Source organism: Rissa tridactyla, chromosome 20 (assembly GCF_028500815.1).
Source record: "Rissa tridactyla isolate bRisTri1 chromosome 20, bRisTri1.patW.cur.20221130, whole genome shotgun sequence".
Lineage (NCBI taxonomy): Eukaryota > Metazoa > Chordata > Aves > Charadriiformes > Laridae > Rissa > Rissa tridactyla.
In genome coordinates this window covers 3699271-3821166 of record NC_071485.1, presented here as the reverse complement: position 1 = coordinate 3821166, position 121896 = coordinate 3699271, and the positions used below count along the sequence as shown (strand labels likewise).

Genomic DNA, 121896 nt, shown 5'->3' with positions numbered 1-121896 from the left:
GTACCTCCGAGGTGAACAACGTTTGGCTGCCGGAAAAAAAGATGCAACTGAAATAAATCCTAAAAAAAAGTAATAAAAAAAATCCAACTATATAGCATAGATTTCAAATTATTTATTTTTAACATTCCTTTTGAAGTACACGTCTATGATCGTGCTCACTTTAGAAATGGTACATACACAATTATCCTGTTCTCAGAACAGAAATCGCCGGGTTGGACGTTCTCATGTACAAAACGCACGACGCTGAACGGCAGCAGAGAGGATTGTACAAAACCCCCTAAACACAAACCACAATGTGTGCAATTCGCATCTGTCAAGTGACAGTTCCAATTTTTTGTCCAATGCAAAACCATAAGTTTATTTTAACTGCTGTGAAATTAGGTGATGGATGTAACACTATTTAAAGCTCCCAAATTTGAAACAATACATGATGTTTGTAATACCTAATTTTACAGGTGCTTACTACCTTTTTCCTCCAAACTGTCTAATTTGTTGCCAAAATTACATTAAACTGAAGCTGAAATGTTTTCCAGTCTGCGTCTAGCTTGCAGGTGTTGTTTCTACTTCAGACCCGAAAAAGAATCGGTGTTGCCTAAAGCTTGTCCGTTTTCTAACTCTATTGGATACTCTAATAAAAAAAAGCAGTACATTTCACTATAAGCTTTAGTTAGCCTTTATCCTTAGGTCGGCACTACAGCACAAATACTGAATCACACAGAACCGGTTACGAGGGCGAGAGCCCACAGGACGCCTGACAGACATCACCATGGCTGTGACTGCAGCTGGGGAGAAGCTCTGAGCGGAGCCCGGTGCCCCAGACGCAGCCGCCCCTCCAGCTCTGCTGCGGAGCCATTTGCTCCGCGTCCCTTGCAGGGACATTTCCAGCCGGTTACCAGTGGATCCGGTGCGAGAGCGCTGGACGGAGCCGACGGGCAGCGGGGTCTCTGGAAGCATCCCTGCCACAGAAGCGCACGCAGCCTTTTTAATGAGCAGGAGGAACAAGGCTTTCTGCATAGCATCCTATTCCCAAGCTGAGCGCGGTGCCACAGGCGTGAACAATCACCAGCTGGTGCCTTCCCCGCCACTGGCCGTCACCGTCCCGCCGACCCCGGCGCAGTGTGGGCAGCACTGGCAGCGCCAGGCGGGTGCCGCGCTGCCTGCAGGGACCCAGCGCCGTCCTGCCAAGAACCGGCCCTTGCATGCCACACAGTCCGGGTTCCGAAGGTTTTCCATAGGAGTCCCAGAAAGAAATGCCCAGCATCTGCCGCACTCACCGCATTGCATTGGATTACATCCCTGCCCTTCTCCAAATCGGTACCAAAAACGACTGGGGCAGTTCCCGCAGCCAAAGTCAAGCGTGAATCAACGGAGATCCTGGGGGCAACATCTTTGGATCAAGCAGTATTTTATTAGCGCACGGGCCTCCTAAACAAACCAGAAGAACTCCCCGCAGCGCAGAAGCCGGGAGGGTTCCTCAACCCAGCTCTGCCGGGCCAGGCTGGCTGAGGTTGGAAGGGGCCTCTGGAGTCACCTTGTCCAGCCCCTGCTCAGGCAGGGCCACCTCGAGCCGGCTGCCCAGAGGGCACCTGGGTATCTCCAAGGATGGAGACTCCACCAGCGCCCGGGGCAACCCGTGTTATTGCCGAGTGTGGGTTTTGTGGTGGGAGCGATGGCTGTTCTCCGGGACCAGGCTGGGGCACCCTCATTCACCAGCAACCTTCAAGGGCGAAGTGTTACACAAGGGCAAAACGTCACTGTCCCGCAGGGCGCTGGCAGCGCGTGGGGATGTGCTGGGGACAGGCTCCGGTCCCTGTCCCTGCCCCTGCCCCGGGGACGGCGGTGGCTTTGTGTCGGCTCCGCAGGGACGGGGCAACATCTCTCTGGTGAGCGCGGAGGGATGCAGGGGCTGCCCGGACCGACCCTCCGCAGAGCTCACCCCTGGAAAACATCAGCTACCCGAGAAGTGTTGGGGAAAGGCTGAAGCCAGGGCACTGGGAGAAGGAAATAAACAGGCCCTTGGTCACCAGAGCAGAAAGTCTGTGATTTTGTCTTATTTTCAGTGCTTGTAGGCACTTACTGGTAAGTGGCCACAGGTGTAATGTTCAGGACAACGTTCAAAATAAAGACGAGTTTTACCACAGTGCTGGTTCACGCGGGTAAAGCAGGGCTTGCCTGCTCTTCTCGTGCAAATGATTTAATAGCTTGGCTTAAGGAACTTTCCAGGTCACATCAGCGCATGCTGGGCTGTACCAGAGACTTCACTGATTTATACTGCCCTGCTTATCAACTCTGCTTCACTGCCCACTGAGTAAAATCACTAGAAAAGAGCACGTCATCTCGCCTTTTCGCTCCATTCTGTAAGGTTTTAGCTCAGTGGCGATTTTGGTCTCCTCTACAAGTTGCTTTGCTTTAGCTCTTGCCAGCTGAGAAAGCAAACTCGTCCTCCCTTTGTGCCTGCTCGTTCCTATTTGACTCACGGAGTGACACGCCACGAGTCGTCACCCGACGCCGTCACTGCGCCAGCAGAACACGACGGGCGTTTGGGCGCCTTGTGCTCGTGCTCCAGACGATGGATCCTGAAGTCAGCGGGGCGCCAACACACGTACAGACCTGGGGGCTCGGCACAGGACTGCACCGCGAGCAGCCGCTGCCGGCTCGAGCGATGGCAGCCCGATGCAGCGAACCTCTGCGGGGGGGGTCTCTCCAGGGACCAGCCTGGGGGGAGCCCCTGGGTGCCAAGCTCCAGCCAGGATCTGGTCGGAATTTTGCAGAACATTGGCCCTTCCCTCTGCCCCAGTCAAGGCAAAAAACGAACCTGAGAAATTGGGGTTCGGGAGAAATTGTTTCGTTTGTTTTTTTTTTAAATTATCATTGCCTTTTCACTGAGATTCATTTTAATGCATCACCGCACTAACGAACTAAAAATCCGTGTTAGGAAGTGACTCACATGGGGGGGAAGCAATCGAGACAGAACTCCTGGTGATTTAAAGACGCGTGATCCAAGCTGGACTCAGGCCAGACCTCTCCGAAGGTGCTGCTGAGCCCGGCAGAAGCGGTGGAAGGCAGAGGCTCGAGCAGCCCGTGCCTCGCGCCGCCTTCCAGGGCAGGCTCCAGGAAGAAACCTTGAAGAAACCCACTCGTCCCTGGCACCGCACCGTCATATTCCTGGCACTGGCAAAGTCGCTTTTTCATTATTTAACACCGTGCACCTGCTAGATTCCGCATTCCCTAACAAAGATAATACACTCCTCATTAAGAGAAGCTATTGAATCAATAGCACAGAGCTGTGAGTGAATCAGGGCCAGCTGTCTGCCAAGACCAGCACTAGTCTCATTAAAAAGTATGCGCGAGGGCGACTTTACAGAAGGTGCTATTCTGAACTAGCTTTTCACTTTTTCTTCCTTTCTGGATGGAAAGGCTCGTTCTGATCTATTTCTGAATCCCAGTTATCTCCAGGCCTTTGAAAATCCCCTTCCGACCCCAAGGCGTTCATCCCACCGCACAGAGCAGCGGTTTTCCACCACAGCCCACCCGCGCGGAGCGTGGAGACGGCGGTGGGATGGGCATTCTGCTCCGGCAAAGGGAGCAGCCCGGTGCCAGCAGAACAGAGGGCACGGCCAGGACGCCAGCGCCGCGGCACTGGCATGGGGGGACGCCACTGGCGCGGGGTCCAGTGCCCCGGCTGCGGGGATGCTCCAGCCCCCCAACACACGGGGCGAGGGTCCCCCCTCCAGCGCCCAGGGAGGCGCGGAGCGGGAATCGGGATGGAGAGTGACGTCCCCGTCACGCTCCGACCCAAGGAAAAACCCCACGAGGAACGGTGCCCTGCGGTGCCCTGCGGTGCCGTGCTCCCCAGCGAGGCCAAGAGCTAATTATCTGGGATGCTTCCCGAGCCAGGCAGCGTGGGCGTGGGCCAGGGCTCCGGTGTCTGTCTCCGATGCCACCGAGGGCTGCCTCATCCTATGAAAATAAATTAAGGCTAGCCTGCATATTTGTTGCCTGGGGCTGACAAGGTGCAAAACAGCTTTTTTGTACTTTCACCATAACATGATTGCTATTGTTACCGGCTACAGCGATGCAGCGAGAGGCAAGCCGCCAAACTGCCACATTTTTTGATTCAAGCAATTTCTTAACACATGAACTTGTGGGAGGCTTTATGCTTTGGAGAATATAGCCCTCATTTCCAGGAGTGAGAAAAATCACAAAATATGAGCCGAACTAAATGCCTAAAGGACTGTTTAAAATATTGTTAGATTACCTGATGAAATAAAGGCTTACCACAAGAATTCCGTGCGTACTCACAAAGAGCCAGTGTTGTCAAATACTAAATTTGAACTCATTCAGTTATTTACATTTACTATGATAACAACTATGATTATATAAATGGATTGAAGCTCTGGAGTGAAACATCCATCCCACGCCTTTCCTTGGTCTCATTCCTCCAGCCACCTTCTCTACAGCAAATGCTCACGGGCTTTTTTTCCTACCTCACACGGTTCCTTTTGTCCCGCAGAGCCCGCAGCGGGTGGCTGCAGAAGCTGCAGACTGATGTCAGGTCAGCAGCCGCGCTCCTTTTCTTCCGGAGCCGGTGTGATTGAAAAGCCCTCAATTCCGCACTGCCTCCCTGCTCACGGAGCGCTGGGAGGTCCCTCTCCCAAAACGTTGTCACTCGGTATTTACGCAGCGCTCCTGCGAGCGGTGCCTGTTCGGGGCCCCGGTCACGCGCCCGCTGCTGCCGCGCTGCACGGGGATGCGCCGGGAGCACCGACGGCGGCTCTCCCCATCCCCTGCCCCGCTCTTCCCAAGCGAGCGGAGGCAGGAGCGGGGGACCGTGGTTCCTGCTGCAGGAGCCTGGTGCTCCCCCCGCGCAGGTGGCTCCTCACCAGCATTAGCAAGGGCAGCTTTGCTGGCAGAGGAGAATGGAGAAAAAAACGATGTGTATCTCCCTGTTCTCCCTCCAAACGCCCTTTACTGCCTGTGTCTTTTAGCCCCAGGTTAGGACAGCACACTTAAAATTTAGCAACGGCAAACCTGGACCTGCCGCGGGCAGCGCCGGGGAGCGACGGCTGCGCTGCAGCGGGCGGAGGGAGCCAACCCCGACGGCAGCCGTGAAACGCCGAAACCCAGGGAGCGAGCAGTGCCCGCGCTCACTGCTGGCGTCTGAGTTACTCTGCCGGGGTCAGCTGCCACAGACGGACTCCTGGACTGCGTCAACCTTTTGCCATTTTACATGTCAAAAACGCCCAGCAAAAAACCGTGATATTTAGCCTGGCTTGGAGCTGTCACAACAGGCACAAAATCCTGTTCTAGTCTCCTGTTAAATGATCCTTGTTCTAAGGCGGGGGGGGGGAAGATTAATGAATGCATCCATATGAGGTATTAAGAGAAAAATAACGGCAGAGATAAAGAAAGACAGAGGCAGAGAATGGTAGATCCTAAAACACGTGTTTTCTGCAGTTTCATTTTTTATACAATAGACGCAGTTTCTTTCTCTCCTCAGACTGGTAAGATAGGCTCGACAACCATCTCATCAACAGCAGTGTATAATAACATTTCCTCGCTATTAATATGCAAATTGAAATGCACACACTGATTAAAAACATATTAGACAAAGGCGATTGCCGAAGACCCGCGAGCGCGCTACGCAGCTCGGTGAGCCAGCAGCGGCCGGGGAGGGGACGATGCTGAACCCGCGGCGTCAGGCACAGGCACGGCCGAGCAGCCCGCGCCGAGGAGGCTCCCGAGCCGGTCCCTCACTGCTGCCCAGCCCAAGCAAAGCCACCAGGAAAGTGTCGGCACAGAGTCCCCCTGTCCCGGCTTCCTACAGAGATAAAATTCTCCCAGCTCTGTGTTTAAGCCCCAGCCCCGCTGCAGCCCCCAGCCCTGCTCGGGTACCAGGCTGCTGGTGACAACGCCATCGTCCCCCCGCGCAGCCGCGGACCCGCAGCTCCCATCAGCGGAGCAAGGGCTGGGGGACGGGCGTAAGTGCAGCCCCAGGGCCAGTGGCCGGGGCTGCGGGGGGTCCAGGTGAGGCCGGCTGGGGCGAGTAAGGACCCTGGTGCAGCCGAGGCCCTCACAAGCGTGTTGCGGTGACGGTGCGCGTGCGCCGGTGCACGTTTTCACACAAGGCCAAGACCACCACGGAGAGGTGCCCAGGAGAACGGTTCAGCGTCGGCCGCTCCTGTTCCGCCCCCCGCCTCCGGCAACCCCCAGTCTGCAGCCCCTCTGCTGAAGGACGGGAATTTAGGTCCTGGCAAGAGCACGAGCCAGCTGCGCTCCAAAATGATTTTTACCAGTACTGGCAGGATTATGAGATGCACAAAGGTGCAGGGAAAATGACGATATAATATACAGAAGGAATTTCATAGAGTTTGCTTTAGATCTCCTGTGACTCAGGGTACAAGTAATATGTAAGGAAGCAGAATAAAAATGCAATACGTTGCTCTGGCTGGAAGAGTTCTGCGGCAGCCTCCCAGCCCAGCTCCTTACAGCCAGAAGAACACACGTAGCAAAGACAAACATCACCGGATCAACAGGAACCCGCTCCACCACCCCTATTCTGACACTGGAAATAGAAATTAGGCTAGAAAATTTATCCAAAATCTTGCAATTCAGCTCAGTGCGGTAGTTTAAGCGGGGAACACTGCACTGTCAATGCTATTTGCTTTCTCTCTCTTGAGACCCTGGACGTTCCACCACCAAACCGGGTCCTCCCTATCTCGCAGGTCTGCAGCAGATCCGGAGGTTCCCAATAACCCCTCGCTGGTGGGAGAGGACTCTGCGCTGGCGACACGCTCGAGGAGCTCCCGTGAAGGCAGCCAAGCGCAGAGCGCTGCCAGCGCAGCCCGGAGGAGGAACGCAGACTTCCACATACATCATTTGAAGATTATGGAAGGTGGTTTTAAAGGTCAGGACTTGCTAATTAAGTTGATGCAATAGGAACTTAACAAAGAGAGTACCACTTACGTACTAGGAGCATTCTTCTCCGGTGATTAATTTCTTTGTGTTAAGTAGCGTGTCTCGGGGTAGAGTCACTTCACGCGCTGTTGCCATAGAGCTCCACTGCCTTAGACAAGCAGCCAGTTCAAAACCACGTATTATTGGCGCTGGATTACGTCTGAGCATGAAACACTACGGAAAGTTAGCATCTCGCCTCCGAAACGTAACTAACATACTGCACTGGAGGCTGAAGAACGGTGTTAGCATGTGCTACTAAACGCTAATGAAACGTGTCTCAAAGATTACAGTTTTGGTGTTAATAATCACACTTCCAGCTGTCTCCCAGTGCCAGCCGTATTCCTGTTAGCGCTGCTCCTTAGAAGTGTGTGTGTGGCAAGACACAACCAGGCTGACACTTAATTATTGAGATTTCCTTTCCTTGCAGAAGGTCTTGCACAGAATTTTAAGCTGGGAAAGCGTTTGGCCAGAACAGACAAAATTAGAATTCTGTAACGCGTAGATGTTCTGCATGAACAACGCAGAGTATGTTTCTGGGTTTTTTTTTAAATGAAGAAAATATATGCAAATGTTTTCACCCTTCAATTTAAAGTAACCTTGGGGGACGCAACGGTTACACCGCATCCATTTCGAAAGACCTCTAATGTATCCGCACACAGCGTTTAAGCCCGGGGTGGTGTTCCAGTCTCCACATCAGAGGGGAGCACGCGATCTGGAGGCATTTCTGCAGGGATCGCTGCCTTCCCGCTAGGAGATTTGTCTTTTTATGTCTTGCTTTGAAGGCCTAATGAACTTAGGAAAAGCAAGAGATTAGGCGGATTTAGGGACCAAAGCCTGATTGACTGGACCAGGACAACATTGGCAACAAACGCAAATATTGCGCTGCTCCAGTCACGCCAGTTCGAAACTGGGCAGAGCGGGGGGATGTGACGGGGTGTCTCATTCTCGCCTCACGTGCCTCTTGCTGCCCATGCTGGGGTGGGGCGCGGGGGTCCCGTCCGCGGCGCTGACCCGGCTGCTCTTGCGTACGAACATCTCTGCGCCACCCCTGCGGGGCCACGGGACAAACCGCCTGCCCGAAAGCTGCCAGAGGGGCACGAAGTGTTGGTTTTTCCAAATCAGAGACGGGTCCTCTGTCTGTGGGCCTTCTCTTGGGCCAAGCGAGCCACCAGCTCCAGGGGAGCCAGGGGAGAAGGGCACCCAGCCCCGGGCCAGCCGGGCACCGCGGCGGCGCCCGACCCAGCGCTGTGACACGCCTGCCGAGGGAAAGAAATTGTGTTTGTGCTGTAATTAATTTGCTGCGATTAGCTTGCAGTGATTACTTGAGCACACGAGTTAGAAAATGTTTTTTCCTCTCCTGCCGAAGTCGCCCTGCAGCAGCCGGGGCGCAGCCTGGAGGGACGTCATGGGCTGCAAGAAGGGAATTTTGGGGGAAGGAGGCTCAAAAATGTCCGGCTGCACACGCATGAATGATGTGCCCTATTTCCGTACATCATTCTCTCTGTAAAGAGGCAGTTTAGCTTCAGAAACACTGGCGTCTGATGTTATTACCCAAAACACAATAAACGAAACAGCCCCACAGCTATGAAACCTAAGGAGACGCTTACTCATCCGTGAACAACCCATTCTCCTCCACACACGACAGGCATTGATGCAAGAGCACAAATTAATCATATAGAGCTTCTTCGGTATCTTCTGCTGTCCCCCGAGAGTAAGCAATTAGATCCTGCACTGCCTCTGACCCCTCCTGTGGCGGGACCGAAGGCAGGAGCCACCTGTCACGGCTAAACCAGAGGAGTTCGCCCCCCGCTGCCTGTAACCTCGATCCTCACACGGGGTGATATTTATATTCATCCCACCACGTATGAAGATGACCAACAGGGTTGCTCTGTTCTGTCAACTCAATTAGCCCAGCTATTATACAGATGTAGCGTGTCCCTTTATTAAATGCCAAATGAAGATGAAGTGCTGAAAGTTGCCTACTAAGTATATTTGCCAACAGATTTCATATGTTACGGCAAAAAAATCCCAAACCCAAATCACAGGAGTCTCATTTCTTCTTAGACTAGAAGGGGCCTATTCAGTCTTTGCTGCTGGCAGGCAAAATAACACGGGCTTCCACGGAGCATCCATTATTGATCTTCCTCATTTTGGAGAATTATTTCTCTTCTCTCCTGAAGATTTGGAAAAGAGCCTTTTAAAAATAAATCTGTTCGGTTTGGGCTTTTAACTGCCTTTGCAAGGTAAAAGAATCATTTCAACCAACAAAAATAGGGGGGTTTGTCACTAAAAGGGCGACCCTGGCAGCAAAGTAGTGAGGGATTTCAGAGTCCCGGCTGAGGCCATAATGAAGCGGCCAGTTACACACCACCGTCACCGCGAAGGAACGCCCGAGCAGCTTTCCACGGCAGTGCTCCCTGCGGCACGTGTCCCGGTGCTGCAGCAGAACACCCTGCGGCCCCCGCAGCCCGTGCTCCGCTCCCGCCGGCCGTGGAAGATGAACTCCTTCCCACGGCAGGGAAAGATATGATAAACAGAACCCTGTCAGCAGGAGACTGAGACTATTTTTCTTCCTCTGGCACCACAAGGTCCCCTCCTGGAACAGCCTGCTCCCGCTGCATCCCACGGGCCCATTTCCAAGCAGAATTGCTTGTACCGACAGAGTCCTACGGGTACCGGCACTGGCTTCGGGACAACTACTGCTCAGCATGTGCTGCCTTGTGACTTAGTGACTTTAAATATCACCTTTCCCCAAAGTATGGTCGAGCACAGGCTGACAATGACGCTGCCTTGACCTCACGCGCACGTCTGCCACTCAAGACGGCTCTGCTCTGCAGACCCTCTGGTGCTGCGCCCCTCAGAGACAGGTCGAGGGCGCCGAGCAGCGCCTACGGCATCCCCTGCTACAGGGCTCAGTATCTTATGGGCTACCATATTACAAATATACAAAAATAGTAATAATTCTATGCGCCTATAAAGTGACGTTTGCATCACAACTGCAGTTTTCCAGGCGACGTGGCCAAACATCTCTCATCTGAAACATACAGCGCTACTCGACACCAAAACACAGAGCAATAGGCTTTGCTTCGGTTTATGAAGGTGCAGAACAGCGGATGGAGGGCACGGACTGGTCTCCTGCGTGCCATTCATTCCCTTGGCAGGTCATTCACAAACCTGCAGGCCACGGTGGCGAGCCGCGGGTGAAAGGAGAAGTTTCCGGGGCGCAGAGCCAGCAGCAGCAGGTCACTGCTCTTCCTCGAGATGCTGGAGAAGCGGACGAGCACCTTGCTGGGATTCCTGGTAACTGAACCGATGGATGCGCGCCCATCCTGCTCCCTTCCCGAGACAGAAGAGAGCCTGCAGCCCAGCGCGCACCGACAGATGTCAAAGCCTGTTACTTCAGAGATGCAGAAGCGGGGAAATGGCCACAGTCTCAGAAGAATTGTGCTACTACACATACATAAAACAACCAGACTGCCCTTTAAAGAGGCGGTGCTTCATCTCCAGCAGCATTCCCAAGGCAGGTTCTCTGCGTGCAAACGCACTCACCCAGTTGGGGTGACACAGGGCGCAGCGAGGTTTTGCATTGCTCGTCAGACCTACGTGAAACTGGATGGTGTTTGTCGCGGCTCTTTGCATTGCAGCGGGTTCGGTAAGAAACCTGATCGCTTTGTGCTGACTGCAGCAGGCAAAAACTGAAATCCCTGTGAGTTCCCTCTTTTCAACAGATAGAGTCACTTTTGTTCCCGCACCTTCCCTGTAGACGAGCACCAAACTGCTGCGACTGGGAGCTGCCGGGGCCTGCACAAGCAGCGATCCTCTTGGGCAGTTAAGGCTGGTTTTCGGTCAATTTTTTCTCCCTTCAACTCCTTTGAGTTTTTTCCTTCCTGTGAGCAAGCACCCCCCGAGCTGCCATCCCTGCCCCTGGCTGCGAGGCCATCAGAGGGGGGTCCTGCATGGGCGGTGGGACCCCGGCTGGAGGGGCTGCCGGGGACACGGGCACTGCAGGGTCTGCAGCACGTCCAGCCCCTAACGCTGACCCTGCCCCCCGCTTCCCCTCTCACACTGCAAATACGGCCGCAAAGACAGGGGTTTCTGATGCGGGGAGAGCCTTGGGGTCCAGCCCCTCCGCCCGCACCGCGGGAAACGCCAGGGCTCGGCGGGAGCACAGCTCGGCTCCCACAGCGTCGCACCCTCCGTCCCCAGGCGGTTCCTGCCCTGGTGCCAAACTCACCGCTGGCGAGGGCTCTCCCTGCTGCGGCCGTGGCTCCTGCCCGGCACCCGCTGCTCAGCAAGGGTGGCTCTGGGGACACACGACGGTCGGCCTCGGTGTCCTGAAACCAGCCTCCACTCGCCGCCTCTCCACCGTCCCCACGGCCGGTCCCCGCCGCCTCTCCACCGTCTCCCTGCGGGTGCGCAGGGAATGCACTCGCAGCCGGCGCTACCGGCGCGGGACTCCCTGGCAAGCTCGGCCGCCACTGCCACCGGTGCGGTCCCGCCGTCCGTCCCGCTGTCTCCTGCGGGGCTGCCTCTCCCGGCAGCAGCAGAGAACGTCTGGCTTTAGGTCAGCATCAGCGAAGTCGATAACGCGAACAGCTTCCATCTAGCTGGTAGGAATCCTACCGGCAGGAAAAGGATTTTATGCTTTCATTTTAGTTTCCTTTGCTCAGCGAACGATTTTTTTGCTGAATACAAAGAGGAAAGGAAAAAAATTCATCCGTTATACAATCCCCGTGATTCATTTTTTGCTGCTCTGTGTGTGCCGACACAAACCATGCTGGAGAAGGTGAAGAAAGTATGTTTATTTCTGGTTGAAGACTGATTACATCGCTATCATGGATAATGTAATAGAATAATTTTATACTCTTGGAGGAAATCTAAGAATAAATATGCAAAAGTAAAATATTTTGTTTCCACTGTCTCTGAAGATGAGTGATGATTAAGTGCTGTATTTACAGGATAGTTGTTATACTCTAGACTCTGTGCTGAATAAATATTATCTTGAAAGGGTAAAAAAATCCATTGAAATATTTTAACTCACCACAAAATTAAAAAAAAAAAAAAAAAATCCATGTATTTGTCCAAAGCGAAGGTTAGTTACACGTTAATTATCGAATCCACACAGGATCATTGTCCAGGAAAGCATCCTCTCCTCGCTGACCAGTTCCTCCCGCAGCAGAAGCCTCGGTGGTTCCCCTTGTCTCGGCGGAGGAACTGCTACTGGTTCTTCAGGCTGCAAGAGAGAAAGGAAGCCGCGGTCAGTCTCTGCCCCGACGGTGCCGGAGCGGGGCCAGGTCCTGAGCCCCCCCGGCCGCCCCCGGAGCTTCTCGCTCCCCGTCCCCAGAGAGCGTGCCCAGCTCCCCACACCCCCTGCAGCGCCGAAGCTCCTCTAACAACCTGAAAAAAGCGTACTTCCCTTAGCTCCCCAGTTTAAACTTGCTCAGGAGCCTACCAAACCCTGCAAAACTTTCCTCGCTCCAACGCATTTTTGGCCGATAAGGAATTTCTCATGCAGCGAGTCTTGGCGATCTCAGGTCTACGCTTTGAGATATCAGTCCAATGTTTATGCTTTGCATTAAAATAATTAATCCGTACACCCAGCACCACAAAACAAAGTTGCACGAGCCATTCTGGGGCCTTCAAATTATGATCAAACCAGAAGATATCAGATATCTTTATTTTCACTTACATTAAAAGGAAGGGAGACAATTTAATCCTATAATGAGAGCAAGTATTACACACTCTCTCTTCATAGGCAGTGTAATTATTCAGCTGCTCTCTGGAACTGAAATAATGACAAATTAAAATGGCTTTCAATTCCATCTACCTTTTATAACTATTCATCTTCTGGAGTTATTATCACTCTAAAGGCTTCTTTGTATTTTAGGCATCAGCCACTATATGTTAGAGAAAGCACATGGAGATTGTTACTGCTACCAATAAAAGTTGCAGTCATCAAAGCAAGAACAAAATCATTTGCCTTTGTTGTAAAGTATATGGTACAACTCAAGTATTTGATATAATTTCCTGGAATTTAGTGGAAATTTTATCTCAAAGAGCGCATTCACCCTGGGCGAGGATGCGCAGGAGGGAGCTCAACCCCCCGGCACCGGGGACGGGGCTGGAAAAACCCAGGGAAACAGAAATAACATCTTGCACAAAATCCGACACAAATGCAGTCAGGAACTGCCAAAGGCTTCCTCTAGTCCTGTCTCCGGCTTTTTGGCACGTCATAAACGCCCAAAGCCCCGGAGCCGGGAGAGCCTCAGCCGGTGCCCGGGACCTGCCGGCTCCGCTCCTGCTCCCTGCGCTGCCCACCCCGGGAACTGCGACCGGGAACGCGCTCCAGCCACAGCGGGCTGGAAATGTTTGTTTACACTTTCTTAAATAGATTGGAAAAAATATGGAAATGCAATGACGGCGAAGGGTGACATTTCTCCAGGCACGATATTTACAGTACTTTGATTAGCTCCGATTGCTGAAGAGCCAAGCAGCTTATGTTAATAAATGCCCTGTTCCAATTAGGCATCTGTGTTCTCAATCAGAAACAAAAAAAAACCCAAAAAACCGCCTGTCAGGCACCAAGCCTGCTGTCGTTTGCTCCTCAGCAGGCCGTTAATCATCCGGGCTTTCTCGGGGCGCAGCCCAAGGACCAGGCGAAGGGCTGTGCAGGGAGACCTTCGGGGCACCCTCCAAACCAGAACCGCCCCCGCTCGCCCCCAGGCACCGCTTTGGACTGAACCCTGCGCCCCTTCCCCACGTTTAGGTCCCCACAGAATCCATTCTACCCCAACGACAGCTGCAGGATCGGGTCCCCTCTCTGCAAGAAACCCTAAAATTAATCAGAAAGCCTGAGTTTGAAAGGGAAACCTAGACATGTATTAGCATCTATGAATGTGTGAATGAGCAGTTATAAAACCCCAGAATACATTTGTGAGCTCTAGATGTGGCAGAGAGGTCTGGCTGATCAAAGAGACAAAATAAAGGCGAGAAGATAAAATTCTTCTTTATGGAAGTGGGAATCATCAGCCCCATATAGTCAGACTCTTAATTACTGGGGCTGGATCTCAGCCTCCCATCGCTGACAGCCAGGACGGCGGAGGGTAGCTCACAGCCCTCGCTATCCGCACATTATTACAGCGCTTGATATATTTGCAACCGGCCCAGAGATGGCACTTACATCAAAGGCGGGTCTGGGCTCTGGTTCTCTGCCAGCAGCATCTTTGGTCCTCTCATCCGCCAGCCCCTGAGGAGCTACTTCATCCCTGGAGCCGGGCGCTCCGCAGCGTCTGCCCAAACGCAGCCACCTCCTCCTGGTCACAGCGACCAACGCCGCACCCTGTCCCCAGTCCCGCCACCCGCGCGGGATAACGAAAGGAGGGAAGAGCGTTTTGCAAAGCCCTAAGTTAATATTCCACACGAGCATTTCTTTGACCCCAGAATTTGAATCTCCTCTGGCTTCTTTCACAACTACCCGGGACTTTAAGGCTCTGTCGTTTGTTGCAAATCACTTTCAGCAGTGGTTTTTCATCTTTTCAGTTTGCATACACCAGATAAAAGGGAAGTTTTGTTTCTTGCAGCCTACAGCAAGCAGGAAGGGGCAAAGCTGGCATGGGATTCTCTCCCAATATTTCCGAGATAACGCACCCTCCTTCCAGCAGCTCCCCAGGAGCCGGTGTTTCGGCTGCCACCCGTCCCCATAGAAACGGAGCCGTGGGACCGCGGTCCAGCCGGAGCTCCTCATCCCGCTGCTCCTGGCGGGGAGGAGGAAGGCAGAGGGGGAGATTAAAAAAAACCACCACTTCTATTTCTGGAAAGCAAGTCAAACAATGACTCAATCATCTCTGCACAGTTCATAAATCCCTAACTAAAGGTTTAGCGCTCCTCCCCGCTGCAGATGTTCCAGAGTCCAGCCCCATTTCAGTCCTGCCCCTGCAGCCGAGCACAGCCCGCGCTGCAGCTCCACGGGCCGAGACGCTGCCAGCAGCCCCGGCCGGCAGCTCCGCACGGGGACACGTCCCCGACACGGCTGGGACGAGCACTGCCCAGCCCTGGCACGCGCAGAACAGATGCCAGGTTTGTGATGCCTTGAAAGAGATATTCTGTGTCTGGCTCTAGCCCCTTTATGAGAGGATTAAAAAAGGATGCATTTTGCCTTTATTTTCAAGCATACAGCTTAAAGTACCCGCACTCGGGAGAAAAACTGGGAGCCAGCAGCCATCATCTTGCTTTGCATATTCACTGGCCAGAGGGATAAGGACTTGCTCCACACCAGCTACCTCCTCCTGCATCTTTTATTCAACACCAAAATACTGGCCAGGAATATCAGCTTCCCCTCGCCCCAACCCTCCATTTTCCCCATCTTTTGGTCAATTCAGTGGTCAATCCCAAGTTCAGTGGGAAGCGTTCAGGCGAGCCCCTGAACGTCCTGTAAATAAGCAGCTAAGCTCTCCCCGCCAGCGGAGGGTATCTGCAGGGTTCGCAGCCTTCAGTTGCCGCTGTGCTCGTGGAGCTCCGGCACCGCCGGCGCCGCGCAGAAGCGAAGGGGCGCAAACACCTCGTCCTGCGAAGCAGCACTTCAAGGGCTGCTGCGGGAGGTTATTAAAAGCAACTTCAGCAGCGGCTCGGTCGTGCCTTGCTCTCTGGAGAACTATAATAAATACCCACAACTTGACTCATTCCTCATGAAAGTTCTTCTCTCCTAAAGCCGCTTTCCAGAAGACTCATCTGCCCAGTATTTTTTGGGTGCTACCAGCTTCCAGCCCACAGTCACCTTCCCTGCTGACCTGTCCCGCAGCAAAATCCCTTTTCCTTTGCAACCCTCTCCCGCCTTATTTTTTTTAATTATATGAAGTATGACAGCTACATAAAATGTTTTGTTGCCTTGGCAACTGCAATCCTCTGGCTTCAGCCTGAGTTATAAGGAAGAGGACAGTCTTTGACACTAACCAGCAGTAACGGGAACAGCACAAACCAGTGGGCAAAGCACTCGCCAAGGCAGGCGGAGGCTGCGGGGGGCACGGCATCCTCCCCTGGCCCCCAGCGCATTCTCCTGTGCTTCACCCCACGGTGCTGCCACGGGCCGGCCGTGCCCTGGGACGGAGACGCGGTGGCAACCGGTCAGAACGACCAGCTCTGGACTTCAAAATGGACTTTCTTTGTACAGAAGAGGTAATCGCCCACGGAACGCTGCGCAGGCAGAGACGCAGCCCTGCCCGTGCCTTTGCACTGCACGTGCACCCTCAGTCACTCGTACAACAGTCAAGACGTGACGCAGAGCAACTGTTCACAGTGTATGCACTGACAGCGCTGGAAACGAAGACTTCTTCGTCATAGACAATTTCTGTAGTCAGGAACACGAGCTGTACGAACTGCTTCCCCTCTCTGAATTCTTTTGCTACCTGCTATCGTCCCAGGCGCGGGACTCTGTGCAAACACCGTGTGCAGGGTCCTCTCTGGGTGGGTGTCAAACAGCAGAACGATGGTGATGAGACCCCCCCAACTCCTTCTGGGGCTGCATCGCCGGGTCCAGCCACGTCCCGTGGTGGCGGGGCTGTTACAGACCCCTCGGACTGGGAGGGGATAACTGATTTGGGATAAAACACATGGATAACTCATTCCCTTGGTCCCACATAGAGGGCAACGAAACTGCAAAAATAGCTTTAAACACGGAGAGTAAAATCTGGTTACACACTAATTACAGGGTGGGAAGAGCTTTTGTTGTGCGCAAACCGAAGCTGCCCATCTATTGTCTCCCGCGCACTTTCCTATGGGCGCCGGAGAGATCTGTGCTGTGCTTGGGTACTTAGCTTCAAAGAAATTTGTATAAGAATGAACAATGGATGGAGGAAATAGAATAATCAGAGCAATTTCCCATAGAAATTGGTCAGACGAATGTCTCTAATTGGCATTCCATTATTACATTTGTAGCATACTTTCTTTTGAATCTATTACTTTCTTCCCTCTTGCACTGAATGCCCATGGAAATCTCTTGGGACCAGATTTAAGTCATTATGAACAAATGATAAGAAACTATATTTAGAAAGACTGATAAGAATATTAATTTGCAAAAGAGGAAGGTCCTAAAGAAATAAAGTGGGAGTCCTGCAGGCCTCTGCCGCTCTGGTGTTCCCTGCACAGGCTGGCTCCATCCTCCCCGAGATGAAAGAGAAACGGGCCTTCTATCAATAATTCCTGTGCTCTCCAAGCTCCGGGAAGCTCTGGGAAAGCTTGCGAGTGCCACCGAGCCCCGGCACTAAAATAGAGCAACGTCGTTTGGCTGGCTGGTGTCCCAGCGGGATGGGACGGGACATCGGGAGCCTCCAACCCGCACCACCCCCTCGGGGTCTTCTCCCCGACCGGCTGCAATAAAGGATGTAAATTACTGTCTCAACTCCTGCGGGTTCCTCACCCAGACTTCCCCTTCAGCCCCGAGTTCTGCAGTGGACGCACTCCCTGTCAGGCTCCTGCTCCAGCTACGGGAAGAGATGGAGCAGAGGGATCCTCGGTCTTTGCCATTTTTGCCAGAGTAGGTCAGAAGGAAACATTTGGGAAAGGAACAGATGCAGAAGGAATTATCCTTCTGCAGAACTAAGTGTGGAGATGACGCTCTGCTAATTGCAGGTGATTGGAAAACAAAAGCAGAAGGAGTGGGTATAAAAGGGAGGATGCGAGGCACCCTCCCGGCACCGAGAAGAAGCACCGCATCTCCTCTGCACATCTGTATTTCCGTCCATGAGGCTGCTCTGACTTCAGGTGACCTCCTTTGTCCCTTGCAATAACACCAGCAGCAACAACCGCAGTAACAATCCAAGCTCAGGACTGGCAGGGGAAGGATAAATTACAGCTCTGAGCCGGGGCAGCACATGGCAGCTGCTCTCATCCCAGCTTTCCAAGGGGAAGAGCTCTCCCGCTCCGCTCCCCGGCAGCGGGAGTTCACGGCACCGGGTGCGGACACAGAGCCCGTCCGCACGGTCCCGCAGGGTCCCACTGCTGCCCACCAAACCCAGCACAGCAGGGATGCGCCAGCAGTTCCACGTGCTGGAAGAGAAAGGAGACGGAGGCAGAAAGGACTTACTGAAGGTCCCAGACGGCTCGTGGCACGGCCTCAAACCACGTCTCACCTGCCCGACCCGAAACACCCGGATGGAAGCTGAGCTGGATCCCTCCGGCCACTCCACAACGGCCCGGAGGCAGGGCAGAACATCCCCTCATTAGAAAGTCTGACACCATCAGTTCTTCCTGCTAATTGAGATCCGGAATATGACTACACGCTCCCGTCCAGACAGGGTAGCGATTGGAAGACATTCAAATGCTCCGCGAATAAATAGGATAGAGCTACGGTGAATAATACCAGGAATCTCTGAAGGTCTAACATCAGCTGGGGAAGGTCTGCATTTATCCTTTGGTAGCTTAAGCAAAATTAGACATTAGCACTTACTGCTGGTTCTGCTCATCCTGCCTCATCTTTCAGGCTGCCCGTAAAGCTACCTGAAGTATTTCAGTAACTAACGACACCTTTTATACTCCTCTTCTAATCTGGGCAGTCCCGAGTGCTTCAGCCTGAAACGGCTCCCAAAGCTCACATGTAAGTGTATTAAGAGAGATTAGTTCATTAATCTACTCTCTGGTACCATGTATCTTTATCACTTCGTTTTAATAATTTGTACTAATTGACAGAGCAGACTCCCTCCAAGTCTCAAAGTTGGGTAATATATAATTGCTCTAAATCACAGCACAAACACTTTCACATGAAAACACCTAAACCCATCACGCTCCCAGTGTCTCTGCTGAGGTTTAACACACGGGAGATGCCGCGCACTCTGTGTCATTGAGCACGAGCGCCCGCAGCATCAGGACCAGACAGAGTTAACGTCTTGGGTCGCTCCCGCCCATTTCTTCTCCATCTGTCCCAAACCAGCGGCTCTGCCCGGTTAGAGGAGGGGATGGGCAGGTGTTCGGGTGCCCCAGCACCTTCTGACACATTTCCCTGGGGAAGGCCAGCTGAGGCTGAGGACTCGGGGCAGCGATGCTCAAAGCTATAAGGCTGGCTAGGCTGTAAAGGCACTGCCCAAAATCCGATACGCCATGAAGGACAGGCTGAAGATGAGGGGCGTCCCTGCGGATGTGTGGAACGACGGCCCTGTGGGGGGGGGTCTCCTGAGAAGCAGGGCTAGAGGAGCGGTCTGCAGGAGAGAAGGAAGATGTTCTGGGAAGCAGGACCTGCCCTCAACACACTTCACCTTTCTGGCAGGAGCTCCCGTCCCCTCCGCAGGGTGACAGACCCTGTCCCCATCCCCGTCCCATCCGCAGGGTGACAGCCCTTGTCCCCGTCCCCTCCGCAGGGTGACAGCCCCCGTCCCCATCCCATCCGCAGGGTGACAGCCCTTGTCCCCATCCCCTCCGCAGGGTGACAGCCCTTGTCCCCGTCCCCTCCGCAGGGTGACAGCCCCCGTCCCCGTCCCCTCCGCAGGGTGACAGCCCCCAGCCCCAGCTGCGCCTGCAGGACCATCCCCGAGGCTGCAGCCAGAACCCAGGAAACCAGGGCAAAGCTCCAGCAGTGAAAGGCGTCAGGCTGCCTGGAAAACGGGATGAGCTGCCAGCAGCTTCACCGGGGCACGCTGTGACTGGCAGGAAATTAAGAGCCAAGAGCCCTCTGGGCTCCGGTGGGGCCACGGGCAGCCCACCCGGGCTCAGCCCTGCCCTTCTCCAGCTGGAGCTGCCGCCGATATCTGTGTTTGCAAAACACCCGGAGCTCCTCGGGTGACAGGGCTATCGGCGTGTAAAGCATTATATTATATGTACATTCATCTAGGCAGACACGGGCAGACAGGAGGCCACCGGGAAAAGCAGGGAGATACCCACTTGGTCTGATGTTTGGAGCCCTTCAGGTGCGCGTGGTACTGCTCTATGGAGTTCAGGGTGACGCTGCAGGTGTTGCACGTGTAGCTGCGCTTCAGCCCTGCCGAGAGAAACCCAGAGTGGTTAATTGTGCGCTGCCCTCGGCCCCGGCCGTGCGACTCGCTGAGGGCACGCTCGGGGCTGCGCCGGGAGGAAAAACACCTTCAGGATCGCTATTCTGAACCAAAACGGCAGCTGGAAAGTAAAAATGAGTGAAAATGGCTGAAGAAAGAGGGGGAGGGAAGGGAGAGGGAAAAAAAAAAGCATTAACCCTTGCCCCCAGCAAACTTCTAGTTCATTAGAAAGTACTCAGATCTCAAATTTAATTTCCCAGACACTTCTCTTTACAGTAACCCACCTGTTTACTTTTCCAGGCCAGGATACACAGGCATTAGCGAAGCGTAAAGGACTACTCTTAAAAGGCACAGACCGAGCAGAACCAAGCAGGCTTCAAAGGCAAATCGCCCCTGGGACCGCGGTCCCCGCAGTTCTCCCGCGCGAGCATCCCCCCCGGGTGGCTCATGAGCGCCGCTGCCCTCAGACTAACGAGCACACGAGGCCCCATTTATTCTGCTGGTTTTTGGGTAGCGAGCACAATTCAGGGCAATTCCTCGTTAGCGTACTTAGGAGCCAGGTCACTTAGGAACTCTGTTTTTTTTCTCCAGAGGGATGAGCCCTGGTTTGCCCACCGCAGGGACGGGACGTGTTTGCCGCACGCAGCCGCCTATCTCCTGGAGCCAGCGACGCGGCTGGTGCCAGGTGCCCATCCGAGAGCTGGGAGCCAGCAGCTCACCTGCCCGAGGGATTTACTGGCCGCGATACCTGTCTGCAGCCCCCGACTTCACTAATTTTAGCCCTTCTCAGATACAATAACAAACAACTATTTATAAAGCTGTTGCTCTTGCTGCTGGCCAACCGAGTACCACTGAACTAGACAGAACGTCTCGGCGGGTTCGCAGTACAAACGTTAGGAACTTTTGTTGGGTTTGTTTTGTGTGGGTTTGGGGGGGAAGGGAACTGTTTGGGTTTTTTACCTTCTAACAAATCTCTCTGCTGCCATTGCAACTTTCCGTTTCATTGGCTATTTGATTGCCACAGTTGCAAGTGATTTTCCAAGTAAATATACTGCATTTTATTTTATCACCGTGTAAATCAACCTGGAGAAGAGAAGGCTCCGGGGAGACCTTCCGGCCCCTTCCAGCCCCTAAAGGGGCTCCGGGAAAGCTGGGGAGGGACTCTGGAGCAGGGAGGGGAGCCATGGGACGAGGGGGAAGGGTTTTACACTGACAGAGGGGAGATTGAGATGAGATCTGGGGAAGAAATTGTTTGCTGTGAGGGTGGTGAGCCCCTGGCCCAGGTTGCCCAGAGAAGCTGTGGCTGCCCCATCCCTGGAGGGGTTCAAGGCCAGGTTGGCCGGGGCTTGGAGCAACCTGGGCTGGTGGGAGGTGTCCCTGCCCGGGGCAGGGGGTGGCACTGGATGATCTTCAAGGTTCCTTCTGACCTGAACCATTCTATGATTCTATTCTATGAAATCGCAGAGAAGACGATGCAAGAGCAGTGGCCGAGTTACGGAGGGAGCAGACGGGGCCGGTGGCTGTGCCGGGCTCCGCAGAGGACAAGGTTTATCTCCAGCTCACACGGAGGAGAGAAGCGGTGGCAGCAGCGTGGAACCAAACCACACAAACACCCCCAGAGTGACAGAAAGGGGGTCTCTCTGGCCCATCCCGCACCCTGAGAAGGGGCCGCTGGAGCAGGGACCCCCCCGCCAAGGAGCAGCACCCGTGGGTCCCTGTGTGGGAAAAGCACCCGGTTAAACAGCTCTCCAACCGCACTGCTCTGCCGCTGGGCACAGATCGCAGGGAAGGGAAAAAACCAGGCAATTAAGCAGATTCATGCCCATCTCAAACAGACGCTGCAGAGCCATTTATAAGGGAAGTCACAGAAACAGCCTCTCGGCGCATTCGCTGGAAAACCCCCCAGCCGAAGAACCAAACCCAGCAACATCAGCCTGTGCTTCGCCGATTCAGTGACATCAAACTTCTCGTCTCCGAGACACCCTCCGCAGGCAAGACGTTTATTCACCTGAGTGCTGTGCACGCGCGGAGCAGGAACAGGAGCCCGCGCGACGGTGGCGGCCGGCACTGCCGACACGAGCGTGGCAACAAGAGAAGAGCCGCCTTTCTCTGTGTGCGACGCGGAAATGTCTCCAAACCGTGTTCAACTAATTGTCGTGTAAGGTAAAAAAAGCAAGAGGCAGGAGATGATTTACGGAGATAATAAAAATTGCTCATTTAAAAATTGTAATAGCTTTTACGTTGCTACTAAAGTTCAGTTTTTTTACTGGAGATTGATACTCAGGCTGGGACAGTTACTATGGCTTTTCTTCTGATACCATCCCTTCCACCCCGTGTTATCTCAGACTTTGTAATAAAGCGAATTGTCCTGGCTGGGTCTCAGGGAAGGGGGAAGAAGGTCAGGGGTAGGGAAGAAGTCCGGGGTTACGGATGCAACCTCTGTACAGCACAGCCTGAGGCAAACAGTCACCTGAGCTGCCCAGAGAGACAAAAACCGCTATTCTCAGCACTATTTATTGTGCTAAATAGGAAAATGATTTCTTCCTCATTTAACAGTTTGCATCTCAGAATTACAATTTAGTGACTTAAGGTTGAGAGCATTTTCAGGTCTCAGCAGAACAAGGAAATCAAGACTTTGCCGCCTCTGGAAAGCTGAAAATCTAAAAATAGGAATCCGGCAGGCAGGCAGCAATCAGAGGTGAAGGAGGAAAGGCTGGTTCCCAAGACAGCGTGCTGCCCAGTGCCTGCTGAAAATGGCTGGTTTTATTTTTGATTCGTGTCAGTTTAGATTTCCTGGGAAAACGCGGAGTTTGGCCCGTTCCTGAGGCATTTATTCGTAGCGCCCTGGTGCACTCCTCCCTCCCTCTGGAGAGGCGATTAGCCGGCTCAGCTCTCCAGAGATCACGGAATTACCCATACTGATTGCTGTTCTGCCCTTCTAGACGGGTTTTCACCCAAACGTTCCTCAATGACTTTTGCAATCACAGAAGAACGTGATGCTGCCGACGAAGCCCCTCCACACCTGCAAAAGCTGAAAAAGCAGATTCGATTCTTTTTTTTTTTTTTTTTTTAATTTCTTTCTCCTTCCACAAGGAAGTGACCTGGGCCAAGAGATGGCCACTACCTGGGTTCAAAATCTATTTTTTGTGGGAGAAAATGAGAAGCCTCTTTTAGGAACCACAACAACAACAAAACCAGGTCCTTGCCCTTCTCCGACACCCGACGTCCCCGGTCCCTGTGCTTTGCGAGCACGAAGGGCAGGAAAACAAAACACTTTCTGGTTTCTACAAATGCAGTGAACCTGGTGACAAGACGGGGGGGTACAAACCCGTGGCAGCGTCCCCGGGACAGGACAGGGCTCTTTTCTCTTCTCCTGACAGCGTACCTACAATGTAACTCCATTATTCTTTCACCTCGGGAAAAGAGTACAGCGATTTCAGAGCAGAATTACAGGAACAGTCACTTCTCTGCCTCATCTAACATGTGCTCACCGAAAAGGCAGAGTGCAGCCGGGTGTACATGAAACGCCTGTTTCCCTTCTGGCCATCGCTGGAAGAGGAAGACGGCAATCAGGGCTCTCGCTCCCGGTACGCAGGGCGAAAGCTGACATGAATTAAGCGTATAAACGCAGACCTAAGTGTTCCCGGTCCCCTGGTGCTGTTGTCTCTCTCAGCATGCCGAGTGTCAGAGCGCGATTTCTTCTCTCCTCCTCTCTTTTATATTTTAACATCCTAATAATCCCCTTGGCATCCCAGACTGCATTAGCATCGCTGACACCACGCGTACGTCGGCGTTACAGTAAACCAGTGATGCTCAAGTAATTTCTGTCCTGTCCTCCTAGAAAAAAAGGGAATTGCAAATTTTAGAGTCTCTGCGGTCAGGTTTCTGCTTTGCACTGATTCACCTCCATGAAGATCTGAACAGACCGTTTCAAGCTTAATTGAAAGGCTCTGCTTACAACTGTCGGAGTTCTGGGATTCCTACCACGGGCTGCTGCGCTCTTTAGGAACACTTTTAATGTACCATGCAACAGTCTCTTTTGCCTTTCCACAGTATCATTTCTTCACAGACATTGTTAAAACAATTCAGTTAGAACAAGTAACGTATGGCATTCTCAAATTCTAACAGTTTACGCTTACCATAATTAACTATATACACACTAACCATTCCCCAGCTGTACCTACAGGCTCTCAGAAAGTCACTTTTCCTTTTTTGAACTTCGGACACCAGCTATAGCAACACTCCCACTTTCCTCAAGCACCTCATACACCTCTCACCTAGGAATTTGGCCCCACATAAAGTTAAATATCCCTCTTTAAAAATATTTCAAAAAATATCCAGACAAGCGCTTGAAAACAGCAAGTAAGGGATAACGCAGAAGTATTTAAATAGTCGTCTGTATTTTTATGTGTTGTGATGTGCCACGGAACAAAAATCAAATTGCGAACGCGCTCAAGGCTGCTGTCCTGACTGGGGGCACGCTCGCGGCAGCAGCGGTGGTCCTACAGCCAAACCCTCTCTGCAGCTGGCGGCTCCCGTTCCCCTTATTGAGCCAAGAGGCGGCAGAAACCCCCTCCAGCCCGTGCCACGAGGCCGGGGCAGGACGGAGGAGGCAGCGCCGGCTGACACGGGTGATGCAGAGCGAGCCCCGGGACCACGCCGTGAGGGCCGCACGGCAGAGATCCGCCCAGGGAAGTAAGCCACTGTAATACTTTAAATTAAGGTAATAAGGTTCTAATGCTCAGCAGCTAATTTAACAGCATACATTAACAGCAGCCTTACTGAATCTTAATTGCTTGTGTAGGTGGAAACGCCATCAGCGATTACAGCTCCTAACTGGGATACTGATTTTTTTTTGCCCAGCAGCATGTCAAGGCTGCTCGCGATGATGAAGGAGGGGGAACCCCGTCTCTGCTCCCCGCATCCAGCACAGGGGAACTCTTCCCACCAGCCAGAAAACGTGGCCGCGGAAGGGGTGGGTCTGTGGACTCGCTCGTGGCCAGCAGAATCCCACGGCTGCTGGCCAACGGGCTCCAGACGGACGGAGACGTTGCCAGGGCTGGACCGGCCAGTGCGGAGGCGGCCAGAAGCCACATTGCGGCAGGACAAGGGCTGCAGGACCTCCCAGCCCAAACCCAGCATCCTGAGATGGGCCGTACAGGAAAAGCCTCCAGTGTGACACGAACTCCGCCAAAACGAGAGACAGGGAAAGGAAGGCAGCCGCAGATAAACTGCAGGCTGAAACCGCAGGCAACAGTCACCTCCACAACATCAAAATTAGCAGCGTGTGATCTCGCTGGAGCTTACCAAAGCTGCCAACTTGGCTGAAAGTGTGGTTTCATCAAATACACCCGACGAAAGCGTGCTGAGTCGAGTATGAGCTCAGCAGGGAGTCTGCAACGGGAGGGTGGTCCCAGCCGGAGCAGTCAGCGCTAGGAAACGCGGTGCTCGCTCTGTATTCACATCTGCTTCTGCATCCTCATGACACACCAGCATTCCCTCCCCTGCATCATGACATGCGCTCATGTAAAATGGAATGTGCTCCTATATCCATTAAATAAAATATTAACAAGTAAAGTCATTAATGTCATTCTGCATAAAATGCATTAAAACACATTCCAGGGGAGTACTTGTTAAATCGCTTTTTACTAACCAGAAGTGACAGCACAGAACGAGAAGTATTTATAAGGCATACAAAGAAATTACGAGCTGAGAGGAAAATGAAACTCAGCTCTTTGCCTGATTTTTCAAGATAGCATCTGCAACTATGACAATTTACCTGAAAATACAAAGGCTTCAGGTGACAACATCCCTGTGCAGCTGTCCCCATCCCGCTTTACCGCGGAGGCTGCTGTGTTTTATTTTAGGGATTTGCAGTGAAATCCCATTGAGATGCTCCGCTTTCCGCTCCAGGGCTGGTGCCTGCCTTGTCCACCAGGGACCAAGCGTCCCGGGAAGAAGAGCCATGATCCTGCGGTTTTACAGGATCCCATCGCACAAGGCTGGCCCTGAATCTGTCTCCATCGCTATGTAAAATTCAGGGTTTACTGGCAGGCATCAAAGAGAGCCCAAGCTGCCTTGGCAAGCCGTTTGCTGCCACGCAAGAGGCACCGAGCGCAGGTTACGGATGCTGGCGAGATGAAGAAGGGTCTGTCTGCACGTTAAGGCTGCTGCTCCGTCTGTTCATTCAAAGGTGTAACACAGGAAAGAAAAGGACACGCTGAATCCACTTAATGAAGCCCAGACGTTCAAACGCTGCATCAGCCTTCAAAGAGGGCGTTTTGCTGTGGGGTTTCGGCTCGGCGCCAGCAACAAGCAGAGTCCGTTATTAATTAGATTCCCCGTGGACGAGACCTGCCAGCCTGGGTTGAGGCCCCTGCCCCTGCCGAGCCCACCCGCGCCGGCGGAGCGGGATGGAGCGCGGGATGGATGCTGCCAGACAGCAGGTGACACTGGTGAAAGGCGAGGTGATGGCGCGGAACCGCCGTGGGCAGGCGGGAGCTGCCAGACGGAGCCTCCGGCGGAGCCGCTTCTGCTCCCTGTTGCTGAACGGGCACAAGCCATCGGGCAGAGCCCAGAATCCAGGGTTTGTACCAAACCTGCCAAAGCACGTGGACTGTGGGACCGGGCACCGCACCTACCGCAGCTTTGACTCCATGCAGACTAGAGAAATAGTGCCGTTAGGCTTCTTTTTCCTGGTTTTTTTTTTTTCCTCTGAGAAGAAAATAAGACTTCAAAATTGTAGGATGAGCACTTGGCGAGAGGAATCAATGCTTTTGTTTCCTATAAATATCAGTTGTCCAAAAATATATCTCTATTCTTATTCCTCCAAATACACATTCATATTTATCAATAAATCTTTTATTATAGCCATTATCAAAACATCAAAGGCTGCTGAAGTGTTGTACTTCAACTGACACTGCTCGTTCCAGGCTCACACAATGCATCAAGTGTTCATCTCCCACAGTAGTCAAAATAGAAATAATATTTCAAGTTGTGATGGGAGAAGCCACCGGGGACAGTGTGGAAAGGAAATGAGTTCGCATTCCAGTGAATACCGAGGGAGCAAAACGAGCGCGGGGCAGGGGGAGCACACGGTTTATAATCCCACCATCAACACCGCCGGGCGCCAAACCCGTCCGAAGCGTCGGTCAGACAAGATTTCACTGACAACCTGGGACAGGCCGCCACTGGCGACCTCCAAACTGCCACACTTACCATTTTTCTCGAGTCAGACATGACTTTATCTGCCCAGGTAAGGCTGTTTTCTAGGACACACGGCAGACCTCGTTCCGTGTCGGTTATTGGGCTCACCGAGCCCGGCTGAGCAGCTCCTCGGCGTCAGAGAGTGCTGGGCACCCGTGAACCGCAACCAGGGGACCAAAGGTGGCCCCCCCTGTCCCTGGGGATGCCGACAGCCCAGCTCTGCTGTCCCCCTCTCCCGCGACCCCCAGGCGCTGGCAGCACCGCGCCAGATTCGCCTGCAAGTCCCAGCCACGCACAGAACCACCGTAACGTTAAAAACCAACGCGGGCTGATGAGTGAGTAAAGCCCTCCGATTTCGGCTCTCCTAGGCACAAGCTAAATGAGTAAAACACTTCACAATTGATTTATTTACAGTTAATGACATCCTCAGCCACTCTCGAGCTTGGCACAGTTCAAAGTACTAAGCACTTCCATGTTAGCATCCCAGGTTTTATTTCCCCACACATTTTCAAGCGCGGGCAGTGACTCAGCCACATGAATCATTTATGGCATTGTGAGTCACACTAGGTAGCACACGAAGGATCTGGATAACCATTACAAGGTTTACTTGAGATCAAGAAATGCACAATATACTGCATAGTCATTAGTATTTAAAGGAAAATTATTTCATTTAGCAAGGAAAAAAACCCAACTTATTCTAAAATGTTAATGCAATGTCTTGCTGGGGAACCAGACTTCCTCTCCCACGTGGGTTTGAAAATCAAACCTGCACTTTTTCCTCAGTCTGCTTCAGTCAAACACATTGTGTGCATAGAGGATTATAACCAAGGCCACAGAGAAAACTTCCAACAGGAGGCTCGTACCTCTCCTCCTGTAATTACACCTCTGTATTAAAAACGTGCTTTGTTCAGAGTCCTCAGCCGGTATAAATTAGCAAATCTCCATCAACAGGCCCAGCGTGATGGAGACAGTCCTTCATCAGCGCCAGGCATGACCGTGACAAGGACTGGGGATGCTGGGGGGCTGCGGGAGGGACCAGGAGGGACCAGAGATGCCGGGGGACTGCAGGAGGGACCAGGGATGCTCAGGGGGCTACGGGAGGGACTGGGAGGGACCAGGGATGCCGGGGGGCTACGGGAGGGACTGGGAGGGACCAGGGATGCCGGGGGGCTACGGGAGGGACTGGGAGGGACCAGGGATGCCGGGGGGCTGCGGGAGGGACTGGGAGGGACCAGGGATGCCAGGGGGCTACGGGAGGGACCAGCGATGCTGGGGGGCTGCAGCAGCCGCAGTACTGGCCAGGCTGCAGCTGTGGCTCTGCACGAGGGGGTTTCCCTCCCGGTGGGGTGCAAGGCCCAAATCTGGGTGACCTCGTGGGTGCCAGACCCCTCCTGGCGTGGCCAGGACAGATGGATGGACAGGCGGATGGATGGCTGCTCTCCCTTCAGCGGGAACACAGAAAACTTGTGTTTAACATACCCGTAGCAAATGCTCAGTTCCTCTTTTCTGCTGCTGACCCAGGGCCATTGCAGTGTTTTACAAGCACTAATTAAATCACAGATGACAGCTAATACCCTCTTCTCCACCAGGGAGACGCAGGGAGTGCTCTGCCTCCAGCAACAAACATCCCCGTCCCCACTTCCCCGCAGGCTGAACGCTTTTACGTGTTCTCCCCTCTCAGCTCTCCGGGATGGTCCACATTTGCTGGAGGACAGAAGTGTGCGCTAATGGAGGGGACTATTTTAGGAAGCGGCAAAAGAAATACCTAGGAAACAAGTTCTAAAGGATGCTGCCAGGACTGCGGAGTGTCATCTTAGAGGAGGGGATTTTTTTTTTACAGCGGCAGGAACCTCATACAGCATCAAGAGCACCACGGTGTCCCCTGCAGCACTTGACCAGAGGAACGGTGACCACAGCGGGCACGAGCGGCTCCGCCGTGGCCACTAGACCCCGCGGGGAGCCGGTCCTCGCTCCCCGCGCCCCGGCGCTCTCACCTCGCAGCTCTCCCAGGTCCAGGGTCTTGCCCAGCTGCTCCAGGAGGTCGGCCCTGGCCGCGTTCTTCTTGTGCTTTTTGCCGTCGTAGTGCTGCTGTGCCATCATGGGGTTGTTGAACCAGGCTGCGCAGAGCTGGCAGTATCTGTCCGAGTCTCGCCGCTGGTGCGGTGACGGTACCACCGGGGGACTATCCGCGTGCGGCTGCTTGAGGGAGCTCAGAGTGGTTTCTGTAAGAGGAAACGTTCGGACGTGAGCTCCTCCATGCTGGTGTTGCCGTCTGAGTAACAGCAGTCCCTGAGGCAGGTCCCACGTTAGACGCGGGGAATAATTAGCAGCGGTTACAGGGTCCCACTGGATATTTCGAACGGCACTGCTCGGAAAGCTACCATTTCTCCTACAAAAAAGCAGCATGGAAGGGCAGCCCAGGACTGTTCCTCAACTATCTGCATTGCCCTCGCTGGGGAAGGAGGATGCTCTCATTGCAGATACACGGCTTATCACTGTTGTGACTAAACCTGCTAAACTTATCCTGCTTAAATTGCTACTTCCAAGAAAAACTGCCAGTGCAGAATAAACAAAACATGCAAAGCCATCTACTTCTCAAGATAGAGAGACAGATTTATCATTATCTCAGGATTCTTATTTTTCAATTTATTTGGTCTCGGAAAGAAAACGGAAAGCTGCAGTAGTTGTAAATTGTCACAGATGGAAAAAACCCCAATCAATAGTCAGTCCCCTCATTCAAGTATCTTCACATTGTGAAGTGACAGGTACCAGCTACCCGGGACCCTCATTTAATCCCATTTCCCGTCAGATTCACCAAGAGGCCACCTGGCAACACAAACATCATCCCCAGCTAATTTCAAATAAAAACAGGTGATTAGTCTTTACATACTGGAGCTGCACCTCGTCTGCCCCAGTTTTCCTACTTTATACAATATAAACCACAAAGCCACGGAAAAACAGTTTAAAGTAAAATAAAGTTCAGATAACACTGGGATACCAAAATATACAATGACTAGCACTTAATTATCACACCTCATTCAAAAATTCCCTTTTATGTGGTTTTCCTTTTCTTTTCTTTTCCAGATGAAATGTCTGCTATCTAAATAATTAACAAACCGCTCTCTCTGCGATACAAGAGGCGGCTAATCTTGAGGTGGTGAAGAGGCGCTCGGTCGCTCTCCTTTGATCACGAGCCCCGTGCTGTTCCCGCGGAGCCCCGATGAGAGCACGGGCCGGCAAGCGACGAGCCCACCTCAGAGTCCGACACCGGGAACGGCAGCACGGAGCAAAACAGGGGAATATTTAGATGCATAATTACCGCTGAAGCCCACTGTGATTGACTCCACGGCTCAAGAAAGTTAATAGCGTTATAAATCTGCTGACCTGCTCGGGAAGGGATGTCTATTAACTCTCCTCGAGGAAATTGTATCTTACATATCACGTTACATACAACCTTATCGACTTCCAGGGGTTCATAAGCTTCTATTGTTTTTGATGACACCTGCAAAGGTATCGGAGTTTCATGCCTGGAGGGTTGTTGAGGCACCATCACCCTCCTCCCCTCTGGAAAAACACCTGGAGAAGTTTCCTCGCTTCTGCTGCTGCCACCAGCGCTCGGCACAGCACGAGCACAACGAGCTCTTTCGGGGATTAGTTAATAAAGTGATTACACTATTGAAGATGTTTCTTGTCCTCGTTCTGCTGTCTTGCGAACCGCTCGCTTAGATTCATTCAACCCCTCCAGAGGATTCCCCTGCCGAGCCTCCGCCTGCCCTCCACTCCGCTACCCCAGTCAGCAACCGAGCACGACGCCAGCGAAGAAAAAACGTTGTCCTTTGCCCCAGGCCCGGGGTCACACTCGGACACGTCCCGGCTCTGCCGAAGCAGCTGAGGTCGGCGTCTGCCACGCTGCCTCCGGGAACCTGCTCCCGGCAGGGCTCGGGAAGCACCCGGCTGTATCCTGCTCCTAAAAACATCCTCTTTCCCAACACCCGCGGTTCCAGCAGGAAAAGGCACCCCCAGCCTCTCCGAGGTGTCCGCGCCATGAAGAGCACAAGTGCACCAAAGAGCCAGGGCCCACGCACGGTGATTAAGAAGAAAATTAGGAAAGAACACTATTGCCTGTCCAAAGTAGGATTATGCCGACATTGCACGTGCCTGGCTCATGAAGAGCAAGCGTCGCTCGCCCGTCGCCCACGTGTGTGTGCGAGTTCCCCCCGCACCCCGGCACCCCCCGCACGCCGGGACGGGGCTGAGCTGCTCTGGGCACCGGCGCTGGGCTGCAGGGACCTTTGGGCATCCGGAATATTATAAACAAGCCGTTACTACGGCAGCCCAGGAGCTCTCTGATCTATCTGACTCGCTGCTCTCCAGGCCCCGGGCTATGAAGTTAAATCTATCCGATTTCGGTCAGCTTTCTCCCCGTTTATATGTTACGGCTGCTGCCAGAGGGGAACCAGGGAGGCTGGAGTTCACGGAGCTGGTGGTGGCCGCAGGAGTTGTATCTCCCGCTCGCCGAAGAAACACAACTGAAGCATCCTCTGCTTGCGTTTACAACTACCGCCAGCCCTAAGGAGCGCTGAGCCCAGCCGGGCGATGAACGAAAACTTCCCGCGTCTCCCAAACCCTCCTGAAGAGAAACAGATGAAGGTTCACTTCTCCAGGAACGTGGATTTATCGTTTTGATATGTGCTACATAACTACTACAGAACGGAAAACATCATCATTCTCTGAGCAGCGACACAAAAATTAATAATAAACACTCACAAAACGTCAAATGTTAAAAATGTTTCTCCATCTAAAACACAAACATAAAAGCTGCTAGTTTGACTATTTCAAGTATTTCAAAATGCTAAATAGCTCATGACAGTCTGCCTTACGTTGCCTTTTGCTGTGGGAGGGAAGTGAGAAAGTCTTTACTTTGCTGCAAGAAGCAAAATATAAAGTTAGAAACACTTTAGCACTCTGGCAATGAACTAATCTTTGACTTATTTCTTGCGTGCAAAGCTTTTTATTCATAGCTGTATTTAAATGGCACCCAACTTTTTATCATTGCCACTCTCCAGGAGCCGAGCATGAAAATGAGAAAGTAACCGAGCCATGACAACGGGGCACGGGAGAAATTCAGTTTTCCTTGGAAGACAGCTCCAGGACCAAGGCAGGCTCCAACTGCCGCTGGATCCTCCCACCCAAACCTGAAACCCCTTCAGCACATCCGCAACGCAAACCCCACACCGGGAATTACACAACAAGGAGGTAAAAAAGGCAAGGTAACTTTTCCTGCCGGCAAAATCACCCCCTTACTCCTCACCCCAAAGGCAGAGGACGCCGGAGGGAGCCGGCGCTGCCGGTGCCGAAGGGCCAACGCCTTCCCCAGACGACGCACTTGGATCGATGAAGGCAGCAGCCATTTCCCGTCACAATTCCTTGTTTTATAGCCCGTACTGATGACTGGATGCAAGCTGACAGAAGATGCTGGAGATGACTAGAGAAATCCATCAGCGATAGTGGTGACATAAAGCCTCTGAGGGCTACAACCTTGTACAGCAGGAGCAACAGAAAAGATCACAAATATTTCGCTGTAGCGATGAGACATCGCTTTCCTATTGTGAAAAACCCGACGGTTAAGGCACTTCTCCCTCTCCTGCAAGCCCCAGCAGAGAAATGAGAGATCTGTACTTCATTAAGATGATAAAATTGAAGGGGAAGCTGTAACTCCGCAAGGGGACTGAGAACAGATATAATTTTCCATGGGATTGACGAGACAGAAAACCCAGAATATTGAGCAGGGGCTTGTTCGGAGGCAGAATGCGGCCACCAGCGCATCCCTGGGCATCTGCAAAACAGGTCTGAACCCCCCCGGAGGCAGGTGACGGGTGCTTTAGGTTAAGGTGTTGGAGAGAGCGCTGGATCGTCTGGTAGGAACACGGGGCAGGAGGACCGCAAGGGCACGGCGCGGGATGCACGAGGACGCCTCACACCGCTTCGTGCCCCACACAGGGCACGGGATGCTCGGAGTTCAGGGTTGATGTGAGCTCCGTGGTGAGGCGAGGGAAGTCTGTTCTCTACCGACTCAGCAGAGCTGAGACAAACATTCCACCTTGCAGCATGGAACCCATTGGGAAGCCCCTGGGCCGCTCCCAGGTACCGTATCCAGCAGTGCCCTGGTACGGCACAGCCCACGGGGAGAATGCGCCGCACCCCGCACAGGCGGGTGCCGGCAGCCAGGGAGGCACCTGCAGGAATTTCCATCCGCACACGGACACGGGGCCAGGGCGAAGGCGCGGGGTGATGCGCTCAGGGGACTTCTGGGCCACGGCAGCAGCTCCGGGTCCCACGGCAGCCTTGCTTCAGAGCCGCTGCCTCCAGGATCCACGACCAGGAACAGAATTCCAGTTGCAGACGTTTTTCACCTTCGCTGAGAGTATTACATATTTTTCAATGCTTTTTTTTGTTTAACCAGAAAATGCCGCTCCTCAAGCAGCTCAAGAATTCTTCCTAAATTTCCCCTGCAGTCTCAACTGCATTCATTAGTCTTCATTTCGTCCCCTAAATTCATTTTGTTACTGTGCAATTTAAAGAGATGCTATGCTCCACAGAGGCAACTGTACGTCTGCGTGAAGGAAATCACTCCAGCAAAGACACTTGCCCAAAGAGTTTCACAAATTCTTTCCTCCCTACACTACTACACACAGGCCCACTAATTAAGAAAATGGTCAACACAGAATTTCACAATTAAGGGTAGCAGAATAAATTTTTGTGCAAGTCTTAAAGTCAGACATTGCAATGTGGAGGTTATTACCTATTTTTACTTGCCTATTGCCACTAAAATACCTTTTCAGATTAACTGTATACATTTAATCTAAGCCATAATAACAGCTCTTGGGGAACTTTGAAAACATTTTAAGCTTTTTTTTAATTAAAAGATTTTGAGAGTTCAAATATTTGTATAGAGTCTTTCTCACCTTTTTTGATCACACATGAAAGTTAAAAAATACTTTGCTGTTAAGAGCTTGGGGAAACACCTAATAGAACATTCAACCCCTACAACCACCTGAAGGATTTCCGTGTTACGACCAGAATAGCAGCCTGATCTCTTCTAAAGATGCCGACGAACCGCACTGCGGGCGCCGGCCCCTGCCTCCCGAACGGCCCTGGGGCGTCCGGCACCCTCAGGGCTGTCGCGGTCGGCCCCCAGGACTCGTGAGCACCGGAGCTGCCGAAGCTCTGTCCCAGAGACCAAAAGCTCCCCGGTGCCAGCCGTGAAGGACTGGGAGAAACACCCAGTGGAAAAATGCTGGGTGACTCTGTAGGAAGCCCAGAAAAATGCTGTGTCCAAAGGGCACATTTCTGAGAACTACTGGAGAGCAAGAAGGTGCTTATTAATGAATTCCTGCAGCTCAGCTTCGTCAGATCAAGTGTCTGGAAGAGCTGCTGAGTCCTTGAGTTCCTCTTTCCTGGTGATTACGCCAGCTGAGGGCCCATTACTCTCGGAGCGCGCGGAGCCTGCTCAGAGCCTCCGTGAGGCTGGTCCAGAGGATTGAAAAATTAGACAAAAGCACAATGCAAAGTGGCAGCTCTCGGAGAGCCCTGCCGGGACGGGGCCCTACAGCATCCACGGGCAGGGTGGCAGGGTGGGCGGCGACAGGGTCCAGCACAGAGCCCTCGGCGGCGCCGCAGGGAGGTCTCCAACAAGGGAGAGGGCACAACTGCTCCTCACCCGCTCCTGCCGTCCCCCCGACCTGCCCGAGCAGCACCAGACCCACGGGGTCCTGCCCCGACGACGGCCCTGGGGCGAAAACAGTGACTTTTCCCCCGCTGGAGCGTGAACCCAAATCCTTGACTCCTGCGGGAATGGGTCCATGCGCTATTCCCTGTAATCCAGCACCCCTGCGGCCCTCGGAAACTCACCTGGATTTAACCAGAAACACCAGGGTTTGTGGCAGCTCCGTTGGTGCCGGAGGAGAAAGCGCTGGAGGGCTGCACGGGAGGGATGGGGTTCTGAGCACTAATGCACCGGACAATTAAACACCACAAACGAGCACACTGCTTCTCTCGGTGCCCTTGTCATTATTTGCCAGCTGCAGAGAAGAGCCTGAGGAGCCCTAGAGCGACTCAGCTGCAAATTACCGCGTTCCTTCACATTCACTCGGCCCTGCCGGCTCGCCGCGGGGATGGCCAGCAGCCGCCAGCACCCCCTGCCCCCTGCGGGACGGCAGCCGGTGCCCAGAGCGCGGGGCAGCGTCCGGATGCACCTCGGTGGCTCGTGAGCCCCTGTCAGCTAACGCGAGCCAGCCACCCTCTACAGCCACTCCCCGCGTTCCCCAGGCACAGGCGACACCATTTCCCAAGCCAATCCTGGCAAAGGACAAGCGACACTCTGTGCATCAGCATCCCCGGTCTGTGAAGTTAAAAAAGCGACAAAAGCACACCCAGAGCGCCAACCCCCCCCTCACTAAATCACATCCAGAATTTATGCACATCCCGTGAGGCAGGACGTAAAATACACAGCTAAATTCATATTCTGTTCCGAAGGAAGAGCCCCTCGTAGTAATACCGAAATACCTGCGCCTGCAGCACGCCAGCCCCGTCACCCTGCCTGCTTAGCGTGAGGAACACCTGGAACATCCCCTGGCCCGACAACCACAGAGGAAGTTTTGTTTCACAGGATATCAGCGGTTTGCAGGGACTTTATGGTTAAGCAAATAATAAGATGGTTAAATTATCCGATTCCAACGTTTGACTTTTTAAATGTGAAAGTTAATAGGCTTGCATTATTGGAACCACCGTGGAGGAAAGCATGAATACCCACCTGGGCAAAAATCAAAAGACAATCGATCCGACAGTTTTTAAGGACTAGATTTCCCTCTGAAGCAAAAGCAAACGATACTCTGTTCTGTACAGTGACACGAAAGGTTTATTAAACATATTAGCTGAGCTGTCGAATAACTTCTGATAATTAAAGCGAGGCCTGGCTATCCGTGCCCAGAGGAGACATTGCCTTCCACGAGCAGAAGCGTGGAGCCGGAGACAGGGCTCTCGTACAAAGGCCAGCCCTGGCTGATAACCACCGATGTACGTGAACAAAGCAGACAATTAACGAGCATCAGCAATTTTTAAAGGTTGTTATGACAGCAACACAAATGAACGGCTGCTTCTGCCGACCTTCACCCAGCCATCCACCTTCTGCCTCGGCCGAGCCCGCTCCGCCCCGCGCGGACCCTCCTGCTCCGGCTGCCTCTGGACCTACCTGTGGCCTTTAATGCTGGTTGTTCACCCAGCAACAGTTTTAACCTTTTGGCATGGATTTTCCCTTGGTAATGCGATTCGGCCACCACTGCTGAGGTAAAGGACATGTTACATAGTGTGCAGCATTTGTTCTTATCCACTGAGTCACCATCACTGCCCTGGGTGGAGACAAAAACACAGAAAAAAAAAAAAAAGAGGTGTATAAGCCCACCAAGCACAGTCACGGAGAAAGAAGAGCAAGGAGTCCCGGTTGTTACGCCAAGGCCATGCTTTCCAAGGGTTCCCCCTCCTCGTCTCCCCCAGACTCGCTGCTGCCCGGCTCCAGCCCTGCTCGGCTGGGGGATGCCCCCGAGACCCCCCTCATCCTGCTCCTCCGTGCTCCCCCGGCTCCCCCTCACACCCTCCAGCCTGCCCGCCTTCCATCTTCGTTCCTCTGCCCTGCCGAGGGAGTCCCACACTTCTGGGGCTTTCCCCACCATCAGGCACCGGCGCTTCCTCCCGCCCCATTCCATGGGAGACCCCAAAACAGCAAGGGATGGCATGGGATGGGATGGCATGGGATGGGATGGCATGGCATGGAGGGGTCAGCCCTCTCTGCAGGAGGGAGAAGCAAACGAAGCAGTGGGACTCATGTGGGTCCCCCAAGAAGGAGCACACGCCAGCCCCGGACACCTCCTACCCCTCTGCCCTTGCTCTGCTGGTCCCGAGCCCTCAGAGGAGACCCCCTTATCCCCCCCTCGTGCAGCGACCAAGCAGAGATCGTCCGGAGGGTCGGGGAGCCCCAGCTGCACCCTGGGTGTCTGCTCCACCGGGCACCTGCCCATCTGCCGGCCCCCCCAAGGAACCGGGCACATACCCCCCAGCAGTGACCTTCTGCCAGCTGGTGACAGGAGAGACCTGAAGGCGAGAGCAGCCTCTCGGCACATACCAGAGATGAGAAAAAATACTTGCTGCAGGGTTTGCACAAAAGGAAAAAAAATGAAAAAGAGCAAAACACCTAAAAACCACATTTACGTTCTGCTCCCTTCCTAGAGATGGATTTTGAGCTCTCGAGCACTACCAGATGGAAAAAGGCAATCACAAAAGTCCAGACACTTTGCAGAGAATGGTAAAAAACACATCCCAGAAACCAATGCTGCTGAAAACAGGCTTGGAGCCGTGGCCCGTGACCCTCTTTGAGGATCCGCACAACGGAACACCTTGGTGCAAAGGTGGCAGTCCCTCGCGAGACCCCAGGTGTCAGCGGGCAGGTGACGGGAAGTTTGATGAAGGTCACCATTCAGTACTTCAGCCCCAGCAAGAGGCTCTCACGGCTGCAGTGACACAACTGGGGGCCATTCTTTGCAGCTACTAATCGCTGCATCTTTATTTACAATTAAATCCCAATTTAATGAGAATGTTGTCTCCAACCTTCACTATGGTTATTCTTGTAGGAATAAAAGCCGGGGTGCCCCTGCCCAGCCGCGTAGCTGAGCTTGGACCTTCGACCCTACGCACGCCCCGTGAGGAGGAGTGCTGTGGCTGAAGGCTGCCCATGCCACTGCGGCAGGACTCGCACCGCTGCCCGCGACACCGTACGTCCTGCATCCTGCAGCAGCCCCCGGCACTGCCCCTGTCGCACCCAGGGTCCCTCTACCCCCGGGAGCATCCCAGCATTGCCCCCCGACGCCTCCCAGCACCCAGACTGGAGGCACCGCCACTTCCAGAGCCCCTGCCGGGATTTCTCCATGCTCCCATGGGGGGTTCGGCCCCTGCGCTGGGGGAGGCGGAGGCTCAGCGGAGACACAGAGGCATGGAGGCATGGAGTCACGGAAGCCCCCCTGCCCGGCAGGGATGAGCCGAGCAGCCAGGGAGGGCTGGGGAGAAGAGCTCACAAACAGCCCCCGGGGCCGAACGCCCGTCAGCAAAACGCGACTGCTGCTGCCAGCAAGTGTTTACGAACAAACAGCTTCCGCGGATACAAGGGAAAGCAATGAACAAGCAGGGGGAAAAGCACATTTGCACCATTAGTCACAATTAATTATTCAATCCATTCCATAAAGGAAACGGGAATCACATCTAGAGCCAGATCTGCACGGCCTCGCTCTTCCAAAGACCTCAGAATGTTGTGTTGGGCACTGAGCACAATTTATAAATGATCTATTTGAAAATCCTCCTCTGCACAGAGAAAGACCTTTCCAAAGCTGGGGAATGACCTGCTGCGTGCAGGCAGTTAGCATCCCGGGCCATTCCCTGGACAAGATGGTCAGATCTCACCCCTGTGCCGGGGTAAAACTCCCTCCAGCGACAAGCCATCTGGAGACGGTCGTGCACTTTTCTCTCTCTCTCTCTCTTTTTTTTTTTTTAAAGCAAGTATTCCAACTGCTGGTACACAGTCAAAACAGAAAATAGTCTGCTCCAGAAGCTGCAATCTTTATTTCACAACAACTTCACAGCAAGCTCTAAATGCCTGCTGCAGTTCGTCCCCACGCAAAGATCCAGGCACTGGCGGGGGCACAGGAGCTGGCTGCCCCCCCGGGACCGCGGGCATCGCATGGCTGGAAACAATGACACTGCTGAAGGGACAGCGGAGGCCAAGGGACAGCCCAAAAACCATCTCCCCTTTTGCAAACATCACTCACACACAGAACGAAGGGCCCAGCTCTTCCAACTCCCCCATTAACAGGTGAAACAGCTCCAGCGCCCGCACCCGCCCCCAACGTCCCCCCGCCGCACCACGGTGCCATCGGCCGGCAGCAGCCCCAGAGCACCGGGGGGGGACGGGGGGACGGAGCCCTGGGGGTGCCCCCCAGCTGTGGGGCAGGAGAGGGGCTCCATAACCCTTGGGAGCACCAACCGGCCACGCAGTCAACACCCGACCCACTATTTAAGGTCATTTTCTTCCCCAAAATAAGCACAATTAGGAAAAGGGCCCATTTTCATCACTTCTTTTTGTTGCCGTTAACTATAAATCAACTTAAACCTTAGGGAGAAATCTCAAGAGGTGATAAGTACTGTTCTGAGTGTAATTTGCACTTCTTTTAAATAGGTTTCTCTCAAGATATTTTATGTCTTCAAAGGGAAATCACTTGAAAGTTAAGAGCAGAGTAAAAAATTCCCAGACTCTATTGATCATCAGCAGTGGTAACACATAAAGAGCCTCCAACAGAGCTCCTCTGAAAACCTGATACACTTCGGTGTTTACGCACCAGGGTCTCTTCCTCTGTCTGGCCTGCTCTTCGGTGACATTCCTTCCTTTCCACCCTACTTTCACAGATAGACTGCAGTCAAAAATAAATAATTAAAAACATTTTAAACCCCCTCAAGCACCCCTTAGACACCTCACTTAGACCCCAAGGTCCCATTTGCACCGATCCACAGACCACCACGCAGTTATCCGAGTTCACCGAGTCTCCGGGCGAGCGCCTCGGAGCCTGGATGAGGACCCGGCCACCAGAGCGTCACCCGCCTGCGGGACAGGGGGGTCCCCAGCTTCCCAGTCGGCCTGAGCGTCCCGGCCTCTGCAGGGAACACAACAGACCCCCGCGCTCCGACAGCCAGCCATTGCTCCCACGCTACATGCTGCTCTTTGTCAGCAGGATGCGGGAGATGTTTGGGCTCGAGTGTCATTAATTAGTTCCCCAGGTCTGCAGAATTCGTTAGCAGAATGGCCGCCCTTCCCTCCTCCGCCACCCAGACTCCCGCCCGGGCGCTGGAGGCAGGGTCCAGCCCTGAAGGGTAATTATGCCTTCTCATTTGTCAGCGGCTGTTTTACCGGTAACCTGATGGGCTGGGGGGAACCCGATCCGGGTGTCTTTTGTCACCCGTTGAGTGACACCGCGTTGACAGGATTGTGCAGCCAGTAGTAAAACAACATCTCTTGTCCACCAGGGTGCCCGGGCGAGAGGGGCAGGGGGCTGCTCGGGACAGACCCCGCTCCCCAGGGATGCTCCGCACCCCCCTCCGCCCTCATCCCCCCCTCCCCACCCCGTCCCTTGCTCACGCTCAGCCTAAGCCCGCAGCAGTAAATAGGCACTAGCATCTCCATTTACCTTCCATAAAACCCACACAAGCACCGCTCTAACCCTGTGCTGCATAAAGCCCGACGATGTGCAAGGAATATTTCTACCATTTGTTTTTGCAGTCTCCTCCCGACAATCCCCTCTCCTAACCCTTGCGGAGATGCAGCACCGACAAGGGTGAATGGCCCCACGTCAACTGGAGCCCAACGGAACACACCGCGGGCTCGGGGGTAACTCCTCCGTTTCCCGGTCCTGACACTGCTCGTCCAACCCCATGCCGAAGCCGTGCCGAGCCAGCCTCATTTACAGGGCTGCCGCTTGTAATATCATAAACTTCAAAGCAAGTCTCATACATCCAACAGAATTAACTTCAGTTATTCAGATGCCTGTTAACAAGCTGCTAAAGGCATAATCCTCACACAGGACCAGGCAGCTGCAGTCCTTTGCTGGATGTTCCTTAAGCAATCCTCAGGAAAAGTAAGGATTTTTATTGCAGATACAAATCTGCTGTCTTCATTTCCTAGGTTTTACTAAGAAGAAAAGATTATATAAACCCTTGAAATATCGCAATATAAACCTTACCACTCAAGGCACTGCAAAGTATCTTTTAAATTTGAGTTTATTTTCTGGCGTTGCTGCTGAAGAGAGACTTTCTGTAGCGCTCTGTGCGAAATTTAGACCACTTTCATTTTGGAGCCTGTTTTTCCTGTGGTACAAGCAAAGAGCAAGTACCAGTTTGCGGCTCTCTAGATCCGAAACGCCCGCTGAGTCTCGGAGCATCTCAGGACCTGTATGTTCCCACGGTGGGACACGCAGCAGGGTGCCCCCGGCCGCCCCCTGGCAGAGAGCCCGTCACCGCAGCACAGCCCTCCGCCAGCCCAGCCTTTGTCGGAGGGTGAATTCGGGTCTTCCATCACTAATTCCTTCCATTGAAACCAATACCTCACCGTTCAGCTGAAAACCTCTGATCAGGTACAAAACACACAGTAAAAACACTGGCTCTAAGACCAGACGTTTCATCTCGGTTTCAGTGTAATCACTGAAGATTTAAGTTACAGCACGCAGCACGTTTTGCCCCAGAAGCTATAAAAACCGTGATTTCCATGCTGATGGGGAACCGAAGCCGAGCCTCCCGAGGCAGGCGCCGGCACCATTTGTGCCTCGGAGAGGAACCGCTCTCGGCTCAACCATCTCCAGCCGCCTCCCAGGACACACATTACCCTCAGCAACAAAATCTAATCTCCTGCTGCCCTGCCTCTAACAATTCATCCTTGCTGTTATGGCCCCTCTCCTTTTTAAGGAAGATGATGCTGGTTAAAGCAATTTACTATCTTACAGTAGAAACCGGGCTAGAAGGAATTTGGCAGCTTTTCTCCCATCCCAAAAAACATGTTTCAGAGCACATCAGAAATTTTCATCATGTCTGTCCTGATCATAAATACGGGTCCTATTTTTTCAAAGGCGGCGAGAAAAGGCTGATTAAAACCGATTCACTGATCCTGGGACCTGGGGATACGACTCCTGACTTCCGAGGGGCCCTGGCACAGGCTGCAGCCTTCTCAGATTACTTTCAGCTGAAATGTTAAGCGGAAATTTAAAATGAAAGGTCAACAATCCCTCAGTGCGCCCAAGTCAGGCGGTTTCTCCCCTCCCCCACAAAAAAATTAAAACAATAATGAACAGCCCAACAACCGAGCCGTTACCCAGGGCAAGACTAATTGTAGAAGCCTCTGCTTCTTACTAGGAAAGGATAACGGGTGTTTGGGGAATGCAGAGTATTTTTGTAGCCCTCGAACAACAGCAAATGCTACCCCTCGCCTCCCGCAAAGGTCAGGTAGCAAACGCTGTTTGTACCGCGGCGAGTACCCAGGACTGCAGCGGCTCCTCCTTCCTCCTGCCTTTGGAAGACAGACGAGGTGCTGGGTTTTGGGGTCGAAAGGAGACAAATCAACCAGCATAGAGTCATGTAACAGCGCAGGCTTCGACGAAAAAAAAAAAGGCTAATATTGCCTTTTTCGTGGCAGATGCTTCTAGACAGAAATGTAATCGTTTTTCACCAATTGTTTCTAATATTCGCCGGTGTGCCACGGACGGACTACGGCTGCTGGACGCCCGCATTGGGCAACGCAGCTGCACTCCCGACGTGGCAGCGGTTGTCACGCAGCACGAGAGATGTCCTAAATAGTTCTGTTCTCTTTAATTGCTAAGGCGTGGCTAATTTCCGATCAGCAACAGGCCTACGTTGAGCTGTCAGTGTTGGCAGATTTTCCCTGCCGTATTTTTATAACACACATAATTTTAGAATTTAGGTCTCGCATAGCCTATTGTCCACCTAGTGCGTAAGGATTTGTTAATTCACCCCGCACTAAGGGCTGCCCTTGGCACAATCAAGCACACACAGAATTACATTACTGCTCCCTGTTACCTACCACTAAAGAAATGGGAAGTAGTTCAGCTTTGCCTTGTTTGAGGTCTATTTGGCTCTCTGTCCACCATACCCTCGTGCTAAGGTGTACATGCAGCTATGTGGTGCCTCGTTAGATGCAGTGAAGCTCATTAGAGGACCGTGTTCCCAGCCTATATGTGCACGTCCACTCTACCTTTCACATTCCGCAATTCATAACTCAATAAAAACACCGTGCGATTCTCTTGTTAAGGGATAGATTGCATCTGCAATTACCCTGTGTGCGACATAAAAGTCCCACTAAAATTTTAATCACTGTGTGAAGGCGCTTTCAGATTCCTTTGGCAAAACTTGCATGCTTCTCCCTTTAATTAGAAGATACCTCACTAAATATTGATAGCATTAAGCCACAGTCACGCTCCCGTAGATCTGAAATGGTTTGGATGGTTTCTGCTGGGAACCTCATCAACAGCGCTCACACCGGCCCCAGAACACGGGAACGAGCGGAATGAATAATTCCCTGTCAGTCAGTCCCGTATAAATTTAGTCCCCCTTTATTGCCTGACGAGTGGCTGCGAGCTGGTCCAGCTTCCCCGCGTTTGTGTGTTTATTTGAATGCAATCGAGGAACCCGACTGCAATTTTGTAGACGTGCAGCCTGACCGCGAGCCTTGTGCGGAGCCTTTGGGCTCTCTGAGCCATCGTTTCCATCGGCTCTCAGCAGTAACAGGGCTGAAAGACCCCTCCGGAGGCGAGCTGGCTCCCCCGTCACCTCCCCGGTCACCGGGGGCTCTGGGGGTCTCAGCCACCACGGGGCGATGACACGAAGGTGTCCCCTGGCTCAAGGGGACCCATCCCTCAGGAATGTCCCTCGGGAACGGAGTCACATACTGAAGCTGGGTGTCCAGAAGCGACCCAAGCGCTGCGTCAAGCGGAGCAACCCCAAAGTCCCCGCAGAGCCGCCTTCACTAGTACCCCGACCGCCCCAACTCACCAGCGACTAACCAGCCGCTGCACTTCGACTGAACACATCCTGCATATTTGCATATCCAGCTTCATTTTTTTCCTATGAAATAACATTCGAATAACTAAAAACGCAATTACTGTTGCTGATGCACATAATATTTCTTGTACAGCTTATTGAAAGTTATTTCCAGTTACTTCGCATTTCGGCTAATCTAAATGTTACCTCTGGGTACCTGATCATCTGTGGCTGTAACAGAAAAAATGTTGTAGCACAGAGTCAATGATTCACAACGCAGCTGAGTAAACAGGGACTTGAATTATACCCACGTTTTCTGACCGGAGCTTTTTCGCTGGACAGCCTCCATCTATGGGATGAAGCATATAATAGAGGCGAACTTTGCTGGCATGCTTCCGACTCTGGAAAAAAAAAAAGAAAAGAAAGGAAAATGCAAGAAATGAAGTTACCGTAAGCAAGAAGCTCTATTGCTGTGCACACAACAGCAATCCGCAATAAGATTTCACATCCCCTTGATATATGCATCCGACATGGGAGGAGAAAAGTGGGGAAGACCCAGGTGAGGAACACTGGCGTTTCACAGCGCTCCCACCCAGCCGAAACGAACCGTGGGGCGACTGTGACACCTGCCATTAGCAGGAGAAACGGCCCACCCTCCCCACTCTGTGCCGAGTCCTGCTGCCTGCAGCCCCTTGGAGACACAGCGGGAATAAAGGCGGCGAGGGAAGAGCAGCATTTGTTATCAGACCATTTCCATAGCAGGAGAGGCTGGGAAGACCAGGGTTATTTAGCTTCAGGCAGAGACAGGCTGGCATCGCAAGGGATCAGACGCACACAGGCAAACAGAAATCCACAGTTCCTACACTTACAGGAGAATAAAATATATAAGGGGTATAAAACCTCACTCTCCAGGAAATAAGCCAACTGATACCTGCCAAAGGTTCGAAAGAAATTTCTCCCAAGGGTGAATTATCAGATAATTGTGCATTATGGAATCTAATGCTCTCCTCATACGCAGGCGGTGCTGGCCCTGCAGAGAGGGATAAGGAGCGCGTGATGCCGAGCCTGAGCCCCTTCTCTCTCAAGCATCTCCCCGGGGAGCTGAACGGTCAGACCCTCCAGAGGGGCAGGAAAACGGAGCAGAGCCGGGACCCCCCACACTTCCTGACAAGAAAGGCACCCAGGGCCTTTTTCTTGGGCAATTTTCAAACCTTATTTCTAGCACGGGGAAGTTTTCAGGGCACCTGTATTCTTGCAGAGGGGACAGGGAGAGCTGAGCGATGCCCGGAGGAGGCTCTTCCCGAGAGGGACACGCGAGGGCAGGTCCAACACGGCCCCGGGCACGGCCGGCGCTTACCGGCCAGTGAGGAGACGATGGAGAGATGCCCTGGGCACGCCAGCGCCAACGGACACGGCAATCCTTGTGACTTGCGAAGTGTAAAGGAAGATTTAAAAGCTTCTACAGCAGCAGCACAGACATAAACTCTCAAAACACCGACTGACCACCAGCTCTCGTCCTCCAGCAGATGCAAGAGGGGGAAAAGGCTGCAGCTACCAAATACCTGCATCCAGGGCCCAGACGTGCACGGCAGCTATTATTATGCAAATGCTCTCTCTGAATCTCCATTTCTGATGGCCTCACAGAACAACAGCACCGTAATATTATAATTTCAGATCACAGATTTGCAATTTTAAAATATTAAACTATCATTAGCATGCTCTGGAACATTCTTTTTCCTGTGGTGCGAACTTGGAGCTAAATTTGCAGAGAGCTGTTATTGGTATGCATAAATGTGACTACGCAGTAATATTTTTTTTTAATGGAGCAAATCAGTCAAGATAAATAATGCCAAACATCCTTCCCTAACTTGTCTTCCCACATGCATTTAGAAAATGCGACCTGCTGGAGTCGGAGCTAAGCGCAGGAAACCCCCAAAAGCTTCAGCTATGGGTGATGAGCAGTCCAGGCAGCGACGGCGCAATTAAGAAATGACAAAGTAAATGTTTGAAATGCAGAGGACGGATGTGTGAAGTCAGCCTCAGAGTTTCGCTCCCATTTTTTGCCAGCAGCGATGCTCGGCCGGTTCCGCCTGGAGGAGGTCGGGAGGCCGGGACGATGCCAGGGCTGGTCCCTTCGCGCAGGGCAGGGGAGGGGACGAGCCACCGCGTCCCTTGCAGCGCCGTGGCTGGAGCTTTTCAGCTGAATTCCCGTAGTGAAGACTCACAGCCCAGGCTCTTCCCCCGGCTGAGTTAATCCAGCACAACGCAACCACAGCCTGATGAATTCAGGGGTTAAAAAGCTTGTGGGGTTTTTTGCCGCTTTTTTTGTAAGATGAAAAGGCAAGGTTTTAGCAGTAATCATTTCTGGTGTTCTTTTCCGTGGCACTCGGCTGTGCCATAAATGATGTCCAAACGTCTGCATTAAAAGTCAGTGAAGCTTCAACCTCCTGTAAAACACCTCTCACCTTTATTTATGCATTTGTTTGGATTTATGAAAGCTAAGGTAAAGAAATAACTTATGTTTGGCATAATTTAAAACTACACGGCTCCTTAGGCAGCCTTATTATGCCACGGTTATAAAAGCGGAGCTTAAAATCATCCCTGGCCTTTGCAAGTACGTAGTGAGCATCTCATTCCCTCTCGGGGAGCGGAGGTAGCACAGCCCATTTGTCACCCATTTTATCTCTGGTATTTTCTACATTTACGTGTGTATTTATCATCCTAACACCAAGGCAAGAGCGGAGTGATTATTCTTAGCGTGCTGCTCGCAAACAGCCCCGCGGGTTGTCCTTTCCCCTCCACCAAGCAACGTGAATCTGCAGCTCCGAGGCGCGAGGCGAGGGAGGGGGTGGCACAGCCCCCATGGCCAGCATCACGCTGGAGGGACGCGCCACGCTCCCGAGCTCCAGCCGGGCTCCACCATCCCCGTCAGAGCCCCACGTGTTTGAAGGAGCTCTGGAGGTCACAGCAGCAGGGGGACGCCGAGGAACAGCGAGCACGGCACGAGCATCGCCGCCTCCCACCGGCCACCCAGCCCAGGGGGGGGCAGGTCCCCACGGGGGCTGCCGTGGCCAGCTGGGCATCCGCTGGCAACCGCCACCCAAGGCACCACAGGTGCACCGGGCAACAGGAGGAACCACGCGCAGGAGTCAGGAAACCGGGATAAAGCGGGATCAGGGCACATCCCGCTGCCATTTTGATACGTCTCACCGCACGTAGAAGCCTTAGAAAAGGCAAAACCTTGACACATCTGTAAATCCATGGTCTGGAACAAGAACGCTGCCTGTGGGGACACCTGCCTGCTCGTCAGCAGCCAGCACAGTTTCATCCTGGGGCGCACTGAGGGAGTATTTCTGTGCCTGGGAATATTTCTCTGTAGCTTTACAAAATGCTAGGCCAAAGGCATTTTCACTTAAATTCTCTGTCTCTAGTGTCTGGAAACAACTCCTTTAGAAGGCAAGAAGTCTGGTTTAACAGTATACGCTTTAAAAACAACCCTCTCTATGCAGGGAGTGGGGGGGAAGCTTAGAAAGAGCCTGTTTTCACGTAACAACTGCAGACTTCTGCATTGCAAGCTCACGTGCTATTGTAAGAAGGCTCATCAATAGAAGTAAATAAATGGATCGTTTCTATCTATATCAAATCTGCTTTAACACAGAGGATTGTGGCAGAGGCAGCAGAGTTCTGGCAATTCAGCCCTAAAAGATAAAAAGGGCAAAGCAAAGCTAAACTGTGCTATGAAACGCAATTTGATTTTGCAAAAATCGAGTTTTGCAGCACACTCCCGCCCAGGGCGAGCGGTGGCGCGGGGGGAGACAACGGGGTCTCTGCGGGAGCAGCGGCAGCGGGGGGACCCCGGCAGCCGCCGAGGGCTCTCAGAGGCAGCAGCTCCCATCGCCCCGGCCCGCAGGGGGTTTGCCCGCCCCCGCCATAACCGAACAGCTTCTTCCACCAACAGGGAGGACTGGGACCGTCTCCCCTCGCGAGGCCGGATCCTCGGGGTCTGCGGGGCTGCGCAGGCACGCGCCGGTCCCGGGGGATGCGGGAGCCCCCCCTCCGCAGCAGGCCAGCCGCCCGCAGTGCCCCGGGACCGGCTCCCACTTTGCACCACTGATTTAAGCTGACCTGACAGTCTAAAATATTTCACCATCTTGCGAGGGACTTCTTCCCATACCCCCAACCACCTCGCCAGGTTCAAATCAACCATTTTTGCTGCTTTCCTCACGCTGCGCTTGCATCTGATCTAATTCCCCTATTCCCCATGGCCCCCTTTATCGTCTGCTTGTTCGCTTCTCCGCTGGCAGCGCCGCGTTCTGGGTCCATCTGCCTTCCCCCTCCTGCTCTCCCTCCTCCGTGCCCTGTGCTCCACCACGGACCAGAACCCACCGCACCGGGGGGACGCGGCCGCGCCGAGCACCGGCAGAGACGCGGGCGGGAGATGAAGGAAGGAGCCGTAACGGCAGCCCAAACGGCTTCTCTTAGTTTGTAGTAAATTCTTTTTTCAGAAGCCTGTTGGTGGGGGTTTAATCCTTTTAGTGTGCGCTGTGTTGATTCTTTTGGATGCCGGCAGTTTCTTAATTAAATCGCCATGAAACATGCAGCCATATGATTGCATCAACTTTATTATCTGTATTGGCCCTACTTCTAATCTCATCAAAAGAGACAAAGACACGTTGGCCAGACCCAGTTCGCTCAACCTCATGCAGAACACCAGCTACACTCTCCTGAGGCCACGTACTCGCATCCCGCCCCGGTCCCCAGCTCCACGCGTCTCCCTCCCAGAACCCTCCTCCGCCTTCCACGTCCCAGGAAGGATCAGCGCTGGATGCAGAGCCCTTGCCCAGCTCTTTTCAAGCATTTGCTTGCAAATTACTGGACCCGCTGACTCGAAAAACCAACATTCTACATTTCATAATCGCTGCCTAACAAACTTCCAAATTTCTACTGGAACGGAACCAATTTATTCCTCATACTGTGATATAACAACATCCTCTGCTTTTTTTAAAATAGAGGATAGAAGTATTTTCAGCAAACGCCTTCCCTTTTTTGCCTCTCCCACCCACACGACCAGCACACTCTATTGTCGAGATCCCCGTTGTTCGCCACAGAGACAAACTCCCGTCTGTTATTCCAGACGCCGCTGGGTGCCAATGTCCTTTTTCTTCTTTTGTAATTTTTGCAAAGCCTCATTTATAATTTATGGTCATTTCTATCCACTTCCCCTTTTTGCTCCGTGAGTTAATTTTTTAAAAAGCGTCTACTCATGCTTGTGACTTTGTGGGCACAGAGATATGTGTCCGTAATTCCCAATTGCGCACAGCTGAGTTCTCACCCCCATGAAACCGGCTTCTTCAAAGCAACAGGTAGACAGATTACCGGTTTGGACGCCGACTTCCTTGCACATAAAGGCAAGTACTGACGATCCGTTCAGCCAAGCAATCACTACCTCATTTCATTTCCTCTAAAGCCATGATCATCCCTCCCTGCTCGCCACGCTGACCCGAGCACGGATCCCCTCCCCAGGGACACCGACAGGGACGCTGGATCCCCTCCCCAGGGACACCGACATTTCACAGGCCCCAGCAGCTTCTCCCAGACCTCGATCACTGCAATTTTAAAAATGCAAACCCAAGACTTCGGAAGCTCCAACTAAAACAAACAGCAGCGACTCGCGGGGGCGAGGGGGGCTGCCGTGCCTGCCCATCTGCAATCGCGCGGGGTCAAAGCATCCCAGTCCAAGCCTAACAGCTTTAATTACAACCAACGTTGCTGTTGCTTCGGTCACCTTCATAAGAAAAATCTCACCCAACAGATCCTCCTTTCCAGGCTGGGCTCAGGGCTCCCCTGGCCGCAGGAAAAGCGTTTCCTCCAGGAGAGCTCAGCAACTCCCTTTCCCATCCACCTCCCTCCTGCGGCGCTTGAAATACTGAAGCTGCAAAGAGCCGGAGGGGGCTCACGCCGCAGCCCAAGAGGCCCCTTGAGAAAAGGGTTTCTAAACTGTGCTTGTTTGAGGGAAAAGAAAACACCGCCTTTGGTTTCTTCCCCATTGGCGCAGCTCCATCGCACGGGCAGACCGGCTGGATGACGGGGGGGGTTCCACAGGCACCATCTCCCACGGGTGGATACCACCCGGCACCCAGCCTGCCCGGCCCAGAGGGATCCAGGCTCGGCTCTGCAGCCCCCCGGGTGACGGATACCTGCAGACCTCCAGAACAGCCAGGCATGAACTTTCTGTCTCAGGAATCACCGTTTCAGCTATGCAATCTTTGATTTTACCGCTTCCTATATCAATTTTAACTGTAGTCAAAGCATCTCTTGTCCTACATACTGCTGCGTACCCTGCACAGAGGAAGAGAACTCTCTTTACAGCCCGTGGCCAGAGTCGCGTGGCACAAGCAGGGCTCAGCACCCGCTCGCAGGCTGCGGAGCTGCCTCCCGGCATCGCCCACGGGCTTCTGCTCCTCCCCAAATGCACTGAAAGTCCCTTCTCGCTTCATGTCCTCCCATTTCTTCTGCAGGTAGATGTTACGCCTACACAACTTTGCTTCTCCCTTGGTGTTTAGGGATTTTTTCCAGACAGTGCACCTCCTGGTGAACATGCCAAGGGGAAGGGGACGCAGGGGACGGAGCAAGCAGAGCAGGAGCCTGGGAGACGTGCTCCGCTCAAGCAAGGTGCACTCTCGCTGTTTGCCCGCAGCCAACGGATGCCGAGCAGCGGCAGCTCAGGGGTATTGGCGCAGGCCACGCTGCCGCTGGGCACCAGTGCTCGAGGTGCTGAGGCTGCCACCCCGGCGTCAAGAGGGGAAGAGAAGAGTTAACGCAAACGCAACGTCTCCTCCGCACACGAGTCACCCAGCAGCAGCTCTGCGCCGGCAGCGCTGCCGTTGTTCCCATTCTATCTTTCCGTGTCTGAAACAAATCACTTTCAAAGCGCGTCAGTGCCAGTCACTGAGAGCCCGCTCAGCCCCGGCACAGCGCGTGGGCGGGTTTGTCACAACACACGGCGGTAACTAAAGACTCTGCTTTCAAACACCTGGAACCCAAATCCAAACAGGGGTTGCCAGTTTAAAATATTAAAGAAAAGCGGGAGTGAATACCTGGAACACAGCGGTGCCGTCCTGTGCGTCGGGGTCAGAGAGGGGCTGCCGTGGGGAAGCGGGAGCTGCAGGGACTTCTCCTGGGGACGGTGTGGCCCGGCGTGGGTCCCAGAGCAACGCTTCGTCGCTTTTACTCCACGTAGGCTTCACGTGACATCCCTTGTGCCTCTCCATCACCGCTGACCTCAGGTCTCATCCCTGCTGGATTCTACCACTGCTCCGAAAGTACCTTTGAACTTCAGCTATTCCTAGCCCAAAATGGGACTCTGCCTTGGAAGGGAGCATACGCGAGGGCTTTATCTGCTCTGCTGCTGTTTAGCGATAGATGTTGACACTGGGAGTGCATTAAAAATAATGTTTAGCCATTACTGTTGACAACAGCGTAGTAACAAGGAGCCTTGTAAAGTGCCATTTAATCTCCATCGGTTTCCTGAAGCACGCTGCGACCAGCCGCCGACGCTGCCCTGGTGAGGCGGCACGAGCACCCCACCGCAGAACACCGACCCCCGGCCCGCCCTCATACACGACGTGGGGCCAGGTTTACCTCTACGTATTTTAACTGCTGCTGTGAGCAGTACCTGAGCCGGGCACCAAGGCAATCTGCAGAAGGTCTGTGTGTGCACATACAGCAAAGCACAGCACCTTGCAACCCAAACACAAAAAAAGCTTTCTTTAGCCTCTTTTTTTAATCCCCGAGCCAAAGTCCTCCTCCCAAAGACCAGCACAACCTGCAGACTAACAGTAACGTTTGAGCGGCCACTAAAAACGGTCTAACAGGCGTACACCACGGCAGAGCCGGTTCTCAGCAGTTGTGGGGAAGGACACCGGGCCACAGGTAGGACATCGCCGCCTCCTCCCTCCTCTGCAGCACGTACAGGCCGCTCTCAGCAAAGCGAGCCAAAGCGCGGCAGGGAAGTAGCAGCAATGGCAGAGCGCACGAGAGAGGGCACCGCCAGCAAACGTCAGCATCCCCTTCGACAACACGGCACCGGCAGAGCCCCGGCACAGCCGAGCCCTGCGCAGCCTTCATCTCCAGCTGAAGCGTGTCCTTTCCGCTGCTCCATCCTGGGAACGCCCGCAGCATCTCGCGCGGGGAGCTGGCACCAGACACAGAATATTCCAGCTCCTTGGCTTCTAGTGCAGCATTTATTTTGTTAAATAGAGTATGTGCTCTTCCACTGCATTAATATTTCAGACACAGGATTGCCTTTCTGAGCACACACATCGTGATCCTTAAGGCACTAATGTGCCGATAGTAAACAATGTTTATTATTCCTTCAGACAAGCCATCATTTTATGCAGTTTCCAGAGAAGGACGGCCCAACTGGAAGCAGATTAACCCGAGCACCACTCCAGCCCTGCGCAGACAAGGAGTATTGATGAGGCTGTCGATACCGCTCGCCCGCTCCGCTCCGGAGACAGGGTGAGAAATTCCAAAGAGCGCTCGGCTCCACAGACGAGCCAAAGGGCACGGCCCTTTATTTGTTCTTCCCAGTCTCCTCTCCATTTGAATTTTAATACACTTCGCCTCTGCCCCCCTCCTGCCCCTCCGGCTCCACCGCAAGCGTTGGAGCATCGCTCCTTCATCTCACAAGGGGAGCCAACGTGCGCGTGACACCTTCCCGCACCCCTCTTCCTACAGAACCCGGCACATTTCTTCATTTTAAATGAAAAAGCAAAATACCATCTGAACACCTGAAGCAATAAAGATTACAATGGAGAAAAGTGTTATAGCAGCTTAAGGAGAAAATGTGGTGATGAATATGCAGCTCAGGGTGGAATCTGAGAGCAACTTTGCATATTTGATAATTTTCCTGCAGGATTTTCAAAGAGAAACTTGAAAATAAATGGTAACATCTTCCTAATGGCTGTGAACACTTCTATATAGAGATGAGGACTCGGAGCTAACTAAGAAAGCTTAGCTTTTTAAATTTAGGGATCAGCTCACCAAGGGGATTGATAGAACCTCTCTCTAAGACAGAGCTGGAAGGCAGCGTTAAATTACAGGCGATGCAGAGAGCACCCAGCAGCAAAGAGGCTTTCCGCTCCAGAGGAAGGCGAGATGCAGAAATACAGAAGAGGAAAAGCTTGTCTCTGGGGCACAGACTTTCAATCGCATTGCAGCAAGTACCGTACGTTTTTGGTTTTCTTCTCCTCGTTCAGCAGACACCGGCCACTTCCCAAACCACCGCTGCCCCCGACCCGCTCCGGTCCCTGCCTGAGCGGCCACAGGACGGCCGGAGCTCGGGCAGCAGCACCAGCCGTTCCTCTGCAACCCCTGGGAGGGGTGAACGGCACCTGAGCGGTGATGCTTTGTTGATAAAAGTCACAGGAGCCTGATGCAAGATAGAGCTGCTGCAGCACAAGCGGCGTGCTCTGAATCCCAGCCTCTGACAGGGCTCAGACGCCAGGTAGCGCCTTCTGGTTCTCCCACCCACAGATGTCATTTAAAACCAAACAAAAAAAAATTTAAATCAATCCTTTCGTTTCAAAGTTGTGCTTGAAAGACACGCGCTGTCTGTGCCATCAAAGCGGAGCACAAAGGTCACTGGCCGGGAGATGCTCCCCATCCCTGTGGCCGGCGCAGAAGGTGCCCCGGGGGAAGACACCAGCAGACATGTCCCTCGCCACCCTCCCCGACACCCAGGGCTCCGGAGGAGGTGGCCGAGGAAGGAGCAGCCGCGGCACAGCCCCGGCTCTAGGAATGCCGCAGAAGCCGGCCAATGCCGGCGACAGCTAAAGAGCATCCAGAGGCGGCTCATCGCCACTTGTCCTGTCGGGAAGGGTCCAGCCCCCGACACTGGTGAGCGAGTACGAGAGGAGGCCCGAAATAGCCTCCCCCCACCAGACAGCACTGCGCAGTCGGCCACCACCTGCCTGATGCTGCCGGCAACCGCCTGGAGCGTGCTGCATCCCTCTGCCCTCTCCTGTGATTCCTTACCGAATCCGTCATCCCGCTTCACGTGTGCTCCTCCTGCGGGGCAACGGGAGAGCCAACGCGTGAGGAATGCTTGGCACAGCCAGCCATCACCCAGCGGGATTTTATCAGGCATCCGTAGTCGGAGGCTTTATTCCCGTAGCAGAAATGGGAAGGGAGTTTCCTGACACTTCCAGGGACAATTTAAGATATTAATTTGCCTTAAGAATTAAAATGCTCAAACGCACGATCTTCTGGGCATCGACAACAACCAGCGGGACCTGCCTCATCTCTTTCCTACGCTGCGCAGAAGCGAATCGGTACCTTCGCAGCAGGCTCCTGCGAGGCTCCGCAGCAGGGCGCGCAGAGAGCCTGTCACGGCATTTTCTCATTTGGGCACCTGCAACTTCACTGTGAGCCGATGCCCCAAGGCCGGACACTCGGATCAGCTCTGCCCGAAGGTGAATCCCAGACAGGAGCGCAGAAGCCGGCAGTTTCACAGGGATGGAAAGGAGAGAGCAAAGGCGCACAGACATATCAGACAAAGCCAGGGACAGTGGCACAAAGCACATAAAATAAGGGCAGTATTTTGCTGTGTGTCAAGTTGGAAGCAAAAATATGCTGCAAACACTCTGATTCTTTTGTCATTTTTCCACTACACTTGCCCTTGGAAATAATACCGCTTAATACTGCGCGACTGACATCAAATTATTTTTTATTCCTGGCAAAGCAGTGCAGAAGAAAAGAAGAGTTATTGGATGATGATTTGGAGAAGGAGACGAGACAGCGATTGGAGCTGACTATCCCTGTTTGGCAAGATAAAAACGCCCCCCTTTCATACGCTGCTTCCCTCTATTTTCTTACAGAGAAAGGTCTCATTTTGCATGCACAAAGGAGCCACGATTTCAGTGCCTGGCACAAGGGCTGCGGATCCGACTGGGCTGCGCCAGCGAGGCAGCGGATGAGCTCCCGCTCCTAGGATCGGCCTCCGGAAGGGTAACGGCTGCTGACCAAAACTACCACGTCTCCCGGTTTGAGGGCCAAACCGCGACACCACGCCATGAAGGAAGATGCGTTACCAGCACGGCTGATGCTGCTGGTTTCCAGCCCGGTGTCCCGCAGGCACCTTCGCCAGCTCCGAGCACTGGGCTCGCTCCGCACACCCCTCGGCACGGCTCCTCGGGGCCAGCGGAGCCCCAGGGCACCGAGCCCACCACGCCCACAGGCAGCCAGGCTGGCCCCCACCCCAGGGGCTCCCCGTCGGCCAGTCCCCCCTCCAGAAACCCAAATTAAAATGCTGAGGAGGAGCACGGGGGGGACCAGGCTGCGAGAGGAGTTCCCCCCACAGCTCTCCCGACACCTGCAAAAAAGCTCATTTACACTGCGTTTTTATTTGTGTGCTTTGATATTGGCAGTATTACTTTCTTTTCCAACCAAAAAGCTGAAAGAATGCAACTTTAGAACATTAAATGAAAAATTATATGCAGAAAACTTTGTCTTCTGAAGTTGATATTTTCCCTATGAGAAGAATCAGTTTTAACCATAGAGTGCTTTTGAAAAGACGGGGAGGGGAAGGTGTGAAAATTGTGACCTGCTAATTTTTAATTAGGAAGAAACAGTGAATTTTACATTCCTGCTATTAACTAATTGGCTTGCAGCAAGGGCTGGCGGTCTCGGACAGGATGGAGCTCAGGTACATTCAACACCACAGTTTTGTGCAAGAACAGTCAGGTTGTGAATCCTGATGTTATAAAGTGAATATTCGGAACATGGACTCGATCTGCTCACCTGGCCAGGGAGGAGAAACGCCTTATGAGCAGGCGCCTGGCAGAAAGAACGGCCTTCGCCGCTGGCGGAGATGCTCCGAACGCACTCGTCATGAAACAGCGTCACAGCGAGAATTATTTGCAGAAACTATTCTCCAATAATTTCCCATGATTAACGTCCGCGGGGAAATCGCATGCTGCTCGTCCCATGTCTGACTAGAGAAGGAGGCCAAGCTCTGTGATTCTGCGATTCACCTGGCAAGTGACTCGCTAGAAGCGATTTGCTCGGGTCTCTCCATCCCCGTCCGTCTCGCATCGGGAGCGCTGCAGAGCGGTTCCCGTCCACATCTGCAGTCAAAGCGCGGGGACCTCCCCGCCAGGCTGGACGCCGCACCGAGCCGCCGGCAGCCCCAGGGCTTCGTGCATCAGCCACAGGGAGGAAAACATCCCGGGCACGGCTCTGTGCGCCCAGGAGAGCTCCTTGCCGAGCACGGAGCATCCCTGGCAAGAGGAGGGACTGCCACGGGGACACGGCGAAGCGTGGCACAGCCATGGGGCAGAGGCACCTTCAGCCTCTGGGGCCACCAGAGGAGCCCCCGGCCGGGTCTGGGCCAGTCCCGCGACTCGCCTCGCTCTCTCCATCCCTCTGCTCTGCCCTTCGCCAGCCAGCAGGCACAGTGAGGCAATGGCATTATTGTGCCGAACGTTTCCAGCGTCTGCTGGGATTTCACGGGGGATGACAAATGAGCACAACACCTCGCACTAGAAATACACAACAGAAAACCGTGTTGTTTTCCACATTTCAAAAACATCTGCTATGAATTAATGATTCAGCTCATACCTACAAGTACAGGCGCGGAGGAACAGAGATTGGCTGAGCACCCCATTGCTCAGCAGCCGCTGCTCCTGTTTCTGTGGCAATGCTTCTGCCTCCTGTAGACAAGATTTGGCATCTGCCTCTCCCATTATCAAGATCTGGAAGGCGTCCCTAAAACTGCAGCCTTGGACTTCCCAGCGCTGCCAGGGATCCCTGCTGCACACCGAGGGCAGCCAGAGGAGCCTTTACAGGAGATGCCTTAAGAAATTCTCCAAAACAGACACGGAAAGTGCCTTACAAGTAGATGTGCGTTACCCTTTGCACTGTTTATTAATGCAGCACAGCATCCTCCGATACTGTACATTGATTAAGCTTCTTGTATATCTCCCCTGGCCACACCAAGGCAAATGTCTCCCCTCCATATCCATTAATAAACACTCAAACCAGAGCAAAAGTTTGGGGAAACTTCATCTTCCAGGTCTCTCAGCACAGATTCTGATTTTGTTGAAATACCGCAGGCACTGAAAGTCTTAACGTATTCAAAAGCGGGGGCAAAACACAGCCCCCGTGAGCACCGAGGTCCCTCGTCCCCAGGCTCCCCACAAGTGTCGCTCCTCTGGAGTCGCCAGGAAAGCCCAGACCGTGTCACGCGTCCTCGCTCCGCACGTCACTGCCCACGCGGGGCAGGACGGTCCCCTGCTCCCGCCCAACGAACACCATGCAAAGGGCGACCGAGAGGCGTCACGCAGGGCGATCCCGCACCCTCCTCTTCATCAGAACACAAGGGACGGTTTCTTTTCTCCTGTGGGGCTAACGCCGAGGCAGCCCCTCACCGCGACGCGGCTCTATGCAGAACCACGTGGCGCTCGTGTCCCGTGTCCCAGGGAGCCGGTGCCAAGACACCGGCGGGCAGTCGGGTCCCCTCCCTGGAGGATTCCACAGCACCATATCCCTCAGCAGTTTCCTCCCTTGTTTAACAGTAATTTATTTAATTTTGTTTTGAAGATATGCAGTGCTGTTAATTGCTGCTCTAACATGTCTCTAACGATATATCCTTTCTAATTATTTATTGCTTGCTTACCTCTTAAGTGCTTAAATACATTCACAAATACTAATCTACTCCCTGCACAATCAGTGATTCCTACTCAGCAAAGCACAGTGCAGCGATTTAATAAAAAAACTTGAGTTCGTTTTGCTGAACTCCTAATTGACCTCCTCGCTAACTATGCTTTTCTGTGAAAATCAGCTTTCAGGCGTGTTCAAATTGCAGCCTGACTTTGCAAATTTAGACAGAAGAAAAAAACAAAACAAAACAGACATGCAACAGACAACGTTGCAGCCACATCATTTACAGAGTAAAAGCCACCAGTAAAAACAGTCTTTTGAATCTCGAGTGGTCAGAGAGGAACTGTAAACGCTGGGGTAGCTCCTGGCTGGGGCTGCGGAAGCTGATGCCACCCCGCAGGACCCGCGGCTGGCGGCGGCAGCGACAGTTGCCGAAGAGCATCATCCTACCTCGTAATGGGCCACGCGCTGGGACTCCGATATGAGCTGGGCGCTGCACACTTTGCAGTAACTTTCCGTGAATAATTCCTGGTCGATGTCGGAGGATTTCATCTGTTCACGGCAGAGAGAAGAGACAACAAACAAGCAGAGTCAGTGACAAAAGGCAGGCAGAACAGGAGGGGCTTGGTGAGGGTCCCTAGAGACACGGGCAAAGCAACACTTGAGACGAGCGGTTCTTGTCACCTCAAGGCAACAAAACCGACTTTAGACAAGTGTAAAACCAGACGGTTCCCACCACATCCCCACCATCTACAACTCGGAGTCCCGGGTTTAGGCACGACCAGTCGGTGCCAAGCACTCGGTCCCGGCACGGCGGCGGCGTTTCTCCTCGTCCCTGTCCCCGCCGGACACACGCCAGCGCCTGGGGACCACCCTGAACACCCTCGGTCACAGCATCCTCCGCTGCTCCACAATTATACGCCATGCGTGAGCGCCAGCTGTAAACGGCCGCTCTTCTCCATTACCCCTCATATCGAGAAATGCCACGTACGTAACCAGCTACAGCATATATCACTTATGGCTCAAAACACGCTTAACCATTTGTTATAGAATAGGAAAGAGCTGATAAAGAGTTTTCTATAAAATGCAAATATCATTACAACCTGGAGGAAGGTGCTTTTAAGCTGGAAGGGTGCCCTGCTATATTTCTCAATTTGGACATGGAAGGAAATTGCTTGGGTGATTTACTGGGCTGAGCTGCTCTCAAGCAGCTGTTTAAATATTTGTGCGTTCCCCACGGCTTCCAAGGAGGACACTTGCACTCTCAAAAGCAGCTCGCTGAGTTCACAGAACGCTTCATTCGGTGTTTGCACCTTCCCTGTTTCGCGAGCGATTGCAGGTATCCAGCTCCGAACTGATAACCGAGGTGCGCGTCAGGAAGGGAAGGGGCTTATGAAAGACTGAGCCCAGGCAGAGACAGAAAACACCAGAAGCAGGTTCACAGACAGGGTATTTAAAAACAACCCCCCCCCGTGCAATTCAAGAGGGAAATGGAGGCCGACGCCTTCTGACTAATGCTGAGATGAAGTCTATTAATTCACAATCCTAACAAACCCGGGCATAATGAAGACTGATAATACAGTATAGGGAGCGCTCGCCGCGGGGACGGGGAGGTCGCAGACCCCCCAGACCCCGTCCTGGGCCGACACTGCCCATTGCCCGGGGCTCGGGGCTTTCTGTGCGCGGCTGCCGCCAGCCCACAGTGGGCTGGAGGGGCTTGCACCGAACCCCCAAACGCATTGCAGCCGCGCAAGTATTAAGATCACTGCACATTTTCTAACAACAAGCAGCTGAGTTGACACCAGAGGGTCACCTGGAGAGACCGACCTGCCCCCAGCTCCAGGAAAAGGTTTATTCCAGTGTTCTTCACCTACCAAAGACACAACCCTCAGAGCTCCTCTGCTGCTGCCCTTGCGCTCTGCAAAGGCGCTTGTTTCCTTCCTCTCGCTATCTGCCTTGGTTTAATCTCCATTCACTCTGTCCGGAGAAACGCTGCACTGAGGAGCTCTCAAAGACACCAAAAGACCCTTTCAGGAGTACAAGAAGCATTGCAAAATTCCAACAAAGGTGAAGCAAAGGGGAGGGAAGAAATCTCACTTAAATACAGCACACTGACACGAGGCGAACCAAAGAACCTCATCAACCCTCAACCCAGCCACCAAGCCAGCGGCAGGTAACGCTGCGCTCGTTTGCGTGCAGGCTGCAACGCTGCCGCTGCAAACGCTCGTTGCGGAAATCAGAGTAAATCAAAAGCTGCTCAGTATTAGCTTAGCCCTTGTGCTCCGGTAACGCAGAGTAACAGGTCCGTTCTGCCGCTCACACACGTGCACGCGAACGGGGCTGTCTGTGCCCCCGCCACGGCAGCTGGGGCTGCACGGCTTATCCAGGAACAGGATTTAATGCCTCTTCTCTGAGCAGTAACTTCTGATACAGGTGCGGGATTCGTTAGCCTCAGTACTGCCAGGCAGGTTCTATACGCCAGGGTTACCACACAAGGATATAACGCACCGCAACAGGGAACACCGTCACTACGCTGACAGTGCGAAGTGCAGCACGATCCACGTGTAACTATGTGAGTTACCCAGTGAAGTCTCTCTGGAACGGCAGACCCTCCAGCGAGGCATCGAGAGCACACCTTCGGAGCCGGGCAGAGGGCTTTGCTGCTTGTTTTTTCCAGGTATTGCTTTTTAATTGCGCTGAAAAGGACAGCAAGGCAGAGGAGCGAGGGACGGGGATTAGGGGCACTGGCAGAATAAATGGAAGCAAAGCCTCCTTCACGCTTTTGCATGAATATATTAGGCTAAACTGTAGAGAGGATTCAAGCATATGTAAGCTCGGCTACTTAAACTAATTAGAAAGCTCTGGTAACAATAACTGCTCTGGGCAAAATTTATTACAAGGGGTTTGACAAAAATAATAGATTCACCTTCGCAAGGAAGATTTCCACACGAGCAATCCACTACCAGCACCCATTTGTACAAATCACCCTTGCAAAGCTGCACGAGAACCCAGACAGGCTGCGAGCAAGCTTAAAGTACCAGCTACCGGCTTGAGGAAAGAGACGTTTACCTGCCCCACGTGAATGCGGCAGAGGAGCAGAAGTCTCTTCCCCTTCTCAGTAGCCCCTACCTGTCTCCACTGCTGGAAACCCCCCGAGCAGCCCTTTGCTTCCCAGAGCCCCTTCCCAGGGCTGACGCTTTAAGCTGGGCTGCTGCAACCTGCTGGCTCTGCACAAAGCTCCTGTTTGGTGGCTCTCAGCTCGTTCCTTTGCTTTTCTTACAATGTACTTTTTCCTGTACTCTCCTGTTTTCCTTTCTAGGATAACATGCTGGAGCATTGCACCAAAAGGACGCCGAGGTGATACGCAGTGAAACGAATGCGCGAACACGCATCTCCGCACCGCGTGTTTCAGAGCAGGCTCCAGGCTCTCCCACTGCCACCGTCCCCAGGCTGCCCCCGCGCTGGTCCTGCGGGCAGACCAGAGGGAAGCTCCGGGGCTGGCGTTTCCCTGGGGATCTGTGCGGAGACCTTGTCACAACGCACGGATCGAGCAAGGGACCCGTCTGCTTCCTACACGGGGGCTGGTACCGAGATGCTGTAACCGCAGCGTGGGCGCCGCAGGTGTCCTGCTGATGGCATCTGTGCATCACGGCTGCAGCAAAAGGCAGACTCCAGCCATGAAGCCTTGGGAAAAACAAAATATCTGCGTTGTGTGGGCACCTGACCCAAAACAGGCCTTTCTCCTGCTCCAGAAAGCTCTTCACCCCCCCGCCCCCCGCCCCATTTTGTCTTGACTCAGACACGCTCTGCATTAGCGTTTTGTGGGTCAGTCCTAGCCATGATTTATTAACTTCTTTCGCCTGCAAGTGTCATAAAGGGAGTTCATAAGCAATTAATATTTATATATTTCTAACCACTTAATTCCACTCTGACTCCCCCTGCCTACAAGTGCCAAACAGCTCCTAGAACAGACTAGTCTGGCTGCTCCTCACCACAGCCCGTCCTTGTCGAAAAGCAGCGTGAAGGGGGGGCTTTTCTCCGGCACCACCATCCTCCAGCGTGGCACGGCTGCAAAGCCCCGCGTGCCCCCGAGCCGCTCCAGGAGAACTGCAGACGCTGAGCGAGGAGGGACACGTTCCCTGCGCGTTCTTGGAGGCTTTTCTTGCCGAGAGCTGGAGAATTACCGTGCGACCGGCAGCCTCGCCAGCCCGGCTCAAACCCTTCCGCCGAGCAGAAGCCCTGGGTCTGCACACCAAGGTCTCAATGTCTGAAACTCTTGGTCTCCTCCTCCTCCTCAGGTGGGGACATGAAGAGCGGTCCCTCCACCACGAACACTCACCACCCCACCTCTTTCCACTGGGGTTTATCGTCCCCTCTGGTGCTGGTGCTCGCGTGCCGATGTCCCCCCTCCCCGCCTCAGCTCAGAAACCTCTGCAGACGTCAGCTCCGCGTCTCCAGCAATGGCAAACTGTGTCGTAAGAGACCTCATTTTAAATACCTTCTGCCATATGGCTACGATTCTTCTCAGCAGTTCCAGTGACTATAACGGCTTAATGAAAATCAATTTGATGGGGCTGACTCCAGCTTTTGCCAACTGCTGGAAAGATGCTAACTAAGTTGCATCAAATTTTAGGGGACAGCGATCCACACACTGACCTCAGAGACATATTCTAAGCCAGATTCCTTTTTAAGGATATGCTTTTGCACCAGCTGAATCCCACCAGGCAGGGACACGTGCTGAACGTCTACCTGTCACAAAGGAGTAAATGCTTCTGCAATCCCGACCCGGCCAGGACAGTAAAACAGCCACAGGAGGCGAGCCGGGTCCCCAGCCCCAGCGGATGGGTGCGAGTTGTGGGACACCCCTCGGGGTCCTCGCTCCCAGGGCAGGAGCAGACGCAGCGTCTGCAGTCGCTGCCAGCAGGTGCTTCCCGTCACACTCCTGATAAATACCGTTGCAATCTCCTCTCTGGCGATCTTTCCTCAGCAACCTGCTTCTGTTTTTATTGTCGTATACCTCCTGTTATCAGGTTCATCACCCCCTTTTTTGGATCAGTGAGCTCAGTGAACGGGCAAAGAAGTTCTTCTAATAACAGGAAATTCACGACAGGTAGCAAAATTCCAGAGTACATGACAAACGTGAAGGCGGCACAGGTTTTTCTCATTCCAAGTTTTGCCTTTTATATCACTTCACAGATTACCCTTAGTATTTTTCACTGTCAATTATTTCTGTATTTTGACAACAATAAGCGGAAACCCATGAAAAACCTGAGCGGCTGCAGACGACTTCACGTCACGTCGTGGTCGGGAGTCTGAAAACGCAGCACATCCTTGGCCCAAGCAGCCCGCGGTCGGGAGCAGAGGGATCGCAGCCCTCCCGAGCGCTGGCAGAGCCCGCCGCACCTCGAGCCACGGGACGCGTTAAACGGAGACAGCAAATGAAGGATCTAAACCTGAGATCAAAGCCAAGTCCCTGGGTAACTGTTGTCTAAGCTGTTCAACACGCCTCGGGTACAGGGACAGGCGTTGCAGGCAGACAGCCCAGACGCCGCCGACCGGGCGGCCGCAGACCCACACGCCCGAGGTCTTCCTCGCCCCGCCGAGGCCCCGCAGGCCCCGAGGACGCGGCGCAGGGGGTGGCCGTGACCTGTGCGACACGTCCAAAGGCCGCAGGAGAGGGAGGCGAGCCCGCGCGCCCCGCTCCAGGCACTGCCCCGATGAAAGCACCGCCGCAGGGAACCGCTTCCCCCATCCCCACTGGCCGTGCCTCCCTCTGCTTGCTTCCAGATATGTCTCTGCCTTTCTGATTGAACTTTTTTTTTTTTTAGAAAAATTGCTGCTCCTCGGTGCCAAATTTCCCCCCCAGCCCACCCCCAAGCACTGCTACCAGGTTTAGGGGAGCATCCCCCCACTACCCGGACCCACTGCCCTGCCTGCAGCCACAGCGGGGCCAACGCATCCCAGTGCGCCCGGACCCAGAGCCGCCACACCGAGACCAGCACTGGCACAAGAAAACGGCCTTTGCACCATCCTTTAACTGACGGGTATCTGAGACCGTGGGGCTCGCCAGCCCTGCCACCGAGGTGCTCGCTCCATCACCTGCCCGTGGAGATGCACCGGGAGCTTCTGCACGGGTTCATTTTGTCTAGTGTACAACCAAGGACATGGAGCGCGATACAATAAAGCAGCACTGAATTCAGCAACTCGGGTTCTTCCAGTCAAGAGGAAAGAAGAAAAATTGTGGTCCCTTACTCAATTTACTCTTAAGGGCCTTAATCACCTTCCCAGAATTAACAGCTTCCGAAACCTCCGTATTGGAGCAGCAGAGAAGTGGCAACTGAGCATGTGCGTGAACGCCAAATGCAAACAACAAGCCAAAAATTCAATGTCCTGAGTTTCGTGTTATGAATTATTTGTGGCTTTTGCTGCTGTCACTCTCCCTTGGATTAACATCTCATGTAACGCTTCCTGTTTTCTTCTGTTGTTTAATTTGTCTTGCGATAAAAAGAAAAAAAGTCTTTACTAATAATTAATGTGCTTTCAGCAACTCTGTCACTGCACTTACAACAAGGCATCTGAAGAAATGCAAAATACCGCCTTTTGAAGTGCCTTTTTTCCCAGCACTAGCAGCATGATGGATGGTTGAGCCCGTTCCACAAGTGCAATTCTCCTCCTGCTTTTATCGCCCGGAGACAGGAGCGCTCCAGGGTTTTCCTGCTCCTCCTCTGCAGAGGCGGGACAGGGCCCTCCCCAGTGAGGGATGTGACGGAGCCCCAACAATCCGGCGTCCCGGAGGGGACGGTGGGGTGTCCCTACCCACCATCTTCGGAGGACGTGTATGCCATTTTCAGTTTTTCCTGTCCTGCCAGACCAAGGATGCTCTGTGTCCCTCCAGCTGTGCTGCACATCTGCCGACTCTGCCACGCTTCACCTTCCCTGCAATTTTTGTTTGGTTTGGGGTTTATCTGCCATCTCCCTACTCCCTCCATTCCTGAAATCCTCTCCAGAGTCAATTTGCTTCACTTCTGCATTCAGCCTTTGATGCATTTTGACACGCTTTATTGGAGCCTTGAAAATCAGAACAAGATTGTGTGTGGCATGAGCTGGGGAGCCGGAGAGATCCCGCACGTGTCTGCCCCATGTGTCAAAACACAGAGGAGAGGCTGCCGAGAGCAGCACGGAGGAGCCAGAGCCTCAGCGCAGAAGAGCCCCAACCCCAGCACCCCAAACGCCCGACTCCGCACAACCTCCCCCAGCGTCCGCAGCCCAACTGCTCCTCTGCGGGGACCGACTTCCTGAGGTTTGCCAGGACTAAGGAGGGGATGCTCGGAGAGCAGCGGGGTCCTCTCAACGGACGGGGATGATGTTTTTGAGAGGAGCCTCGCAGCTCCTGCGTTGGTGCTCGCTGCCTGCGCTGGCAGAGCGCTGCCCGCTCCACGCACGGGGCGAGGAACACCCCCCAGGACCCCGAGGGGACAGGGGGGCCGTTGGCACGCTCCTCCATGTGGGATGCAGCCACGGGAGCAGGATCTCGCCAGGGATGTCTCCTTGGATTCCCCTGAGACTGGTGAGCAGGGGGAGCTGCCAGATGTTCCCACCTCCTCGCCGCATCGCAGGCGTCACCGAGGTACCATTTATAAATAGCAGAACCAAGCAAGAAAAAAAAAAAAAACAAAAAAAAACCCTGAAAAACAAATGATGAGTGTGTCAGGAAAAGCAGTGTCCTGTGGCCAGAGGGAAGCCTCGAGGGCAGGCGACGCCTCGCAGGCAGAAGAGCAGCAGGGCAAAGGCTCGGGGTGCGCGGGGAGCACCGCGTCCCCCCACAGCACCGCGCAGGAGCGAACGGCGGAGATGCGAGAGTACGTGAGGCAGTAAAATCCAGCGGGTGCCTTTTTGACCTACTGCCTGTCTGAGGCGAGAACAAAGGGCGAGCCGAGGAAATTACAGGCGCGTAGATTTAGAGAGCAAAGGAAAGAGCTGTTCGTGCAGCAGAGAGCAAGCCCTCCAGGCCACGAACTGCCTCCGGGGGTGATGGAGGAAGGATGCTGCCAAGTTTAAAGGGAGCTACACCGCAATTATGAGAGCAGCACCATCCCTGCCCTACAAAAGCGTGTATCCGGTTATACACATGAATTGTTCTAATTATTCACACTGCATCATGTGGCAGGATTTAATTGCAAACATGTGTTGACTTGAATAAAAATATATTTTAAAAAGGAGATTGATATATTGTGACTGCTTTGATAAAGTTTGTAGGAACTGAATGAAGAGCAATCACGTCTGGTGCCTCGTGGCATCAATTCTGCATCCTGCACACGTCAAGGATGGGGCCCTGGCACTCACCCCGGTGCAGCCGGGTGGCACGGCTCGGCCCCTTAGCCACAGGAACGGCCCCGAAACCTCCTGAAAAAAGGGGTTAAAACAGATCCGCACAGGCTTCGCAGAGGCTGCACTCTGAGATGGAGGGGTTGGCGTAGTCAGATGGCAGAGGGGAGGGACTGGCTCGTACTGGGATGCAGAGAGCTGGTACGGGCAAGAGACGGGGTACCCTGGGGCACCTCTGCTGCTGGCACCTCCCTGCAGAAGCAGATTCCCCCCAACTAAGCCCTGGCCGAGCCCCATCCTGGAGAGAACGCCTGGTCCGACAGCACCTGGCACGAAGCCCCAGCGCCCGCTGCATTCCCTCCTGCTTGCCTCCCCTTTGGAATCCTCCCGCCGCTCCCCCCTCCGCGCATCCCGCCACCCAGGGATGCATTTTTGGCAGCTCTCACGGTGCCCCCGGCCACGAGCACGGCACTGCCCCGGGACCCCGCCAGGCGCCGGGGCGTCGCGGGGCCGGCAGCGCGGGGCGCAGCGAGGCGCCTTGCGGGCTCCCATGCTGCGCAGTCAGGGTTACCATGTGATGCTCGTGGTTGCTATGGAAACGGTGGTCTCTCACAAAAAGATGCAGAAATAGTCTCCGAGCCTCCCCAGAGGTCCGCGCTGCCAGGCTGTCGGCACCCCGAAAGTCGGGGGTGCTGCCGCCCGGCCCCAGCCCCGCAGCAGGAGCCGAGGTGGGGGGAGAAGCCGGCGAGCGGCCCCCGCGCAGCCTTTCTGTGCAATTACAATCAGGGCGCCACATTTATTTTTGGATAAGCAGGACCTACTTTTTCCTGTGGCTCCCTAATAACGTACAAAACAGCGGGAAGCGAGACAGGCTGAATCCCGTGCCTGCCGCTCGTAGCCTCTGGTACTTTGCATAATCGGGGCTTGTCATTCCCCATCAGCTTCAGCTCAGAAACCCAAGAGGCAAAGCCATGTAAGGTGGCAACAAGCTTAGAAGAAGCCTTCAGAGAACAAATCTCTCCATCACTGATGGGGGATTATTTTAATACTAAATTCCGCAACAAAAGCCCACACTCTGGCCCAGATGCCTACGCAACAGCACCTCTTCCCAAAACCAGCTTCAGCCTCAACAGCACTAACCCCAAATCAGTTTAATGTCACTGCTCGCTTGCCGACAGCACTAAAAGCTCCCTGCCCGGCAAAGGTTAATGAAGTTAGCGACAGCAGAAGCAGAGATGCCCCTGGTTATCCTCGCCCTCATCCCGGCTCCTGCGGGCAGGCTGAGCTCCTCTCCCCTCCCTGGGACGGTCCTTCCTCCATCTGCGACACATCCGATATTTGCCAGCCGGAGCCGCCTCACCGAGGGCCAGCCAGCAAGGATTTACAGGAGCCCAGGTCTCCCCGACGCAGCCGAGCAGCCCCGCCAGGACCCCCCCCACTTGTAACGATCGATGGCCTCTGCTCCCCTCAGCTACAGCTCCCCTGCTACAGCACAGCTTTTTGTAATCAATGAAATGACTTAGAAACAAGACGCCAGGAATGCAAATCCTCTGGATCTAAGTCCCCTAGCCAGCATGGAGCAGCTAAACCCCTCGCCTAATTTAACTGCACATCCAAATTCCACATATTCTAAAGGGTATCAGCAGATTTCATTAAACTTCTTCATATTATCGTGTAATCTGTCAATTAGCTTTGTGTGCAACAGCAAACAACAAGGAGCTTTATCTTAAGTAAAACATGAAACATTTACATCCCTCCTACAGCCTTTTATTTTTCTTTGCCCACCCTTGATTTAAAAACACAACCCTTCTTTTGTTTGTTCTTCGAAGAAGCAGGAGCATCTCCCATGCTCATCCACACGCAGCAGAAACATGCCAGACTTTTAAGTTTCACATCAGACTTGCCTTGTATTTGGGAGCATTTCAGCAAGCCACTCGGATAATTCGCGCTTCATTTTCCCCTCCAGAAAAAAACCCACAACACTATTCTGTCCCTTACCAACAGATAAGCGATGAGAAGAGGTTCATCAACGCCCACTGTAGGGCTCCAGCTCCATGTGTTAAAGGGTCTCCAAAAACACAAACTATTCTATTTTCGTCAGTGAGAAATTTAATGGGCCGGAGTCGGGCACGCTCCAGGCTGGGCACCGGCTGCTCCTCCTGGAGACCGGCTCCGACTCCAGGGTTTGGAAAGGTCTCCCTGTCTCCGCATAGTCTGGGGGCTCCTGTTCCGACAAGTGTTTATTAGGTGTCCCCTGTGGTACCGAGAAGCAATAGAAAGGCATTAAAACAAGTTAATGTGTTTCACACAACATCAGTTTCCAAAGTGGGGTTTGTAAGCTATCCTTCATTCACGGCCATCAGCCTTTCTCTCTGCCTAGAGAGGAAATAAGGCTGAGAAATGCTTTTTGTATGATCTGCCAAACCAAAAAAATATCCCTGTGCTTTGGTAGGGGCAGAAAAAGACCTTCGCATCGTGTGCATACAGGTCCAAAACTTCTGAAAAGGTGCAGACTTCTCCCAAAAAACAGACTGAAGAGACGCCTCAGCTATTGCACCCACCGGAGGCAAAGAGGTCAAGACCTGGCGGTGGAGGATTTCTGAGGAACAGGAAAGCATCCATCATGGAACACCAAATCCCTGAAGCAAACCATCACCTGTACGATCAGAGCCAGATGAGGATGAAACACTGGTTAAAACATGACTTACTCCCTAAGACTGAATGTAACGGGGTTCACCACGACGTGCACCAACTGGCAGAGACGATATGAAACGGCCCCGCGACCCCCTCGGCACAAGCGGCGACAGAGCTGGCTCAGACCGTAACAGAGCCTGGTAAATTGGAAAAAGCCTGAAGTACAAACAGCCTGCGCTGCAGGAAGAGACTGTGAAACTCCTGAAGAGTTTCATAAACACAAATTAGCCAAGATAACAACAAACAGCAGCAAGAACTCGGTTCCACCCCGCTTTGCAATGTCATTTGTGCCCGGCGTCGGAGCGGTGCAAAAGAAATCATCCCCGCGCCCCCCTCTGCCCACGCAACGCCCCGTCCCCACGCCGGGGTGTCCCCGGGAGCGGGTGGGGGGACGGCAGCCTCTGCACGTCAGCACAGCAGGCTGAAACTGCAGTAAAAAAAGGCTGACAACTAAAGAGAGAAAATACCAGGTCCCCACAGTCTGCGTGGCTCCCGTCCCCCCCAGACTCCTGTGAACTACAGCCGTGTGCTTGGAAATTAGACGGATTAATTATTGCTACAATTAGTAGTATCGTGAAGCATCTCTAGTGGCAGGAAATAATATTGTCATAAACTTGCATAATCACTCAATATTTTCAAATGAGCAGTTGGATCCACAGTTATCATCTTGACGCTTTCACCAGTGACATCGTAGGGTGGAAAACACAAAGCTGATTAATTAGTTCTCGTTTTAAGTCAAGCTAAACTCTGGCGCTCGCTGCCACGTGCCGTCACTCAAGCCAAGGCTGTGCACAGCCCGAAGAGCAGGTAAGCGTGCGGGTGGGTGACAGCAGCGTCCTCCAACGCGGGGTCTCGGATGATGCAGGCAAAATGCCCCGGGGTTCAGCCCGTCTCCGACCACGGGACCATCCAACGTGCGGGGGCACGAGGGCGCACACACGAACATTTCAACTTATTTTTTTTGCATGGTGGGAAGGAAAAATCCCACTAATCATTCCAGTCTCCCGCTTGCTCACCCAGAGCGTGTGGTCACAACCCTGGACCCCGGCAGGTCCCAAGGCTCGGGATCGACGGGCAGCGCCTCCGCACCGGGATGCAGAGCAAAGCCCGGGCTGGGGCGGCCACACTGCACCCGCCCCGTGCACCCCCAGCACCGCGGCCCCCGGCGGCCGCTCGGGTTTCTGCCCCTCTTACTAATATAACACCATCAGCTCACACGCGCTCATTGTGTTTCAAATAATAGAGGAGCTGGCACAGCATCCCGTACAACACGGGGTTTAACTGATTAATTTACGGCTTCAAAAGCAGCGGGTGTTCAATTCCGGCCTGTTCCTGGGGTCTCTGACAAGCCACTCCGGGTGCTGCAGACCCGGCGCCCAGAGCTTTTCCCATTTGCTTTATGTAATTTCTAAACCAGTGCGTGCCTCATCCTCACAGCCGGCTGCTGGGTGTCATGGCTGTGGCTGTATCCTTCAAGACAGCTCTAAATACCAATGTCTCACTTTGCCACCAAGGCCACCCACCGTTTTTCAACGGCCGGAGGGAATTTAGGAGCTGTTTTAAGTTCACAGTGCGGTTCCCTGCATCTCCTGGCGTTGATGCTGCTCTTTGAGAGCCACGGGCGCAGCTCCATCCCAGCCATCTCAGGGGCAGCCAGGGCCTCGCTGGGGTACCCTGTGTGATGCACAGGCAGGTAATACATATGTCGCCTATAAACAACGGGATCAACGGGGGGGGAGACAGGTGACACCTTCGGGCCTCGAGGCTGATACACTGAAAAGGTTTATTTTTACTCTCCCACCTTGAGGATTTGTTTCACCAACAAACATGTATCAGCAAGAAGCAGCTCCAAGCTTAACTACATCTCCTGCCCCATTTCCCCTTTAACAAGGCTAAATAAATATATTTCTGCGTTGGAGTTAAGAGAAGCGATATTCTTCTCCCCTATCGCTTTCCAAATGAAGCTCCTGAAAGCCCTTTTTGAAGCTTCCCGGTTGCATTTCCAGACCTGCTCCCCCTCCGTGCTCTGGAGAAATGGATTAAACAAGCCCTTTGAAGTGCTGCTGCTCACGAGCCGCTCTGGGCGAGCTCGGCTCGGCTTTTCCTGGTGTCCTGGGAGGAGGACAGCCACCGCCACTCGCCTCCCTCTCATCCCACAGATGCCGAGGGGCAACGGGGCTGGATCCAACGCACACCCCCAGGCGGGACACGGCGCCGCCCACGGCAGCCCTCGCGGCCCACCCGCACCCACCGCCTCCCTCCGAAAGCGATGTCCGGCTCAGAGCAAGCCCCTCTCCCTCCTGCCGCATCCCCATCCTCTGCTGGGCACGGGGGCAGCGCCCTGCAAGCCATCCCAGACCCGCAGCGGTGCGCGGCCAGTGGCCACCCACACTGGCACCTGCAGCAACAGCCCGGGGCCACCGACCCTGCCGTACTCACTGGCCAACTGACCCTTGGCTCGGTGTCACCCAAACTGCAAAGTCTTGCAAAAACTCCCAGGGCCGACCCCTTCCACATACGGGCAAAACTCCGACACGGGACCAGCGCCGTGGCACAGGCCCGAATTCCCTGCACTGAGCGTCGGCCGGACATGGCGGTGTGAGCCACCGGCGGCCCCCACAGCGCATTAAAGGTCCAAAAGCTGTCTGGCATTGCACACCAGGCAAGTTTTAATATGGAGAATATTCATCTCCAGCCATTTCTAGTTAATGGAACAAAGCAAACTGACGAGAAAAAATGGGAACATTACAGTAAAAACAACAACAAATTAAACTCTAATGCAATTAGAGAGCAATTAGGGATCTATCCTCTGGGAGCATTTTGGAACTCTAGGTCTTCCTCAAAATCTGATCTCTCTGCAACCTTATTTCTTTCTAATTAATAAATGAAGAAGTGAATGGCATGGCCCCCCCCAGCCCCCTGCAAAACGCCATCTCCTGCTCTGCAGGAGCAGAAGGTGGCAGCAGGTAGAAGCGTTCACACCTCCGAGCTGAGGAGAAATGCAGTTGTCAGCAGAACAAGGCGCAAAGGCAGGGAGAGCAGAAATCACCGCCTGTGCCCGCTGCAAGGTGACCAGAAACGCAGAGACCCGAATGCTCTCGTGCAAGGGCCAGGCTGAGCCGGCAGCGAAGCACGAGAGACCCTGGAAACCCCTTTGTTTGCCTACACACGGCACCCACAAAAATACGTATTTAATTCCTCCTGACTTTCTAAACTTGCCCACGTGTATGCCTATGGAAAAGCACCCACTTAACCGAATTGCTCAGGCAGCTGCAGAAGGGAGCGGGATGCGCCTCGGGCATCGGCCCCCGCCGCGTCCTGGGCAGGGCACCAGGAGCCTCAGCAGCCCTCGGTGGCACGGGTGCCCCGCGGCCTGGGCTGGCCTCTCCGCCACCCCAGCAAGTCCGGAAAGGACCCTTTGGCACGTCCTTCCCTGGAGGGATGGGGACGTTGAGTGCGGTGCCAACAAAGCGCCAGAGAAATTACAGAAGAACTGAAACGAAGGGGGCAAAGCTGCACCATCCCATTAAGCCGGTGCCTCTCCAGGCTCACCCACAAGCTGCCTGAAGGTCACAGCTGCAAACCCGACGCAGCAGAGCCTGGCTCTGTTAAACCCTCCTCCTGTGGATGCACACACAGTGAGGGCTCCCTGCAGAGGAGAAGGTGGCATGAGGAGGAAAGTCTTCCCCCTTTTCCCAAAGCGGCTGCCATTCCCGGGGGCAGCCCCATCTGCACTGCCCAACTCTGGTGCTCTTCAGCAAGGGCTGTTTTTCACACTTTGCAAGGAATAATGAAGCATCCATATGTCCTGCTACCTGCCCGGCAGCCGTCAGGGAAGCGACTCCCTTGGTGTTCCGGGGAGGAAGGGACCTGGGCAACGGGGGAGGTGGGAGCCTTGACCTTCATCTTTTTCTGTACCCAAATCCACCCTTGGGAACACCAGCGGCCCCGTTCTGGCCTAGAAATTGGCCCAGTTCTGATCGCTCGAACCAGTTCTGGATCTCAAGTCACACCTCATTCCGTGGGAGCTTAACCCAGATAAAGCGAGACACCCAGACCTGGCAGAGCCCAGGCCGCCCCCTGCCAGGACCAGCCCCAGCCTTGCCCGGCCATCTCAGACCCTGCAGCAACTTCTGAGGGGCTCCTGGGAGCCCCCCGACTCTGCACAACGCCCTGCAATGACTAATGGTCTGATCAGAGACTCACGAGTCTGAAAAAGATGCCAACTTTTGGTCAAAAGTTGCTTCTTGCAAAGAAATCATTCTGAAAAAATCCCCACTATTATTGTCTACGTTTGATCACCGATGGATCAAACCAGTGAGGAGGAGGAGGGCTGTCTGGTGGTGGGTTTGGGAATTTTTTCTCCCGTCAACAGCAAAACCCCTGCAGGGAGGGATGATAAACCCACAGCTGCACCAGGCTGGCCATCAGCGTTCCCTGGCAGATCTCGGAAGAAATCTCAGCAGAGTCTCATGAAGAGGGGGGTTAGTGGTGCAGGGCCATCCACCGAGCCATAAACCGCCCAGAGAAAACTGGGGTCACTGGGAGGGAGGTGGTAAGTCAGCAAGGATCAACTGGCTGCATCAAGTCCTTTGCAAACTGGAAGCAGCACATAAACCAGATCCAGGCAAACATCAGCAAAACACCTCCGTGCACAGACACCACCCCCCCAAGAGGGTCAGTCAGCTGTGAATAGCTGGGGGGGCGGTCAGGGCGCAGTACGTGCTCTGTAGCACACCTGGGGAGGTGGAAACGCAGCAGCACTCCATCTCCTCCAGGCTTTTCAGCACAGGAGAAGGCAGAGCAGGGCGGAAAAGCCTGAGGGGGAAAGACTGGGTGCAGGTGGAAAGTTAAGGCAGCGCAACTCGGAGTAGAGGGAAGTGACTTCCGAAATGCGTGCACCCAACTCGGCCGGGTACACACACAGAAACGTGGAGCAAACTGCTACTTCGGGACAAGGATTAATTATTTGGAGTGACTCAGAAATGACTAAGAACGATCAGATAAAATCAAGTGCGGGAGGGGGGATGGGGGGGGTGTCAATCCAAATTTTGGAACTGTCCCACCCCAGGATGCGGCCAGAAGGCAGGATCCTCCCCAGGGACAGGGATGCAGAAGGTGCCGGAGCAGGGACAGGGTCACTGGGATTAGGAGGTTTATAATCGACAGGTCTACACTGCTCTGGGAGTAACAAAGGATTCCTGCCCCGCTGTTTCTGATAAAATCAGGGGGAAAGACCCATTTTTACTCTAGACAGCTCCTGTGCTGCCCCTCCCTCCTGTCCCTTCCTACAGCAGATGAGTCACTGTCTAGCAACCTTTATCAAAATACCTCTTACAAAATTGTTTATCAGGTCCCTGCCATTCCCGGCCCCGCAGCACAGCGCAAGGAGAAGTGGTAGGAGATGCTCCAGGTCACTGTCCCTTTCCTGTGGGATGACGAGAGCCCCGAAGCCGCCACTCCTGCGCCCAGCGTCCCCCGTCCCACGCTGCCCCTCTCCAGCAGCATCCCCCACTCCCCCCGCTCACCTCTTCCATTCCAGAGCCGCTTGTTTGTGTTTTGCAGAGGGACTGCACGTGCCCATGCGAGAGCCAACAGCACAATCTCATGCAAAAAATGCAAACTGGTGATTTTTAACCGTCTCCTCGAGGCTTTGCAAACCTTGTTCTTCACCCAGTACTGCACATTAAGGTCACTCCAACATCAGAGGAGGGCAAAAGCAGCATGTGGCTGCCTGAAGGGCAGCAACCGGAGCACATTTAACATCAGGAACCGAGGGGGCATTGCCCAGGTCTGGTATCGCTAATCAATGGATACAGATCGCCAGCAATTCAGACGGCTCAAGGGTCAGATCTTTCATGCAGCTCAGAACAGCAGTCACCTCGCTCATGCTGCATAAGGGACAGCTTTTGCTCAGGCTCTCAGACCTACGGACTCCAGTGCAACACATGGGGTCAGCCAGCCCCACGGAGATGCACAGACCGATCCCCCTTTGCTGGCGACGAGCAGCCGTACAGGCTGGCGGCTGCTTTCCCGCGGGTGCTGCAGTGAGTGGAGTCAGGGCTGCCCCCGGGGACGGCAGCCCCAGCCCCCTGTGCTCAGCTGCCTCCCTGGAAACGTGCCTTCGCTCTCTAAGTGGTGCTGACTTGGGAAGTTCTCCAAACTTCCCAAACAACAGAGAGAATAGGCTTGTTTTCCTGCATCTGCAGACATCCATGCTCACATCCCGCAGCCCTAGGAGCTCCGGTTCCCACGCCAGACTGTGGGGACGCCTGCACAGAGCCCACTCAGTACAAGCACCCTCAGTTTCCACCGATGGTCCTGTGCAGGGGATGCCCGCAGCGAGAGGCCTGCCCAGCTGCGGCCACCAGCCCACAGGTGGATGCAGCCTTCGGTCAAAACTCCACCGGGAAAACATCCTAACGCCTGGCGCGGGGCTGGGCCACTTGGCACAGCTTATGCTGGCCACCTCCAACCTCCGTCTGCGGGTCTGGGGGTGGCACAGGGGGTGCCAGGCCAGACCCCCGAGCACGGGCTGCCTCTCCGCAGCAGCGCTGCTGGTACCAAAACCGCCCCGGCGGTACCAGCACCATCCCCGGTTGTACAAACACCGCTCCAGCGTACCAAAACCACCCCGGCAGCCGATCCCTGCGATCCTACCAGATCCCCTCCCACATCCAACACCCCCAATTCCCCGTCAAACTTTCCTCCAACTCTAACCATCAGACCCGGCGGGGCGCGGACCGGCCGGTGGGTACCTCGGTGCGGCGGGCGGGGCTGAGGCGGCGGGGGCGGCCGCGCTGCTCCGCTCCGGCGATGCTGCCCGGGAAGGCGGCGGGCGCCGGGCTCCGCTCCCCGCACCGGCTCCTCCCGCAGCCCGGCCCGACTGCGCGGGGAAGGCGCCGGGCGGGTCCGGGCCGTCGCTCCAGCTCCACCCCTGGCAGCAGCGATTGGCTCCGCCGCGCTCCGCAAGGATGCACCGGTCCCTCCGCATCCCGCTCCCGCCGCCGGCCGGAGCTGCCCCGGCAGCGGTTCCCACCGCCCCGGGCAGCCCCCGGGCTCGGGCAGGGCACGGCTGCCCGGCACAGCCCGAACCGCAGCACCGGGAGGGATTTTCCTCTCTGTGAAAGATGAGGATGCCCCAAATCCGATTTGCAGGGCAGAGGCTGTGAAGGATATCACAGGCTCCAGGGGGAACAGATTTACTTCCAGATTCACACTTTTGCAGATGACGCACTTATTTTAAGACCCTGGGTTTATGGAGGGAATGCGCCTCGCGCTGCAGGCGCCCGCCGCACACAGCACAGGGGGACAGCAGGGCCAAGCCCCCCGCGCAGGGATGAGGGGCAGGAACAGCTTTCTCCAAGCAGGGGCCAGAGGGTAGCAGATTCCAAAGGGAATGGGACGGGTTCACCTCCAGCCGCAGGGTAGTCAAGGCCTGCCTTAGGCAGGGCTGATGGGATGCAGAAGGCAAGGAACAAGCGCCCAAGGCCAGGGCAGAGCAGAGGAGGGCAAGGCAATAAACAGGGGAAGGAAAAATCAGGGGGATGCAGACCCCTGCAAACCATACGCAATGAGTAGACAGTCCCTAATGCAGCCCCACACACACGCCCAGGAGTCTGTAATGCACAGACAGGCTTTAACCACACCAATCTCCCCACTCTGACATCCAGTGACAGCCAAATCTAGAAAAAGAGTGGACTCTGCTTGTTTTTCATGCACAGTACCCTCCAGGGTAAAAGCCACTTCAGAGTTCAGACTGAATGTCCTGAAAACCAGGGTGTAGGCGAGCACAACCCCGTACACCTTCCCTCTGCCAACGCAAAACTTTAGAGGCAATATCATCTCACTGCCCTCCTTTCTGCTCATCGCAAAATAAGGAGGGCGGGGGCCAGCTCGGTACCGCGAGGGTGTCTGTCCCAGCCCTGCTGCGCTGGCAGGCACCAGCACAGGAGCCTTACAAGTTCGGGCAGAAACGGGGATGTGATGGAGCGGAGAGAGGTTGTGCTCCAAGCCTCGTGAGGGGACATTTCCAGCCTGTGCTGCACATGCAGACAAGGAGAAAGGCTGTTAATCTGCTCTGCTCCACCTCTATCAGCTCCCATAGACCAGCCGGGACGAGGGCGCTGGGTCTCTGCAGGGGAGGGGAGATGTCTCTAAGGTCTTTGCAGCCCAAGGCAACAGGGGGTTGCACCCTGGAGGAACTGGGGGACGCTCATCTTGCATGCTGAGATGTGGAATGCCCTCACTTCCAAAGCCAGGTAAAACCAAGCGCGTTTCATTCCCCTTTTGAACATTTGTCTAATCAAAGCGATTACAGGCCTCCCCCTTTTCTCACGAAAGAGCTCTGCTCTCTAGGTATCACCTTTGCCAGAGCCTGAGAAAAATGCTGCATCTTAAGCATTACACCTTATTGGAAAGCGTATGCTGCGTACGTAACACAGTGACAGCAGAATCTGATGGTACCCTGGGCCTCCCGGCACTTACAGCTCAGCTCCGGCAGACGGTCACTAAGGGGGTGTCTGGAGCGCCTTTAAGAAGTGAGTCTGTTTAGTCTGATTTGTTTCTATTAAATATACTTTGCAGACAGTCCAGGGATTTTGTTTGCGCAAAGTAGCTGGCTGAGACACCCTGCTGCACTTTTGCTACGGTATCTGGAGCCTCACCTGGGTGGTGAAATGGACTTTAAATCACCCTCTATCACACAAACATACAAAGAAAAGACTTCACCAGCAATTTTTCCATTTCCAGCTTAATCTGCTTGACAACAGTTTTACAAACTATCTGAGCTGTGATGCTTCATGATCCCGCTTGGCTCTTTAGCCGTAAAAAAAAGTAACTGCTAAGGAGCATTTAAGCCGTGCATCTAAGCCTCCAAAATTGACACGCACTCCTTAGAGCTGCCACCTGGAGCCTCAGATACTTCAGTGCTAAGAAGGGCACATCAGACAATATTTGCAATGATGCAGCTGCCACCCAGGGAAGAGACATTTCTATATTTCTTAAATCTCTTCCTCAATTATTTTTGTTTTTAGGATTATGTAATTCTCAGGAGCATCCCGTGCTCCCTTGTAATGGCAGCATCAGCACAAGAGATGTTGGAAATAACTTACAAATCAATAACTCCTTTAAAATTTTCCAAGGTGCACCCTCTGCCCATGGAGCACGCTCACCCCGTCCGTCGCAGAGCACTAGCTGCCTGTCTCCGCGTTCGCCTGTGGCTCCGTGGCCCAAGGAGCATTTCGGGACGCTGCCTGTTCCCCACGCACCGCACCGTTGCTGGAGGAAGCTCCGTGCCACCGACAGCTTTGGGGGCACTCGGAGGGTTATTAAACATTGGAACAGGCTGCCCAGGGAAGTGGTGGAGCCCCCATCCCTGGAGGCATTGAAAAGACGGGTAGATGCGGTGCTTAGCAATACGGTTCAGTGACGGGTTTTGTCAGTGTCAGGTTGATGGTTGGACTCGGTGATCTGCAAGGTCCCTCCCAACCCAGGCGATTCTATGATTCCATGATTACCACAGCGGGGGCAGGAACCGATCCCTCCCTGGGCTGCAAAGCCCCAAAGGCTCCCCGAGAGCCTGGCAGCATCCCCGCGGTGACGACTTGGTGTGCCAGCACGGTAGAGCCCAGGGGGGCCACACAAGGCTCCCCAGACAAAACGCCTCCAAGCAGAACTCTTTTTTGCAGGAAACAAGGGCGAGAATGAGTAATTCATTACTGCCCTCCTTTGTGCCAAACAAACCAGCTGCCCCATGGCTCTCCCTGACAGACTTGGGCAGCCTTGGTTTTGAACAAAGCCAGAAAATTCAGCTTTTGCTCCATCCCAGCACCCTGCCAGGGCTCAGGAATGCGTTTACTGGCCCTGAGCTGGGCTAACTTTGGAACAACCTGAAACGCATCAAAACAAGGAGCTGTAAAGCAGCAGCTGTGATTGATTAATCACAGCAGTGAAGCTGAAGGGTTTGATCATTTTCAAAAGCTCTTTAACATCTTATTCTCCGAAGACGGAGAGGTTACCACAGCCACGGAACAAAGCCGAGAACAAATGGGGCCGTTTCCCCCCGGGAGAGGCTCTGGGGGGGCTGCGTGGCATCACCCGGTGCCTCCAGGAAGCAGGAGGCCAAGATGGATGAGCAGAGCTGCCAGGCTGGGACAGAAACAGCCTGTCCGACACCTTGGGCCAGGCTCTCCAGGTGTGCCACCAGCATGGGGACATCGCTTGCCAGCGTGCACAGCCCAGCCCTGCACAGCCCGCAGGCCCTCGGCAGCTCTTTACGCACCCCGAGCCAGATGCCCACCGCACTGCCTGAGCCACCACGGGCATTTTTCCCCCTCAGAGCAGCCCGGTCAGCCCGGGTTCCACCCCGTTTCCATCGGTGGGTGCTGTCTGGCAGACGTCTTTGCTCTCACACCTCGTGCCCTCGCTGCCGGGGGCCTGCCCGGGACCACAGCACGCACAGCCCCCGCTACACTTCCCAACCCGCACAGGGCATCGGTCACCCTCTGCCTCGAGAGGGAGGCACAAACCCCCCTTCGCCTGCAGGCAAGGCGCCGACAGCCCAGCAGCCGAGTGAATAATTGAATTTCCCATCCAACCTCCTCACCCAGAGGAAGCTTACCTCTCCTCTCGCACACATTATGGCTATGAAATATTTCAGATTCCTTGTATTGTTATGGGAACACTATATGTTTTTCCCTTCCAGAAAGAAAACAAATCTATTTCTCTCTAATTTGACTCTGGTGGGCAGCCACATTGGTTAACTTGCCTCTTCCACCAGCGCCGCGTCCTCCCAAAGGCCGAGCTGTGCCCCGTCCACAGTGAGCACGCGGTACGGTAACCATCACCCCGCGGGGCTGTTCAGCAAAATATTTTTCAGCCAGCAATTAAATACTGCAGTGTTTTCTGGAGGGCGGTTAATTGGCACACGCAGCAGGGCACGCAGGGAGCCAGGCCCCGCAGCGGCGCTGGCGGAGCCGCCATCGCGCCACATGCGGCCGCAGCACCGCGGCACCCGCCACCCCAGGGCAGCGCGGACCCGCACACCCGCCGGAGCGGGGCCAGCAGCGAGGATGATTAAACACACCTGCCCTGATGCCCAGAGGCTTCCTGCTGGCATCCGCATCCGCCCGCGCTGGCAACAGGAACGCCTCTCCCCGGGTGGGCTCCTCTCCACATGAGCGCACCCAAGACACAGGAACCAGTCACTCATCCAAACGCTCTCGCTTGCTTAGGCATGTCAAACGTGGCGGTGCTGGCCCAGCCTAGAGCATACTTAACGAATGCTTGGCGTTTACGTGGCATTGCATGCTTCCAGACTGGTGTAATTACCTGGCGTCCCGCACCAGCCTCTGCAGCACTGGAGGTGGACAACACAAAGGCAAAGGCCTCAGAGAAGGGCGAGATACGACCCGAGGCATCCACAAAAACCCACACCCTTCACCTTCCTCCTCAGTCCGCGTGCGGGAGGGTGACGCACAGCCCCGTGTCCCCGCAGCACCGCGAGCAGGCGCCCATCACTGTGCTGCCAGCGCCGGGAGAGACCTGCGACCTGCCACAAACAGAAACCAGGTTTTCCCCCATGAAACCCTGGGTCTGACTGTCCGCTATTAATCTAGTGCTTTGCTGCAACCCCCAGTTCCTGAGTCACGACGTAGCCCAGTGAATAATTATAAAAACCTCCAGAAATAAACAGGGTTGTGTCACAGCTGTAAGCACAGCTCCGTGTTGCTTTGCTGTCCCGGAGAACACGCCATCGCTTCGGTTTCCCTTTGTGCTACGACCACACGTTAGCACTACGGCAAGTCTGGAAGCGTAACTTGTGGCACGATGTGGCTGGAGGATAAATGAGAGCCAAACCCTGCAGGACTATTGATCTGCCCTGGATGTAAAAGCTCAGCGTACCCCCCTATCCCCAAGGGAGGAAAAACAGAAACCTGCTGTCTTCAAAGCCATTTTCTTAATTAGCAGTCACTGCGCAGGTCAAGGGGCATGGCAAAGACTAGGTGGAAGGGAAACAAGCAAAGTAGAATTAATACTTGGGTTTTTCGCAAGGCACAGGCAGGCCCAGCTCCCGTCTGCGTTCACAGCTTGGTGCTGGCACATCAGAGCACGGCAAAGGACACGTCGAGATCTGGCCACGCACATGGCAACCAGGACTAGCTACGGGCAGGTCACCCTGTCAGACAGAGCGGGGAATGGCTGGAAGTACCTGCATTTTGTACTTGAAAAATCTACTTTTTATCTCATTCCAGTAAAACAGTTGTCACATGGTGAATGCCACGCTGTCCAGGGGACAGCAAAGAGCATCGTTCCAGGCCCTCCCTTGAAATGGCACTAATTGAATGTCAGCTTGTGGATTCAGAGCAAATTCCGGAGAGAGGATAGATGACGGTCTATGGTGCAATGCAGCAACATCTGGTGTTCCTCTTGGCACTCGCTCTTTCCCTTCCCTCCCTTGGGCTGTACTGTCCCATCCACGCTCCGTTTTCTGATCTGGCAAACACAGGGGAGCAAAGAGGAGAGGAAACCATAGGCAAAGGCACAGTCACCCGCGCGGTGTCTATGAGACATCCTTGGAGCAACCTCTGCCTGAACGGGGACCTCCATTCCGGTGAGACGGGGACACACAAAGCTGCCGGCGCTCCCCATCCCTGCTGTGCCACCAGCACAGGTGATGCTGCCGCAGTCGCCAGAGCGGCCTCCAGCTCTGCTGCCACCCTAATTCCCATTCCCGATAGGAGCAGAGATTGCAGATGGATGCAGAGCACGGCGCAGCGCTGGCTCAGGGAGTGGCAGCAGCTCCATGTATCTGGAGAAAGGAGAGACAGGCTGGAGCAAAGCTTCGTATCGGGGTTGACAAACCCCACAGCCACGCGCAGGCAGTGTGAGGCCGTTCTTTTAGCAAGGCCAGCCTGCCGAGCTAAAGCAGGGCAAAATGTTACCCTAATTGTGCTGCCGCCATTGCCCCTCTCCGTCAGCAGCAGAGGAGCTGCCCTGGGAGAAGATGCTGTTTGGCATCCCAGGGGCTCCAAGACCAGCGCACTCAGGCTCTCCAGAGAAGCCCCTCCAGTTCCCACCAGAAGGGGCTGTGCCTTGACCAGATGCTTTACGCTTGCCCCACACAAGGCTCTTTCTGCCCCGCAGCTCCGCAGCCGCCTCAGCATCTCCCCAGCTTTGCCTGAGGTGCAGCGAGGAGCCCACGCTCCCCGTGAGGAGCCCACCCTCCGGTGCCCAGCAGTCCCCCCTCCTTTGAGATGGTGACGGCTCAGATTCTCTTCTGAGGTTTGACGCCCTCTAGACTTCTCCTTTCCTGACATTCAGTGGTGAAATTAGAGCAGGCAGCAGCAGGGTTTTTTTGCAAAACGAAGTTTTCGAAGCGTGTTTAAAGGAGTACGTGCCTCTTCTCCGAGATTCGTGGGCCCTTCTGCCAGCTCGTGGTGTTTGAAACAGCCTGAACCAGCGGCTGACCCTGGCTCCATCACACTGTTAAACAAGCCCGCGGGATGTCCCTAGATAGGTTACTTTGATATCGTTAGCTCATCCTCAACTGCAGCTTTTAATCCTCGGGATAACAAAAGGCTGAACTGTAGCCGCCTTCCAGGATCTCAGGCTCTGGCGGAGCATCTTTAGCTCCGTGCATAAGAATCGCAGCACCCAGGGAGCTTAAACAAAGAGCCCCAGGCAGTCCCAGCCTGAAACACTGGGAACAATGCCATCGCTCGCAGATAGGGGAAGATGTTTGGAAATGCAATTTCCGAGGTCACCTTTTATCATCCAGGCAAACCATAGGCGCAGCGCAGGGCCTCAGCGCTGCTTTTGTCAGCCAAAGCCGGCACTGGGGACTTCCCGCAATTACAGAGCGGAGGTGGCCACGTTTCCAACAGGTCCTGTCCCACCTCCCGCCGCTGGACCCGAGGGGAACCACTGCCGACAGCAAGGGATTTCAGTCCTCCCCCTGAGGACGGGGAGGCTTGGTCCACTCATCGCAGAGGCTAAAGCAATTTTACGCTTCCTTCTGAGAAATCCTCACAGCAAAGCCTGGAAGACGCAGCGAGGCCAGACAGAAGCATATTTCCCCTGTGGTTACCCTGACGCCTGACTGCCAGCGCACAGACATGCAATTTGTGCCTCAGTAGGCAAAACCCCGTCAAGTGTTTAAGTTGACAACGGGAGCGTTTCTCTGATCGCTGCCACCTCAATTGACCCCACCACGGCATCGCAGGGTCCCCAGCGCCTCGCCAGCACCCACCGCTGCCTGCGACACTTGGCTTCCCAGCAAGCGCTGCCCCCGCGCCAGTCCTGCGGGCTCCTCACGCACTAGTTAACATCCAGCAGTTCTTCACTACATGCTCGTCTCCCTGCTCCGGGAGGTTTGTTGTTTCTCCCACCCCCTCTGACAGCAGAGTAGCCCTCGCGCAGGGAGCCATGGAGCGGGCAGCCGGGGTCTGGCACAGAGGGCAGAGCCCAGGCGCCGGGAGACAGCGGAGACGGGCCCCCCGGAGCGTAAAGCGTGGCAGAGAGGTTGGCTCTTGCACAGGGAAAACGTGGCCCTTAGCCCAGGCTGAGCTGCATCTCGGAAGCCTGTAAACAACAGCCTTGCTTGGCCTGGAGCTCTCTAAGCATTGCTAACGCCCCAGTTTTTCCTCTGGCTTAGAGACACGGGGAGCAATCTCTCTGCCCACACCGCTAGCATTAATCTGGAGTTAGAGAGTGATAACACAGATACGGCTGTCGCAGGAGTCCCTGTGTGGGAGGAGAGGTGAGTAACAACCCTTACCTGCCAAAAGCATCCTGAGAACTCCCTGATGGCTGAGACCAGGCGTGAGGAGACGGTGGCCACAGGCTGGGCACCGGCTGCCAGCCCCGAGCACAGACATAGAGGTGCGCTCCCCGCTCTGATCTCCCCTGCTGAGCTCTGCCGGCACAAGGAGCAGCTGGGCTGGGGGAAATCCGGCCAGTGGCTACCAGCAATCTGCCAGGAGGGCCCACGGGGATGGGAGATGCAGACCAGCTGGGCAGGCACCCACATGAGCCCAGCAGACAGCACACACGCCGGTGCTGGTTGTCCTGGTTGCACCTGGGAGCTCAGGAGAGGGAAGGCGGGCTGCTAATTGCTTACATGGATCCCAGTTACCCTGGAACTGGTCACCCTACACGGGCTGCAGCGCTGCTGGAGGATCACCCCAGCACGGACCAGCAGAGCTTGCTCAGCCCGGCTGGGGACGGAGCACGTCGCAGCACGGGGCTCTGCCCCCAGACCCCTCCGTGCAAAACCTGACACCAGCTCCGCATGCACTGCCCTGCCCCAAGGGCCCCGCTGTCACTGGGTTACCAGTATTGGGGTTGTCCCAACACCAAACAAGGCTCGCAGGACCTCCGTCGCTGTGGCACAGCAATTCGGCTTTACAAGCAGCCACCGGAACACTTGCTCCATCATCCTCCCCAGGCAGGCTCAAGCATTTACCAAGTTTGCCTTTTGCGTACCAGTTGCCAAGGGTGCTTGCTGCTGTCTAGCACTGTTGAAACCAGTAGACCAGGGCTCTCCAGCTCCACGGACAAGAGATGAACACGTATCAGCAAACAGCCAGCCCAGTCCCAAGGCGTGAGTATTAACAACGGGCTGTCAGCTACTGTTTGTCACTGCTAATTTATCAGAAGGGCCGTTTTGATTGGGTTCCGTGCCTTTCCCCAGGAACACCGAGGAAAAGGAGAGCTGAGTCAACGCGTTATTGTTCCTTGGCTGAGACCTGCCCCAGCCCCATGCTCTGCGTTGGCTGCTCGTCAGTGCCCGTGGCAGAGGGTCCCATGGAAAGGGGCAGGACAGGACCCAGGATGGTGACAGCCTGCAGGGCATGTCCAAAGCGATCCCCTGTGGCAAGTCCAGAGGGCAACACCTTGGTCAGAGAAGACAGTTTGCATCTGTCTGCACTTGGCCAAAAAGGGAATTTCCCTCCCAGCAGCAAATCCCTTTCTCTGGTTGGGGCCCCACAATACACACGGCACCAGGAGCCATTTCCATACCCGCCCTAGCCCAACGTGCAGGGTACTGTTTGTCTGCCTTGCTATAAATAGTTTCTAGCACTGCTGAGCAAGGATTAATGACTTCTCTAATTATACCAACTTCAGTTGGTGACAGGGGAATGATACTGTGCAGATGTCTGAGCCCACTCACCCAGCGCATGGCTGGATTGCTCTCTGCAGAGCACACCCCTACGTCATTTCATAATTCCAAGGAATATCAAGTCACAAGTGCACCAAAGCAAAAAAAAAAAAAAAAAAAAAAGGTATTTCTTAATATTAAATAAGACACATCTGGAAACCGTACCCACTCCGAGTTACTAAAAGGAATCCTGTCAGGTTTGGGTGGCATCTCACAGAGCTGCATTCCCACGTAAACATTATCTGTGATTTGTACCACTCCTCCTGAGCATACAGAAGAACCTGCTTCGTATCAGCTTCCCAATTAACCCTGGATTTTAAATTGGCTTGCCTTATTTACCAGGCAACTGCTTGCTTTGTCCTGCTGAAAAGGAGCGTTTTCCACATGCCTGCACTCCCCGGGCCGCAGCAGGACGGGTCCCCGCACCGTTACTCGGCTGCTCACGTTCCACCGTAAAACCCATTGTCCTTTGTCCAAACATTCCTTTTCCACATGACTTGCCGATAGCGCACACAAGAATTTCTGTAGAAGGGCTCTTACTTTACCAAAAAAAAAAAAAAAGCTAATAATAGGAAAGCACATCTTGCAACACCTGATGGTAGTTTCAGTCCACCTTCTGCATTTTAAGTTTTCCTATTTTATAACAGCATGAACAAGATGCAGCGTTGGAGGGGAGTATAGTATTTTGGAGCCAAAATAACTCTCTGTTTTCTGAACGGTTGATGGCTACGGCAAAAAAAATGTTTTCTCCTGAGACCATGGCAGGTGCATAATTTGCCTGGGAAAATTACTGGAAAACTGAACAGCCAAGGAGCACTCGGTTCAGCAACCGCAGCACTGGAAGTGTCAATGTGCAGGTCCCCAGGCTTCCCAAGCTGCCCCGGCTCCAGGAGAGAGTTGTTGCATCCCCTGTGCTGGGGGCAAGCACCCCCCAGCAGACCCCGCCGGCTTCTGAAACAGCATTTCTGTGCAAGAGCTATCGGAAGGGAGGGGATCAGGCGAGTTATTTTGCCCAGTCATTTGGAAACAGCACAAGTCACTCCTTGCGGCAGAGATCCTGCCCGTTGTCGTGTCTAATTTACAGCAATAACAATTCTATCAGTTCCACGCGGCAATACCTGAGGACCTGCAGCTCAGGTTAAAGGAACTGCCGTGGGGTTTGGATGTCGGCACGGGGAAGTGTGTCACCTCTGGTGACACCGCCGGGTCAGAGCAGCCGGGGCGATGCTGGGGAGGGACGAGGCAGCCTGGGAAAGCTGCGCTGCTCGGGGTCAAGGCGAGCGAGCGCAAGGGGCAGCCGCCCACAGCCATCCCGCAGCCGTATCGCTCCTGCCGTCCCCAGGGAGCGGTGACACATCCCCACAGGGCTCGGTCCCCATCGCCATACAGCGGCTCCTGTCCTCTGGCTCCGGAGTGTCACTTCACTTCTGTTCCGCTGCCAACCGTGTCAGAGCGCCCCAGAAACCACTGCCACTATTTTTAGAGGGTTAACAAATACCTCTAGGAAAAAATAACCCTCTGGTAGATGACTCCCTTTGAGTCCAACACTCAGCAGGAGGCCGGTGGCAGTAAAGGTGAAACGCCAACTGATGAACCCCGTCTCCCCTCACCCTCCTGCCCATAGTGAATGATCACGAGAAGACACATAACCTTCTCTTTGGTTGCCAAGGTTTCTCATTTTTATGTATAACTATGTATATTTATAGTGCCCCTTGCTATCAAAAATGAGCAAAGGGAACAGCAGATAAGAGAGCCCGGCAGAATTGTTTCTCAACAGAATGTTTTTCAGTTTTCCACGAGGCGTCAGCAGCTCTTTAAAGTCTTTTTATTACATTCTGCGATAGATGCAAAATCGTATTTCAAAGACACTTTAACTTTGAAAAAACAAAATGCAGATTCTGTACTGAGCCACCTGCAAAGAGCAGAGGCACGACCCACATTAGAGAGAAACTTCTACCGGAGGGAGGGAGCTTTGCAGACGAGACCGGGCCCTTTAAAACACTTTAAAAATAAAAGGTCACAGGGAAACCACTGCCTTCCTGATTATAGCATCCGCTCTAGTGTTACCATGCCACAACTCAGGTTCCTAATTTAAATTGTCATTAAGCCTTGCTGCAGGCCCCATAACTTAATGACTTTTGGTACGATAGCCTGCTCTCCACCAAGGAGATGAAGAGCACATTTGTATCGGAGATGGGGTGAGGAGAAACAACACACGATGCTAAATAAGGATCAAAATCACAGCACGTCTCAGGGGCTGCCCTCCCTTTTTCACAGGGTCTTATAATTCGATGTACTATACCCACACGACGAGCTTTTTTCCTTGTCTGGGCTGGTGGCTGCCCCACGGGATGTCGGAGGAGCAGGGATGCTCCAGCATGTTGCCCAGCTACGCATCAGGCTTTACGGGGTGAGGATGTGCTGGAGACCCGTCCAAAGACGCCGGCTGTGGCGGGATGGCAGCCACAGCAGCGTGGTGGCCTTGGGCATGGATCGTGACATCCCCTGCCCATTGCGGCATGGGCACAGCGACCGTGGAGGCTGCTGCCAGAGCCCCCGCGGGACGGGGGTTCACAGACTCAGGGGCACCAGCCCCATTCCCAGCCCTGGGCTCCCATCGCCGCGCGTTCTGCCACGGCACGGGGCAGACACCCACTGAGCATCCAGCTCCTTGGGGCAGGGCCCTGGACATCACACCAGGCAGAGGCCACCACCCCTCATCCCTCCTTTCACCCAGCCCTGTCCCCCCTCCAGCTGTCCATGGGGAGGGCTGCACTCACCAGGCAATCAGCATTTAAAGCCACATAGCAAAAATTAACCAACTTGGATGGTCTGTTAGATGCTAAAAACAGCCAGCAAAGCTTTCATTATTTTTTGTTCCTTCCTAATTGGTTTATTAGACCACAAATTACAAATCAAAAGTCTTCTCATCTCCATTCCTTCCAGCATAGAGACTGCTATCAATTTCTGAATTTTCTGTAGATTGAGATTTACCTTTTTTTTTTTTTAACCTAGGAAAAGCTTTAACAGCCACAAGTAATTAGCAAAATGAATAAAGCAGCAGCTTGTATGTCCAGATTGGTTATGCCGTAAAGAGGCACCATCCTAATTGGACCGGAATGGAAGCTTTTGACTGCTGCACCTGATACTGCAAAACAGGAGCCGTACAAAATTCAGAAGCAATTTCTCACCACAACACTCCCAGCACAAATGATTTTACACGTTATTATCCGGGCAGAGGACATGCAAAGAGCTGCTCCTAGCATTTTGAATTATTCTTAAAATAAAAAAATAAATCAGTATTTAGGGCAAATGAATTCTTGCAGAGATTCTCTCAAGAGCTGCAACTAAAAATAATAATAAAAAAAAATTTTAAAAGGCTGCAAGCTGAGGAGAGAAGGATTTCTGAGCCCCAGAGCTCAGCCAGAGCAGGGGGGGTGTCCCCCACCTCCCGGGGGGCAGAGCTCCGCCAGCAGCACCCCAAAAATCCCGGCAGCGCCGGGACGCGCCGCTGTCGGACCTGTCAGCAGGAGGCACCAAAGCCTAAAGAAAGAGGTAAACCTGGAAAATCTCCGCGGCTCCTCGGAGCTGCGGCCTCGGGAATCGGGAAGAGCCGCTGCATCGGGGCCGGCCTCAGCCCCAGGTGCCTCCGCGGGGCCCGGCGCAGCCTCGCAGGGGGACCCGGCCCGGGGACGGAGCCGCGACCCGAGTTCCCGGCCTCGGTGCTTAAGCCCTTTAGCGGGTCTCTGCAGCGGGGTCTGGGGGAGCCAGGGGCGCCAGGGGTCCCAGCCGCACAAGGGACCCGAGTCGCTTTCCTGCTGTTAAAGAATTCCTCCACCTACAGGCCTTAAACAGGGGAAAACTGCATTTTTGAGGGTCAAGTATAAACCAGAGGGTTTGGGGCATCCTGCTTTCCTGCAGTTTACCAGCTGCATCCACAACCCAGCACCTGCCCCCAGCCAGCACCCTGCCAGGCTGGGAGAAGCGGCTCCGAGCTCCAGGATCACTCTCAGTCCTGGCGTGCAGCTCCAGCAGCATTCCCACCTGCTTTTTCTCAGCACAGGCACTGCAAGGAGCAGCTCCTCTTGTTCATAAAGCAAGGTGATACGCCGGGAATTAATTTTGGACTCCATTCCAAAGCTGAAAGCGGGAGCAGATCAAATTTTGTACCACTCTGGAATACACAACAGTGCTGTTCTGAGACTGAACTGAAGAAATTTTAATATCTGCAGGCAAACAATGAACCTTGTTCATATTTTACATGCTGCTGTCCATCTTCCCTTTAATTCAGTCATGTAATTGCAGACAATTTGGTTTCTAGACTGTAATCTGATATTTGCACAAGAATGATACAAGTGTCCTGCTATTAAGTCCCTTTTACTTTGAGGAAACAGTTCAGGTATTATGAGATGCTTATCAAAGAGCAGGACCTCTGTGCTCCCAGCCAGAATGAAGCTCCTGCGGGAGCAAGGACCTCACTCAGGCGGGGAAGGGCATTTTTCTGTGGGCCTGGGTAAGCGGGGGATGCCCTTCTCCTTCCCAGAAGCATCTCAGCCTGTACCAAACACGCACAGCAGGAGCCAAAAGAGCGGTAAAAAGGGCACTTGGGAGAAGCCCCAGGTAAGACAGGATGACCATAAATGACGAAGAAGGTGCAGTCACAGGGAATGAGGAGCTTCAAGGATCAGATGGGGCCTGGGAAATATACCATAGGGCTTTTGGAAGCGACTCAAGTTCTCAGTCGGACCGATCTGTCTGCTCCTGTTATACATCCCTTATCAAACTTACTATTTCACCACTGAGTGGAACAGAAGGACCACTGAAGAAAAGTAGGGTGAAAAAAACCGAAACTGGGTTTCAGGTCACCCGTTGTACAGCCTTCTTGATCTTGCAAATTTTCTGAGAAGGCGAGCACCAGTTTCCCAAGAGTGGAGAAGTATTTCGAGCACAGAGGTCAGCAGAAACAATGCAGAACTTTACAGTCATAAACAGAACAAGAAAATCCACAGCCCATGCTGTGCTGGGACTCGCACAGCCGTTCTGTCGAGGAGAGAAACAATAGCTTATAACTTGCCAGCACAGAACGAATTCCAGACTGCCACCTGGGAACGGTCACTCTGCCGCCGGCTGTAAACAGCCGCAGCGCGGGGCTGACCCGTGGAAAACTTTCACCAGCCACCTGGGAGCAGAAGCACGACGCAGAGCTGCTCCCTGCCTGACGGGAGGAGCGGAGATAGTGCCCGTTCTCACCGGGTTCGTTATTCAGTCACCTCCAGCCATACGCTGCAGGAGCTGCGCTGGGACTAAATGGGAATTCCTCCTCAGCTAAAGCGAGGAGGGTGCGCCGTGCCTTGGGGTAGCACCTTGTGTGCTTTTCGCTGCCATTCTTTTCTCAGCCGACACCGCTATCCAAGTGGAGGTGGGTTTCATTGTCCTGGCTGAGTACAGAAATACCCCTGTGCCGTGGAGGTGACAAAGGCCATGCGAAAGCTGCGCTCACAGCAAGATGAGGCACTGGCTCCTCGATGGAGAGGGAGGAAGCGCTTAGCAGAAATGGAGCTGGGCACAGCTCCTCCGTACAGCCAAGATAAAGGGCAGACCCTCCACTGAAGGCTCAGGGGTGATGCTGCACCGTGCTTCCAGAGACGACACACTCCTGTCCCCATACCATACGCTCAGTATCTGGTGAACGTAGCCGAGCTCTGACGCACAGCTTTGTGTAGGACGTGCTTGTCAGGGCCTTGGTGAGCTGCAGGGAAGCTGCAGGCACACGTCCCGGCCATTGCTTCCACCAAGAAAAGCACACGACCTCCTCCTCCGCCCTTCCCGTTGCTTGACCCTGATTTTACCACCGGTGGGAAGCCAGTCTGTCATCCCGGCCTTGCAGGGAAGGGCTTTCACGCCTCAGCAGAAAGGTGATAAATAGGATTCTGCACAGGGCACGTTGGGTTTGGTTATCGATGATGCACATTCCAGCTTTGGGAAGTCCTTGGAAGCCTGGTGTTCATATTTCAGCTGAGATTTATATCCAGGAGAACAATGCTCTGTTATAGGAAGGGTTTGCTCTCCCAGCCACACCAGTAACTCCCAGCAGCTTTTCCCTGACTCTTTTCTGGCTCCCCACTTTGACTCATTGTCTATTGTTGCACATCTGTCAAGCGTAACAAGGAGAGCTGTGTGCACGCCCCATCCACTGCGAGGGGGTTTCTTTGCCTCATCCACTGCAAGGGGGTTTCTTTATGCACTGACAGCTCGATGCTCTGCTCTCTTAACCCCTACAGAGCCACGCACATGCACAGGAAAAACTGGCAAGAACTGAGGTAGGGCAAGCGGACATTTCTTTGCCTCCTTTCCACAAGGAGGACCCTTACCTTAAAATCCCTTAAAAGGCATTAATGTGCTCGTGCGCCGCGGTACCAGCTTAACTGGAACAGCGTGACAGCGTGTAGCATCTACAGAGACAGATTCCCACTGGTGTCCACCCGAGCAAAGAAATCTGTCCGGTCTGATCCCACACTCTGAACGAAGACAGCATCTGCTGTGTCTTGCCACACCTTTCGGTCATCCCAGACAGAGCTTGGTTTGACATCTGATTAAACACCAACTTGCTCCCATAGTTTTCGAAACAAGCTAAGGACCTCAGCAGATTTATTAGTGTAATTTATGGGCACGGTTCATATAATTATTATCCAGACTTTCCCCTCACATGACGGCTTCTTTGCACCTCTCAGAAAAAGCTCGTCGCTATTTCTAGGCAGTTTCCTTTAATATACACGCTCTCAATCCTTGAGCAGGTATTTTCCCCGCTGCCCCACACTTTATGTCCTACCCGGGAAGGACCCCATGGTGCGAGCTGCAAAGCCTCGGGCTTCGACAGCCACCGGCTTCAGCAAGGCTGTCACAGAGCAGCCTCCTGGGAGCGGGGCTCCGTGCTGGGGCTGGGTCCCGGGGACCCTCTGCCCCGGGGTTTGCTTCACAAACAGCTCGCTCTCAGGGGTCTCTGGCTCGTAGTCCCAGCCTGTGCAGGCAAACCAGGCTCTTTCCACTGTGGCGTGGGGAACCTGCGGGACGGAAAGAGCCGTGGCGTTCCCCTCCCCCAGCAGCGGCTCTTCCCCCAGGTCCCTGCAAGCCACCCCAAATGCCAGAGACGAACTCGTGCCATCGGCGGCTCTGGCTCGGGAGCAGCCAGGGGACCTGCCTCATCTATAATAAGGGGTTTTCCAGGAGGGAATTAGGTACAAGCAGTAAGACTTCAACACTGAGTGAAACCCTAACAGAAGATAAGACAAGAGCCGAGGTATTCCAAACCAGGCCAGTGATGCTTTCCAGAGGGCACCGTCCGTTCTCCTAATTCGAGCAGGACCTTCACTTCCAGCCACTTATAACGAGGAGGTTCAAAGCGATGACCAACGCCACTTTCACCGTCGCTGCCTTGCAGCCCCGTGCCAAGGGAGCAGAGTCCCCGGGACCGCGCAGGGTCCCAGCTCCGCATAGACAACGGCAGCGGGGTCCACGCCACCTTCATCAGTGATGGGCTGTGAGAGAGAGTTTAATTACTCCGATGCTGACTGTTTTACAGCAAGCAAAAGGGATCCAGGAAAATGTTTTCCCACAAGTAAACGATTGTGAGAAGCTGGCTGTAAACACAGCGCTCCGAGTCCAAACACCACGCAGCCGAGTGTTACCTGTCACGATAAATTGTCAGCCTCAGCCCGCCCGCTCTGCCAGGGACTGGCTGGGGGGAGCAGACACCTGGCGTGCTGGTATTTGGGCAACACAACCACGTTAATTCCCTAAAGGAGGGGAGGGACCGCAGCCCTCTGCGCTATTTGGAAAGAATAACATGCAGACAAATCACAGAGCTTTTCTTAATGCTGCCGTGATATACAAATAAGAGGCTTAAGTATAATTATAGGTTGTATAATCAGTGTGAATAAAGAAATATGTAGTAATTGATGCCATATTTTATAAATATCCTAACTGCTTAAGAAACTGAAAATGTTTTCAAAAGAAATGCTTTAGCATAACGATTATAAAGCCCTTTAATGTGAGTGAGCTGCTTTCTGAAGCCAGTTTTAGATTCAGTCTCATGAACATAAATAGAGTTAATTGCCCTTCTGTGCGAGCTGGATGTTAGCACATTCCAGCAGAGTGTGCATTTTCCAAAGTGCCAATTCCAACACATTCCACCCTGTGCAATTTCTGCCTTTTTATGCACAGCACATAAAACGCGCACACATCTGGGCAAGGGTGAAGTTAAGTGCTTACAGTAGTGAGCCTTGGAAATGGATTGAGACATCCACCGCCTGCCCATATGTTATTTGGATATTCAAGTGCAAATGTGGCTTTTCTGAATTCACCCCACAAGGGAGAGCACATTGATGTGCAAATCGGGACGGTGGGGAGAAGGGATGCAGGGTGGCTCTGGGGGTGCAAACGGCTGGATCCCTCTTCCTTTTGGAAAATAAGCAGCTGCACCACGGGGGCGGAGCAAGAGGGCGATGCTCACCGGTGAAAAGGGGAAATCCTTTACCGGAGATGACAGCTCAGTGGGATGCCTCCCCAGGGCAGCATCCCTGCAGGTGGAGGATGCTGGCACTGCTAGGAAAGGATGCTGGGGGAGAACTGCCATGACCATGCTCTGCCTCTTCCCTGGCGCATCCCCCCCGCCCGAGCGGGCAGTGGCACGGGCTGCACCCAACCATCCCGCTCCCTTCCCATCCAGGGACATTCCTCCCCCCAGGCCACGCACACAGCTCATTTTCTCTATATGACTCACATAACGAGTTATACATGAAAAATGCAAATGAAAATACGACACAGCTCCATCAAGAGACCTTGCAGAAACAAAGCCTTTCCATCTCCGAAAGTAAACAACACCTCGGATTCGGTCCTACAGGATGAAAGTAGAAGATACTTTGTAAGCGATGCTAAAAATAATAAAAGTGTCCCGATTTGGACATGGCTTCAGGGCATAGCACAATGTGCATTCTCAACTGCCAAACCGCAACTGCGGCGGGGTTTGTGCAGATGACCCGCTGCCGAGGGCTGTCTCGGAGCACGGCGCTCCCCAGGGTTTTGGGTTTCTGCCTTTAATGAGCTGGTGATGAGTGACCCCTCCCTGGGCCCTCCTTCACTCCTGGACTTTCTCCCAGGAGCCAGGCAGAACGATTTTAAATCCAATTTCCTCTTACAGATTTTCTGAGACGGGGGGTGGGAGGGGTGAAAGCACTGCTGAGCAAGCACAAGCCCTGGCTCTGCGCCGCCGCCTGATCCAGGCGTCTGTCACCGCAGAGGACGGCCACGCGCGGCGGCAGAGTGGCCTTTCTGCCCCCTCCTCAAATCCCAACCGCACTGCCAACCCAGAGCCTCGGGAAGGTCATGTTTTCCCAGGGCGCACAGCTCAGGGCTCCAAATTCAGGCTCTTTACCAGAGAGCAGGGACGGGCACCGCTGCCGCGCTGCCTGCCCCGGGCAGGGCACAGCCTCTGCCCACGCGGAGGGAGAGGCTCTTTCAGCAGGCGAGAGCCCCGCACCGCCGCGGCCGCTCCTGCGAGCGGAGCCGGGGCGATGGACCAGGGGCTGCCAACGGGCACCGGGGAGCTCCCGGGGCAGACGGGGCATGCGGTCCTCCGCCTGCCTTGGATCCCTCCACCCCTGCCTCCCTGCAGCTCCATTTCAGCCCAGGGTTTCCGCTTCCACCACCATAACGGCCAGACCCGCTACGCCCTGCTGCAACTCCCTTCACTCTCGCAAATGTGTTATATCAGCGTTCAGGCACCTCCCTCCCAATCAACATCCCATGTCTCTCGCGGGCTCTGCCACAGCCAGGGATGTGCTGAAAACAGCCCTGTGCCCACTAATTGCTCTGGCATGTGGGCAGTGGGAAAACAGCCAGGCTCTGCGCGGAATTAAACCATTCCTCCTCTCTCCTTAGAATCACCCTCCTGTCTCTCTGCCTTCACAGTAGCCTTCCTGCAGCAAGGCAGGAGTGAAGGATTCATCGCTGCACGGTGTATCCCACATGCAATATCTGGTGTTTGTCAAAACGGGGGCAGTTTCCCAGTTCCTAAAGGCCACAGCTTAAGCCAGGGCCTTGGTGCCGCAATGCCCCTGCTGCTCAGCAGCCTGGAGGCAAAAGGGTCTGCGGGGTTGCAGTGCCTATTTTTGCATCTTTGAGCACCTTTCTCAGCCTTTTCAAACAGACATGACACAGTCGGCCTTTTCCCTGGCCCACAAAAGCCTGCAATGCCTATCAACAGGCTGCCAAAGCCACACGGCCCCTTCTGCTCCCTTCGCTTTGTGTAGTCCACCAGAAACTGTAAACTCCAACACCTCTAAGTGCAGGAGGCTGCATCTGGACAGCAAGGTGGTGGCAGCCTCTGGAAAGCCACAGCTCAGCTCCCAGATCAAGTTTTGCTAGCCCTCCAAAACTGAAGAGCAGAAAGGCGTCCCATCCCAGGAGGCGACAGGTCTTTCAGAGACACGTTGGTCCTTCCAACCTCAGAAACCAAGTCAACGGGATGTGCCTCCAGCGCTAGAGTTGAGTCTCGGGGAGGTGACAGCACTGTCCTTCATCCACCTCTTGACTCCCCTGCCAAGGAGGGTGTTTTGCCGGTGGCTGGGGCTGCAGTGGGACTCGGGCTAAAGGAAGACAAATTGGGGCCTATCTCTGCTGCCATCAGACTACCCAGTGCTGCTCCTGAGAGCTCACCGTGGGCCCGTAACCCAGACTTTTTTTTGTTGGGGGGGGGGAGCCCACACAGTGTAGCAGCCAACACTGAGCCACGGTGCCATAACTGGGCAGTTAAAACCACCCTCAAACGGGCCAGCACCAGCTGCTACCACTTAACTACAATGCAAATATACATTAAACGCCTATGCTGTGAAACGATGCTGCAGCAGAGCGAAATGCAAAGACGCAGCACACTCCAGCTTGGGCAGGCGCTGTTTATAGCCCGGCTCTTCTGGACCTGAACAAGGGCTTGTGTTCTTGGTCATCAGCAACCCTACAGTTTGGGAAGGACAACATTACACTTGGCTCCACGCCTGAGCTAAACACTGCCCCATCCATCAGCAGTTTGGCTTCTCATTCACATGATGGGCTTGATCTTGAAAACCATCTGTTTTCCCTCAGCTCGCACCCAGCTTTCACTGGGACAGCAGAGCCCTTTCCAGCCACAGCCCCTGGACACGGGGGCAGGAAAACCACTTCACTTGCTGCTCTCTGCAGCTAAAAACCCAAGTTTGACTGGAGACACACATCAGTGACCCTTATTTGCAGGTAGAGTAGGGCTGAGGCTGGCATGACTTGGCTAGCGAGGAAGACCAGAGAAGTAGCCCTGGGTCAGAGCTCAGAGGATGTGGCTGGGCCAGATCCTTGCAGCAGGGCAGATCCCGCGCAGCTGGGAAGTACTCGGCCCCTGCTGACCCTGCAATGCATGGAAAAGGTGTCCAGGAAAGAGATGCTTGTCCGGCCTGGGGGTCCAGGAAAGAAAGATGCTCTCACCAGTGGGAAGAAACCTTCAGCACTCAGAGCCTGTGATGAGTAGTTTCCCTCTTGTAATATTTGTTTTAACCTGTCAGTGTGTTTTCTGCTCCCAAACAAACGCGGTCTGGATTCTGTCACCAAGAGGCTCCGAGTGTGCTGGTTGTGGCTTGGGGCTTTGTTTCTTTTCCAGGGAGCGGAACTAATGTGAACTTCACTGAACGGGTCCTTCCCTTCCTCAGCTTGAGATGCTTTTGCCTTATTTCAAGGCCACTATTAACTGACAGGTTGGTGTAAACACACATATCCAAAGGCACTAGCAGACGGCCGTGCCTCTCTGCACTGCAGACGCAGCGCTCCTGCGTCCCCGCAGCGGGGATCACTGGGATGATGCACCCCGTGCCCCGGTCAGCAGCTCCAGCATCCAGGCGGGGAGGAAGGAGCAGGGCCCTGGGCTGCGCCTCTCCCGTGGGAAACAAGTGGCCTCTGGGCCTGCAAAGTGAACCATGGGCAGCTTTGCCTTCTGACCACTGCCTGGGGGGCCCCACCGCCCCGGCCAGGTCCGACCTCAGCGGTGGCTGCAGCACCGCGCTGTCACTGGAAAGGCTTCTGGCACCACGGAAAAGGCTGATCCACGGGGAACGTCCATGAGCATCCCACCAGGGACCTGGTTCGCCCGGTACTGCTTGGTGAAGGGCCCTCTCCTCCAGGCTGGACCTTATTTTGAGCTCCCAAAAGCCATGCGGCAAAGTGGGGCATCGGGAAGGAGCTGTGAACGTCCATCAGCCACTCTCCCTGCTTCGGACCAAGCAGAGTCCACAGCCCTGCACAAGCCAGCTCTAAATTTCCACAGAAGTGAACTGCACAACCCTGTGCGCTTCTAGTGCTGCAGGAGGGGAAAAAAGAGCATTTCCTGCAGATGTTTCCCATTCATGGGGCCAAATCTAGACCTGGCATAAGCCGGAGCAGCGCACAGAGGAGCTGTACAAGAAAGAGCCTCCCGTGCTGACACCCAGCACAATAACTCCTGTCCAAGCTGGTGGGGACGCCATGTGATACTCCTTCAATCTCTCAGTAGCTTACGGTGCCAAGTTTGCAGGAGCAGGTGAGGTACCACATAGTGACGATAATGAAAACCAGCTGCCGAGGAAGTGTCTGGAGACAGCAGCGAACTGTCAGGCTCAGGGTAAGTACTGTCTCCTCGAGCATGGAGACAAGATAGCTGCATCTCTGGGAGGGCCCTGCAGAGGTCATTTTGCAGGAATGGATATGGAGCAGATTTTTGTATTAACCCTTCAAATGACTTGAAATTGCATGGTTAAAATCCTGGTCGTTGCTGCTCAGCCATTTAGAAGTTCAGCTGCTAAACAATGCTGTCCACCCGCTCCTCACCGAAAGATCTACTAGGAGCTGCATCTGCAGCCGTGCCCTGACGCACCGTAGGGCACATCTCCATCCTCGAAGGACAGAGCAACCGCCACCGCAGAGCCTGGGGCTCGGGGCAGCACCTTCCGTGCTTGTGCGCGGAGCAGCCATTCCGGCTCTCCATCTACTAGAGAAAGGGCCTTTTTGGTTAGACGTGGTGACAGCAGCAGCGGACAGGGACGGCACCGTCCTGGAGGATCCACAGGCAGGACCATCCGCCGCTGGCGAGAGGCGCCGGGGAGAAAACAGAGGAGCGGCAGCCGACGCAGAGCAAAACCGACCGGAGGCTTCGAGGGATGCTCCGGGCGGACGCTGCTCCCAGGAGGATGATGATGCTCCGGGGGGGGGATGCTGCTCCCGGTGCCCCCGGGCCCCCCGGCCCGTTCCCCTCCGCCACCGTGAGATGGCACCCGCCTCCCGCGGCGGAGCGGCACCGGCCCCGCTCCCGCCCCGGCCGAGCAGAAGCCGCTTCCCCGCAGTTCGCCGCGTCCGACACCGCCCCAACCGCCTCCTGTCCGGCAGCGCCCCGGGACGGCAGAGCCTGGCACGCTGTCCCCGCACAGGACCACTTAATCCCCGTGTTTATTGTTCCTCCGGTTAAAGCTAGTGGGAATGTGTGTATTCTGGCTCCCGAATGTGATCATACCGAGAGCAACCGCACACAACTCCGCTCAAAAGCTCCCCTCTCCTCTGCTTGAATTACCTTTGAGGGGTCTCGTGTGAACCTCCTGTAATGCAAAAAAAAAAAAAAAAAAAGGCACATGCTTTCAATCCCAGACACCGTCCACTGGCAGCAGGCACCCTAGCCATTAAACTGCATTTCTGGGAGCCAAGAAACACCTTGGGGAAAGGGGGAGCATCTCTGCGCCTGCTTAGTCACATACATTGAATCCAGGTGCTTGGAGGACACAAACCAGCACCTCTAGACTCAAAAAACTGATTTAAAATCCTGAATCCGATATATTTTTAAATTCATCTTTTGCCTTTTAACCTTTGAGTGACTTTGTTCAGCTTTCAGAGCCCTCCTGCTGGAGAAGTTTCCTCCTCTAGGAAACAGAGAAAATGAGGATTTCCTGCACCAGATGCCTGCAGCAGCTGAGGCCCTGGGAGTTTCCTGACCAAACTGGAGAGGGTGACAACAGGACAGCCACATACGTGCTCAGGGAAAGGCTGCCAGAGTGCCACCAGCTGCCCGGTTGAGGGTACATCCAGCCATCTGGCATCTCCCTCTGCGCCTTCCCCTGCAGCAGATCCCTGCCGCGAGCACCCTCCCGCAAGGGCTGGCTTCGGGAGGGCATGTTGGCGGGGAGCACACAGGCATCTCGGATGGTGGCCCTGGCACCGGCAGCATCAGCTTCACATCCCCGGTGCATTAGAAAGGCGAGCACAGCTCAGACATTTACCGAGGAAAACCTAGTGCTTGAAAAGTCTCCTCCTTGGGCCAAGGGCAGTAAGGCTCGGGGCTGAGCCCGGTGTGCTCTGGCCGGGGAACAACGCGTTGCCTGCACAACACACCAGCCCAGACAGCCACGGCGAAATGCATTAAACCGGTTCTTTCGTGCTTAACCTCCCGTTGAGATAAACAATGACATTTGCATCCGCTACAGGCCAAGCAAAGACAGAGTCTGCTGGGAAAGCACAGAAATTGGAAGGGCCGGGCTGAATTTTGGGTTAGGGCTGACTCCCTCCTGACTTTCCTTTCAGCCTGAACAAACCTGTGCATGTTCCTGGGGGACTGGGAAAAGGCTGCTCACGAGGACATGCTGGATGCCTGGCACCTGAAGGGAAGCCTTTCTGGCTCTTCTAATGGCAGGGAGCTTGTAGGAATCAGCGTGAAACCAGCCTGTACAGAGGGACTGAGATGCTTAAGCCCAGAAGGCAATTTGCAGGGAAACATAAACTGGGCATTTTGGAAAGACATCCCGCGTTTCCAACGGGATGATATCGTGCTGTCTAGGTCCCAGCCCTCAGGCTGTTTAATGATCTGTGCAAACAGCACGTCAGGCGATCTCAGTGATGGCTTGTAACGGGTCCTTGGGTTGCGGTACTACAGGAGGCCATGCCGAGCCGCACACCCAGCTCAGAGCCGGGGCTTCAGCTACTCCTGAGACTCACATCAGCCTGTAGGAACCCAATTGCCCATTTAATGCCTTCCCCAGGGACAGCCTGGGGCCTTGAGGTGGGCAGGGAGAGGGTCCCACCACGATGGCCAGCCTGCAGGGAGCATCCCAGCACCTGCGGGGAGCTCGGGATGCTGTGGGGCACGAGGGCCATCGGAGGACAACATGACGTGAGGGACGGGGCCCAGCAGGAATTAGCCCCTCCTCATACATCGCCTCTAATAAGAGCAACCCTTGGTCAGCACAAATTTTTCATGTTCACTTACAACATCTATTTATAATATCAACAAAACCACAGGACATGACAGCCTCAGACACGCTCGAGAGCTTCCAAGAGCTTCAGACGGAAAAGGGTTTCCACCAGCAGCAATTCCCTGGCAGAGGCAAGAGGGTTTTGTGGCTCAGGCTGTGGTCGGAGGCGCAGGAGACGCGGCTCAGCCCAGAGGCCACGGTGGCCCCTTCCCCCGGTGGGCATGGGGCTTGGGTGTCCATGGGCAGTGGCCACACTGGCGGGAGCCGGCTGCACGGCCAGGGCATGGGCACCACGATCCTCCTTCCTCTGCTTTCCACCAGCTGCTGCACCCACAGCTTTTCCCCATCTCCCCCTCCCTGTCCTGTTCTTCTTTACAAATCAAGTAGTAATAATGTAAAAATGTCTCTTTCTGCTTGGAGACAGAGGTCTCCGACTGATGGCTGGGTTTAAAGCAGCTCCTGTATCTGCCAGGCCCTAGGGAGCACCCGGACCTTTTCACGCGTCCTACCAAAGCTCGGGCACATAAGCACGAGCTCAGTCACAGAAATAAACATTTCCTTGGGATCCCCGAGCCCAGACACAACCAAGTTCCTTGAGGGTTTTAGGCCTGGCAGGACTCCTCCCTGCATTTCACATTTTTGAATCATAATATCCCATTGCTTTGATACGTCAGTGAATTTCCAGTGGCTGCCGGAGCCGTGAGCGTTCACAGAAAAGCGCTGCCGTTTCTCCTCTAGTTTTGCAGAAGCTGCTGCCTTTCCAAAACCTGCACCCGCACCACGAAGCCCTCGAGTTCGGTCTTTTCTCGCATCGGCTTCGTCCCTGCAGAGCAGCGCTGGCAGAGGGGACACACATCCCGGGGGATGCGAGGGGAGCCCGGCTCCAGGTCTGGTCCAGCTGTTCCAGCCACGCAGCCTGCAAGGTGGGACGTGCTGCCGAGCTGATGGAAGCGCTACCGCCTCCGAGGGCCCTGCTCCTTGTCTCCCTTCGCTACACACACCCCAGCGCTGGTGGCAGTTGCCCTCAGCCAGCGGACGAGCGTCAGCAGCCCCCGGGCACCTCAAGGTCTGCACCGCAAGGCAGCGATGCTGGGCTTGCCCGGAAACACACTATTTTACCCCCAGATGCATTTGGGATCATCCAAGGGGCTGCTGTTGGCACAGAGCCGGGCGGTTTGGCAGATACGGCTCTACAGAAAAAGAGGGGGGGAAACTGGTGGAAAAATGTCCCCTCCAGCCCTGTTGTTGAATTAAACCACATGTATATTTTTAAAATACAGCGGAAAGGAACGACTCTCCAGCACATGTTCAAGAGCAGAGTCTTATTTCAGAGATTTCAAAAAATTAGTGGCTGAATGCTGAAACAATATAGCCTTTAGAGGAGGGCATTTGGAAGTGATTAACGAGCCTGAACTCATGCGTTCAAAATAAAAAGTTAGTACCTCACGCTGGTAACAACTGTCAGCTACTAAAAATCCGAGGAGGGGGGAAGAAATCAAACCCAACCCTGCCTAATCTAATGCTCCGAATCAGCAGGAGACCACTAGCCATCCCAGGCGCATCGCCCCCAGCCTCCCGCTCGTCCCCATCGGGCGGACGGACACCCCGGCCCCACTCTGACGGGGGGAACCGGGGGGGACCGTGCAACCCAGACCACGCAGCCCCGTTTTGTCGCCTTTCTAGGGCGAACAGGCCAACTCTGGAGCCACATCCCGCGGGAGCTGCTGCCCAGCTCCTGCCCAGTCCCCAGCAAACCGCCTGGGAGCAGGCGTGGGGCTGAGCTCTGCAAGCAACTGCCAGTCTTCCTCTCTTTTAAACGATAAAAAATGAAAATCTGCCCAAACCTGGCTACTCTGCGCCCTGAAGGAAGCCCTGCCAGCTGCGTGCCTGGGCGTAAGCGACGCAGGAGAGAGTTCACCCTCCCTTTGAACATTAAACCTGCTCTGCTTTTCAGGGACTTTTCAGCTTAGCAGCAAGAAACTCCAGTGCTCCAGCGCTGTGTTGGTGGTATCAAGATCAAACAGCTCAGGAAGTCTAAGTTAAGCAAAAAAAAAAAAAAAAAAAAAAATATCACACCTCACACTGTAATATAAAAGTTGCTTCTCCCATCCGCAGACCTGAGGTGATTAAGGAGGACGTTCATCCTCCATGGCAGCCAGCCCCAGCAGCAACCGCCATCCAGGGCTCCAAAAGCTTCTCCTGCACCCGTATGACCACCAACATCCCCAGCATCACAAAAACAACCCCACAGCTCACATGAGCAGAGCTCTTGGCATGTTTTCCCTCGCTGTACCACCGAGGCCAGGCAGGTGACAGTGGGCCACATCGACGGCGCAGTCATGCCACCCCACAGAGCACCTCACCCCACTCCTGGTGCTGTCGGGGGGCGGCTGGAGGACGCGGACAATGGGGACACCCCGCAGCATGGGAACACCCCCGGATACAGCCAGGCCCCTGCTCGCAAGCCAAGCTCCAAGCTGCGGGGCCGGGCTTGCAGCCTGTTTGGCAGCCACACAGGCATTTGGAGAGCCGCAGTCGGAGGGGAGCGCTGGTGGCACGTCTGTCTGGCTGCCCACAGAGGCAAGAGCCACCAGCCCACCAGAGCTGGTGTCCCCGAGAGATGTCTGGGTGCAGCCCGGGCTCAGAGGCACCCGGACACACAGACCAAGGGTCTGCCCCACAGCAGGGTCCCTGGCACGTCCCCGCCAGGCCAGCGCCGACCCGTGTTTTGGGCTGGGAGCTGTACAGAAGTGAACTTCCCCACGCCTCCTGTCTGAGAACTTAAAAGAAAAATAGATGTTTTGAATTTGCTTCAGCAAAAAGAAATGTTGGTAACATGACCAACATCTGGGAGCTTAAAATGGAACCAGACCGTTCCTCCTCTGCAAGGAGCAAACCCACCCCCAGCCCAGGGAGCCCAGCAGCCCCCGGCACACGGAGCTGGTGCACCGGTGAGGGGAGCCCCGGGCGAACGGCTGCCATCCTCTGCCGTGGGACGAGGCCCCGGACTCTGCCTGCATCCCCTGCCATAGGTTTTCTCCGTGCCTTAGTGAGGATGTGGCTGTTTCAGCAGCACCCAGAAATTCATGGCATTTTAGATGTCATCCCAGGATTTTCCACCCTTCTCAAGTCTGTCTGAATCGCATGCTGCTCACTGGTTTTTCCTGGGCTTTCCAGTCAGGAGCTAGTGACAGCCTGTTTATTCTCACACACCTGCACTGGCAGCGTTGTCAGTGAAGGGGCCAGGACATGTTTCACATCCCCGGAGCAGAGGGGATGCTCTGGCAGAACAATCCCAAACCCCCACTACCTCCCATTCCCAAGAGCCTTCCCTGGGCGTCCCAGGACACCGTCCCGCAGGCAGACCCCGCCACGCTGAGCAGCATCTCCTGCCCTTGGAGGGCGAGAGAAGGGGCTGTGAGGAGCCCCTGGAGCCCGACAATCAGCTCCCTCCAGCCCACACAGCATCTGGTGTCCTTCCCATCGATGGGAATGTGCTGCAAACCCAGCCAGGGGGCCAAGCTGCAGCCCCTTGCCGGCCCAGCGGCCAGGGAAGCAGGGGACCATTGGCACAGGATGGCAGGAGGGACACCCTCGCTCATGGCAGAGACGGGCACAACAGACCTCCGCAGAGCACACAAACAGCCGCCCGCAGACGAGCGGCCGGTCTTCCCAAGCTGTTAAACCCAGCCATAGCGTGGTTTTGCCCAGCGCCGCGGAGCCGCAGCACAATTGTCAGCGCCAGGCGCTCAAAGGTTCCCGCAGTCAGAGTCCCACCAGACCCTTTGTTTTGGATATAGAAAAATGCAACCCGACGGCAGCACCCAGCACCCACTGCTGTTCACATAATCCTTGCGCGCCTTCTGCTACACCAGCCCACACGCTGCAGAGCTGGATCCAGCCAGGAGGCAGGGAAGGAGAGGTTTGCAGCAAGGAGACACCGAGCCACAGGAGCCTCGCGTCCACACCGTGGCACGGCTGCAGCCCCTGTGCTCTAGACCTGCCACGTACTTGTCCCAGGGCAGGGTCTCAGCCCCATGTTCGTTATCTCGCTGTGAACGAGGATAGCATCTCCGTACCAGCAAGGGGACCAGCTGCCAGGACCTGGACCTCGCGACCTCTCTGACAACAGGCATCTGTGTCTCTCCTACATCCACCGAAAAGACCCACGGTCCCTGTGGTGCATCCCTCCGCCCCTCCCCAAAGGCGAAGGCCCACGTCCAAGCAGAGGAGCGTTCAGTGGGGAGCAGGAGTGGGTGCTGCCAGGAGGAGCGAGCGCAGAAATCTCTCGGAGCCAGGGGATGCGGCCCCTGTTAATCTTCTAAGGCTGAAACACACATAGCTTTCTTAGCCGAAAGGCATTGAATGCAATTCTGACTCCACTCGGGAGCATTCCTGAGCACAGATCGTTATTATTATTATTTTCTTGTTTCTTTAATGATGTTGAACATGCTCCGGGACCCTTAATCACAGAGGAGATTACAGCAGACTCCCGGAGGGCTGACGAATGGGCTGAGGAAGGCCAAGAATAGCTGCACTGACAGCGGCTGCCAGGAGCGGCCTTGGAGGGGAGACGAGGGATCAGGGAGCGGAGCAGCCCCTTCCCTGCGCCCCAGGCAGGAGGCTCCCACCCGGCTCCCTCTGCGCCACGGGAAGGATGGCAGGAGCCAGGGATGGAGGGGGACTCCTCCAGCGCTGACGGAGGGGCTACCGCCCTTGCTGTGGCCACAAGCCTGTCCCAGCACCTCAAGCCCCCCATGCCGTGGCCACAAGCCTGTCCCAGCACCTCAAGCCCCCCGAGCTCCCCTCCCCGGGCACCGCGCAGGCACGGTGGGAGCCCCTCACATCCACCACTTCCACCAGCACCGGTTACTCTGGGCTTGGGGAAAGCCAGAATGGAGCATTTTGGTCCCACGGTTGTTCCCGCAGCCGCCGAGGACGTGCCGGGCGCCGCAGGGGCTGCCCCGCCAGCCCAGGAGAGGTGCCGGTCCACAGCAGCCGCTCGCCCCATCCAAGAGATGTGGGGGCTTTGAGTGCTGCGTCGGGGACAATTTTATGTTTCCGAGCACGCTGTAAAGCCAGCAGCAAATCTTTTCCAACAGGATTTGCCTCTCCGGGCATGTCGCAGAAGGCAGCGGGGGAACAGCTCGGAGCCCTCCTGCTCCCCAGCCCGGCACTCGCCCAGAGGCTTTCGTGTGGGAAACCCAGGACTCGCTCCGTGCCGAGCACAAGGCATTTTCCCTCGATATCAATCTCGTGGCTTATCCTTTAATTTTGCAAAATAAAAAAAGATGAATATTTTAAATGAAATATATTCCTTTGTATGACACAAGGAATTATGAATTGATAAAGATTTCCTATTATCTTATAAAATCTACCACGCCAATCCTTCGGCGAGGCCGTGCCCGTAATTGCAAGCAGATGTCTGTCTCTGCTGACACGTTAAATAGAAGCAGAAAGACCCGCTGCTATCTCCCATCAACAATTTGCACTAAAGCAGAGAACAGATTTTCACAGAACAAGACTGCTGGAGGAGGAGGGAGATTAAGTTCCAGCAGACCAGGCCTCTAAGCATTACAGCAAAACAAGGCAGCTCGGGAAAACAATGAACTCCAAACAGTCCCTAATCCCAAAGTAACCAAAAGCTTTTGTGAAGGAAAATGAATTTGCTGAAACTAATACTGCCAGAGCCCAAGGAGAGCTCGGAGACGGAGCTAACGCGCCGCGAAGACGAGATTATCCAGCTGACAAGTCCTGGCGTTCGCCCTCCGCGTATGCTGTCTGCGCAGTGCTGGCTTTCGGATGTCTGTGTTAGCACGGGTGAAACCGGGTGGAAACCAGCGAGGACGGCGCAGCCGCTCGCCCCCAGCTCCCCCCGCCCCGGGACCCCGACGGGTCCCTGAGCCCCAGCCCCGCAGGCGCCACTGGGTCCCTCGTCACAGGCGTCACCGACCACGGCAGGCGGCTCCCAGGCCCTGACCCCAGTGGGTCTGGCGGCTCCGAGCCCCCCCGTTGGTCGTGTTCCCGGTGAAGGGCCCGGCTCCGGGGATGCGCGGCTGGGGGCTGCCCCGTCGGACAGAGCACGGAGCCCAGCTACTCTGCAGCAGCCCGGGATTATCAATAGAAGTGGAAGTGACAGGGTGTTTAGCAAACATTAAACCCAGGAAGCTTAAAAGGTCTTCCAGGATTAGTAAATAAACATTTAGGGTGAGCGAGAGGAAGGAATATGAAATGGTGAAGAAAGTGTAAACACTCTGGAGCAGGCGGTCAGGGGCTGCACCAATTCAACTGGATAGCACAATGTTCAATAATTAAACTAGTGTCACCCATAATTATGCCTCATCTCTCCAGCAAGCGTTAATTCAAGGGGAGGGACTTTTATAGACATTTAGGCTGATACTAACATTTTATCAAGACCACCGAACATACAACATTAAAGACGCCGTCCTGGCTGCCTGCAGACACAGCGTGCCGGCTCGGCAGAGCTGGGTCACCACAGTCCCGCACCGGCCGTGGTTTCTCCCCATCCCAGGCTGGGACCGTGGGCGTTAGACCCGTGTTCGCCCCGGCAGCCCACGCGTGGGTCAGCGGTTCCGTCCCATCCGCTCGCTCGCCCACAGCAGCCCCAGGAGGGAACGGGGGTCTCCAGGGGGCTGGGGAAATCCCGCCTGTCGTGGAGCAGAAGTGGGGTGCTGGGCTCGCAGCCGGTGACCAGACAGGGTCCCCTGCCAGCCAGCACCCTGGCTCAGCAAGGACAGCCCGGCCACCGCCACCGCACAGCCACATGTCAAATCACCTGGGAGCTTCCACAAACGAGCCCAACTTCCTCCAAGTCAGTCATTTACCCCTGCTGTACATAACCAGGGAGACCGCGCTGGGTGTGCTCACCCACCCTGGAGGGTGACTGATTTAAAGGCATCGCGTTTGCCTTTGCCCAAAGGGGCTGCAGTTTGTTATTTGTGGTGTTTAACGTAGTTCCGGGTACGGTACATGAGAGACTGTGCACGAGCACACTAGCCTGCTAAAGACAAATGCCCCAATCTCTTCATTCCTTTTCAAGTAACAGCAGAGATATTTGGTCTCCACCATGCTTCGGGGGCTATAATTTATTTATACACAACACTACACCTCCTAGTAAATTAATCTCTCAGCCACATAAATAACTCAAGAGTTTGGAGGAAGTCAGGTCGAGGTAGCGAACTGCAAAAGCAGAGGTTGCTGATGGTGTGATGTGCCCCAAGCTGAACTAAGCGAAGAAAAAGCAGAACATTTTTGGTAACTGTACCAAGGTACCTTCACACTGAGGGCTGCTGGCAGTGGCTCCGGAGCAGCACAGGGAGCATCTGCTCGCCAGCAGCACTGGACCCAAACACGCACACAAGCACCCAGAAAATCGTCTCTGGTTTTGTGATCCCCCCTATTGCTCGCTGTGAAACACCACATCATGGCACAACACGCCCTTTCTGTAGCTGCTCTGTGGCACATGCCCCTACCCAGAACACAGGCTGCAGCCTGGGAGCAGCCCATCCTGGCCATAACAATGCGTGAACTTGGATGTGTTCGGGTCAGAGCCCGGAGAATGGGTCGGCGGCTCAGTCTCCAGAGCACAGCCAGGCCTGGCACTGAGAACAGCCGCCGGAGGGACACTGTCTCGACGGGGGATGCCTGGCTGCAACCAGAGACGCGCTCCCTGCCTCGGCCACAGCACTGTGTCGGGGCACTGGTTATCAGTTAGGAAACCAGTCGCGATACGGCCACTTCACTTTTTGTCCCCGTTGCAGGGAACAACGCCCTCGAACAATCACGAGATCCCACAAACGCAGCCAGGGTGGGCAAGTCAGAGCATCTTCTCCAGGTGGGCACTGGATCAAGGCAGAGCACATCCACAAACACCACTCTGCAACGTACCACCCACCGGATCATCAGATGCTGCTTTCTGTTGCCCCCAACAGACCTTTCTCCTGTAAATTGGGTCCGACGCACGCAAAGCAGCCGCACGGGGGCTCGAATAGAGCCGTTCCCTGCACCTCCAGGACGGGAGCGCAGAGCGGGATGCCAAGGACAGCGAGCAGCCCCGGCTCGCGCTGGCCGCCGTCAGGTACGGCTCCTTCCAGCCACATCCTGGCCTCCCTCCTCCTCCCTCCCAGAGCAACTGCTTGGCAAACATCCCCTCTTTGTCTCCAAAGGAAAAAACGTTACAGACAGCAGCGAATTTCCAGGCTGCGCACATTTCTGCAGAAAAGCGGGACTGTTTGCCGATTGCTGGCAGCTCCGGGGCTCTTGGCAGGCTGTGAGCGAAGCCCGCTGTGCGGCCGGGCGCCGGTGAGCGCAGGCAGATCCATCACTCGGATGCGCCCAGAGGAGCCGGGCCAGGCCCCCCCCGGCGCTCACGGTCCCCGGCACGTCCTGCGGCCGACAGCAGGGGCGAGCAGAGGCTCCCGCCATGCAGGCGGCATTCTTGCGGCAGGCTGCCCGTCCAGCCGAGATCCCAGCCTCTGCTGGGAAGGTCTTGAAACAAAGCCCTCATTTTCCAGAGGCTGGGAGGCTTCCACCGAGCAGCCGGCCACCCTGGCAGGTTGATCCGCATTCCCCCCCGCCAGCTCCCCGGGATGCAGCGTTGCTTAGGGAAGCCACGGGCTGCAGAGCCCCCGGACCCTGCACATGAGTCTGTGCGTCGCGGGCGAGGAGCCCCATGGAGCAGAGCCCCGGCCAGCCCCGAGCCCCAGCCAAGAAGGACATTCGAGCGTGACTCAGACACCTACGGACTATCAAAAGGCAGCAGCTTTGCCAGCGGGTAGCGTGCTCAGAGGCTCAGACGGGATTAGCTGGGGAAGAAATAGTAATAAAAAAATGTCTGTTCCTTCGCAAAAACAGGGATTTTAAAAGCACTTGCTAAAGATGCTGGAAGACTTTTGCACCCACTTGATCTAACGAAGGCCCTTCTCTGCGGCGGTGCCACTATGGCATCTGCGGGGCTTGGCTGGAACGGAAAAAAGAGGCTCTGCGTCAGGGAACATCGGCTTCCAAACACAGCGCTGGCCTTGGGCTGGAGGTTGGCTTTAATTACACGCGTGTGCGTGTCCTTTTTAAGGGTCGCCCAACACGATTCAGAGAGAAATCGGGAGCAGCCACTGGAACACAGTGGGGCATCTTCTCTGCCGTGCTCCTGGGGCTGGGGAGGGACAGGAGCGTTTCCCTGCGGCTTTGGAGGACGTTTCAGAAGAGACCCCGCTGCTCCCCCAGCAGCCCCTCGCTGCCCCACCCGGAGGTGGGACCTTCGCATCCATCTACGCTTGATGGATCTTTTTTCCACAAAAGCGTCTGGAAGGAAAGGAACCATTTCTCCCCCCCTTCCCGCTCTGTTCATCACCTCAGGACAGTCCAAGCTCCCTGCTCGTGCTCTGCACCTCTCTCCTGCTCTGTGCTTCGCGTGGCCACACGCAGAAAGACACCCCCTTTGCAGGGGTTTGTCTCCACATTAGAGCATAGGCACCTTCCCTGCTAGTGAGGGTGACCTGCAGAGCTCCCTGCCCTTCCCGGGAGTCGTTAGATCCTCGGTCGGGAGCGTGAAGAGGGAAAGCGGGTGATTTGCAGCACGGGCGCGTGCCCAGGCAAAGGCTGAGGATCTCCAAAGGCAGGAGGGCTCCGATGTGAGTTACTGCCCAGCCGCCGAGAGCAGCAGCTCCGCTGAGGGACCAGCCTGCTGGCAGGGACACCGTCCCCAGGCTGCCCGGAGCAGCTGGGGCGCGTCACCCCCTCCTCCGGCATGACGTTAATGGAGCTCCGCGTCAGACACACCAGGCTGGTATCCGCTCCTCTCCAGGAGAAATCCTCCCTAATTGCTCAACTGCTCTTTCCAGCCTTGCATTTCCCAGCAGGGGTCAAAGCAGAACGCAGACTGCCAGCGACGTAAAAAATTAATTGAGGGATGGAAGATGACTTTCGTATAGCATGAAAGAAAACTCTATTTGTTTATAACTTAACTACAAACTGGAGGCCAGAAACTCAATTAACAGGCTGTACTCAACAGAAGGAACGCTGGAGCGAAGAAGATAAACATTATTGGAAGGATAAATTGAGTCACAAAAGGACGATATTTTATTTTATGCAAGATTAATACTTCAGACAAGCCCAGGCTGCTAGCAAACCTAAGTGTCCTTGTCCTCCCAGATCCGCTGTCGGAACCCCCACCCAAGTCAGAAGCAGTTTTCCATGGGGGATAACCCAGAGCCACCATTCATGCAGTGCTGGGAGCCCCAGCAAACAACACCGTACCATCGGAGTATCGCATCCCACAGACAGCACGTTCCCATCGCTCGGAACATCCCGCGGCCCCCACCAAGGCAAAATCAGAGGTTGTCTCCCAGCAAAACCAGGCACGTCTTAGTTTAGACCTGGACATTTAAGCAAATGCTTGTAACTTAAATGAGAACTCATTACAACAATCAGTTTTTGAACTATCTATAGTGTAAAATGCACCCATGAACTGCACAGACACCGATCTTTCCGCTCCCTGGGAACGCCAAATCAGCAGACACCCAGTTTCTGATTTAAGCAGCCTCTCCAGCTTTCCTATTTCCTAAACGCCTGTTTGCCCCTCCACACAGCCCGGCACGAGCATGACTCTAATCTCTCGGGTGCTTTCCCCGGCATTCACACTTGCCACATTTCAGGCTTCAGTAGACAACAGATATAAGGACAGCAAATACACCCACGCACAACAGTTGACCATGACCCTCACTTTTTACATGACCTAAAAAGACTTCAAGAATTGCCCGTTCCCTTTTCTAGGCAGATGATACTAGACACTAGAAAAGGGACCAAGTTTGTAAGCTTTCAGTAAACACATTGTCTAGCTCCTGCATCTCTTCAAACCTACCTGATGCTCACGCTTTGGTTAGTGCTATGGAAGACCCAGCAGTAAAACGCCAGCAGCAGGAAAGCACAAAGCAAAGAGCCAACCTTCACCCCAAATTCTGAATCGCCCCGGACACCCTCCGAGAGTTCCCTCTCTGAACTGGGAAAAGAAGGAGACCCCAGGAGCAGACCCACGGCGCCGACCCTACCTCTCCTGCGGTGACGGTGCTGCCGCAGACCATGTCCCTGGCCGAAAGTATCGTGGATGGGGAGCTTGCTCCTTCCCCCGAGCTATCAAACCTCCCACCTGCAGCTGGGACCCATTCACACCACTTAGCCATTCCTCACCTGGTACTTTGATCAAAACCACCTGGGGGCTGAAGGCAGGGTGGGCTGGCCGAAAAGGATGGGAGGATTCCAGGCATCGTGCCTGCTCTCCCTGCCACCAGCTACAGCCATGGAAAACTTTGTCCAGGAGGTAACAGGAACATGATTCCTGCAGAAGCACCATTTGCTGTGATGTTCTCTCATTCACTGCTAAAATGAGCTTCAGCTACTTGGCGTACAACAGGGGTGTTTAGTGGGGAACAACTGCACAGATAAAACACTCTAGTCCAGCAGTACTAATTTGACAGTAGACTTTTCTGCCTCCAACACTGTGGATACAAGATTTAAACTTTTACATCATCCCTCGCCAGGCAGCACTGGCAGGATGCTGTGTCTCACAAGGAGACAATGCACTGGGGCCACGGGATGTCAGCACCACGTGGAACGAGTAATGCAATTGATATGGAAAAGGCAATAATAAAAACAACTTTCAAAGAAAAAAAGGCACTTTATTGAGGGGTTTCTTGTTCCAATCATAGAAGAGAGAAAACAGAGGCCGTAATGTGTTTATATCAACCACAAGTTTAAAACAAAGTAAAACAATCAAGTACAGATTTCCTCGTCAAAGTACACCGTGAGGAGAGCCGGCCGCGCTCTGCTGCACCAGGCTCGTGCTCGGGCCGGAGGTTCCCACAGACAGCAAGGTCTTCTCGCGCTGCTCACCTGCTCGTTCCTGCGCCGAGCAGCGATCCTTAGCGGGCTGTGTGCTTCTCTGCGCTCCATCACCGTTGTATTTCGAGCGTTTGCCCTTCAAGCAATAGTCTGCAAGTAGCTTGAGCTCTTCTCCTCGCACCTCCGAGGCAAACGAGGCAAGCAAAGCCCTTACAGCAGCGCAGAGCTCTGCCAAGCACGCACCAGCCCCTCCGCCCCTTTTCCTCCCAATCCCCTCCGGTGCATTTGTACAGACCGGGGGTGTCGGGGGACACAGGGCTGTTCCCCACCCACGCACACCCCTGCCCTCGCCGCCCTCCTGCCCCTGCCGCTGTTATCTCCTCCTGCACGTCGGTCCCAATTGGCAGCACCTCCCCAGAAGCCCGGGAGCCAAGCCCATTCCCCAGAAGTTAAGCAAAATTACAAGCGCCAAAGCATTTAGGAGCACAGCTGTCCCTTACTCACTGCCCACGTTGTTTGGAGGCAGCCTTCAGGCGAGAGTGCGCGGCTCCCTCCTGATCCCGCACAACCTGCCCGGCGCAGCGCTCGCGTCCCCAAACCTCCTCGGAAGCCCGACGAGCGCAGGATGCTCTGCAGGACAGAGTCTGCCGCTCTTGGCTCCCGCAGCAAGGGTGGATCACTGGGGAGTCTGAGGCTTGTCCCGTGAAAAGCATCTTCCCCGTGTCGGAAGGTTACAGCCGTACGGACACACCAGCAGGACGCTGTCTGGACGCAGGACCGCGGGAGGCTCAGGCAGTGTCTGCAGCCAGGGAGGGAACCCCAGGCACTGCCCCTCACACCGGGGCTATGGACTCTCGTGAACGCAATAACTGCCAGATTTTGTCCCAATATCTTACTATTGAAAAGTTATGGCAGTCTTCCTTCAATAAACTGAAACTTAAGCAGGAGCAGAGTGAAGCCCCCGTGCTTTTCACTGAAATGAAGTCGAAGAGAACAGGACAATGAGGAGATAGGATTGACAAAGTTCTCCTTGTGTCAGTCACATTATACTGAAAAGGCAACTGAGCTGAAGGCAGGAGCAGAACAAGCCAAAAAGCTCACGTGGGGATTTCCCTGAACAGGACAGGGAAAAAGCTCCTATTTCCAGACATTTAGCATGTGCTTCCACACCAGATTTCTTTTCTGGAGTAAGAGCTGTGTTAGCCTTCATACTGCTAATCGTTATATCTGTCAGCCTTTAAAAGGTGTAAGACTATTCATAGAAATAAAAAAATCATGCCAGCCACAGTAATGACCAGCCTCATGCGTTTGTCTGCTGCCCGGAGAAGGCTGTTCTCTGCAGTGCTGATTTTCACTGGTCTTTACATTTTCTCTTTCTCTGAACTTCCAAACAGAAACACAGTCCCCTCTCATCTGCCACACTTTTCTAAATTAACTATCTAAAATCACATTAAAACAAACTGTAAAGATACCTTAACTGCTTACAACGTGATGTTACATCAAAGGCATTTCTTTTAGTGCTGTTATTTTTACCAAAAGCCTCCACATACCAAGAAAGCACGAGGGAAGCGGGGTGACAGCTGGCCAACCTCCCCGCTGGATCCGCGCAGGATCGATCACAGAGCAGCTCGGCGAGAGGGGGGTAAAATTACTTTCCGGGTACATGGAAACGTCCAAAATACTGCGTCTGAAATACGATGTGCCATCTGCTGTGATCGGCTTTTCAAGGACAAACGTACAGGGTCAGAGGGGTGTCTGAAGAAACTGATAGAGCAAGTAGTAACATACAATTATATTATGCTCTAAGTAGGCAATTACAGTGGTAATTTGTTCTTCCCAGGGGTAGCTCTGAGGCGAGGGGTTCTTCAGCCCCGGGACGCCGTCTGAAGGACCGCACAGCCCTCGCAGGATGTCACAGGACTGAAATACTTGTGCAGAAAAAAAGCACCGTGGTTATGAACAAACTCACCTACCTGGCTTCATGCTCTGTATCTGAGCAGCGAAGGCTGCCAAGGGCTGCAAGTGGCTCTAAGCAAAGTTCACGCTTTGATTTGATGCTTCCTGCTGAAATACGCGTTTTTAAAACAGTAAATCTACAGCCCGCTACCCAGCAGGTTTCCAGAGGTGGCCAAGAGGACACCCACCAGCAGCCTGGGCGACAGCGTGAAATCCCCAGCCCAATTCAATGTTTAAGCATCTCCCTCTCCCACAGAAGCAATTCCTCCCGCGCAGCCGCCGGGCCGGGGGGGTAAAGCCGGGGGGGTAAAGCCGGGGGGTCCTGCCCCGGTCCCCGCAGGGCTCCGCCATCACCAGCCTCGCAGCCCCGCGCGTCCCGGCTCCGCGCCACGGCCCGGTCCTGTCAGGGCCGCATCTGTCAGCCTCCCCCAGCTTCGCCTCATCAATCTGCGATGTTAAAGCCTATGGTTTATTTATTTCTTTAATTCACTGATAAAGCACATTATCTACAATGATTAATTTTGCATCAAAGAAACAACACTACTACAAATGGTGGTCTAAGACATCCTAGCGGGACTTTCTACAGAGTTCACGTCCTAAAGCCATCCCTCTGCTAGCTGTGACACATCACTCCTCAGCGCACTTGGCTTCTTCACGGAATTCTTCTGCAATCGAGTCCGCGGCTCTGTCCCCACGTGGGGAATAAACAGCACTCCCGAGATAAAGAATAATTAATTTACCAGCTTTCAGTGGGGTTGGTTTAAACCTCAAAAATGTGGATTTGTTATTTCACTTAACTGCAATACAACAGGATTATCTCAGATCGCAAGATATTCATTCTCTCAGAGTAATCATGATTGATGAGAACACTGAATGGAAGCAGGATAGTATAATTAATGCGGAGCAATAAGGGTCTATGGAAAAGAGAACTTGTCCAATTAATGGAATAATGAATTTCAGCTTGGTCGATAAATGTAATCATTTGGATGCAATATTCTTTGTCTTTCATAAACTATTTGACCTCACACTAACATGACATTTTGATTAAGGAAAAGAAAAAAAAACCAGAACGATACAAAGCCAAGCTGTCACACATCAAACAGAGAAAAACCTAGAAATTGATATGTCCCACAGCGACTGCAAAGAGGGAAAGACGGAGATGAGGCACTTCCCATGGTGCTCCATAGGGACCAGTTCTCGGCCCTCTGCAATCTGGTACTTTGCCAGCAGCCTGAAGAAACTATAAAAATATCACTGGCAAAGTTAGGGAGTGTCACAGGCTGGAGGAGCTGGCGGAGGGCTCTCCCCAGCGGGGAGTCCCGGGCTGCCGGGCCGGCCAGTGAACTCGACATGTTTCCACGTGGCCAAAACTGAACCGGAGTCTGGGCAGAAGCACGGGAACGCTGCCGCAGGAGATGGTGGCTGGGGGAGGCTGGGGGCCACCCCATCCCACCGGGCAGCGCCGCGGGCACCGGGAGGCTGGAGCAGCAGCAGCACAGCCCCGGTGCGGGGGGCTCGGCCAGCTCGGCTCGCAGGGGCCAGGGCAGGCGTCCCGGTGACACATTACAAGGGATGCTGGTGGGGGAGGGCATCCAGGGCATCCCCGATCCAGCCGATCACGAGGACCCCAGGGTTAAGGCTTGAACTAAGCAGGTTTAGACTACAACGGGTTTTTTTTACAGTGAGGGCAATTAGCTATTAGGAGCTTTTATCAGAGGATGTAACGGGTTCTCCACTACTCGTTTATTAACTTTTATTCTGAGGATGGGATGTTTTTCTAACTGGCCGGCTCTGGTTCAAACAGGAATTAATTTAGGGTGATCCTGCAGCCATGAAGACGGGAGTAACATGGTCACAGGGGTCCTTTCTGCAATCGTGTAATCTCTTCACATAACTTCACACCCCTCCGCTTGCCCTCTTTACCTGATAGCTGCTATTTAAATGAATGTACATATCCGTACAGCAATAGGTCTTTGGATATTGCGGATGTAAATCGTGTGTGACCTCAGCGACCGTTTGGTGCATGCGTGTCACCCTTGCACGCCTGGGCGAGCGGGAAAATGCCGGCAGCGGGGAGGTGGGAGGGCTGGGGTCAGCGAGGGGAGCTCCAAGGAGCATGAGGAGGAGCAGGAGGGCTCGTCTCCAGCATCCCCGCTGCCAAGGAGCGAGGCCGAGCTGCCGTGCCGGGCTGCGCCAGGTCCAGGCGGCGGCTCTCCTGCCGCCCACCGCATCACTTGAAAACGGACGGAAACGTCGGGCAGTCGGGAGACTTCATCTTCTTCATGAACTTCTTGAACTCTTTGTTCTTCTTGTCCCACTTGTAGATGGCCGTCAGCAGGTACTGGGTCTTCACCTGGCGGCCCATGATGAGGAAGTAGTGGCCGAGGTTGTCCAGCTGATGGCAGGGGCAGTCGGCCCCGTTCTTCAGGAACAGCACCAGCTTCTTCAGGTTCTTCTTCCGGATGGGCCCCAGCTTCAGCGCCTTCCTCTTCCGCGGGACGATCATCTTGTCCCCGTTCTCCTTCTTCACCTCCTTTATGGTCATCTTAAGAGCTGAAAGACAAGCCAGGGAGAGGGGAAAAACAAAGTGACTCTTGAGCAGCCTTCGCTGGCACAAAGCCTTTGCTGAGCAAGGCTAGGGGCGAGGGGGCACTGGTGTCGTCGCCCCGGGCCAGCTGCGGACGCTCAGCGCCTGGCCCCGCACCGCTCCCGGCTCCCTCTTGGTGCCATCATCCCCGCCGGCGCCTGCTGACCGCGACACAAAACCCTCGTGCCTGCAGCGGAGCCATCCCCGCGCCCGGGACAGCATCAAGGTAAAACACCAACATCTCTGTTTCCCTTCCCCCGGCAAAGCACCCGGACACTTTTTATTTGAGAGGGAGCCCGGTCCCCCCGCAACGTGCTCTTCGCTAGCAAAACATTAGCTGGGTAAACGAGGTGATTTCCCTGCTCTACACGCATGGAAACACTCTTGAAAGGGCCATTTGAAAGGTCAACTTGGCTTCTCAAGCATTTGTTCGCAGCCACTCCTGGCCCCCAGCTGCCCGTGAAACAAGTTTCCCAGCACTGACCACGGAGCAGCGAAGCCCCTGGCAAACAGCCGCGTCGATGGGACCCGCATGGAGCTGCCACACGCCTGCACCTTCCCAGGAGGAGGGGAGTTAATCCGATACAACTTCCACAGAAAAATATTTTCCTCTTTGGGTTCAGCATTTTCCCCAGTTAATCGCAACCCAAATAAAAAAAAAATTAACGTTCCTTTGCCACGACCATGAAAAGGAATTTAGTATACATGGGAAAAACGATGAAAATGTGTTGTACATTAAAGTATCACTTCTGTGCCATTTGGCTCTGCCTCATTTTTGGGGAAAAGCACATATGGCCAAAAATTACTAACATATTTCCATCATTTGGGAGTTTACTTCAGAGCTGCAGATAAATAGTGCTCGGATAGGTGATTAATTGTCTGCTGTCCCTTCCCATTTGACTCTCAGGGCATGTGCAGCAGACGGCAGGCAGAAGCCTCGGGCTCTGGCAGGGAGACGGGTCCCCGCAGCATCGTTCCTTGAAGTCTTGCTCTGCTGGAACTTGTAGCAACGAGCACACGTTGCTTTCTGGACGGCAGCTCTGCTCGCCGTTCCAGACACGAATGGCAGCAGGACAGCCCGATGACAATGCGAGACGGCGGCAGAGTCTCTGTGTTACCCTCGTGCTCCCAACCACTGCCCTGGCAACAGGAGTAATGGTATTTTTCTGCCCGTGTGCCAAAAACGTCTGCTGTGTTTGCCAAGGGCTCTGTCGTGTTATACTGTTACTGTACAAGAAAGTAATCCAGGACTGGAAACCTAACTGAAATTTTCATTCCATCTGTTTTCCAAATTCAAGATGTTTAAGGAGCTGAAGAGACACAAGCTTTAAGGAGCTAAAGACGCTGAACCAGATCAATTTGCAACAAGTATGGAAAATGGAGCAAGTAGTTTTCAGGCAGCTCTAAGCTCCGTGACATTAAGTGGGCAGCAGCAGCATCCCTCAATATGAACCTCAATTTCTTTATCCGACTTTGAACTCTCGCACTGAGCGCGGTGGTTGCCAGTGCAGGAGGAATGGTATAACACCAGTAATAAGAGACTTTTTCAAAATGGCCTGTTTGCAGATTGCTTTGCTGTGATCGCTGCAAGCTTAGCTCCTTGTTGCTAAAGGAAGAAAACAATCCGGCAGCTAGCAGAGGTGCTGTTCTGCTCCAAGCATCAGAGCCTACGGAAGACAGAGGGCCGGGTAACCCTGTGCTGTGGCAGCTCACGGCTGCTCCCTTCCCTGCACAGCAGCGGTTACCGTCTGCCAGCCAGCGACGCAGGTGCAGGGCGCACGGGGGCTGCCCCGGGGAACCATAAACCCAGGCACGAACTAAAAACACAGGCAAACCTCACTCGTGCAAAGCAGCGCACAGAGCCAAGATCAGATAAAGCCAAGGAGGACCGACGAGGTGGCTGACCAGGGGTGCAGATAATTGGCGTAGGACTCTGCTCTTCACAGCAGTGATGCCCTTCTTGTCATCAGCAGAGGGAGTTTGCAGCGCTGCCCGGGTGAAACACAGCCTGGCTCAAGGACTACCGAGTGTCGGCTGCCTTGCTGTGGATGGAGCAGTCACACGAGCCAAGGAAGGAAAAAGAAAAAGGCATTAAAATCACTGCTCAGTTTTCACCCATCTGCGAGTGACATGGTCCCCAGTGTCCCGCGGCTTGGCCCACGTTCCTTTCCGGGCCCGCTTTCCGGGCGAGACTCCCGGGCAGAACGGCACGTTTCACAGCAGCGGGGCCAGACGCGCAGCTCTGGCATTTTCCACACACATCAGAAAAGCGGTGCCTGAGGGCAGGTCCGTTCCTGGCTGCGTACCCAGCTCCGAGCACACCACCAGGCAGCGGCTTGTGGCCTTCCTAAAACATACAGGATTTGGCAGGGGGGGCCATCGGGCAACTCGCTGTGGCTGCAGCTCCCCTGGTGTCCCCCCGGCCCCGGGAACCCCTCTGCCCCGGGAACCCCTCTGCCCCAGCCACAGGGAACAGCTCGAGCGGGATGGATTGAGCCTTGGCTCTGGGATCCAACGGGGCTGCCAAAGCAAACAGCCTCCTCCCTGGGAGCCCTGGCCTTTCCGCTCCCCCCGTGCCACACCAAATCCGTCTCAGCGCCGAGCAGGAGAAGAGACAAAATTGCCTCTGAGACCCGGACATGCTCGCTGGCGCAGGCTGTCTTGAGCCATCGCTGCCAGGAGGGAGGTGACCCTGGGAAGAGACCTAGAGGGTTTTCACAGCAGCCTCCCCGTCCCCGGATGGCCCTGGCACTGCCACGGCATTGACACACACCACCCCGCGGCTTGGTGCCACCACAGGGGAGCACAGCAGCCGCAAGCCCATCTTCCCTTCGCTCTCAGGTGATACACGCAGGTTCCAGAACAACCTCTTATCAAACCTGTGCTCCCTCACTAAATTGCCATCACATCTCCTCACCTAACACACTCAACACCGTCCATTTCATCCAAGCTCCTGTTAATCAAAGCGTCACCCTGTTCACAAAGGTGCTGGCTGAGGCGCTCACGCAGAAAGACCCTCGCTCCCTTTGCTGTGAGCCTCGGGGACTGTGGAGAGACCACGAACTTCACTGTGAAGGGGAGCACCGACGGCACCAGGGCCGAGTCCCGGCCACACCATGAGAGAGGTGATGGCAGAGGAGCCCCGTTCTCTGCCGCCCCAGCAGCACTGGTGGCCAGCTGCAGCCAGGACCACACATAAAACCAGGAAAGCCCTTTCCAGCCAGGCATTGTCTCATCTCTGCTTGCGACATCGCCAGCACTGCCGAGACACAGCGCGGCATCCGGCACAGCACAATGCCAGGACTGCAGCCCCCGGGTGCTGGGGCAGGAGGGGAGCAGCATCCCCAGGGACGCTGCACGCCCCCCTGGGACATCCATGCCCACAGGGATGGGGACAGGGACCGGCAAAGCAGGACCCTCTCCCCTCAGCAGCACCCTGGGGCCATGCAGCTGATGGTGCTCAGGGCAGAGGGAGATTCCTGCATGGCACGGGGAGACGTTTTACTTTTGTGCCGTACGTGGTCCCAAAACACCCTCCCTGTGAGCGCTGCTGGTACATCTGCTCACAGGTGAGTCACGGCAGGAGACCTCAAGCACAAGCCAGCGTCCAGCCGCCCACTTCAAAGGCTCTTCCCAGAAAACATACAAGTGAAAGCATTAGTCAAGCTGGGAGGGAAAAACCAAAACACAACAAAGGCAAATTTCAGGGTTTAATTTGGGACTCAACAGCTCTCAGCCATGTTGTGTTTACAACAGCAGAAATCCTCCCGGGTGCTAAACCCACACTTGCCCTTGCTCAGCCCCAGTGTCAAGAAGCTGGTGTCTGCCCAGGCACGAGCCGCTTGCCATCGCTTTGTTGTGGCCACGAGAGCCAGCGCCAAAAGCCCAGCATGGGCACTGACCCTCCCGCCAGACCTCGCCCGCTGCCGCAGGGAGCTGCCAGCGCAGGCTCCGACGTAGCTGCACTGCCTTTGACCAGCGCAGGGACTCTGCCAAGAGCCTGCCTGCACCAGCCGACAGCTACGACCCGCTTCCCCCAGCGTCCTTGCTCCCAACGCAACACCGCAGCATCAACCCGCCCTTCCTTCTCCCAGGGCATCACCCAGCAGGACCACGCCACCAGGGACCATCGGAGTCGGGAAGGGAAGGCCAGCATGGGCAGCCTTATCCTCTCCAAGTTCCTCCTCCCCTCAGCCCTGAGCCACCTTGCGCTTCCCTCTGGATTGCTCCATCTCCGGGATGCCCAGGGCGGACACAGAGAAGGGACCGCAGCGGCTCTGGATGCGCAGCTGCCCCATCGCCAGCCGCAGCGCCCATCAGCAGGGGGTCAGACCCCGGCCCGGGGTGAGGCACCCATTACACCAAGCCACAAATTTGGCCCCAGCTACAAACAGCTCGTATCAGATGGTAGCATAGCTCTGCTGTCTCTAATGCAGAGAGAGTAGGGAGCGCTGGAGATATAAAAATGTCTTTTTTTATTTCTGCTAATATGAAACATGGTATATGAAAGCGTTTGCTCCCTCGGAGTGAAGTTACTCTTGGCAGCAGCAGCTCCAAGAGCAGCAAAGGCCCCACGGAGCTGGTCGGGGTCCAGCCTGACAAAGCACAACTCGAAACAATTCTTATCCATGTCCCTGCAGATCCAGCTTTCCCGGCTTGGGGAAAGCGGAAACCCTGTCTCCTGACAGCAAAGCACCCTCCTTCCAACACCAGCACCAGACGGGCGCGCTCCCCGTGTCCCCGAGGACTGCGCTGTACCCGGGGCTGCGCAGGCTGGGACACACGAGCCCCTGCGCCCCGCTCACCGTGCCACCACCGTGGCTGTGCCCCACAGGCACCTAAAACTCCTCTTTTTCAGCAGGCAGGAGCCGGGGACTGGGACACCGTCTCTGCTGTTCTCCTGCCTGTACAGGCAGGGGCCCCACGCCAGCACCTCAGGGGCGGGGAAGGGAACGTGAGAGAGGGGAAAGCTCTGCTGTTCCTTCGGCCTCATTGCTCCTTCCTTTAGAAATCACTCAGGAGGAGGAAACCTGCCAGAAGACACATTAGGGCTGTAACAGGAGAAGGCTGCAGGCAAGGAGCTGTCAGTCACGGGAAAAAATAAACAGCATGTATTGATTGTACTGCAGTCTCCAGTGCAGAGAGCCCGTTCAGCAGGATCCCCTCAGACCCCAGAGAAAGGGCAGAAACAATAAATAAAATCACCGAATGAAACAGAGAGAGGAATGAACTCCGGGGCCAGCCCAGCCCGCACGAGGAGGAAGGAACAAACCCCGGCTGCAGCCCCGGGGGGCTGGGGGAGGTGGCTGCGGGGGCACCCGAGGGCGATTTCACACGCCCTCATCATCCGCCCATGCATCCCCCCGCACACCGGAGCGCACCAAAACCCAAACTGCAGTCAGCCCACGCATACCTGGCCCGACCGCCAGCTGCTCCGTGCCCCGGGCAAGGGTCCCTGCACCACTCGTTGGCACCCCCTGCTCCCACAGCCCCGCTCCCAGCCACGGGCGACAGTTCTGCCGCCTGCTCCCAGCGTCGGCACCCAGGCGTGGAGCAGCACCGGCACACAGCCCAGCAGAGAGCACAGCTGCCTCGAAC

General features: G+C 54.4%; 2 protein-coding genes across 4 annotated transcripts in view; both read right to left on the bottom strand.

Annotated features, from left to right (window-relative positions):
* Positions 1 to 11753: 11753 nt before the first annotated feature.
* On the bottom strand, positions 11754 to 83342 carry ZMAT4 (zinc finger matrin-type 4). 3 transcript variants are annotated; one of them, XM_054225109.1, is made up of 7 exons: positions 83233 to 83342; positions 57885 to 57986; positions 44084 to 44173; positions 36388 to 36544; positions 29132 to 29359; positions 19822 to 19918; positions 11754 to 12190 (listed from the first exon to the last, which is right to left on the bottom strand). In XM_054225109.1, exons 2-7 carry the CDS (start codon positions 57984 to 57986, stop codon positions 12175 to 12177), a joined length of 690 nt encoding a protein of 229 aa, XP_054081084.1. In that variant the 5' UTR covers positions 83233 to 83342; the 3' UTR covers positions 11754 to 12174. The 3 variants fall into 3 exon arrangements, with proteins under 3 accessions (XP_054081084.1, XP_054081083.1, XP_054081085.1); XM_054225108.1 differs by lacking the exon at positions 83233 to 83342 and adding an exon at positions 75212 to 75340; XM_054225110.1 differs by lacking the exons at positions 29132 to 29359; positions 83233 to 83342 and adding an exon at positions 75212 to 75340.
* Positions 83343 to 114091: 30749 nt separating this feature from the next.
* SFRP1 (secreted frizzled related protein 1) overlaps positions 114092 to 121896 on the bottom strand; it is an 18112-nt gene continuing 10307 nt past the window's right edge. The window contains exon 3 of the mRNA XM_054224906.1: positions 114092 to 116264. Coding sequence (XP_054080881.1) covers positions 115942 to 116264 — 323 coding nt within the window. The 3' untranslated portion in view covers positions 114092 to 115941. The remainder of the gene's footprint in view (positions 116265 to 121896) is intronic.

Coding starts and splice junctions, on each gene's coding strand:
- ZMAT4 (XM_054225109.1), bottom strand. CDS start 57,986: ATGAAATCCTCCGACATCGACCAGGAATTATTCACGGAAAGTTACTGC. Junction 44,174..57,884: donor AGCGCGTGGCCCATTACGAG/GTAGGATGATGC, acceptor TTTTTTTTCCAG/AGTCGGAAGCATGCCAGCAA. Junction 19,919..29,131: donor GGACCTGGGAGAGCTGCGAG/GTGAGAGCGCCG, acceptor TTCTCTCGGCAG/GGCTGAAGCGCAGCTACACG.